We start from the raw sequence: 144,179 nt of genomic DNA on the forward strand, positions 1-144,179 counted from the left end.
ATTTCAATGTGACAAAATTGCTGCTGATAGGTGAAGATTCCTGGGAGAAGATACATGGTTTCCCTGTCATTATCATCTGGGTTCAGCCCCTTCCAGAGAAGTCAACAAGTGAACACAGGTAGGAAACCCTGAGCTTGCCACAAAGATTTGGGAGGGCAAATAAGTCATCCCCCGCCCCCCCCCCAAAAAATAACATAACAAGCATCTGTGTCTGTGTCTATGTGTATTTGTCAGTGGGTGGGTGTGATAATCATTAACGATGTTCTCCTACACTTCTGGCTCACCTGAAGTTAGGCGCAGCCATGGGACTACTTCTGGTCAGCAAAATGGGTGGATTTGAAACATCTACCAGCTAGTGCCTGCTCTACAGCCCTACATGCAGGTTGCCTTTGCGATCATGGAAGCAGGTGTCCAAACAGAGCTTCCGTCAACCCGGGGTCTCAAGTGACCTAGTGGACGAAGCCCTCCTATCACCTAGGTTTGAGTTTATAGCACAAATGAAAAAGAAACAATTTCATTAACAACTTAGATCTGGAAGTTGTGTGCTTAACCTCGCCAATTCTTACAGGCTCAGGGGATGAAGTTATCATTATTCTATTTTTAAAAGTGTACCATTAACTATCCATACCTAGAAGAGTGAACCTCTCCTCCCTCCTTGAGTCATCTTGCCTCTACCGTGGATGTGCAGAACAGCAGTGTGATAGAGTGGAAGGAAGACAAGGTTTGGAACTCTGAACAGTGGTTCACGTACGGTCAACTAGCTGGTAGCAAAGGTCGGACCTCTCACTAACTTGTATTACTTCAGGCAAGTCACTTAGGCAACTTTACAGTTAAGTTACCCGTTTGTAAAATGGGACAATAATAACTTACCTGTCTCTATAACAACAACCTGCCTCTATATCAAGTAAAATAATACACAAGTCATATGTGTCGCCCTTACTAAAGGACAGAAATTTATTCTGTTCTACTTTAAATCCCCAATCACTGAGTATAAAGTATCGTATGTCGCAATTGAGTACTAAACAAATGTTTAGTAGTTGGAGGCAATTTTTTTTTTCCAAAAATTATTTCAGGCTTTAATTCATGTCTAACTCTGGTTTGTAGCCTAAGCAGGAACAGGTCTTTCAGGAAATAGTTTGCTAGTCTTCAGTTATTTTCAATGGGTTAAACATCTCTTAATCAATAACCACGTGTCAGGTATTGTTCTAGGCACTAGAAGGGTGGATAATTGAGCAAATTAGATAAATTCTCTGCTGCGATGGAGAGAAACAGACAGTGACAAGCAAAGGCTCTGTGTGGGAGGAGAAGAAAGCAAAGGGGACTTTGGTAAATGGTTAGGAAAGGCCTCCTTGTAAAGGCTTCCTTGTTAAGACATTTAAGCAGAGGGGTGCCGGATGGTTCGGTTGATTAAGCCTCCAACTCTTTCTTGGTTTCAGGTTAGGTCACGATCTCAGAGTTGTGAGACTGAGCCCCATGCTCTGCTCCATGCTCAGCCAGGAGTCAGCTTGAGATTCTCTCCTTCTCATCCCTCCTCTGTTCCCCACCCCATGCCCCTTCCCCTTGCCATACGTGCATTTGCATGCTCACTTTCTCTCTTTCTCTCAAATAAAAAATTAAATACAAGCTTCAAAGAACAGAAGTTTTTAAAAAAAAGACATTTAAGCAGAGAATTCAGTGAAGGAATATAAACCACGTAGATATTTGAAGGACTAGCATCCCAGGCATTGAGCACAGCATGTGTAAGGGTCCTGAGGCAGGAGTGTTCTTAGTGTGTTTGAAGAATAATAGGAAGACTGTTTAGAAGCAACAGTAGACACTGGCAACTACTGAGTATTTTGCAAAATGACATGTCACAGTAATCCCATGATGTTTCTGTTTGTTTTCCACCTGTTTGTTACTAAGTCTTACAGAAGATTTGATTGATTTACAAAGCTCATCTTAGACATCTAGGCTGATGGCCCTGTTGTACTTCAAATACCTTCATTGCTCTTTCTGGCTGGAAGCATTAGAAGGTTTTGAGTGGAGGAGAAACATGATTTGACTTGCATTTCCAAAGGATTACTGAGGCTACTTTGTGAGAATGGATTGTAGGAGAGCCAACCATGGGTGCAGGGAGATAAATTGGAAGGTATTGAAATAGTCCAGGTCAGACGATCAGTTCCAAGTAGTCTGATATTTATATATATATATATATAAAATAATTTTTACATTTACATAGTTATATATTATACTCATTACATAAATATATCAGAGTTTCTTTCTGTATCCATTCTCAGAAATGTGATACCATGACAAGAGTCAAATTGGAGCACAGGGAATTTTTTTCTTAATTCCAGTATAGTTAACATACAACACATTATACTAGTTTCAGGTGTACAATATAGTGATTCAGCAATTTCATACAACACCCAGTGCTCATCACATCAAGTGAAGAGCCAGGGAATTTGTTGCATATGCAGGGATATATATATATATATATATATATATATATATATATATATATTCCAGGCCCAAAGCCTCTCAATATGAGGAAGGAAGAAAGGAAGAATTTAAGAGATGCACAAGAACATCTATAGAAAAAGAAGTTCAAAGAGGAGGAAAGATTTCACTTGCTAAAGGCTGATTATTTTCAAAAAGCTATCTTAGATAGGAAGTCTAGGAATCAAGACAATCTAGATAGAAAACAATGGGGAATATAAATAATAGTGAAAGGGAATAGAGGGGAAGGGAGAAGAAATGGGTAGGAAATATCAGAAAGGGAGACAGAACATGGAAGACTCCTAACTCTGGGAAACGAACTAGGGGTGGTGGAAGGGAAGGAGGGCGGGGGGTGGGGGTGACTGGGTGGCGGGCACTGAGGTGGGCACTTGATGGGATGAGCACTGGGTGTTATTCTGTATGTTGGCAAATTGAACACCAATAAAAATAAATTTATTATTTAAATAAATAAATAAATAAATAAATAAATAAATAACAATGGACTATGAAGGCAACATATATGACTAAAAACAAACAAATAAACAACAACAACAAAAAAAAAAACCCTGTAGACCTATTTCTGGAGAGATCAGAAGAGCTATTTGGAAAGAAGAGCCAGGAAGAGCAATGACAGTATTTGAAGTGCAACAGGAACATCAGCCTAGACGTCTAAGATGAGCTGGTAAATCAATCAAGTCCTCTGTAAGATTTAGTAACTAAGAGGTGGAAAACAACCTGAAACATCATGGGATTACTGTGACATGTCATTTTACAAAATACTCAATAGTCGCCAGTTTCTATTGTTGCAAGAAAATTTCCCTTTCTTGCACATGATCGGCAGGACTATTAACCAGGGCCTGGGTTTACAAATCTCAAACTTCCTACAGAAGGCATTTCCCTAAATTTCAATTAAATGTGAGCCACTCAAAAAGTGACTCCCTTAAATATAGCCTAATATTTAATGCCAGAGAACACGGACAAGGACTTGCCCTTCCAGGCAGTTCCAAAGGACAAACTGCAAAGTCAGCAGTTCAGGTTAGTTGGGGGACCATGCACCAGGTAAGCAGGAAGAGGGCAGACGGGCATAATTCTGGGCGGCCCATGCCAAAAAAGCCACAGGGCAATATCCGGGACTCAAAGAAGAGCTGTTAGTAGTGCGGTCAGTCTCCATCTCGAAGTCATGGCAACAAGAGGCAACAGTCGTTCTAATAGTTGCTGAGAAGTGAGATGGTTAACGTGTTGGCACTGCTCAGGCCTAGAAACCACGGCTCAATAAAAATCTCTGGAACGTTTCGAGATCTCTAACCTTTCTGATGGCCCCCACTGGCTGTCAGTGGTGTACACTGGGTGGTCAAGACCCCACAACAATGTGTGTCTAGAAATTGCCTAGTGTCCTCTGGGCTATGCTGGGTTCCTCTATGGGTTGGATGAGTAGGGCACAAGCAAAGCTTCCACGGCAGAGACCTCACATATGGTGGCTTCAGTGAGGGTGTTAATCTTGTGCTCCTAGAATCATGCAGAGAGCAGAGGTCTCTGAACTGGTGGGAGCCATCTGCCACTTTCAAAGGGGACTTCCAGTCCTGGACCGATGTGCCTGGACTTGTGCCAGTTCGGTCCCATTCTGGTGGCACACATCACTTTTTTCCCCCATCCTCGTGGTCAGAATCAAGACTGTGAGGGAAACTGGGAACCCTCATAATGGCTGGTCAGGCCACGATGTGCCCTGCTGAAACTCAGGAGTCCTTTTCATAACAAAGGAAAGAACTGATCTTGGTGACATCCAGGAGAGACTCTGCCACAGGGGAATTCACAAAGTATTACAAATGTGGAACCTGAGAAGAAGAGATTTATGCACACACACACACACACACACACACACCCATTTTATAGATGAAGAAACGAAAATAGAGCTTTATGACATCTTCTTATTCAGAAAAACCTAGAAAATCAACGAGTGACCTTCCTTGTTCTCATTCACTGTAATGATTCTATTTTCACACTCTTGTTTCCCTGAAGTATTTATACCCTTTGTATTTACACCAAATATTGCTGGAAATAGTTTTACTCTTCCACAAAGTACTTCAAAAATTACCAGTGGCCCAGGAGTTTGAAAACTAAGAATTTTAGAATATGCCATGTAAAATGTAGCTACAACTGAGCCTTTTCTTCTGATCCTTCAACACATTTTAATAAACAGCTGCAGACCATATCCTCAAAGGAAAACCCCTTTGACTGAGAAAGATTGAGAAAGATGTTATTTCACCCCAAATAATCACTTCCACTAACAAACAAATGCATACAATTCCCCAGCCAGAGGTTATTTTTTTAAGTCCTAATTTAAAAGTAAATATGCAAGAAAAGTTACACAAAATAATTATGAATTTCTATGCAAAACGTAATGTTTTAATACTGCACCATAATTGCCTGCAGTAGGAATAGGCATTTTACACACATTACCACTAATTCTTACAGCACTTTAAGGAGGATAATATGATCCCCATTTTAAATCTTAGAAAATAGAGGCTTAAAGAATTTAGTTATCTTACCCAAGATCACGCAGCCAATAAGTGATAGAGTCATCAAGCCAATCAAGCTCTTTCAGTATTCAAGATTTGCATAGGACATGTAAAAGAAGCATTTCATGTTGGTGCCGCTGTTGAATCCAAGATGAAGTTGTGCTCCATGGACTAGATTAGGTCAGGCAATGAATTTCTGGAAAGTTCCAGCCCTTCAAATAAACCTTACTTTCATTTTAAGTTCCCCTTCCCTGAGTTTCCTTTGGTTTTTATTCCATGGCTATTTCCTTTCATATTTGTTAAGGCATCTGGAGAAAAAGATCTAAGAAATGTTCTATACAAAATCAGAAATCTCTCTTTTTTAAGATATTAATATCAAGTGAAGATATTGGTTGATAGGTTATAAGAAACAGAACCCATACTGTGAGTTTAGAAATGACCCACACTTAACTTCTTTATCATTGTGACTTGCCCCTTGAATGGACTTAAACTGAGAAAGAACGTTAGCCAGAATGACCATCATTAGATTGTGCATGCTAACATCTTCCATCTATCAATATGATTAATTCTCTTACTTTTCCTGTTTTCAGTGCAACTCCCATTGGAAGGTTGGTACAATTCTGACAATTAGGGAGTTCATCTGACTTACAGAGATAAAACAAAGCAAGAAAATACCTTGAAAACAAAACTTTCTTCAGGAAGTGGATCTATTTTCATAGAGTATACTCTACAGTGGAGTTTACTCCTTTTTTTTTTTTTTCATTTTTTTTTAACTACCAAGACATGGGCAATTGGTATTCTTCACTTCTCTATTCTCATTAATGTAGTTCCTCTTTATTCTACTTGGGTAATAATACAACTAATAACAGTCTTAGTTCTTGTTAGAAAGTCCCTGGGTAGTGTTGGGGCAGATATTGGAATTGAACTGCTGACTTGCTGTCATATGACTACACTGTAAAGTCCTAGAACTGAGGGGGTCTAGAAGGAAAATTCTGTATCAAATTCACTGAATAGTCACAAGAAAAAAAGCAAATTTAGAATTGAATAGGCTGTGGCTAGGTGGGATTTCCATTGGCAACACAATAAGCTTGAACTTCGGATTATAAAGTCTTAGATTCAGTGGTACATTCTCTGGATTATTGAGTGAACAACTTATTACAGGTCATCTGAGGGGAAGACTGGAGAGAAAGGGGTCAGTAAAATCTACACTGCCTTTAAAGGCTAAAGAATGGAACTGAGCAGGAATGCACCAACCCAATCGCATATTTGCCTAAATGCAGCAAGAGGAATAAATGAGTGAAGTTCAAGCTCTGTGAAGGCATAGTAAAAATCAATTTCACAGAGCTCTTGACCCTCTCTCATGCTATCCTCCTGAACAAAATGATCAAATATTAGCTGATTAGGAATGGTTGAAGAAGACTGATATCAACCGGAAGCACAAGCACTGATGAAATGCCAGCAGATTCCAAACAAATCAAACTTTTAAACAAGCTGTTTGGAGGAACTCATAAGGCATGCTGTTGTGCTTCTTGCTCATTTGCCCCATCCCCACCCCAGATCATACTCTGCCCCGCTTTGCCCTGCTCTGTGTCCAGCAGCAGAGGCTGATTTACTTGGGAGCTAATGAAGTTTCAGCTTCAGGGACTATCAGCTGTCGCCCTGTCTGAGCCTTGTGCCAAAATCACTTTTGAATTATTTTTCTACAGATGACCTCCTAATCGTCTAGGCTTCATCCCCGCATAATCTGGATCCAACACTGCCCAGGAAGTTGAAGCCTACCGACTGTCAATGGATAGGATAGACAAAAGAATGGCCCCTCCCAATGATGTCTCCATCCTAACCCCTGGCTCCAGTGAATATGTCACCTTATGTAGCAAAAGAGGCCAAATTGATGCTATGTGAGTACTCAGTCTGCCATTGCAGGCTTTGAGGATGGAAGATGGGAGCTATGAACAAAGGAATGTAAGTGGCATCGAAAAGCTGAAAAAGGCCAGAAAGTGGATACTCTCTTAGAGCCTCCAGAAAGAAACAATCCCTGCTGTCACCTTGATTTTAATCCAATGAACCCTCCGTAGAACTTCTGACCTGTAGAACTAAGATAATAAATTGGAATTGTTTAAAGTCATCAAGCTTATGTCACTTTTATGGCAGTAATAGGAAACTAATACATATGGCTTCTGGTTGGATGTGGCTAATGGGAATCATCTGAAGGAGACTGGAGACTGAAAGAAGTAGCTGGAGGGTTTCCTTCCTGTTCTCTACATGTTCTGAGCCCAGAGTCCTAACAGAGCCTGCATCCCTCAAAAGCTAAATTCCCACAGTGGAAAAAAATTAAAAAATAAAAAATAAAAAAAAAATAAATTCCCACAGTGGTCTCCTCCCTTCACTGCTCCTGCTCACTGAGGTCCTGGGACACAATTTTTTCTTCTTGCCCTTCAAGCCTTGGCCTGGTAAGGACTTCTCATCTTCCTTCTTTCCTTATTCTACCCACAATTTTGTAAATAGTACTAATAATGGGTCAAATATTCATGTTCACCCAGACCTCAGAATATGACCTTATTTAGAAATAGGATCTTTACAGATATAATTAAAGATCTGAGGATAAAATCATCCAGGATTTAGGGTGAGGCTTGAGCCCACTGATGTCCTTATAAGAAGAGGAGAGGACACAGAAAGATACACAAAGATTATGTGAAGATGCCTTTATAAACCAGTGAATGCCAAGAATTACTGGCAAACACTAGAAGCTAGGGCAGAAGCATGGACAGTTTTTTCCTATTCCAGAGCCTCTAGAAGGAACCAACTCATGTTTTGGACTTCTGGCATCCTTAACTGTGAAAGAAAAAATTTCTTTTGTTTTAAGCCACTGAGTTTGTGGAATTTGCTATAGCAGCCCTGGAAATTCCTTTGTTAATGTCCCTTGAAACATCTGAGTTGGCTTCTGTTTTTTGCCAGGACCCTGGCTCATAGACACCTATGCTTTATACTGTTAAAAATGACAGGCAAATGGGACGGACAGTTAAACTGAATGACAGAGTCAAAATTAAAACTATCCTATATTCTAATCTAAAGGGCTACACCTGAAAATATGACATATAATAGCCTTGCACTTAGGTTCAAAAATCCAGTTGCCATTATTGCCCATGTGTCTTAGACAAATCACTTGGTATTCCTGACTCCAAGTTTCACCATGTATCAAATAGGATTATTAGACCTTGCTCTTCCCGCCTCACAGTATTCTAAGAGTAAGAGGAAATAATAAAATGGAAGGAAATGAGTATAGATTTAGGAACCATAAGATCTGATTCTAGACCTATCACCAAAAATCTATATAGTCTTTAAAAAAAATTGTCTTTAATTTGAGGAGGGTGGGGTGGGGAAAGAACACAGAGGGAGAGGAAGAAGCAGACTCCCTGCTAAGCACAGAGCCAATGTGGAACTCCATCCCAGAACCCTGGGATCATGACCTGAGCTGAAGGTAGACGTTTAACTGACTGAGCCACTCAGGTACCCCAAAGTTATGTAGTCTTATTTAAATAAATCGACCTCTGTGATCTCTAGTTCCCTCATCCCTAAAATGAGGAGCTTGGGCTAGATAATCTATAAGCTAAATTTCCATAGTTTGGTAGATTAGGACAGAGAAGACACGTAAAAACAGCCACCCTTATGAAAAAGACCAAGGGGATTTTTGACTGTCGATCACAAGCTCAAAAGTAAAACCAAATTATATCATGTGACTGCTAAAAACTAATTATTTAATTAATTAGAAAGAAAGAACACTACAGACATATTATATATTAGATATGTCTATTTAAAGAGAGAGAACAGTTCTGCTGAGCTGTGTTATGTAGTCAGTTATAAATATTAAATTCACAAAGGAACAGTAATAATGAGGAATAATGTCAAAGCAGGTTGTCAGGGTGGTTTGGCCTCTGGAAAATGTCATATATGTATTGACTTAGTGAGTAAAGAATACATATCCTGAAGAAGAAAAGATTTAAGATGATAGTAAACAAGGAGAACGAGGCCAGTGAGTTAAAGTGGACCAAAGGTAATTTTAGGAGATAGATCAGGAAAAGAATTACAATAATTAGAACTGATAAACAGTGGAATAGTAATGTTGGACACTAAAAATATTCTTAGCTAAGGCTAGGTAGCATTTTAGGATTGTGATCAACCTGCCAATGGTTTCTTAAACTGGTTTGTACCAGCTCACAAGACATAATTGCTAGCATCTCTTCCAAACTCCATGGTCGGTGAGATCATTTCAGTAGGTTTAAACTGGCCATCATGGCATATTTACACCACAAAAAACAAGGGCATTTTTTTTTTGTCCACTGAGAACTGATGGTTAAATATTTACTGGGTGTTATAGAATTCCAGCCCTGAATAGTTCTACCAATGACATTTTATTCCCGATTCTAAGATTCTATTTAACTTGTTCTAGTGGAGGAAAAAAAATCAAGAGAAATAACTCTAAGTGCAGTTATAATGCCTTCGAAGTAGAACTTCTGGACTCAGCCTCCCGGTTCTGCACACTCCTATTATTATTCTTCCTTTGATGAGGATTCTTTCCGCTGTATTGGATATCTCCTCCCTACAAGATTTCTTTACCTCCTTTCTTTCTGATCAAAACTAAGATAGATATGACAACCAGAGAAGATGAAAGCACATGATGAGAGCCTTCAAATAGGCAAAGGGTTGTCATGTAGAAAAGAGATAAAGGTATTATTATGATTATTAACTATATCACTTATTAGAACTATTATGGGATGATTTAACCAACACCAGCAACAACTGTATATGGATAAACACCATTCGTGCACTGACACTGATTAGTTACACATGTGAGAAAGGTACCTAATACCCGATTCTGTTTATCATCTGTGAAATAGGACTTTTAATTCTGAACTCAAAAGGTTTTGAAGCTTCTATACGACATAATGAAAAAAGCATTTTGTCAACTACTATACAAATAAAAATTATTATTGTTTTTATATTATCACTAAATTTTATTTACATTTTGACTCAAAGTTGTGCTTATTTTATGATTATAATAGAAGCTGTATATAAAATATATAGATATGATATAAACAGAATTAGCTATACATCTATACTCTTTTAACCCCCATCTATCTCTTCTATCTGAATGTGATTCAAAAGCAAAACAATGCAATCCAGCCCTTGCCATTCTCCATGTAACAGCAGTAGCAACCACTGCAAACATTCTTTTCTGTGATTTTGCCCATCTCTTCAGCATATTATTAGGGACCTATTATATCAAGGGTACCCCAAAGTTTTGGTAATGTGGACATTTCTTTCCTCAATATGGTTTCCTTTGTGCCCTAAGAAATATGTAAATAAAAGTTTTGAAAATGAAAGCATTTTGAAATACCTCACATCATCTTTTCCCCTTGTATTAATCTATTTTTCTTCTTTCTTTAATAAAGACCATTTTTTTCTACCACTAAGGCTAAGGCATAAGGTTCAATGACCTAAAAAAGAGAGAGTAGTAAGAGCCAAAAGGAAAGAGGTCATTATTTCTTTCTAAGCTCGAAGTTTAAATTTTTGAGTCCATAGCAAGGAAATACTCTTAAAAGTCAAGCTTTATTACAAGGGCAGGAATGCTCTAAGATCCAAAGTCTGCCTAGGCATATCAAGCTCAGAGGTCTGAATATAAAATTTTCCTATAAGATACAGGCAGATAAGATTTAGGTTATCACATGATTTAGGTTATCATATGAGCCTATTGGTTTTGAATAGATGATTGGGAAGGAAAGTGTTGGGGAGGTAGGTGGGGATGGGGAGGTGGTATGGGAGGTGGAGGGAAAAAGAAGAGAAATTTAGATAAGACAATTCCAAGATAAGAAAGCTGTAGGTACTTGAAAAGGCCTCAATCCAGCGATTGGCAAAAATTCTAAAACTCCAATTAAGTTGAGAACAACTAAGTTAGCATTCCACCTCACAATTTGGGGAACCGTAGAGCAGCAAAAGCAGGGAAAGGGGTCTAGATATGTGGGGTAGGATGTCCCCACATCTCCCTTTTGTTTCCTGATTAACATAGAAGCAATCCAGTACTTCCTATGTGTGGTAGAGAGTTAACAAGTCAGGAAATGACAGATGTTGGTGAGGAAGCAGAGAAAGGGGAACCCTCTTACACTGTTGGTGGGAACACAAGCTAATAGACTTGCTCTGGAAAACAGTATGAAGTTTCCTCAAAAACTTGCAAATAGAGCTACTCTACAACCTAACAATTGCACTACTAGGTATTTACCCCAAATATAGAAATGTAGTGATCTGAAGGGACACTTGCACCCCAATGTTTATAGCAGCAATGTCCACGATAGCCAAACCATGGAAAGAGCCCAGATGTCCATTGACAGATGAATGGATAAAGAAGACTTGGTATATATGTACAATGGACTACTACTCAATCATCAAAAACAATGAAATCCTGCCATTTTCAATGATGTGGATGGAACTAGAGGATATCATGCTAAGAGAAATAAGTCAGATAAAGAAAAATATCATATGATCTCACTCATGTGGAGTTTAAGAAACAAAACAGAGGATCCTAGAGGAAGAGAGGAAAAAATAAAACAAGATGAAATCAGAGAGGGAGACAAACCATAAGAGACTCTTAATCATAGGAAACAAACTGAGGGTAGGTGGGGGGGACAGTGTGGTAACTGGGTGATGGACATTGAGGACATGTGATGTAATGAGCATTGGGTGTGATAGAAGACTGATGAATCACTGACCTCTATCTCTGAAACCATTAATTCTATTATATGTTAATTGAATTTAAATAAAAAAATGTTTTAAGTACATGAAGTGAGCTTACCCAGGGTGAGGGGGGTTCAGATGAATAGGAAGTTAATTTATAGCACAGAGCTCTGAGGTCAATGTCCCATGTTAAGAGACTGAATTTGAGTCATGGCTGGATCTTAGGGAATACATACAGCCAGAAAGAGTAAAGACAGGAGCTGGGCCAGATGGAAGAGGTGACCAAGTTCATGAGGAGCAATCTCCATACCATGTCAATACCAAAAGAACAGAACACAAGTTATACCACCTGAGGGCACATTAGAAGTGGCAGCAGTAGACATGGAGTCCTCAAGGGAGGCCCTAGGGAGCTGCAAGTGTGTCATCAAAAGACTAATGTGGTTAAAGTTATGAAAGTGGGATTTGATGTTTAAAGAACCCAACCCAAGGTCCGTGGGAAGCACGGATAAAGGGAAAGTGCAAAGCTGATGTTCCTCTTTGACTCTGAGGTAAATCTTGTAACAGGAAGAAGAGAATATATGAAAGACTGAGATTAGTGTAAGAGATGCTCAACTTAACCCAGAGAGACCATTTTAAAACAGAAGAGTATGAGCTACTTAAAATTGATGTTTATGCCCATCCCCAAATATCCCAGTAGCAAAAATAGCAGGCATGCAGCAACATATCAAAATAAGGAAAATTGTCTTCCATAGCTGAATGCTAAAGCCTATATTTTAACCTCCCATAACCACTCCTAGCCATTTGCCTTAGCAAAAGATATTTTGGATAATAAGCCCACTGATAAAGAGACCAGCAGACCCACAGTTCTTGCTACGAAAGGATTAAAAAGGACTTATATTCACTGTCTCTTATGGGACTGAGCATTAATGAATGTCAACGTCCATTAGACTGAGGCCCAGGATATCAGACTCCGGTGGATCCAGGCACTGATAACCCTTTCCTGTAGGAAGTGGCACAGTTTTCTCAAGAGAATATAGTAGTTTTGACTGGAAAGTGTTGAAAAAGGGAGTGCAGAGCAGGAGAGGAGACATGCCTGGCCAGACATCTTTAGAAAGTGGAATGGAGAGCATTCATAAAGGCCCATCCCAGGGAAGCCCTAAGTATTTAGATGCCTTAACATGTGGGATTCAAGAGAAACGTCAAGTTAACTAGAACTGAACTTTGACCCTTTGACCTTGTAAATATTTTGTAATTGCCTTCAATCTAAAGGAAGAAGTCCTATACCTGAAACTGATACAATGCTATATGTCAATTACATCTCAATAAAAAAAGGTCTTACTTGTTATATGGAAATCAGACTTTTCAAAATAGGTAATGATCATATGTATTTAGGATGTTCTTAGCTTTTCACCAATGTCTAAAACTAATGTATTTTTGACACAAAAATCTAACTCCTGAGACATACACTATACTTCTGTCATTTCCGTTTAATTAGAAACAAATAAAGGAAAGAATGCATTTTTTTTAAAGGTGTGAAGGATTTCCAGGGATGGTGGTAGACTGAAAAACTAAAAACCAGGGTAACCTTCCTAATCAATGTCTTTCATGAATCATACAAACTCGGCATCTGTCTCTTCAAAATGAGAAGGAAAGATATTTTTTCAAAGTCACATATTCTTAGAAAATTGGGTATGATGGTTTTGTGGAAGAAAAAGGAATAGTGGGGCCAGGAGGTTCTATGGGTCCATTGGGAAAAGGGTGTTAATATACCAGGGCAACCATTCCTCATATTCCCAGAGAGTGGATATAGAAATACTAGAGCCCAAAGGAAAAGTGCGATTGGGAGAAGATCCTTAGGGTTTTAGGAATATTCCAGAATGATAATGTAGACGAGATATTTTGCGACCAAACCTTTGCAATCCTCATAGGTTAGGGTTGTGGTAAATTTTTTTCTTTTCTCTATTTTTTAGAATTTATGTAATCACATAAATACTATTCATCCAATAAACATTAATACTTAGAATGCACCAGGCAGGCATTGGTCAGTGAGCAAAAGAGACAAAAATAATAATAATAGGGAATTCCTGAGGAGCTCAGTGGTTTAGCGCTTGCCTTTGGCCCAGGGCATGATCCTAGAGTCCCAGGATCGAGTCCCACATCAGGCTCCCTGCATGGAGCCTGCTTCTCCCTCTGCCTGTGTCTCTGCCTCTCTCTCTCCTCTGTGTCTTTCATGAATAAATGAAATCTTAAAAAAAAAGAATATTTAAAAAAATAATAATAATAATTCCTATGTGTATGTTAAATAAGGACATTATAAAAGTAGATTATAAGAAGAAAAAGGCAACTTGGAATATTTTTAGCTTACTAGGTAAATATGTCTATCTATCTATCCGTATATATGTTTTACTGTTTCTTTCCCTACCATCCTTTCATATTATGGATAATTCTTCTTTTCACTAATAGGATTATCCAAATTGCCTAAAGTTCATTGAGCAGAGAAGTTCAATATTCATAACCCACCTATAATATCCTTAAGTTTTTAGCAAATTTCACTTGAAGAAAATCATAGAAAATGAATCATGATCCTTAGATTAAAACCTAATCAAACTAATTTTTCATTCCGTCATACCCCCTGCATTACCACCACAACACACATACACAGCACGTGCACCCCAAAAACATTAGAGTTAATAGAAATGAAGGAACTCATTCCCAACTGAAGTATATTTGATAAAATAATGAATGTGGTTTTGACATGAATATTCAATGAGGTAAAAAGAAAGTTGTCTATTGCAGAATAATGAAAAATATGATACTTTTCCATTAGGTGGCAGCAAAACTCTTTCATACTGTTCAAATTACAGTCTTCAGTTGCCTCACACCAGGTTCGACAGGTTACACTACACACACAGAGAAATAAAACTGTTCAATTGTCATTTCTCCGAGGAAAGGGCTCCATAAACATCAAGATATATGGTGTATTGAAATTAAAGGCTAGAGTAAATTGAATTTGAATTTGAAAAAAAGGCAAATTTTATACTTCAATCCAAAGAATCAGTGTCAAAAATCTATATGCCAATAATACCCTAGGAGGGTTTTTTTTTCCCCCTTATTTCTGTGAAGTTGGCTCCAATGAATAGAGCTCAACATGAAATCAGTAAACATTGGCAACATGGAAAACATAAGGTTGTAACCTTTACCTCCTCCCTCACTGATCCGCCACTCGGGTAAAAGCTCCCCCTTTCCATAAAGTTACTTCTCAGGGTCCCTGGGTTGCTCGGTAGCTTCAGCAGCAGGCTCTTGATTTCTGCAGGCATCATGATCTCAGGGTGGTGAGACTGAGCCCCACCTCCAGCTCCACGCTGTGTGTGTGGCAGGGAGGCATGGAGCCTGCTTAAGGTTCTCTCGCTCTCCCTCTCCTTCTGCCCCTCCTCCCCTAATCTGGCTTCCATGCACTTGCAATCTCTTAAAAAAATAAATAAGTTACTTCTAGAAATTCACACATCATCAAAATTATCCTACTCGTCTAAAACTTCCTAAATAAAAAAATAAAATAATAAAATAAAATTTCCAAAATAAAATAAATATTAAAAAAATTAAAAAATAATAAAATTTCCTAAGTAAAGCAAAAATATTGACTTCCTTAATCCCCAGATTCAGCTATTCTAGAGGTCCCACGCCCATCCCCAAATTGGGCTTGCTCCCACCTTCATCAATATCCTGCAGTATAGCAGCTAAAGGTCCAAATGGGAGCAGAACTACACCAAGTGCAAGGATTCAAAGTACCTATAGAGTGATTGTTGTCTGTGTTGTGGGAGAAATCCTCAAACACAGGTGGTGTGATGGTCTCCAACCCACAGTGGCTGGACTCGATGTACAAAGCAGATAAAGATTGTTGACCAGAGGGGCAGGCTGCCCCGTTCCGCACTGGTGGAGGTGGGTCATGGGCCATGCGGTCCTAGCCTCCTGAATGGTGTCCTTCCCAAATGTTCGGTTCAACATCAAGAGCCACGGTTGATGCTCCAGCATCAAAATTCTGTATCCAAGCTCCTCCTCTTCAGGACCACACTCCGACCCTGAGTCCCTCTCTTGGCTTCACGATACCAAAACAAACAAAACCCAACCCTGATATCTGCACACAGTAAATAGAGTAACTTGTATATACAGTGAAACTCAATTGTCCCCCCAACACTGCTTCCCAAGTCCCACTCACCAGAGGTAGCACGTTTTAGTGTCTCTGAGTTTTATTTTTCCTAAGCGTCACCATAATAATGCATTGCATGCTTATTTTATTTCCTTTTGATTTTTCATTTTATCAGTTATTGAAATATAATTTTCATCTAATAAAATACGCTGATTTTAAATGGACAGCTTGATGAATTTTTGACAAATATGTACATCCCTCCATCACACTCTCTTATTCAAGATATAGGACATTCCATCTCCTGAAAACTTTTCTCATCCAATCAGACCTTTCCCTCCCAGCCAATCGCTGGTATGATTTCTATCACCACAGAGACCACATTTAGTGCAAAGTGATTAGAACAGGTAATGCGTCTGTCCTCGGAGAAAGAAGTTTTGTTATCATGAAACATCAGGCAAAAATGGATCAAACGTTCCCATCTGATGAAATATAGCTTCCTCGGGTTGGAGAAAATTTGCTGAAAGCCTACCTCAAGTGTTTCTTCAATGTGATTGTTTTCTTAGTAATTTATTGAAGTGAAATTCATGTAACGTAAAGTTCACTGTCTGAAGCGACAACTTGGTGATGTTTAGTACCTTCACGGTGTTGTGCAACCACCACTTCATCTAGTTCCAAACATTTCTATCCCTTCAAAGTAAAACCCCAAACCCATTATGCAATTTCTCCCTGTTACCCCCCCTTACCACCCTCCCAGAAATCCACATTCTGTCTCAATAGATTTATCCATTCTGGATATTTCATATACGTAGAATCATACACTATATGACCTTTGGAATCTAGCTTCTTTCACTGAGCATGACATTCTCAAGTTTCATCCACTCCATAGCATGCAACAGTATTTCTTCCTTTTTTATGGCTGAATAATATTTCAGCGTTTCCACCTTTTGCCCATTTACAAATAACAGTGCTGTGAACATGTATGTGCAAAGTACTTATTTGAGTACCTGTTTTCTGTTTTGAGGGCTTCTCCTCGGGCTCTTAATTAACTGGTTCATTTTGCAGGACAGTGCAGAAAGACCCGCTGCTATTCTAAGAGAGAAATACTAGTCAAAAGGGCTTATTTGGATTTTTTCAGTAAAGTCCCACTTATTTTCTACTTTGATGATGAGGATCTTTTTGTTTCAATTATGAAAAATAAAAAGCACCCAACCTCCCTTACCACTGGCCTTAGGAGAGGCAGACAAAGAGACAGAGGTTCATCCACTATATCCTATCAGAGAAGCAAGCACGATTCATTTCTACCACATAGAGCATGATTCAAAGATCGGATAAAATCTCCCTTAATTTTGTTTCCATCTATTATTGGAGCTTAGATAAATTTTTTTTTTTGGTGACTCAGGTTGCCCAGGTTTTGCAGGTCTATATTTTAGGGAAACTACTGATATTGGAATTTTTTTTTCTTTCTGGGAGTAATTGAACCCTCTGGAATGTGTGCAGGTATGGGTCATTTTTTTTCTTACATCCTCTTTCGAAATCTATGTATTCTTTTCAGCTTAATTCTTGTGTCTCTTCTCTAATTTGAGATGTTTTCTTCTGTTAAGTCTGATAATATTCTTCCTGACATATCTTTTTGTGTCTTTTAGAACTCCTATCCTATACCAGGTCTGCTGGATTTACCCTTTCTGTCTCGGTTTTTTTTCTCTGATTTTTTATCTAAATATCTATCTAAAGAGTTCACCCCCCGTCTCTTCAATACTTGGTGGCCCTGTTTCTCCTGTACATTTCCCTAAAGCCCTGGGCAGTTTCACTACCAGCTGTCCCATGGATACTCTCTGGCACTGCCTTGTGTCGGCTGGGACCCTGGAGTCATGGTCCCAGGAGGCACTCTTTCCACATTGGATCCTAAGAGAGCCTTCCCTTCATCTTCCATAAGAATTCATACCACTCCAGCCAAACATCAATGTCTTTCTTCACTGATAGAGCAGAGCAGACTCACAAATTAGGTTTAAATTATAGCAGCTTCTCTTGAATGCCATGAAGGAAGGAATTCAAAGACATAGGCCTTCATAAGAAAGGAGTTCCTGTGGATACAACTCCAACCCCAAACAAGGTTACCTGCTCTCATGTTGGTATCTGTTTTCTGAAGCATCAGAAAACATGCTTCAAAAAAACAAACAGTTCTGTGTTATGATGATAGGAAAATGGGAGATTTTATTTACTTTTTCCTATTTTCCAGTATTAATTTAAAATACATAAAAAATTCAAAGTAAATTTTAAAAAATAATTTTAAAGAATATTAATGTTCATGGCTTGACAGCCAAATAGTCAAGACTTTTGATGTCCTCCTTGTTTTTTAATGGATCAACTTCTCTGTCCTTCTGTGTCATATTCCCTATTTTAAAGGGGGGGTCATCATTGCAAAACACCCCCAAACATATAGGATATTGGTGTTTTATGGCATTGCTCAGCTCCCGTGGCTTTCTTGCTCTTGGTCCAGGATCCTTTTGAGGCCCAACAGCACCTTTTTTACCTTGGGCCCCATGATATGCCCTGTAATTTCTATCATTTTCTCATGTTCAGAGAAAACTAGCTTAAGTGGTTTCATTTGTTTGGAATAAAAAAAAGTTCTCTGAGAAAGGTATAGAAAAAAAAGTCTCTAGTGGCTACAAATCATCAAATTGCTAATATGAAGGCTTTAAAAGACATAGCAGAGACTTGCCATATCCTAAAGAGGCAGTAAAGGAGCGGTTTGCCATTGCCAAAAGCCATTGCAACTGCCCTTGATTTGAGTTATAGGAAGAGAAATCAACGTGCAGCAATTTCAGTCATCAAGACTGCTAACTCTGGAAGTCTGTTACCAAGAACTTCACACCTCTTTTCCCCATAAACGGCACTTTCCTTTAAAGGAAAATACATGCCATCAAGGTCAGAGTGGTAAGTGGTACTCTTCAAGTACGACAGTTAGTCAAAACAGTTCAGGCTTCAAATGCCTGATTTTTTCAAATAGACATGATTACTCTTACTTTACAGGTGAGGAAACTAAAGCTCAGAGAGTTGTTTTGCTTGAGATCCCAAACCTAATAATTGGGCAATAAGTTATCAATAAAACCCTAATAAGGAAGCAATAAAACCTTGGGCATTTGATTCTAAGTCCTGTGGTTTTCCCATCCTTCCAGAACCACCATTTTAAGATAAGAGGACACAGCATTGATCTCAGTGAAGACCAGCCTAATGAGCACAAACAGCAACAGAATGTCTTAAAAAGCTCTAGGCAAAATCGCCTTTTCCAAAACATTTCTCCCACTACGTAACATATTTCCTCATCCTTGTACTCAGGTCAGAAGAAACAAGGAGATGAAAGGAACAACAACTTCTGCCCTCATCAGTTAGCAGTGGATATTAAAACGACACTAGAAGTTTTTTTTCAGAATCCAGATTTGCTGTTGGGAGGAACTAGCACATGTACATGTTAGAAAAGTTCCCCCAGGGGATTCTGTGGTACTGCTCTCACTCAAGAACTGCCTCATAAGGGTTTGTTGATAGAGAACTAAGAGCAAATTGCAATGTTCCCTCAAAATACATTTATTTTCAATTATGTATCAGGCCCTTGTAACATACTGATGAAAAAGTGTATCATGGCCCTGCTTTCATGGAGCTTACCCCTTATTTTACTAGAGCATGACAATTCTGTTCTATCCACGGGAGAAGAAAGAATTACAAGGTAATAGGGAGACTACAGATAGAACGACAAAAATAAACTGCCGCCCATGCCTTATACATCAGAAAAATTAATCTTAAAAGAAGCCAAATAAATACTAAGACTTGAGAAATAAAGATACTAACTTTAAAAAGTAATAATGTCCCAGCTAAATCCAATTAATATAAGCACCAACACAACAGATGTGCTATAACAAGTTCCAGATAATCTTTAAAAGATTTATTTCTTTATTGGGGGGGGGTAGGGAGAAAGAGAGAGTAAGAGAGAGAGAACCTCAAGTGGACTCTGCACTGAGCATAGAGCCTGATACAGGGCCCCATCTCATGACCTAAGACCAACACCTGAACCAAAACCAGTGGATGCTTAACCAACTGAGCTGCTCAGGTGCCCCCAAATTCCAGATATTGTTAAAACATAAGCCCTGGAGAGAATAAATCATTGAACCTTGGAATAAAGGAGTGGAGGAAAGAACACTGTCATAAAATTCGGTAAAGAAATAGATTGCTCTGGGGGGATACACATATTGTGACAGAGAAGGATTAATGTAACTCTTAAAAATATTTCTCAAAAAAACTACTTCTCTATCTAGCAGACAATTGGTAATTGTCATCATGAAATAATAGGTATTTGAATGGAAAACTGATTAGACGACTAACCAGTACAACTAAGAGTTGTACACCATGATTAACTTTGATTTGAGGGAGCTAACTCCAATGTGAGATCTCTTTTAATGTGACTTCCCTTAGTTCCATGTCTTCACCCCAACTTCCACTATTTAATTTGGCACACAAGCTCTTCTCATGAGCTGGCCTCTTCCGTCTCTCTCTAGCGTCATTCCTCAAAATTCCCCACGTCTCTTCCCCCACCCACTCCCCCAGCATGCCCAGTAATCTGGTCCCACGGAATTACTTACAGTTTCCCAAGTAAGCTATGATCTTACCCTGTTGGTGGTTTTGCGTATTTTCTTCCCTCTAACTTAGAAAGGTCTTAGCTTTATCCTGAAAAAGAAAACAGAATTTATGTTTGCTGGGCTGCCATAACAAAGTACTAGAGACGGGGTAGACACCACCAATTTATGGCCTCACAGTTCTTCTGCAGGCTGGAAATCCAAGATCAAGGTACTGACAGGTGGATGGCCTACGGAGGGCTGTCTTCTCCCTGTGTTTTCACATCATCTTCCCTCTATATCCAGCTGTGTCCAAATTTCCTTTTACAAGGATACCAGTCATATTGGATGAGGCCAATATCCACATCTTAATCCGAATGACCACATCTTAATTAGGTTTTTAAAGACCATCTCCAAATACAGCCACATTCTGAAGTACCGATCGGACTTCAACTAAACAAGTGTTGGTGGAGACACAATTCAGCTCATAATGCAAATTATTAGTGTTTATAATACACAGCTTGATAGGAAGTTCTTCTATATGTCCTTCATCATGAATCATTCCCACTCAGACTGGGTTAAATCTCCTCCCTCAAAACTCCCAAAGCAGAATATATATTCCTCTTGTCACATTAAAGCGCTTGTTTTGGGGGCACGTGGGTGATTCAGAGTCTGCCTTGGGTTCAGGTAATGATCTCAGGGCCCTGGGATTGAGCCCAGGTGGAGTCCTCGGGCTCCCTGCTCAGGGAGGAGGCATCTATTTCTCCTTCTCCTTCTGCTCCGCCCCCAACTCGTTCTCTCTCAAATAAAATCCTTTTTTTTTTTTTATTTAAATAAAAGGTCTGTTTTCCACACTCCAAGATGTGTCTTTATTTCCTTTAAGCCGGCCTCTATCCCTGTTCCTGGTACATGCTGAATGTGCAAGACTCTTCGTATCTCTCTGCTTTATCGAAGTGTAAGCCCTTTGGCCTGGCTGCATCATGACACCACTTCCTAAGAGGTGTAGGACTAACAGATTTTGGCAATAATTTTTTTCACGTGTTGAGATTAAGAGCAATCCATGTAGAAATATCTAGCAGGGAGTTAGAAGTGTGAGCGTGGGCTCAATAGAGAAAACTGTGATAAAAGCATGATTGGGTGAACGGATGTGGTCATTTAGGGAGAACCTATAAATAAAAAAGGTAGCATGGAAAAACCTCTAAGGAATGACAATATTTTTAAAGACAAGGAAAAAGAAAAATAAAGTGGAAAGGTCAGCAAAATACAGGGAACTCAGAGAAGACGGCTTTGGTTTCTTTTTTGGTTGTTGCTAGGTTCTTATTCAAGTCAGTTAACGTCAGTGCTTATATTGGTTTCAAATGTACAATATCATGATTCCACACATCTCTCCGACACCTGGTGTCCATCACGAGTGCTCACCTAATCCCCATCACCTGTTTAACCCGTTACCCCCACCCACCTCCCTTCTGGTAACCAGCAGTTTGTTCTCTACAATTGACTCTGCTGCTTGATTTTTCACTCTCTTATTTTTTCCCTTTGCTTATTTGTTTTGTTTCTTAAATTCCACATAGGAATGAAACCGTATGGTATTTGTCTTTCTCTGACTTACCTAGTTTAGCAGTATACTCTCTTGCCCCATCCATGTGGCTGCAAATGGCAAGATTTCATTCTTTTTTTATGGCTGTTTCCATTGACTCTGATTTACGTACCATACTAGAGTTCTGGGGATGAGCTGTTTTTCCTTTACTTTGCCACCAGGGGTCTCCAATAACTGCTGCACCGGGTCGGGCAGGGCCCTCAACAGGTGTCCTCTAGCTGCCATTACAGGAGTTTGTCCAGCAGTGACATCCATCGTGCAAGAAGACCAGGTGCTTCATGACAGTAGTGGTTTCTTGGATGCCTGTCACCCTGGACTGAGCTGAAGGTCAGACTGGTCTTCCAAATATCTTCTCACAATCTGTGCTTTACTGACCTCCATGTACTCGTGGCAACAGCTTCACGTGCCATGTGACTGCCCTGTATTCCCCATTTCAAGAATTGGGACTGGGTATCAGCCTAGGACACACTAGAGCCCAAAATATAGATTATATAAGGTTCACTAAGCCCCTCAGGCAGACTAGAAAGAACTGAATATTCTTAAAAAAAAAAAAAACCATCATGAAAAAAAAATCCATCATGTTATTCTGACTCTACAAACTATCTTTCTTCTAAAAATAAAAAGATGAGACAGGCTCCCTGTGAGGAGTCTGCTTCTCCCTCTGCCTGTGTCTCTGCCTCTCTCTCTCTCTCTCTCTCTCTTTCTTTCTGTGTGTCTCTCAGGAATAAATAAATAAAATCTTTAAAAAAGATAAAAATTTTAAAAGATGAGAGAAAAAAATAAGTCTATCCCCTAGAACGAGAAAAGATGAAACTAGATAAAGCTGAAAAAATGTTTATTTCTTAAACTTTTGCCTTTTTTAAAATTATTTCCACAGATATTCTTTCTGTAATGACAACTCGATCATCTCCAACAAGTTATGTTGCAATCAAGTTATGTGTTTGTATGACTTTACATTGGATTTTAAAATTTTTACTAACATGAAAATGCTCATAATACAGAAAAGTAGAGATAGCACAGTATCACCCTTAGACCCCCTACATAATTAACATTTTGCCATATTTATTTCCTCAATATGTTTTTCCTGGGCTATTATAAAATGAATAATAAACGTCATTTGCTTCAACCCAGCTACTTTAGCTTGCATTTCCAGAAAATAAGAGCATCTCCCACCTGTTGACAGTACTGTCAACACATCCAACAAAGACATTAGAAAATGTCTTAATATCCTCTATTTCCCCGTCTATATTTAAATATTGTTACTTGTCTCCAAAACGTATTTTATAGCCATTTTTATATGTTCAAAACAAGAAAATTTTGGTTGTTATGTCTCCCTTAATCTGTTATGTTAATCTGTTATGTCTCCCTTAATCCCACCCCCTCTTCCTTTTTCCTCTACGATATAGACATTGTCAAAGAGATAACTCCAACGGAATTAAATTAGAAAATAACAAAAACAGAAGGAAATGTGGGGAATTCCTAAATATATAGAAATTAAACAATACTCTGCTAAGTAATCAAGAATATACCTGGCTGGGCAGCTGGAACGGGCCATGTGAATCCTGTAGATGACCGTTACTGATGAGTCCTCAAGGCTAGCGCTGGTGTTTGGCAGGGCCTAAAACAGTGCGAGGGTGTTCAACCGTCAAATATGTCTTAGATCTGTCTTTGTAAACAAACAAACACACATTGGATGGCATCTCAGATAAACCCCAACCCCATTATGATCAAACTTTATAAATCCATTGCTCTATTACTCATTAAGTTCCAATCCAACTGCCAAGCCAGGTTGACCCCTCAAGGTCTTGTAACACAAAATGTGCCCTCTTGCTCTCGGTGCCTTGGCTGTGTTATTTTCCTCATTTTGAACGCCTGCTCTCATCTCTCTCTGCCTATCCAGATTTCACATGACATCAGGTATATGCAACGTTCTGTAAGCTATAAAACAATATGTCACTGTGAACTACATTAACTGGAATTCACACCGTCAAGAATCAGTTTAAGTCCCCCTCCTTCCAGGAAGGCTTAACTGCATTCCTGTAGCCTTCACTTATTTCTTTTTTCTTTTTCTTTTCTGTATTTCTGCCTGCTTGCCTCCCTTCCTTCCCTCTAAAGGTGCGTCTACTGTGCTCTATACCTTCATTCCTCCACTCCCAATACCTGGTAATCACAATTCTGAATTTTGTATTAATCATTTCCTGGTTTGTTTCACAGTATTTGTCATCCACGTATGTAACCTAAAATAATAAACTGTTATATTTTGTCTTTTTCTAGACTTCACATAAAGCAATCACACTGTATTTATTTTGTACTTTGTTCCTTCGTATTTTCATGAGTCTGTTAGTTAATTTGAGTAGACATTATGTACATGGTTCCAAAATCAAAGCAATACAATATAATAAAATGTCCCGAAAAGTTTTACTTCTTCCCTTGTTGTAACCACCCTGTGTCCTCTCTACCTTCTTCCCATGGGCAATCACTCATTAGTCTTTTGGATCTTCCCAATATTAACACACACAACTGTATTAGGTATTTTTATTCCGTTTTCCCCGTTTCATTCAAAGAATACCTAATACCACATACAGATCTTTCCACATCTGTACACGGAGCACTTTCTCATTATTTTTGGAAACTGCATAACATTCCATGCATTCCAGAACTTTCCATCTACCAAAGTTTCTATAATCAGTCCTCCATTAACAGATAATTCGATATTCTCTAATCTTTCACAAATACAGTGTTGCAGCAGATAATAACATATGTCATTTTTCTGTGTGCATGTATTCCTGCAGGATAAATTCCTGTGAGTGGGATTTCTGGGTCAAAGGGGAAATATGATTGTAACTTTGATGGGCACTACCAAATGGCCCTTTAGAAAAGGTGCACTTTTTATATTCATACCAATTATATAGAAGTTCCTGTTTCCCAGTCTCATTAAACTTAGATTTTTCCTAATCAAATTGGTGAAAAATGTATATCATTGTAGTTTCATCTGCAACTGTCTTATTATGAGTGAAGTTGGGTGTATTTTTCTTGTTTAAGGTAATTTGCCTTGTCTGTGAGCTAGTTTTTCATGTCCTTTGCACCTTTTTTCTCTTAGATTATTGACATTTACAAAATCAATTTCTAGCATATTAATTCTTATAACTACATGAGTAACATTTTTTCTCTTTTTTGTCACTTGTCTTTTTGACTTTGAGTATGGTAGTTGGGCCATGAAGTGTTTTGTGGTTTTTCTTTTAAATATAATTAGTTTTGTCTGTTTTAAAATAGCTCCAGATTTTTAATCAAAGTTACAAAAGTACTTTCCTTTTTTTTAAAGTACTTTCCTAATCTAATTTAATAAAAAAAAATTTGTCTACATTTTCTTCCAAAACTCAAATGATTACATTTAAATCGTTGAGCTTTATCAGTGTATAGTATGACCGGACCAAACTGTATCTTTTTTTTATTTTTATTTTTTATTTTTTTGTATCTTTTTTTAAATGCAGCTACCTAATTATTTCAACTCAACATTATATATAAGATCTATCAGTGCTGATGCACCTAGCTCTCGTCCATTCCTCTTAAATGTCGCATTCCATTGTATGAATATAAACAACTTCTTTATCTTCTTCAATGTAAATGAGCATTTTGGTTATTTCCAGTGTTTTGCACTTATGAAGAGAGCTATTCTAAACATGTTTATTCACGTCTTATTTTTAAAGTCTAGCACTTACTATTGGCTACAACTCGTATTAATTCAATAAATAAATAGTCACTTAGCTATTTCCTACTGCTTACTCTTTTCACAGTAGGACCTGAGAGAAAAAAAATCATTTTACATCTTTGGGCTATCTACAATATTGACTAAGAGAGAAATGAGCTCTCGGTATGAGATAAATTAAATTGAGTTGAATTAAATTGGAGTTAGTAGTCTGCCGTGGGCAGTGAAATGTAACATGAAATACACAGTTTATTTCCTATTCATTCACCAAACCCGGGAAGGACAGGGTAAAATTAACTGTATATATATTTTGAATATGTATAGGTCTTTATTTTTTAAGGCTACAAAGGAATTAAATCTTAAGAAGTGTACAAGTCACTCCATTTGCCTTAGATACTCTTGGAATCTCTCATATGCATATGAAGGCTGATGCAACTTCTGTGACTATCAAAAACAGATAAAATATGATGGAAATTTTCTTGCACAATTTACTTTTCACATATCCAAAAAGAACATGTTGGCCTTTTTTGGAGTATCTCTCACATCATTATTTTGACTAATCCATTTGTTTAAATGATAGGTGCCTAGAGTTACTACATCCTCTTATGGTAGAAGCAAATGCCTTTCAGACGAATTCCAGGCTAGGTTTTTATCCAGGGATTAAAAGCCTGAGTTTTAAGTGAACAAAATCTACATCTCTTTCAGAACTATAATTGATTTTCCTTTTCACCCAGCTATTATAGTAAGCACTACACTAAAATAGTCACTAAAAGGCTGGTGCCATCCCTTTTTAGGACTGATTCAACTTATGAAAAATAAATTAGTAGCTTTTGTCTACACTGAGACTTACCAGAGACTCATATTTATATTACGGTTAAGAGGCAATCTTAAAAGTACAACATTTCCATTAGGAGTAACATATTGAGCTCTCAGGAAATGGTATACCCAAGAAAAAGCAGTTTAAAAAATGAGATCTTGTTTAAATTGTTAAAGTCAGAAAATGTATTAAATGACAATATAATGGATAGGAGGCTGTTTTACTAGAAAGTAAAATTACAGTTTCACTATTAAGTAGTAATTAAAGCAAGGTGCTCTAATTAACGGGGCACTAAAATGTCTATGAGCTTTGAGCTTGTAGGAACTGTACATAGCACTCCATCTCACATACAAATCAACTTCTCTTTTTCTGCACAATCACATTGTACTAACTACTTGCTGGAAAACCCTAATTACATTGTTTAGAAAACAAATTGCTACAGTCGCTAAAAGAATGCAAGATGGTGATATTTGCTTAAACTTTGCACGGTGCTTATATTAGCCCTTTCCAGCTGCTATAACAAAAATACCATAGACTTGGTAGCTTAAATAATTTATTTCTCGTAGTTCTGGATACTCGTGAGGGTCTGGCTTCTGATTCATAGTTGACAGTTTTTACCTGTGTCCTCACGAGGTGTAAGGACACTAATCCCAAGCATGAGGGCTCTGTCCTCAGGATCTAATCACTTCCCAAAGGTTCCACCCTCTAATACAATCACATGGAGGGGTTAGGTTTCAACATACGAATTTTGGGGGGCCCACAAACATCCGGTCGATGGCAGTGCTCCTGGTTCTTCATTCACACAATGTTTCCACAGCTGTTTCGGTTACTGAGCAAAACCAAAAAAGCCCTAATTGCTTATTCTTCAAAGGTATCGTTCTACGCAAGGAGCCTGCTGCATAGACAACGATTCCACAAATACCTCTCAGCACTCCCTGCATTTGCCCACAAGGAAATATTTGTTTTAGAAATGATGTTAAATTCTCCATTCCAAAGCACACAGGGATTCCTAGCCAATTACCTCAATAAACTGCAATGCTATAATGTCTCATTCTTTTATTTTACAATCGTATCTTTTACATCACATTTTCCTTGTTTGCCTAGGAAAGTAGTGAGCATATACTTAGCATTATTGTTAACATTTCACAGTGACTTGTGGGAGAAACAGACGATATCTTTTCTTCCTGCGGTTTACGTCATTTCTAAATTCACCCAGCAATTCAAAAGGGATCATTCGGTGCTCTAAGTTTAGGTTAAAAATAAATCTTACTATATTTTGGTGCAGTATCATGGAGTTTTCTCAACCAAAATAAGAAGACGACAAAAGTTTTGTTCCTAAAGTATAAAGATGAGTATTTTCTGCCAATATTTGTCTTAAGAGTATAAGGAACAGGGATCCCTGGGTGGCGCAGCGGTTTGGCGTCTGCCTTTGGCCCAGGGCACGATTCTGGAGACCCGGGATCGAATCCCACGTCGGGCTCCCGGTGCATGGAGCCTGCTTCTCCCTCTGCCTCTCTCTCTCTCTTTCTCTCTCTCTCTGTGTGACTATCATAAAAAAAATAAAAATTAAAAAAAAAGAGTATAAGGAACAGAAATAATGATACTTAATGACTCCTCATTTAACCAAAAGAGAAAACTTGATTGATCACAGATCACTCCCAGGAGTTTTCAAACTTGAATTTATAAAGAAGAATCTTCTTTTATTTGCTTATGAAAGATGTGACCTGGAACTGTCTATAGCCACGTCCTCCATGACATGGAGCAACTTGTGTGACAGAATGAATCTGAAGTGCTGACAAAAAGGGGGGGGGGGGAGAGGGAAAGAGAGAGAAGGAAGAGAAAGGAAAGAAGAGGAGAGAGAGAAGAGAGAATTCTGACTGAGTCAATAAACCCAATAGGTTCGAACTAATGACAAGACATTGAGAAGTTATTTCTAAAATTCTTGTATTGCAAAGGAAAGACCTTAAAATGTGATTCTGTTGGACCAGGGAGGCTATGATGAGATAGAAATCCTTTGAAATGATATTAAGAGACTTGGTTAGATTTCCTTCCAGTTTTCTGTTAGGACACAGGCCATGTACAACAAAGCTGTTACTTAGGAAGATGTCATAGCAAATGTCAGGGTGTTAGGGTGTTGGTGACTTCTTACAGCCTCCTCTAAGCTACAAGACAGAAACAAGCTAGGACCCAAGCTGGCTCATCTGAGAGAAAAAGGATCCATTGGGATCGATCAACAGTTTTGTTAGGAGAAGCCCTTTCTACCAGTAGCCAGAAACACAAGGAAGTGGAAAGTCTGCAGATTATGAAGACTGAACATTTTGTCTTTTAGTAGATGTTGTGTGTTGGCTTGGAATGGAGCTTTCAGAGGGAGTCAGAGAAATGGGAAGGTATAATCTCTCAAGATTTGTGCTGTGTACTCCCTACCTGACTGCTTCTCCAAACCCCTCATTTCAAAATACAATAGCCTGGGATCGGCCCAGTGGCAGGGTGAAGGTTTCAATATCTCTGGCTGTTCTAAGACAGTGGCCCAGAGCAGGCAATTAAATTGAGGATAGAGGAGGTAAAAACCCTAACTGGTTGCTAGAGGTGTATTTTACTTGACAAAATGGCAGATTGTATTTCCCAAAGATGATGAAAAATATCTTCCATACCACATTCTTACTCTGAGATTTTGATATTCTTCCTATTGCAAAGTGAGGTCTATGTCCCCTTGACCCTGAGTGGACCTCTGTGGCTACCTTAACCAACAGAATTAGCGATCCTTATGCCATGAGACTTAGGAGGCTTGTTCTGGAAAATGTATTCACTTCCACCTTGCTCGCTTGGGATAGTTATTCCTGAAACCCAGCTACCGTATCTGAAGCAGTTCAAACTAACCCATGACAAGAAAATAGATGGAGAAGCCATGTGTAGACGTTCTAGTTGGCAGGCCTAGTCAATGGCCATCACCAACCAGACACACGAAGATAACTTCAGATGATTTTAGCTCCCAACCACTGAGCCATCCCTAGGTTTCAGGTCTTTGAGCAAAGGCTCCAGACATAATAGAGCGGAAGATTTATGAAGCATAATCTTAAGATCCTTAGGGGCCTCCTGTGGGTAAATGGTTATATATGAGTCACTCCTCTAGAGCTTTCTGAAGTCTTAACAAAGGCTCCTACACACCACTCTAGATTTGATCTTTTTCTAGAAGTCTTCTCTTAATTTTTAATTTAAAAGTCATTTGCCTTATGGAATTGCTGGGTGTAAGAAACAGTTTTACTTTTCAGCCGAGGAAGTACCACTCCTTTTTCATGTAGCAATGCCGGAATTCTTTAGTTCATCCCTCCTCACATTTTATCATAGGCAGTAGAAAGAAGCCAGGTGGTATTTTTGATATTTTGCAGTCCTCAAGTTCTAGGTATTTTCTATTTTCTGCCTCGCTTCAAACAATAGTCTTGGCAAACTATCTACTACTGCTTAGCAATTGCTTGCTCTTCTCCAGCTTCTAGTAACATTTGCATGCTTTTCTTGAAACCCTTGCTGATGGCCTCCTCAAAGTCCTTTAATTTCAGCTGTCTCCTAAAAGCCCTTTAGATTCTCAAAATGTATCCTCAAGTCCCTTTGAGTTTCTCCTCACTTCTACCCCAAATCAATGCCACATGTTTCAGGTTGTTGTTGTTGTTGTTGTTGTCGTTGTTTTGGAAGCACCCTACTCAAAAGCTATTGTAGTATTTATTGTTTTATAACAAACTACCTGAAGCTTGTTGCATAAAATAGTCATCTTCCTGGGCTTAGAAATTGTGTGGACCAGGAATTTGAACAGATCAGAGTGGGCGAGTCTTGTTCCATGATACCTGGGGCTTTAGCTGGAAGCCTTGAAGATTGGGGATTACAAACTGGCTTGGGATCAAAATCCTCTGGAAGTGTCTTCACTGTGTCTGGTTAATGATAGCTGTTGACCAGGACTCTCAGCAAGAACAACTACATATGTTCTCACCATGTGTTTTTTTTTTTTTTTTTTTTTTCTGCATGGGCCAGTCTTAACTTCCTCACAGCATGGTAGCTGAATTCCAAGATTGCAGACAGCAAGGTGGAAATGCATGACACCTTTCTGAACTAGCGTGTTCCGTAGAGGGTTGTTCAAGACCTGCACGTTCTAAGTGTAAGACTGGTTCTAACCGGATGCTAGGAGAAACTCTCTAAATCCTTGGTTTATAAGTAATTACAAAAGCTTGGACTGAAAGGGACAGAGTTAGTACAAGATACAAAGAGGGGTTTGGACCTCCAGCTTTTGCATGTAGGAGGCAGGTTGAGAAAATGACTCAGATGCAAACATGAAGTGGTTTTGATGGAAAAGGAAGAATGATTTAGAGAGCAGGACCAAGATCCCAGAGGGTGGAGCCAAGATCTGTGCACTAGGAGTAGAAATGAGTCCTAAATCAAAAGAGTAGGAACATGTGGCTAGTGGAATTTCAGAATCGCTATGGAACAGTGGTTGTTTATGTGGTTCCCGTTTTATTCTCTTTTGAAAGGGACCCTCTATAGCAGATACTCTAGGACTGCCCACTATATGTTGTGAGAAATAGATAATTTATTTCTGTAGTCCAGAGTCTTTCTGACCAAGAAGAATAGTATTCAAAGAGCTGCAGTCATTTAACCACACCTGAGGAGCACCACCTACACTGGGACTTGATTTAGGTGACAGATACTAGGCTTTGAACTAGGAGACTTGAAGATCTTAGAGGGTGAAATAAATCATTGTATTTGGCATGTGGAAGGGGTGTGAATTTTTGTAACAATAGGGCAGGGGGTAGAAGATTATATTTTTCAAAGATTGCAAGATCCCACATACTTTTCTTAAATTGCGATTTTGATACTCCTCTCATTAGAGTGGGGTCTATGTCTCCTGCATTTAAACTAAAGCAGGTCTTTCAGACTATCTCAAACCATGGACCATGATAGAAATGACACTATATGACTTTATAAGCCAGATCCTTAAAATGCTATAAATTCCATCTCACTCTCTTGGAACACTTGTTTTTGTTGTTGTCATCGTCTATTTGTTTTTAATTTTTAATTTTGAGTAGAGTTGACATCCAACGTTACATTAGTTTCAGATGTACAACAAAGTGACTCGACTTTTTTAGATGTTATGCTGGGCTCACCACAAGTGTAGTTACCATGTGTCACCCTACAACACTAATGCAGTATCACTGACTTTATTCCCAATGCTGTACCTTTTATCTCCAGGACTTATTCACTCCATAATTGGAAGTGTGTATCTCCCGCTCCCTTCACCCATTTTGCCCACCCTTCAACCCCTCAGTCCCTTCCTCCTGGCAACCATCAGCTTGTTCTCTGTACTTATAGGTCTGATTCTCCTTTTTGTTTGTTTATTCATTTTTCTAGATTCCACACATGCATTTTTGAAACCCAGCCAACATATCGTAAAGAAGTCCAAGTAGCTAAGAGAGGCCTAGCTAGAAAGGAACTGGTACTTCCACCCACAAATGTTTTGAGGTCCCAGCTGGCAGCCAGCACCAACATGCCAGTCATGAAGCCATCTTACCGGACCGTAGTCCAGCCATCTCAGCTGAGGTTATATGCAGCAGAAACAAAGGATCCTTGCCTTTGCTGTTCAAGCTGTAGATTTGTAAGCAAAATAATTCTTTGTTGTTGTTGTTTGAAGCTACGAAGGTTTGGGATGACTTGTGATACAACAGTGGATAATATATTTCTGGAATCATCAAAAGAAGTGGTTCTCAACTGAGAATGATTTAGCCTCACAGAAGACATTTGGCAATGTCTGGAGACATTTTTGGTTGTCACAACCAGGGCAAAGTGGTACTGGCATCTAGGAGGTCAGGGCCAGGAATACTGCTAAACATTCTGCAATACATAAGACAGCCCCCTACAACAAAAAATTATCTGGCCCAAAATGTCATTGGTATCATGACTGAGAAATATCGATTTAATGTTCCCCTGAAATAAGCCTGGAAAAGTACCCTATCACTCCTTCCCTTACGTTATCCCAAATATCCCAATCCTCCAAAAAGGTGCTCTTAAGGTGAAACAGCTCTCCAGAAAGAATATCTCAAACAATGCCTTTCAAGAACTTCACCTTAGGGGATAATGAATAAGGTAAAGCCCCCCCAAAAAAGTAACAATCCAGTATATCTACAATGAAAGCAAAGTTAGTGAAAGTTACTAACAGTAAAGTTAGTTTTTATATTCCCAGTTCTGTAGGAGTAGTGTTTGCTGTGAAACAGCCACAGATAGCTTCTGTTTGTTTTCCAAGTAGGGGTTTTATTGTGGCCATGTTGCTTTTGTTCCCCCACTTTACTAGGTCAAATAGTGTCCCTCCAAGATCCATATCCCCCTGAAACCTCAGAATGTGACCTTATTTGGAAATAGGATTTTTGCAGCTGTGATTAGGTAATATGAAGTCATACTAGGTTAGGGTGGGCCCTAACTCCAGTGACTGGTCTCTTCATAAGTGAAAGAAGAGAGAGATTCAGACACACACACACACACACACACACACACACACACACACACACACGAGAAAACAGCCATGTGAACATTCCTCAGGAAGGGCTCATGAACACTGTATTTCCTGAGTTCTATGTTCATAAAAAGTCTGTGCCCTTTAAACCTAAAAGTCACCTCATATAAAATCCTTGGCTTACACTCTCTCTCTCGAATATCTTTAATATGTTACTCTTTCTTCTGATCTAGATTTCTGTAGAAGAATTCGGATGATAAGATAATTTTCTTCTCATTATAAGTCATGTGCTTTTTAAATCTAGATATCCCGGGATCCCTGGGTGGCGCAGCGGTTTGGCGCCTGCCTTTGGCCCAGGGCGCGATCCTGGAGACCCGGGATCGAATCCCACGTCGGGCTCCCGGTGCATGGAGCCTGCTTCTCCCTCTGCCTGTGTCTCTGCCTCTCTCTCTCTCTCTCTCTGTGACTATCATAAATAAATAAATAAATAAATAAATAAATAAATAAATAAATAAATAAATAAATAATAAAAAAAATAAATCTAGATATCCGAAGGACTTTTGCCCCCTATTCTTCAAAGTCCGGTAATTTTACAAAAATAAGTTCTGGTGTTGGTTATTTTGAGTTAATTTAGGGACGCAGTACGATCTTTCAGTATCTAGTTCTAAATATATATTTTTTTAATTCAGCAAAGGTTTTCTTGAATCATGGTTTTTAGTATTCATTCCTCTGACTTGATTTTCTTCTTCGGGGACTCCTCCTATTCATATGTTCCATTGTTTTATCCTATTCTCAATGTTTGTTATTGTCTCTGGAATATTTTCTCTTTTTTCCTTAATTTTCTTTTGGTTTTTCAGGAAAAAAAATTCTCTTTTTTCCCTATTTTTCTCAGGCATCATCAGTTTTGCCCTTGTATTCTTTTTTCATTTAGTTTTCACTTATGTAATATTATTTTTTCATTTCTAATTCCTTCCTGAGTTCCATCATTTCTCTTCTGAGTTTTTCTAATTCTGCTTTGTGTAGTTCTTTCCTGGAATGTGCTAACTTTTTAATGTCTTTCAGCTTGTTTTAAAATAATAGCTTATAGTTTTGTTCTGTTTTGTGGACTCATCTTTCTGATATTCTTTCGTTATCTGTAGGGAAAGTATTCAGGTCCATTTTCTCTTCTTATGATAACTTTGTATTTGATTTGACCTCAATAATTTACTGTTGCTCATTTTTATGTGACAATAACTTTCCTAAACTTTTACAAACAGGTGGTTTTCAGAAAATTGTGCCCCAATTCAGATAGCTCCACCTTCCCTTGTTTTTATGAAGTGTTAAAAAATACAGCAGTGCTGTTGGGATTTCCTGACTCTGTTTCCCTCTCAAGTTGTTGAGCACTTAAAAAATGGCTGGTGTGACTGAGGAACTGAATTTTAAATTTAAATTTATGTCAATTAATTTAATGTAATTAATTAACATTTAAATAACTACAGGTGGTTACTGGCTACCACAGTAGAGAGTGCTTCTCTAGCCTTCCACTTTCCAACATCTGTTCGGCTTCCTCTGTTCTGTTTGATTTTCCTCAGTGTGCTTCTTATTGTGGGTCCTTCTGCAAGAGAGTCATGAAGGGTCAGTTTTGAAATATTATGACGGTGAGACTGCTTCAGCCTCTTTAATCATTCTTAACTGTGTCACCTGCTGTTATAAAAAGCCACGTTTTTAAAGAATAACCGGGAAAAAATAAAATGAATAAAAGACACGTTTTAAAAGAATAACTGGGAAAAGGTAAAATAAGTAAGTGGGAAACATCTCCAGTTCTTCTGTCCATCAGACACCACCCTATTGCTTCCTTCCTCTTTTCACAAAATTGTGTGTACACACAATTGTCTTGTGGCTCTTGGTGGTTTGTCCCTCACTGCATCTATTTTGGGGTTTGTGTAGATACCTCATCACCCAGTTTTACTGCAAAGGTTGCCCATGGGCTTTTGATTTTGCTACCCAGTTTTTTATTTCGTTTTTCAATGTGGGTTTTCAGAGAGATCAAAAATTACGCTGTCACTGTCCCATCTTCCTAAAATGCTCTGAATAACATTTTTAAATAAGGTTTTTCCATTAAGAAATATGTCATGGTCATCATGGAATATTTTTTTTAAGGAAAGAAGGAATCCCCACGGACTCACCAATCAAAGACAAACCACCACTGACATTTTAGTGTATTTTCCTCATGTTCCTTTTCTGTGCAAAGTATTTTTGCATAGTTGTGAGCATAATATATATGTGTGTGTGTGTGTGTGTGTGTATACATATATATAAAAATCTGTTGTATTTTTGTTCCCATAACATAATTGTTCATTGTTACAAAAATTCTTAAGTATTATCATTTAGACACTATGATTAATCTATCATATGGATAATTCATTACTAAGTTAGCCAATGCCCAATGTTTGGTTAATTCACAAAATTTTACAGGTAATAGTTTGCTCTGAGATATGTTGGTAATCCCTACAGAACCATGCGTAATCCTATACAAGCTGCTAATGAACAATAATAGCTATAGCAGTGGCATAGGAGGAGTTCCTCTAACGTGTTAATAAGTGATTACCATTTCTAAAGAGGACTTCTGGGACAACATTAATAATTGAGGAGAGAGGTGTAATCATCTCTGTCTTGAAATTTTACCTGACTTTGTAGAAAACTTTCCTTTCCCTAGTGTTTATGTTTACTGTTTGTGCCTCTCTCTATACATATATGTATATGTGCATATGTATGCACGTATGCCTGTGTATTTATAATCAGCCATCTGAATCTCTAGCCCACATCTTTCTTTGGACCCCCATACTCAATCCAACTGCCCTCAAAGAATCCCCAATGAAATACCCATTATCTTCCTCAATCGTCCTTTTTTTTTCTTACCTTATTGAGTGAGTTAGATCTACCAAAGTGTTCACCCAAAATAGATTCCTAAGAGTCATTCTAGACTCCTTATCTTCCCTCCTTTCAAATCAATCAATTCTAATAATTTCCATGTCCTTAGTATCATTGATTACCCCTTCTAACTCTCCATACCCTTTTTTACTCTTACTTTGGCCCTCATCCTATTTCAGGTGGGATACAGCTAGCATTTCCCAAATTTGCCAATGATTTCCTTTTTGTTAAATCCAATGGGGATTCAATCCTTCTCTACAATTTGACGTTGTCAACTAATTTCTTCTTTAATTTCCTCTTGGTTGCTGGAACTCTATTTGAAATTCTTTTCCTTATGCTCTAACTGGCTCTCGTCCCCTTTCTGGGCTTCCCTCGCTCAGCTTTGCTCAATTGTAGTCATTTTGATACTCTCCCTTATTTTTTAGTGTTCCATGCTGATCTTAGTCTATCCATGGCTTTCGATTATTTAAATATGTAGGCTGCTGAATCCTAAGTTACCATTTTAGTCCAGCTCTCATCTCTGACTTCTATTTGGATACTTTGCTTCATATCCCAACCTCAAACCCATTATACTAAACACTGAGCCCTTTATCCCCACCATCCCCCAAAGAAGGCACAACTAAACAAGACTCTGTCCTTCATCATATATTTGAGCTTTTCCTGAACTATCGATGAGTGATCAAACCAGAAACATGTGTGCTGTCTTCTATTCGTTTCTCTGTCATCAGTTACATCTAGTCAACAGTGCCAGTTCTAACTCCTTAATATCTCTCTAGTTAACACTTGAATTGCTAACTGAAGACTCACAATCTAATCCTCCTAACTCAACGCTTCCCCGTCTCGATTGGATCTTCTATAATATTGGCACAGTAGATTCCTGATAGAAATCAGCTTCCATCCTTGCTAATGATACAAACACAAAGTGTTGCGGGGAGGGCTGAGAAGAAAGGGAGAAGGTGGAATTTGATGGCTACTTAAAAAAAAAAAAAAGTAGCCAGATCTTTTTCTTAGTGTCATCCCTGAAATCTCACCGAATAAGCCCCAAATTTAGGTCATGACATTTGTTTGATGCCTTATTTAAGCTATTTTATTGGACATTTTCCATCTCTTAAGCTCCCTGAAAGAGGCCAAATTGCCTTGTCACAGCTAAGCCTCCTATACAGGGAGCTTAATACCCAGTAAACTTTGGAGGGGCCCAAATATTTTAGGATGGTTTGGGAAAATGGAATGGGAAAGTTTTCTTCAACTGAGTTAGAATGAAGAATTCACGATCCATCTTGGTCATTCCATTTTTAGTTTATTAATAGAATGAGGAAAACATGCACATTATAAATCAATGCTCTGCTGAACAGTGTTAACAAACAGCCAAGTGAGCAAAGGGTTGAAAGTGTTGACTAAACATGAGTTTGGGGTGTTTTCCGTTACCAAATTTTCAGAGGTAAAGGAAGAGACATCTGTACCCTGATATCTACTTTGGGGGGGGGTGGATCTTTTCCTTTTTAAAAATAGATGCCAGATGAAGTCACCTCTTGTCTGTGCAGTACAGTTTTTTGCCACCACCACAAACTGAAAAAGAAACGGACTCTTCTGTCTTTTCTCTTTTCCTTAGTCTCGACACACGGCGTCTAGGTCCCCAAAGATGCTGGGGGCACTGCTTAGTCTCATGAGCGCTCGCTCTGTCTGCCCCCAGGAAATCGGGCAGATGCCGACACTTCTGGGGTCCTCAGTTCCCAGGAAAACGAGGAAGCTGGACTCCGTAACCGGGGGATCCCTTCCAGACCCACTCCCGTGATGTTCACGCGGTCCCCGTGGAGCCAAGCCCTGAGCCCTCGCGCTGCCGCCTGGGCCCACGAATCTCCTCCAGCAGAGCCCAGATCCGGAGCCTCCGAGCCCGCTCACTGCGGGGACAAGGCCGGGCCTCCCCTGCTGGGGGGGGGGGGTCACACCCTCGCTGGCGCCACTCACCCCATCCCTGTTTCTGAACCACTGGGTGCTCAGGGAACACGTGGGGGGGTGGGGCGAGGGGCTGGGCCAGGCCCGGGACGGGGGGGGGGGGCAGTGGCCTCGGGGCGCAGGCCCGGCCCCGAGTCCCCAGCAGTCCCCACCGTCGCGTGTGTCCCCACCTGCACCGCCGGCCGCGCGGGCCTGGACTTCATCCCGAGCCCCAGCAGGGGCCCCGGGCTGGGCGGGCCTCGACTCCCCCCCCCCCCCCCAGCCCCGGCAGGTGCCCCCGGCCGCGCGGGCCTGGCCTCCCCTCCCCTCCCCGGGCGCGGCCCCGCCCTCACCTCGCTCGCGGCCCCGCGGAGGCCGGCGGCGCCCGGTGATTGGCCGCCGCCCGCGCCGCCCCGCTGCCATTGGCTGCCCGCGCCTCTTTGTTCCCGGGCCGCGCGGCGGAAGTTGGACGGCGGGGGCGGGCGGCGCGGGCGGCGGCGTGGAGTCCTCGCGGGTCCTCCCGGCTGCTGCGGGTCCCCGCGGTCCTCCCCGCGGTCCTCCCCGCGGTCCTCCCCGCTGCTCCTCCCCGCTCCTCGGGCCTCCCGGGCCTCCCCGCTGCTCCCCGGTCCCCCCCTCCCCCGGTCCCCGCGGCGCAGCGGACGGCGGGCGAGCCCGGGCGCGAGGTCCCGGCCCCGCGGACATGGAGCTGGAGGCCAAAGTGAAGAAGGTAGGCGGGGGCGGGGGCACCTGGCGGGGGCACCTGGCGGGGGCGGGGGCACCTGGCGGGCGGGGCGGGGCGCGAGGCGGCGGGTCTCGGGCCGCGGCCCCGACGGTTGGGTGCGGGGCCCGCGAGCGGCGGGGAGGGCGGGTCGGGCACCGGGCGCGCCTCGCAGCCTCGGGAGCCTCCCCCCCCCCCACGCCCCGAGGTCGGGCCCTCTCGCTGCGCTTCCCCCGCACCCGCCGCCCGACCGCCTGACGAGTGACTGTGCGCTCCCTTTTCTTTCCCTTTTCTCCCTTGGTCCCCCGTGCACCGCCCCCCTCGTCGTGCGTCCTGCTCCTGGAGTTGGGCGGCCGGGCCCGCAGGCGACTGTCACCGTGACCCCGGTCACCCCCTCTCCCATCCCGTCCCCGGCCTTCGGGACCCGCAGCCCTCCCTGAGCCCCCGCAGCCCTCCCTGGGCTCCCATAGTCCTACCTGAGCCCCGCAGCCCTCCCTGAGCCCCCGCAGCCCTCCCTGGGCTCCCATAGTCCTACCTGAGCTCCCGCAGCCCTCCCTGAGCCCCCGCAGCCCTCCCTGAGCCCCCGCAGCCCTCCCTGGGCTCCCATAGTCCTACCTGAGCTCCCGCAGCCCTCCCTGAGCCCCCGCAGCCCTCCCTGGGCTCCCATAGTCCTACCTGAGCTCCCGCAGCCCTCCCTGAGCCCCCGCAGCCCTCCCTGGGCTCCCATAGTCCTACCTGAGCCCCCGCAGCCCTCCCTGGGCTCCCATAGTCCTACCTGAGCTCCCGCAGCCCTCCCTGAGCCCCCGCAGCCCTCCCTGGGCTCCCATAGTCCTACCTGAGCCCCCGCAGCCCTCCCTGGGCTCCCATAGTCCTACCTGAGCTCCCGCAGCCCTCCCTGAGCCCCCGCAGCCCTCCCTGGGCTCCCATAGTCCTACCTGAGCTCCCGCAGCCCTCCCTGAGCCCCCGCAGCCCTCCCTGGGCTCCCATAGTCCTACCTGAGCCCCCGCAGCCCTCCCTGGGCTCCCATAGTCCTACCTGAGCCCCCGCAGCCCTCCCTGAGCCCCCGCAGCCCTCCCTGAGCCCCCGCAGCCCTCCCTGGGCTCCCATAGTCCTACCTGAGCTCCCATAGGCCTACCTGAGCCCCCGCAGCCCTCCCTGAGCCCCCGCAGCCCTCCCTGAGCTGCTCCTACCTGAGCTGCTCCCTGCCTCGGGGCAGCCGCACGTGGGCGCCCGACTGTGACCCCGCAGGAACGCTGATGTCACATTCCAGCGTGACCTTCCCTGGGAAAGGTCTCATTCCAGGGAATCGTGCCTGCGTACCTTGCGGTGACTTTAAGCTCGCTGTCCCTTATCAAATAGGGAGAGGGAGTTTTGCAGAGAGAAAGGAGGGGGAAAAAAATCGAACCTTAGTTTTCTCCCCTGGCCCACGAGGGTTGCCAAAATTGCCATTATTTCATCTTCTAGAGACGAAGTTCTCGACTTAAGCATTAATTCTGTTTCATGCCCCAGAACTGCACTTTTGAAAATGTCGGCAAATGCAAAGCTCTTAGGTTGGGAAGCCGTTGAAACATAAAAACTTGGCAGTAGAAAAACCGTTTATCACGTAAGGCCGCACCTGCCACTTACAGGGAATCTAAGAAGAGGAAAACATAATGTAAGAGTAGTGTGATTGCATTCTCCTCTCTTCCCTTTTGGTTTCCTGTCCTCTTAAATGACACAGTACTTTTTGTTGACCTTGCCTGGCACTAGGACAGCTTTTTGTTTGCTGCTTAGCTAGCCTTCCATTCATGAACACTGCTCCTTTTCTCAAGTGGGTAAGAGCTACCTAATACCTAAAATTTGAGGAGTCTTCCCTGTGCCTATACATATTGACGCAAACACTACTTTTTAAGAGTCAGCTTCCTTTTGGAGAGGAAGGGATGGATAGGTGAAGCACAGAGGATGTTTTTTTTTAGGGCAGTGAAACTATTCTGTATGCCGACTACCATGGTACGTACCTGCCGGTACAGAACGGTAAAAATGCGTAGAATGAACGACACCAAGAATGAGCCCGAAAGTAAACTCTGGACTTTGGGGGAATAAGGATGTGTCTGTGTAGGTTCATCAGTTGTAACAAAGGTACCACTTTGGTGTGGGATATTGATACTGTGAGGAGTTATGTGGGGGCTCCATGCGAGGTGGGGGGGGCAGGAACTTATATGGGAATTCCATACCTTGTGCTCCAATGTTCCTATGAACAGAAAACCACTCTGGAAAAGGAAATGTACTTACAAGGGGGAAAAAATCAGCATTTAAAAGTGATTTTGAAATTATTGGAGATAAAGAAGGAGTAATTCTGAGGGAGAAAGTCCAAAGTTAGGAATGAATGCCCTTACAAGGGAAAAATTCAGACATTATTCATAAACAATTTCCTTAGCTTTAAAATGTGGATTATGATTTTTAAAGTTGCCCTTAATGTATGGTATAATTCTTTCATCTCCCCTTTAGTGTAAAAGGCTGTCTTTTCCATCCAAGAATCTTATCCTTTTCTCTGATTCTCCTCCTCTCCTTCCTCTACTGCAGAGAAAAAAAGGATTCTGTACATTTAAAGATCTTACAATCCCATGAGAGTAACAAATTCTTGTTTCACTACCTTGTCATTCATCACTGCTGATTCTCAGGGCAGAGTCCTCAACCAGAAAACTGGAAACTACTAAAAAGACCCTCAGAATGTCCAATTTGACTGCCAGCCATAACCCTCTCTGTGCTTTTGTTAGGACCCTTGACAGACTTGAGGTTCTGTGGGTTTGACAAAAAAATCTCCCAGTACAAAAAGTTTGGAGATTCCAGGAATACATTTTATAGTTTCGCCATAATCACAAAAAGAAACTTCATTCCTTTTGGAAATTGTTTTCTAACACACTGGAAGAAGGAAGCATCACAAGGTGTTATCTCTGGTCTACTAGCAGAGGCTTCTCACCTTATTTTGGAAGCTAGTTTTCAAGTCTTCCTTTTTTCTGGTGTGGGTATACAATTAAAGTAATACCTTTCAAAAAGCCAGGTTGGAAGTTGGAACAAAGACACAACCATTTAAATAAAACTGTTTTGATGTCTGTTTTAAGTTACGTGGCAATTTTTTCTAAAGCCCTTAGACTCTTGATTTCATGAGGAGTTTTCCCCAGACAGATGAAAAATGTAATCTTTTTCCCCATTAACATTCGGTGTAAAAAGAATTAAAGAGGACTGTTTTTATTCCACAGCAACTTAGGCAGATGATACTGTTATAGGATTCTTGGTTTACAAAAGGAGAACTTGGTGTCCACATCATTTGCACAGATTTGGAGTAATTACCAATTAAAACCCACCATCACAAAGACAAGGAATTTTTATAGTTAGATTTTGCTAGATTTTGTTTTGTTTGAAGCAAGCGAGCTGTTGCTAGGATGTGAAGCTAGTTTGGTTATACAGAGTTTTTGTTTTAATAATATTTTAGAGTGGAATTTGACTTTTATGTCTGTGCCCTGTCTTCTGAGTTATTTGTCTAGATCTCTTCCTTATATTTTACGTCTCTTCATTATAATTGACTTTGTGTAATAGAGCCTATGTCTGCTTGGAAAAAAACAATGGCCTTTGAGAAGCAGAAACAGAGTCTCGTTTTGTGGTGAATGGTAAATCATGGCCCACAGCCAGCTGTTTTCCTCTTTTCCTTTCTATGTTACTCTCCCATGAGAATCACTTTTTTCCCTTTAAAAACATACCAGAGAGAAAGAGAAGTCCAATAATTTCCCATATGCTGCCTGGAATTGCTGCAGGGCATTTAATTTTACACCTTATTCATTTTTCGTCTCCTTTCTAACCTTTGTCTTTTGATCCTTCCTACTAAGGCCTTACGTATTTTTCCTGGGACTCTCTTCTTTGTTTCTTTAATTTTATTTTAAAAAGGTGAGATGCACTTGAACAACTACAGGTCACTAAAAATCCTCTTTCTCAGCATCCAAACTTGTTTTAAAAGCTTCTGTCATTAGCCAGAGAAACAGTGAAACCACGTGATTGCAGTTGGCAAGAGTGCTGAACCACAAAGATTATTTCCATTAGGAATCAGAATGAGACTTTTCTCTTAGGTGGCCCTTGATTGAAGCAGAAAAGGCAAGTAAGTGGTGACCTGGATGTTCAAATCTACAGCTGGATTCTCGGCGTGAAGCCATTCTTGCAGCGAGAACCATTGGCAAGGCTGGGGGTAATGGGAGGGCAAAGTACTGCCAGGGCTCTGCCTTAGAAGCACTTGCTCTTTCTCTCAGAACAAGTACAGAAGAAAGTGGAGTGGTCCTCAGCTGGGCTTTTATCTCTTCTAACCCATGGGGTGATTCATTACATTAATTGGATATGAAAAGTCACTTTCTCTACTTGCCCTGAAAATTGGTTTGAATAGAACTGTAGTAGGTTTTCAATTGATTTTGTTCCTTTATGCTCTCCCATGAAGGAGAGTTGGGGATTTATATCTCTGCTGGCTGTTACCGTGTACCATCACCTCACCCCTGGACTTTGGGTTCTCATCTACAGTACTAGATATTACTCACCCTTCAAGACACTCCCCTCCTCCCCACCATGCACTGTCCTCCAGGAAATCCTTCTTCTTGTTCCTGGCTAGATCCAAAACCTCTGTCTTCTGAATTCTTAAAGTGTGTGTTACCTGTGACTCTTAGGGACATTCATTCCTTTCTCCCTCTAGAGTATGATTTTCTTCTTTCCTAGATTGTAAGCTTCTTGAGCAGTGATTTCCTATCATTATTATACTTGATTTACCATTCACCACCATATTATACTTGTATCATATTTATACTTGTATAGTTTTGTTTGCTGTTCAAAGTTTTGTTTGCTGTTCAAAGCAATCTTATGAAGTAGGCCTTAGCCTCATTTTAAAGACAAGGAAGCAGGCTTAGATGGGTTCTGGCAGTTTCAGATTAACCTATGATCTTGAACCATAGTCTTCCTCTTATACCCTTATATTATACCTTATACCTCTTATACCCTATATTGCTAAATATACGTTGAATGAATTACCCTAATATAAAGAAAGAAACAACCTAAAGTGCATTTCAACATTTTTGTTTTAAGGAATTATTTGGAGGAAGTGGTTTCTATTCCAATACAATTACCACCCTATTGGTTTTCTGTGTTTTATTTATACTTTATCCATGTTGTCTATTTGTCCTTCAATGTAAGTTGCCATAGACCTTCTTTGGATAGAGACAAAGTCTAAATGTATTGTGAAAAGGCACTTCTCAGAGACTTTTATAGACTTTCTTTTATAAAGAAATTTTATAAGCTCCAGTAATATTCTGGGACATGTCTTCTAGGATTCCAACAACTTTCCAACTTTTGTTGGGAGCAGTGGTAATGCTGCCTCCTAGCTACTTAATATAGTCCTTGAACAACAGGGGCCCTGCATTTAGTTCTTGGCTTTGGGATATCAGTGACATCCGGAACTGTATAGAGACACTCATAGGTTGGGCTGTAGAAGAGTCCGTCTACCTGCTGAATCCCAGAGTTGATTGAAAGCCTTACACATAGCATGATAGGCTAACCCTTCCCTTCCCCCAGTAAGCAAAGTGCTCAGAGTTCCACTAGAACAGCAGACCACATAGATGAGAATAGAGGTTCAGAAAGGAAATTAATCAGTGCTGGGAGGAGAACTGTTTTGTTGTTGTTGTTGTTGTTGTCGTCGTCATTATTGTTTTAAATTTCCCATTCTTGATACAAGAAGATCTATTAAGAAGCAGTGGGAATCACCAAAATGATCATCTATTTCACAAGGCTCTCCCCACGCTCCAGGATTAATTAGATCAGCGTTGGGAGCATGAAATTGCCTTGGTGGAGCGTCAGAGAGCAACAAGACTTCCTCTGAGAGCCCTACTTAGAAAGAGAACGATGAATTGGCAAAAGAGGACGACTTCCTATATTCTTTGTTCTGGGAGCTATAAGTAGGAACACAGTTTGGCCCCATTCTAATTTGAATATAAAGTTTTGATAGAACATATTACCACAGTGTGTTCAGAAAATAGAAAAGGTCAGTAAGCACCTAGAATATGTAAAGACCTGTAGTATATGGAAAGTTCTGTAGTCTATCAGCTTTCTCACTTCTGTTTATCCGTATGAAGATGAAAACGTCACTCTGAGCTGAGTTAGTAGATCTTGGTCCACTCTAGCTTTTGTGATGTTGGCCACTTTGGTTCTCAGTTTCCATATCTATACAAATCAATAGGGGAACCAACTGATTTCTGAGATTTTTTTCAAACCCTGTGGTTCCTTTTGACTTTGATAAATATTATTAGTAGTCTGTCAAGCATAATAATGTTCCACAGTGCTTCAAAATCACACAGGCCACAAATATGTAATTATGTATGATTTTAACAAAATAGTATAGTGTATAATGTTATGCAGTTCTGTGAATTCCATGAGGAAACCTATAAATTAAACAAGTTTTAAATAAATCTTAGCTATTTTCAAGTTGCTTTTGCTTAATTTACCTTTATAAGATTTGTAAAGTATTTGAAGACATTAAATTATTTAAATGTGTAGTATGAAGTTTCAAATGCATAATAAACTGCTCCATTAGCATAGGTCAAATAATCCTAAGTGTGATATATCACTTTCCTTGGTATTTAACTACAGGAAAATGAAAAAAATAATGGAGTTTTTATTGTCTTTAAAACTTTTCTCTCCCAAAATAAGATGATTTATTTAAAAATTATGAGTGCTTCATGTGCCTAACGCTGGTCTAGACTCCCTGCGTATAGTATGACCAGAAAAGATAAGGTACCTTGTGTCATAGAATTAACACTCTTAAAAGGAGTGATAGAGCAGAAAAGAAAATGTCAAAATAAGTTACCAAAAGCACAAGTGGGATTATACCCATTAATATAATATATAATATAATTTAACATAGAACGGCTTTCAGGTCAGAAATACACTAGATTTCTAATAGAGAAGGGGCAATTTTAGCATAATTCATGGTGTTGGTTCCTGGTTTTGCAAACTCTGTAATTAGGAATTCTTAATTATCACCAAATGGAAAAGGCATGAGAAAGCAGCTTTTTTGTATTAGAATGTGAAAAAGCTCATACATGGATAAGGTTGTAATTAGTTACCATTTTAAGCCTGTAAAGTTACACAAACTTCAGTCTTCCTCCTGGTTACAAATGCCCTACAAGGGTCATTACTGGGTTGTGTTTTCCATTTGCAAGCATTACTAGTCTTTGTTTGGTAACTACTGCCGTGAAACTATGATTTTTTTTAAATCTCTTTAGATCATTAATATACACTACCTACAGAAAATTATTTTGCTCTTTACAAGGTGGTGAGATTCAGGGAACATTCATAAATTATGAATTATGAAATCAGCTTTTTCAAGGAGAGGAAAACAGACTAACCAAATTGAAAACAGGTTTCAAACCTCTTGGATTTTTAAGATTTTATGGAAAAATAATTTGATAACTGATGAGTTCACCCCTGCTCTTTGAGTAAATGTCCATGTGTGAAAATTTGCCTTAAGCATTGTTATTAGAGGATTAAATGTAGAGGTTATGCTTTTCAGCTATCCAGCTCCAGTCTTTCAATTTCCTATAAAAGAGGTCCAGTCATATTTGGAATTGTTTCACCTGTTTTTTTTTTTTTTTTTTCCTAAGTATCCAATCTACTCAACTCCCTACTTAAGTAATAGGAAATTAGGGAGATAAGAGTTTGTATGACTATAGTTTTCTAATGCAAGTTCATGCTGGGCCCCTAAAATGACTTCTTAGTTGCTTTTCTCTTCCTTCCTTCTCAGTCAACCACTATAGTTACTACTCATTGCCTCTGACAAAAATATTAGGAAAGAACAGAAGGTGATAGAATAAAGAATCACAAGAAACTCATGAGTTATATTTTGAGAACATGCTATGGAAGTACTTCATTTCTGTCACACTGAGTTCAAAGATCCCAGGACCCTGGGATCATGGCATGAGCCGAAGGCAGACACTTAAGCCACTGAGCCACCCAGGGTATTGCTGCTTTTATTTTGGTCAGATTCTAAAAAGGAGAAGAAGAGCATAGTTTAAGATTATCAGTTTGTCTAGTCCTTAGGTATTCTGCTAAGGATGCAGGGCTTACTGGGTTTGAGCAAAGCTTGAAGGGGAAGCCCTATGTGAAGGCGGGCATTGAAGACTGCTGCGACCTCATCTCATCTTATCTCATCTCATGAGACATGACAGCGAGTCTCTTGCTAACAAATATATTTAATCTCTGCAATGCTGGATCATCCTCAAGGCAGAAATGATTCAGCCTGTGTTTATTATTGTGACATTCTGACCACTATGCAAAACTATAAAAGAGGCCGAAAGCCCAACACAAATGCCTTGGTGCTGAGTCCATTAAGTCTGTAGCCACAGGGAACTTGCCCTTGCTTTGTTTGAAGATTAAGTGATGTCATGTTTCATCGCAAAATGATCATGAATAAGTCAGGTGAAATTTTTTGCTCCTTGAGTAGAACATCTGAAAGTCTTGATAGAGTGAGTCACAAAGTAAAAGTAAAGAATATGTATTCCTTTATGAGGAACTAACCTACGATAAAAATATTGGGGATTAAACAAAACAAAGTTACCCTCTGTTTTGCACAGAGAATATTAAGAGGGCAATTTATTTATTTTAAAGATTTTATTTATTCGTGAGAGACACAGAGAGGGGGCAGAGACGCAGGCAGAGGGAGAAGCAGGCTCCCTGTGGGGAGCCCGATGTGGGACTCGATCTCCGGACCCAGGGTCACAACCTGAGCCAAAGGCAGACTCTCAACTGCTGAGCCACCTAGATGTCCCTAAAAGGGCAGTTTAAATGTAAGATCACAAAAACTCCATTTCCATCAATATCACCTGTTGAGCTTGTAGCCCCCAAACACTGTGACGTCAGCTTTGGTCAATAAAAGAAGGGCAGCCCGGGTAGCTCAGCAGTTTAGCGGCACCTTCAGCCCAGGGCCTGATCCTGGAGACGCGGGATCGAGTCCCACCCACATCAGGCTCCCTGCATGGAGCCTGCTTCTCCGTCTGCCTGCATCTCTGCCTCTCTCTCAATCTCTCTCATGAATAAATAAAAAATAAAATCAATCAATAAATAAAAAGCAGGCAGGCAAACTGAACAGATATGTATGTTAACTGCATACTGGATAGAAGTAAGTGCTGTGACACAGGGTTGCTCAACACACCTGTGGGAAGGAACCACTTTTTTTTTTTTAAACTCTGAATCTGTCATGGGCCAATATTAAAAAATAAATAAATAAAAATGAATTACTGAAAGAAGACAAATACAAGGCCAATTAAAAAAGCTATTAACTGCATCGACCATAAAATTACCATCAAATCGCTAATATTTCCTCCTAGCTTACTCTCATTTTCTTTACATGTCTCATGAGAGACTGATAACCAGTGTGCAGATTGCCACAGTTTTGAGTAGCGCTGCAAGCATGGGATACAGAAAGCTATTATGAAGCAAAAGTAATGCAGTTGGGTGGATTTGGGAGTATTTTATGGCGGAAACAACATTTAAACCAACTCCTATAGGATAAATAGGGTTTCATTAGGCAAAGAAGGCACTGCAGGAAGAATAAGTTGCATGAACCAAAGAAAAGTCTATGAATAAGGAAAAGTCAATGAAACCTTTGGTATTCACACCATTAACATTTTCAGTTTGACTCTTCTAAAATGAAGCCAGGATATGTGAGCTGCAGTGATTTCTAATTTTCCTTGGTTACAGGTTGGAAGTGAGGAAGTGTGTCATTGAGCTGGTTCAGGAGCCTGCTGCTAAGGATCTATTTCTATACCCTAACCCTGATTCCATTTCCCCCCCCTCCCCAGTTTATCATCTCTTGAAGTAGAGGAAGGAATTTCACACTGGGGTCTAGTTTGTGTAGGCTGGGTTTGGCTCCATTGTGTGGGTTGGGACCACTTTGACTGCATACAGCTTCCATCCTCCTTACATCATTGTCTACCTTGCCCACCTGTAGGAACACATTTTAATCCTCTGCTGCTGCCACAGCAGTCACGTGTCCCAACTCAAAGTCAAAGAGAGGAGAAGTCCAGTCTAGTGCCTGGGAGGCTATGGTGAGGGTGTGAATGGCTAATACTGCTCCCAACAACGAAGGCGTGGGGTCATGACTTCAATCTAGAGCACTTGCCAAAGTAGGACTGTCGGATTTTGTGGGCTGACGTTCACTTTCCTGAAGATCTCTCATGTATCAGAGTCTATTCTGAGAAGATACTCTATACAGAATCACAGACTGCTCATATTTCAAAGGCTCTTTTGAGAAATTATAAAGGAAAATTAGCCTTGCAGCATCCCTTACTTGATTTTTAGAGGATCCTCTTCTCATTCTAGTCATTCTTCTGTTAGCTTTTAAACTCAGATCTCTCCAAATTCACTCCACCTAAGTCATGTCACCTCCATGTGAAGACAGACACATAGAACTCCTTTTCTTCTGGCAAATGGCAGTTGCCAAAGTTTTCTAAGAGGCATTCCAAACTCTGACCTTTGACTATTGTGGCAAATTGAAAATAGGTTTCACAAATATTCAAAAGTGTGTTAGACTGTGCCAGTGGTAGCAGAACAGAAAATCAACCCAAGAGAAATTGACAGAAAATTAAAGAAAGGTAAAAAGAGGCAAGACAGATTTTGATGACTTAATATCCATATTGCTTTTTTTTTTTTTTTTAAGATTTTTATTCATGACAGATAAACAGAGAGAGGCAGAGACACAAGCAGAGGGAGAAGCAGGGTCCATGCAGGAAGCCTGATGTGGGACTCGATCCCGGGACTCCAGGATCACGTCCTGGGCCGAAGGCAGGTGCTAAACCACTGGGCCACCGAGGGATCCCTCCATATTGCTTTTAAGGTGTCACGGGTAAAAACAATAGAGTTGTCATTTGTTGGCACTTTCTCGTGGCCCAGATGAGGTCAAGGCAGAGAACAGGATCTTCCTGTGTCCCACTGATGCCCACTCTGCTGGAGCACAGTTAGGGACTTCAAAACAGAACAGACTTTGATGGCTCCAGACATAGGTCTGAATCCTAGTTTGGTATTCCCCTGGAAGTTTGGACAAGTTTCTTAGCTTCAGGGAACTTATCTATAAAACATAGATAATACTTCCTTATTGGGTTACCATGTAATTAAATAAAGCAATGCATGCAAACACTTAGAGCAGAGTTAGCAAGTGCTGCATCCGTGTTGATTATTAATGCTGTTAATGTTCCCTGATCAGTTTTGTGTGGCTAACCAGACTTTGGCATCAATAAGTAAATGTTTGGAGAAACTGAATTATAGCAGTTCTCAGCTCTAGAATCCTGGATTCAGTTCTTCACCCCGACACTTATAAGCTGTGTGAATTTGGCCAAGTAACTTACCACTGTAAACTTGAGATCTTGATGAGAAAATGGGTTACAACTCTCTATCTCACGGGGTGTTAAGGATGGTTGAGGTGAACATTTTAAAGCACAAAGTATGGTACCTGTCCGTAGACGATAAAGAGATGTATTGGGATCGTTATCAAGAAATCCAGCCTAGAAAGAAGAAAATTCTGCATAGATCTTCAAACCCTTTAACATGCACCCAAATATATCATCAAGAATTTTATGGCAGCATGCTTTCAGGATATTATTCAGACTTGATACTTTGTTGGACACAAATACATAAAGTTCAGTAACTAGGATGTATTAAATTATTGTATTTAATGTTTTCTTTTATGATATTCAGATTTTTTTATTTTAATTTTTTATGATAAAAGTAAAAATTTTTAAGTAATCATTTCTAGTACTTGTTTAAGTAGGTACCTAATGTGCCAGTCACTCTGGAAAGGATTCAAAGCTATATTAATGCAGTTTTCTAGAGCGGGCACTTGATCTAACATTACTGGGTATTCTGGTCCAGTAAAAAAATGGGTATGTTTTCCTAAACAGAATCCTCCTCAGAGATTTTGTGGTACATTGCAAAAATGGCCACAATTCTTTGCAACACCTCCCATTAAGAAATGGAATCTTCTTCTTACCCTTTGACTCTGGGCTGCCAGTAGACTGTGGTAGAAGTGATGCTGTGTGTGTGCCAGGCTTGGACCTCAAGAGGCCTTGTTTGCGTCTAACTACTTTCTTGGAACCTTGCTGCTTCCATGGAACTAGCCTAGCCTGGCCTGCTGGGGGATGAGAGACCACCTGGAAGAGCCGAAATGCCTCAGCTGAGGCTCCCCTAGACCAGGTGGTCCCCAGATGACCTGAAAAGTGACTGCAGATGTAGTGAACCCAGTTCAGACTAGGAAAACCATCCAGCTGAACCCAGGCCAAGGTGCCAAACTGAAAAGCCATGAGCAGAGTATCATGATCATAAACTACAGAATAAATGGTTATTATAAGCCAGTACATTTTAGGGTAGTTTGTTAGACAATCGTAATTTTCACCCCCTCTATTGCTAGAATGTGAGTCGTCTCGGTCTCCCACCCTGAGAGCTGAGGGAAGGGTCTTAGAGAAGGCTTTTCTCACTCTGAATTACCTTCGTAGCCCTCTGTTCATGTGAGAAAAATAACGAATCAGGACACTGTAGCTTCCCTGACGTCGCTGGTCACTTGAGACTGGGCCATTTCTAATGTAGTCAAATCTAAATTTTGATTTCTTATTCTATCAGGATAAAAGAAACTTAAATGTATCCACACCTGACATTTGATCCTAGTTGTAAAAAGGTACTATATGCATGTTTTGAAAGTTGTCTTTTCCCCCTAAACCCTAGACAACTGTAAAATGATGTCTGTGTACTCTTTGTAGTGCAGAAATCTTCTGTTCTTTCTATAGAACAGAAAGCATGCGAATCCAAACCCCTTCTCTAATAGACCAAACATCAAAAAAATAGGTCAAAAATTAGTTAAGGCACTTACGTTTACACAGCACACCGTGTAAACACAATTCATTTTCTAGTTTAAAGGCTGGTGTGAAAAGACTCAACGGTAAGTAAAGGAGCATGAAGCGTCTGGAAATAGGGTTTCCTGCATCTCTCCCTGCCTTGCCCAGTTTCCAAGACCCCTGTCTGTGCTGTTTGACTTTTTGTTCTAAATGCCCCTGAACGTCAATCCTGGGCAAAAGGAGAAAGGGAGAAGAGTCTTTTCATACTTTTTTTATCCTCCCCACCCCTTCCTTGCCTGCGCCCTCTCTCCACTGGGCCCTCGGATCCTGGTGCTCCCCTGGGCAGCCTCTTCCAACAGCTCTCTCTCAGCCGGTGCCACAGGCCTCTCCCTTCATTCTCTGCTCTGTGAAAACACACCTGCACTGCTCTCTTCCTGCAGTGTGCTCGGATTAGATAAGCAGTTGACGGCAATAAATAACACAAGTGTATAGTCACCCTCCCCACGCCCTCCTTCGTCTGTTCCAGCCGGTTACTCCTAAAGAAACAACACGATAGCCCTCAGGCCTGGCAAAAACGATGGCAACGTTCTCGTTCTGGGACGTGCAGAATCTTAATAAAGGCTTCTCAAGATACAGCCACGTGTGGGATACACTCTTCAGAGTCCGCTGTTGAGATAGTGACACAAGACCATATTAGGATTGTTTGTTATGATCTAAATTATTTTAAGGGACTACTACAGATGCCTTTTGGAATCAGGTTTTAAAAATCCCTTTTATAGCTGATAATTGGGAGGTTTGGGGGATCGTGTATAAAAGTACCTGCCACTGCAGAGGCGGACCTCAGCCAAGCCTAATTAAGAAATCATTTCAGCAGCAATCATACCTGTTAATTGTGATATTTTTATAGCCTGGATTGTCTTTCGTGAAGTAATGGATTGAGGATAACGCCTTTTTTTGAGTAGAGTCTGCAGAGGAGGTATCTGTTGGGTGAACATTTCAAGCAACTTGCCTTAAGCGATAGTATAAAAATAATTTGATAGCAGTCAGTTTGAAAAATGTTTATAAGGAATGAGCATAAGTTGAACACAGAATACATTTTTTTAATCATTTGCTTACCTAAAAAAAAAGGTGTAGATTTTTTAAAAACCTAGGTTATTTTTTCCCTAATAATACTATGAGGATACATTAGGCTTTGAGCATGTAAGCAGTACCAGAAAAGTAGTTAGGAATTGTGGACTATAAATACTGCCTAATTGGAATCAAGTAATTTGCATTCTGACATCACAGAGAAGTGCTATAAAATTTTTCTTTTACTTAATTCCATTCACCAGATAGATTTATGTAATAGAATAAACTTTATATAAATCTTTTTTTCCATTTTAAACTGTTCATTAAGGAGGACTATGGCATATTATAAAAATAGTGAAAGTCTTCTCCTAAATAGAATTTCTTGCTAATGAAACCTGACATTTTGTATTGTAATTTATGACTGTGTTCTATATGTGTTGCCAAGCGAGCACATTATGATTGTATTCTAAAACAAAAGTAGTGTGTATGTGTATATATGTATTACAAAAGTGTGTGTATATGCTGAGATCAATGGAAAATAAGACTTAGAGACTAAAAATCATGCTCTGCCTTCTGGAAGACTGTTCCCTGGACTTGACTGAGTGAACAGCTAACAAATTGAGAGGAATATTTATAATAGTTCTGTTCACTATTCCCATTTGGGTGAAGAGACATTTAATATTTGAAATGGAAAAAAATAAAGGCAAGTGGTAGATAAGCACACCCTATATCCCCTTCCCTTTATAACATGTCTGTTTTATCACAAATCACTTTGTCTTTGGATTTAAAATCAAAACAGAAAAAATAAAATCAAAACAGAAAAGAGGTTGTGGAAAGCAGCTTCTTCATCGTCATCTTTTTATTTATTTTTATTTTTTTAGGTTTATTTAGAGAAAGAGAGAGCATGCCGGGGGAGGGGCAGAGGGAGAGAGAGAGAACCTCAAGCAAACTCCACATTGAGCACAGAGGCAGGTGTGGGGGCTTGATCTCATGACCCCTGAGATCATGACTTAAGCCAAAACCAAGAGTTGGATACTTAACTGACTCAACTGACCCACCCAGGTGCCCCATGTCAGCTTCTAAGATGGCCCCCATTGATTCTCAGCTCCTAGAATTCATACCCTTGTGTATTCCCCTCTCCTTCAGTGTGAGTTGGACCTGGTCAGTTGCTGCAAGAGTAAAACATGGCAGAAGTGATGGGATGTCCCTTCCAAGATGAAAGGCTGCAGCTCTGTCTTGGGTGCTCTCACTCTCTCTGGGATCACCAGCTGCCATGTCACGCGGTACCCTATGAGAGAGCCTGAAAGTGCGTCTTGGCCCCAGTCGAGCCTTGTGATGTGACTGCAGCCCTAGTGGATAGTGGACCCCTGACTGCAATCTGGCAAGATGCCCTGAGCCGTTCCGCCTGGTTAAGCCATTCCCAGGTGGCCTGACCCACAGAAACTATGAGATCATGAATGTTTGTTTCAGCCTCTAAGTTTTAGAGGGTAATTTGAACCAATACAGACATTTTCCATTAAAAATCTAGAAATTTAGTGATTTGAAAAAAATGAAAAGTATTATTTTGATTTTTGCCTCATTATATTACCACTTGTTGCTATATGGAATCTTCTGTATAATGTATAGATATATAACATAGCAAATGATTTTCAGTACTAATGTTAAGTCTGCCCTTCCTTCCTTCCTTCCTTCCTTCCTTCCTTCCTTCCTTCGAGAGAGAGAGAGAGAGAGAGAGAGAGTATGCAGTATGCACACACAAGGAGAGAGAGTGGCAGGCAGAAGGAGAGGGAGAAGCAGGCTCCCCACTGAGCACAGAGGTCCACACAAGGCTCAATCCCAGGACCCTGGGATCATGACCTGAGCCAAAGGCAGATGCTTAACTGACTGAGCCACCCAGGTTCTCTATATATTTTGAATAAATGAGATAGTTGTAGGTATTGGCGCCTGGCAGTGGTAACATCTTAACAAATGGTGGTTGAGGTGCTTTTTTACCTCCACCTCCACTGTCACAGCCACCCATGCTCATTAAGAAAAAGTATAATTGGAAATGTTTCAAGGTACCCTACCAGAACCAAAATTCATTCTTGTTTCCTAGAAGAAAGCAGCAGGATCTACTTCTGATCTTCTTTTTTTTTTTTTTTTTTATTCATGAGAGATAGAGAGAGAGAGAGAAAGAGAGAGAGAGATACAGGCAGAGGGAGAAGCAGGATCCATGCAGGGAGCCTGACGTGGGACTGGATCCCGGGACTCCAGGATCACTCCCTGGGCCGAAGGCAGGTGCTAAACCCCTGAGTCACCCAGGGATCCCCCTACCTCTGATCTTCATCAAAAATTTACCATATTTATTGAAGTTGTGTGGATGTCTTAGGTAATCTGCTCCACCATTACATCTCAGACTGAATGAAGCAGACAGATTGCCTTGGTGACAGTCTCTGTGTTGCTTACCTGATACCAGTACTGCCTTACGAAATGCAGGGACAGATAGAGTAGGAGTTATCTGTTTAAGTTCCAGGAAGATTGACAAAGTACCTCCAGAACAGAATTTATTATAGACTATTTAGGTTGAAAGATCACTTGTTTCCTTTTCTTTCCTAACACAATAATCTGTGCGATGGTTTACTACTGTGCGTGAACAAAAAGAATGTCCGTCTGTTTGCTCACAGTGAATTTTATGATACAGATTCACGTAGAGCTCTGGCTTTATACTTACAGCCCTGAAAAGCTGAAGGAATGTGGAAATGAGTCCTAGAATCTACAGTGAAGATTTTATTCCCATTTGCTTTTGTGTAAGTGGTATCGACAACTAACGACCCTTAATTGGTTATTATATTCTTGAGCTATAATCATTGTTCTCGAGTTAAAAATTCTATTTCTTTCTATTTTTAAAAAACTAATTTACTAAATGTTTATCGCACCCATGGTCTTTCTAAGTTCATGACCTACGTTTAGGCACTGATGGTTAAGAATGGGCATTCTGCAATGCAGCTGACCTGGGGCAAGTTAAAAATTCTCCGCTCAAGTTTCTTCATCTAGATGAAAATGTAGATGATAACTAATAGTACCTCAGAGACTTTCATAGGATTGTTGTGAGGATAAAATAAGATGATCCATGTAGAAATCTTAGAACCGTGCCTGGCAATAACCACCCCTCTCTTCTCTTTTCTCTTCTCTTCTCTTCTCTTCTCTTCTCTTCTCTTCTCTTCTCTTCTCTTCTCTTCTCTTCTCTTTTGAAAATCAGTTGGGGTTCCTGGGATAAAAGTACTATGTCAAAGGCCATTAGATTATTAAGATGAATATTAAATAAATAAAACTCTAGAATTTCTGTCAAGCTCAGGCTCTGCGGCAAGCTAGGATTCAAATATGAACAAGAAACCTGTAGTCTAATGGGATAAACTGATGTGTATCAGCACATAGTAAAAGAGGACTGAAAGCTGATGTGAATTTAGCACTTTTCTGAGAATAGTTCAAGAAGGAAATCACATAGTCACTGGTGTTTGAACTGGGTCTATAGAAAGTAGAATTTTGCCACATGGAGGAGAAGGGGAATGAAATCCAACAAAGGGGAAAAAAATATATTCCCGGGAAGCAGAGGTTTGTGAGGAAGGGAGTGGAAGGAGCAAGAGAGAGATGGATTGGAAAGGTCCTTCTCAGCCATGCTAAGACACGTGGAATTCATTAAACTCAATAAAAGCATCTAACAAGGGGACTGTTGTGATTGGCTTTAGGTTTTATTAAAATAAGTTTGAGAGTGGCGATAGAATGCCATCAAAGGGAGCGATCACCTAGGAGAGTGTGGTCCAAGGTCAACGTGATAGAAGTGGAGTGGAGGTGAGGGGATAAACCACATAGCTTTTAGAGGAGAGACCAGCAAGCCTTGGAGCATCGTAAGCATGTCTGGGCAGGGACACGGGGGACTCTGGGACCCAGTTTGTGTGACCAGGGCGGTGGTGACAACTTTTTCTTCATTCTTCATCTTATGTATCTTGAACTTAAGTGACAGATGGAAAGTTTTTGTTCTTATAAGCAAAGAAAAAGATATAGCAGTTTTATTAGAGATGATTCATAGTAGCTCTTAATCATAATAAATTATTTCTTTGTATTCACATCTCAGAAATTTGCCAAACTCTATGAAAGTTGAAGGAAGCCTCTGTTTTTATATTTAAGTCTGGTTTTCTGTGTAACCTAACCTTTATCTGGGAGGTGGGGGCGGATACTGCAAATCTCAGTAGAGATTGGGAAGCAGCCAATGAACAAGAACTCTTAAAACAATTTAAACTTTTGTGTCACAGATGGATCAAATATATTGATTCAGGTTGGGGGGGGGGCTTTCCAGATCACATCAGATCCCTAAAAGAGCCATGTGTTGAGAGGAATTATTTTTTTGGAAATGTCATTCCTTTGTTCAGAATATTCATTTGGATGAATGAGATCTAAAATGCTTCTTGAAGGGTGTAATGTGAATAGGGGTATGTACACATATGTGGTAAGTAGGTAAATAACATGCCCGTGTACGGAGAGGGAACGTATGTACATTTCACATAACCCACCTTGGTCTGCTTCATTCCAAAATGATTAAAGAAGTCTTAGTAACCCTTGCTTGTTTAGTGACCGCATAGGATTCTTTGCTCCAGAGGGAAATTTAGTTATGAAAACAGTATGAATCAGATGATCTCACCCTGAATGCTGCATAATATCTTCCAGACTCAAATTATCTCCAAATCAACTCAGACCATGTTTGAAATACCAGATGTTCCCTACCCTTCTTTTCTTTTTCTTTAAAGTATCTGACAAGCAATACTCTTTCCTGGGTCAGAAGGGTCACTTGAAATGCTGCCAGCCTATCTGGTTACCTGAAATTATGAATACGGAGAAATTGATTCCATTCCCATTTCTTATCCTAGAATAAGCAGGGGACAAGGGGTGTTTTGAGGCACAGATCATGGTAATGTAAGTTCAGTATCTGGAGCCTGTCATGTTATGGATAGTTTTAAAATCTTATTTGTCTAGGACTAGTATTTCAGGATAAATACTATAGTCTTCCCCCCCCCCCCAAAGGACTTTGATAGGTATTCCTAAAGCTGGACTGTAGTTTTTCCAAATATAGTCAATCCAAAGGATCTGGTTTTTTGGAGACTGAAGAAGAAAAATTAATCTGTCGTATCCTTGTATTGATGCTGGCCAGAATGTGTTACTAAAATTATATGAAGTAGAGAGTTTGGGGACCTGTGTGCTTATGAAAAACATGTGTTTTTAGGCACCAAGTGTTGACTCTGAAGGGAATACCATATCACATTTGCTGCTAAAATAATTACATGCAACAGAAACTGTGTCTTCCCCCTCCGAACTTACATTTTTTATTTCCTTCGTAAACTCCTCTTCTAAACTGAATTCCAAATGAGTCTGACCTAGAAGAGCCAATAGTCTATTATCTTCCTCAAATGACTGTTGTCTAGTTAGTGCTTAAATGTTGCGCAGAAGATGTGCCGAATAACCAGGTCAGATGAAGTTCATCTAAAACCTGATTTGCAGTCATAATTTTAGAATTAAAAGGCCTGCTGGAGTTGATCTAACTCAGTTCCTTCATTATCCACACGAAGAAGCCCAGAGAAGAAAAGTGACTTCTGAGATCACTGGACCTGGCAAGTGACACCCTGGGACCAGGCCACCGTGTTCCTCACTCCCTTCAGTGCTCTTTCTACATTCTCGGTTCTCTGGTCACCCACGTAGGTCTTGATCATTTCCTTCCCAGCCGGTATCGCCCCTTCTCCCAGCATATTCCATATGAGCACCCTCATCTTGGTGTTCACATTCGTCTGGGGAGCTGGACTTCACCCTCTACACAGCCTGATTGCCTTAGCTGGGGACCCCGTGCTTTCTGGGCTCCCCTTCCCCTCCACCGCTCCCCGGCACGTTCCCCTGCACACACCGTGGGGATCATTACATACCTCCCTCCCTGTTCTGACCCCTCCCCAAGAATTCTTAAGCCCAGACACCTGGGCACCCTCTAACCTATAAGATCGGGGTGTCTGAGAGTACCGGCCAGGGCTCGTGCAGGAACGAGGATGCTACCTGGAAGGTGCAGCCTATGCCGAGGAGAAAGGGGAGGGGAGACACCTGGGAGGCTCTGGGTCCTGCTCCTCAGAGAATCCAGTACGTGGCAGGGAAGGAAGGGGAGAAGTTGGCTGGGCCCCTCAGGCAGATGGAGCTCCAGAGCCTTGGATCCCAGCTCCTGGGATCGCTGCCCAAGGGGCCAAGGCCGAGGCCCCGGAGGCTGCGCGGGGGCAGCCCTGCCTCTGCGACTCCTTTGATGATTGAGTAGAAGGCCCTCCTCCGGGGTTCGCGTGGGACTCCTGAAGGCAAGGACCGCAGGTGGAGGGGGCAGCAGAAGCCAGAGGGGAGAGGGGTGGTGCAGGGTCTTCACGCAGGTCGGATTTAAGGGGAGCAGAGAGCACAGGGTACTCTGGGGGGCCGCGCCACGCTGGGGCCCCACCAGGGTGTGACCCACGATTCTTCGCTGTCGGTGGCCTGGTGCCTTTTATCCTAGCAGAGGTTGACAAAGAGGGTAAAGGATAGGGCAGAAGAGCTCGCCGGCCAGTGGCATAGGTTGGAGGTTGTCACTGCTGGGTGGCAGGGGTTCAGCTGGATGGCTGTGCCCCCAGCGCTGCCACGGCCTCTCGTGAACCCCTCCCGGGCCGCAGGTTCGCACCCAGCCCAGCTCTCTGACCGCCTGTGCCACGGGGCCTGGAAGACTCCGTGGCCCTTCGTTGCTCTGTTGATCTTTAACCAGAAGCGCAGGGGAGCACGCCCTCTCTCTACCGGGTCCCCCTCTGTGATACTGTCGGTCCCTTCGTCCCTGTCCCTGCGTCTGAGCATTTGGGGAAAATGAAAGTGCGTGTTGGAAAGGCGGGAGGGCCGCTGGCCTCGGTGTCGTGCCCCGGAGCCCAAGGGAGGCCGGACGGAAGCCCTGGAGATGTCTGCAGAGCCCTATTCTCCAGGGTTGGGCTCCTTGTCGCCCTGAGACCCCCACCCCGGGGGACTAGCAGGCTTCAGGGGTGCTCCCCCTTCCCCACCCGGTCCCTCCACTGCCTGCCTGGCTTTTTCCCAGGTGCTTCTTCCTTACGGGTCTCGTCCTCAGAAGATGATTCCTTCTTTGGGAAAAGGAAGAGAAAGGAGTCCAAGAACAAAAAACCAAACCCCGCTCAGCCTGTTGCGAGTCAGATCCTGTCCCCTTCGAGTGCTCTTGGGTGTCCCCGCTCTCAGCATGCCTGCTTCTGAGCCCCGGCCTCGGGGTGCCCCCTGCCCTCCTGCTGAGTCAGGTGCTGCTCATCCTTGCAGCTCAGTTCGAGCACCATCTGTTCCAAAGAGCCTTCCGGGCCCCCCTGACGGCTTCACAGCCTCGTCCTGCGCTCTCAGTCACCTCCACCTGAGGCTCGCAGTCCTTTCCCTCGAAGCGGAAAGGGGCCTGGAAACCTTTGGGAGCCGGAGGGCCTGCTCCAGGTGCTCCAGGTGCTGCAGGTGCTGCAGTGTGCTCCGCGGAGGCCTGCGCGGGGACCCCAGGGCGGCGTGCTGTGCACTAGCTGTGGGACCAGGAGCTTGGTTTTAGGTTCCTTTTACACCAGCAGTAAGAATACATGGGCCACTTTAAAAGACACGTTCGTGAAACATCTCCAGTTTTCATCGTCCTAGTAGATGAGCCATCTCTCTCTTGAGAAGAGAAAAAGCCGGTCGGAAAGACACAGTTTGCCCCTTTCCAGCTCTAACGTCAGTATCGGACGGTGAACTCACTGCACTGGGCCTTAGTGTAAAGCCTCTGCCGACGAACTGGGGTTCTAGTTAAATTAGCGAAGCTTCCAAGTTCCATTCAGAATTAGAGGATGAGGGGATATTTTTCCAATATGCTTGCAGTGTTTTATTAAGGCCGGTGTTGCTCCATCTAGGGGATTCAGACTTGAAGGCAGGTAAGAACTTGTGGCCATTTGACTTAATGTGTGTGTGCATATCTCTGTCATGAGATAAAGTGTTTTCCTTACTGTGAATTCTCTATAAGAGTTTAGAAGCAGCTGATTTAAGCTAAGCTGATATGATTAAGCCTTAATAATGTCTAATTTTCATTTGGGATCAGAGTTTGTTAGGAATGCATGGAACGCCTTATGAAGGAAATCCATATACCAGGTGAATTCAGGATTGTTAACTCTCCTGCAATGGAAAGCTAGAAAGAACTTAGAATAAACTTTTTCGGATTTTCCATTCATGTTAGTCTGGATATCATAATGGAGAAAATTCTTTAATTACATTCCTTACAAAGATCACAAAACTCCGGGGCGCCTGGGTGGCTCAGATCATGATCTGGGGTCCTGGGATCCAGCCCGTGGGCTCCCTGCTCAGTGGGGAGTCTGCTTCTCCCTCTTCCTCTGCTCTTTTTTTTTTTTTAAGATCTTATTTATTTATTTATTTATTTATTTATTTATTTTTATTTATTTTTTTTTTTTTAATATTTATGATAGTCACAGAGAGAGAGAGAGAGAGGCAGAGACACAGGCAGAGGGAGAAGCAGGCTCCATGCACCGGCAGCCCGATGTGGGAATCGATCCCGGGTCTCCAGGATCACGCCCTGGGCCAAAGGCAGGCGCCAAACCGCTGCACCACCCAGGGATTCCCTTATTTATTTATTTATTTATTTATTTATTTATTTATTTATTCATTCATTCATTCATTCATTCATTCATTCATGAGAGACACAGAGAGAAAGAGAGACAGAGACACAGGCAGAGGGAGAAGCAGGCTCCATGCAGGGAGCCTGACATGGGACCCGATCCAGGACTCCAGGATCATGCCCCGGGCCGAAGGCAGGCGCTAAACCTACTGAGCTACTCAGGGATCCCTTCCTCTGCTCTTCCCTCCTGCTTGTACTCCCTTTCTCTCAAAGAAAGTCTTAAAAAAAAAAAAAAAAAAAAAAAAAACAGAAAACTCAAATAACCAGTTTCTCTTCTGCTTACTCCACTTTATTTCTGTACTGTGAGCTGTGATCATCAGTCACAAGGGAACAATTTGATTCCTTGGAAAAAAAAAAAAAAAGAAAAAGTGTCACCTAGTATTGAAGTCATACAATTTCAAAATGTTTTTAAAATTGGCAGTGGAGACACGGCAAGAGTGCTGAAGTTTAGTTGATACTGGGCAGATTTTATCACCTTCAGAGACTATACTTGAGATGGTCTATTAAAAATAATGTGGGCTCTCCTGAGCAGCTGGGTAGACCTTAGTCGTGGTAAGAGGATGTGGTCATTTTCTTCAGAAAAAAAGGAAGAGCTTTATCTAAACTTCCGGGCACAGACTGATCTTTCAAAGAACAAGTAACAGTGTGGTTTAGGCTGCATGGCAAAAACACAGCTCGGTAAAGCTACAGAAGGGAGGAGCGATTGTTTGGCCAGCTTGAACTCTCACTCCGACACTACTAGGTGGTGACGATTTGTCAGCAGTCACCGATGTGATAATTAAAATAGAGTAGCCGCGTCGCTGGTGATTTGCCCACGTGCTGATACCGAGGGGGCTGACCTGCTTTACTCTCTTATCAGTAGTTGGGAAACAAGAGCTGACGTTGCCTTCTTGTGCCTTCCCTCATCTGCAGCCCCTCCTTTATTGTTTATTAAGTCATGTCTCAGCAAGCTCCCAAGGATTACTGTTTAATATGGGTTAAAAAATAGTTTGCTACACTAAGGGCAATAGTGCATCCCCTCTATTCCCACCGCGGGCATAAAAGCACAGGCTTTAGGGTCAGAAAGACCAGGACCCTGATCACTTCTCTACCGTTTATTTATACTTTAAGCTCCAGCAAGTTCTGTAACCTCTCTGAGTTTCAGTTGTCATCTCTAAAACAGAGAAGGATATTGCCTACTTTATAAGCATTTTATGAGATTTTATAAGATTTCAATGAAGTGCTTACTTCTTTTATTTTTATTTTTATTTATTTATTCATGAGAGACAGAGAGAGAGAGGGAGAGAGAGAGAGAGAGAGAGAGAGACAGGCAGAAGGAGAAGCAGGCTCCATGCAGGGAGCTCAATGTGGGACTCGATCCCCGGTCTCTAGGATCAGGCCCTGGGTCAAAGGCGGCACTAAACCACTGAGCCACCCGGGCTGCCCCAAAGTGCTTACTTCTGCTCCTGGCATTCAATATATATTCGTTGTTGCTCTTATTATACTTACAGTAAATAATATTTTGAATATGATAAATATGGTATTATAAATAATAAAATGGATTATAAGTTAATAAAATAAATGAACAATACATAATAAAATGCCATAATATTATTTTTATCATAAGTCCTAAAATCTTTTCCGTATTCCTTGTTTGCTGTAAAATATGTCATTTGGGGGCAGACTTGCTTTCCAAGCTCTGGCTCTCTGACTGCTCCCTGTTCCTCTCGTATACACAGTGTATAGTTGCCAAAAAGATACAGTCATGACTTTTTGCAACTTTTACAGCATTTGTAGTCTTCTACACAGTTGTATTCTGGTGCTTTTCATGAAAAAAGAATTAAAGGTATGTTGTGTAGGTACTTCCAGTCCTCCTATCCATAGCTGAGTGTCATCATTAACCAAACATTGTGAGACTCATAAAAGAGTTGTTTGAAAGTTATATCAACAGGAGCGGTAAGTGGAATTAGAAGGGGAACTTATCGGATTTTTAAGATCTCTTATAACTGTTATAACACACATTGTTTTCTCCTTAACAGATGGGCTTAGGTCATGAGCAAGGATTTGGAGCCCCCTGTTTAAAATGCAAAGAAAAATGTGAAGGATTCGAACTACACTTTTGGAGGTAATGTTTTAAAAACTACAACCACGACACTGCCTTCTCAGACAGTGGGGGTCTCCTGCAGATTCTCTAGCTTGGTGGCTAAGTTGTACACCTGTCATACTCTTTTCTAAGAAATGAATGAAAAATAAATCTATTCTGTTCCCCATCATTAAGTTGTGACTGAGCTAATTGGACCATAGTAGCTATATTTTGAATGGTTCATTCAAGGCCCCTCAGATTTCCTACAAGTCTAGAATACTGAATATGTCTCTTTTCTGAGTGGCAAATAAGTTTAGGGTGATCTTCTATGACTCCTGATTATAGTTATTATTATTTTCTTAGAAATTGGTAACTTTGTACATTTTATCTGTGTATTTGCGATAAGCAATAAATATGGTTAATTAAGCATTCATTTACCAGTTGTCAGGATGTAGACTTGAATCTAAGGGCTCTTCGAAATTTTCAGCTCTAAATTTACTACCGAAAAACTTTGAAACACTTAAATTTAAAAAATAATAATTGATTGCCATTGTCTTGGCCTGAATCAAGTGCATGTATATGGCAGACAAATGTTAGTGGATCAAAAATGTGAGTTTGGAAAATAAACAAAAGTGTGAATTTTGTATAGATCTTATTTACATATTTCATTTTTTATTTTTATTTTTTACAATTTACATATTTTATTTATTTTTTTAATTTTTTTAAAGATCTTATTTATTTATTCATAAGAGATACAGAGAGAGAGAAGCAGAGACATAGGTAGAGGGAGAAGCAGGCTCCTCGAGGGAAGCCTGATGTAGGACTCAATCCTGGGACTACAAGACCATGCCCAAGACCAAGCCCAAGGCAGATACTTAATCACTGAACCACCCAGGAGTCCCTACAATTTACATATTTTAAAGTGATAGTATGTCACATAAACCTAAAAATCGGTATTTTAAACTTGTTCTTATGAAGAATACAAATGTTGTTCATTAGTGGCTGTCAAGGACTATAATGATAGTTTATAAGTCTGTTCAAAGTAAGAATCAGCACATTACTGTTGGAAGGAAAAAAAGTTATCAACTGTAGATCATTAGGATGGCACTTGCCATTTTAGAATAAATCTCACTTGAGAACCACTTCCGTACTGCATATTTCCATAGAAAACTCTCTAGAATAAAAAAATGTCATCAGCTCTTGGGACTGTGTACAATGTAAGTTAAAGGAGAATATAAACAAATACAATTTGAGATATTAGGCTCTTTTGAAAGTGGTTTGATTTAGCAAGTTTTAGGAAACACAGTTATTTTAAATAGTGAAGGCAACAGAAACCTCAGCTCAAACCTCACTGAGAAATGATGGTACATAGGGTTCTTTATTTGTAGGGAGCTAAAGTGGTCCAGGGAGTTTTTGGATTACAGGACTTCCATGGCTCTTCCCTCTGCCACTTTTCCAAGGGACAGGGCACTTAGGCAGCATGTCTGTCGTGTTTTTCAAAGGTAAAGTCAAGTCACTAGGCGCAAAAGAGATTTCTGGATTAGAGTATTTCAGCCCTAATCAGCACACCCCTGAGCCGCCCTCTCCGTGGGCTGTGTGGAGAGTTGGGCTGCCCTCTGCTGGGCATGGCTCGTATTGTACAATCAAAGTAATCCCTTTAGGTTGACTACAGTTGCCAGAAGCTGCTAATGAGTTTTTTAAAAGCTCATTCTTAAGCAATAGCATCTTCCCTCCAAAGCAGAAGTTAGTTTACAGTGATTCTTGTTTCTGACATGTTATTTTTCTATTGCGGATCACTATAATCTAGGACTTTCAGATAAAAATGTCAGAGAAGAGTGGATTTCTGTGGCATGAAAATCATTTCTTTATTTTATTTTTTCCATTTGCTTATCTTGATATGCTCTGAGAATCTGTAAAGAGCCATAAAAGACTAGGGTTTTGCCACAGCCTCCAGCCTAGCTTGGGTTTATGCAGTTCGTCCAGATGGTGTTGCTTAGTAATTCTGTCTTCTTCCTGGCATGAATCCGGACACATTTCTCTCTCAGAATTCTTGATAATTCCCTGACTTTTCACCACAGATGGAAGGCTGGAGGGAAGGTGCCTTTGACCTCCAGATGAGCCACTTTCAATGCTAGGCTGGTTGTCCTGAACATAATGAAGATTCCAGGTCGGGTCTAGGGCATAGAACTGCTGTGATTGCAGGGGGCATAGAGTCCCAGGATCCTGTCCACTTAGCTTGCTCTTCCATCTTCACGGTAACCCTTGATTTCTAGGACTCTTAGGGCTTCATTGGGTACATGGTGAAAATCAGAGCTAACTTATTCTCTGCTCTTTTGCAGTCTGACTTCCAGGCAGCTATAGGATGGTCTTGAAAATGGATGCTATCGTGTACTTCCCAGTAGCTTAAGAACTTTCGTTGCTTTCCCACTGGGCTGGATCCTTTGGGCAAAGTCTTTGGCTTAAAACCTCAACATCTATTCCTGCTTGCTTGTCTAGTCTCCTCTCCTACTTCCCTTCTAAGCACGCTGTGCTTCAACTGCTGAGGTACGTGCTGGTCCCTGAAATGCCTGTGGTTTTTTGGTATGTTTCCTTTAGCTGGAAAGACCCTCCATCTTACTATCATGAAACAAAAAGTCCTTCGTATTTTTCAGATCTTGAGTTCAACCATCACTCCCTGAGAACTCTTCTTCCTTGCGCCCTCTATTAGCTCAGGCTTCCATAGCAAAATACCATAGATGGTGGCTGAGACAATAGAAATGTATTGCCTTCTAGTTCTGGAGGCTAGACGCCCAAGAAGTTCAGTATCAGAGCATGGTTGGGTTCTGGTGAGAAACCGCTTCCTGGTTTGCAGACAGCCACCTTCTCTCGGTGTCCTCACACATCCTTTTCTCTGTGCATGCATATGGAGAGAGAGAGAGAGAGAAAGATCTCTCTTCCTCTTCTTAGAAGGCCACCAATCCTATAAGATCAGGTCCCTACTTTTATGACCTCATTTAACTTTACCTCCTAAAAACTCTATCTACAAATATAGTCACGCCAGGGGTTAGGACTTCAACATGCAGATTTGAGGGGGAGAGACACAATTCAGTCCTTGGCACCTTCTTCCCTGCTTCCCCAAGTAAAGGAAGGGGTCATTTTTGGCCTTAGCACCTTGTACACTTGTAGGAAACCAGGAAATAAATCCTCAGACCTCGCTGTTGTTCATCACTGAGATTTCCTGCTGGCATCTTCCATTGCTAGGGGCAAGGTAGCCCACTGCTGCAGTCCCTTGGGGTCAGCCTCCTAGACCATGGTCCAAGGTACCGTGCAGATGGGTACAGAATAGATCTGAGAGTGAATGGAAGAGATCCAGCAGGCATGACTGCCTGTTCAAGGTGTGTCACAACAGTTATCAGAAACTGAAAATGAATTCTTAGGCTCATGGAAGTTTAGAGTGGAACTTGGAACTTAGCTAGTCAGACCTCATTTTATAGATCAAAGACCTAAAACTCAAGGAAGTTAAAATAGCTTGTTTGAGCTTTTGAGATATCAATAAGAAATATAACTTATGAAATTTCCTATGTGTTGCACACTAATAAGCACTTGTAATGATTTTCTATCGCTAAATAATGAAGTTACTATAAATTTGGGAGATTAAAACTACACTTATTAATTGATTCCATTTACGCTTTAAGCCAGAACTCAAGGCCGGCTCAGCTGGATTCTCTGCTTAAGATTTCAAAAGGCTGAACTCTGGTTTTGGCCAGGTTGGGCTCTAATCTGGAAAACGGGGTTAAAATTTGCTTCTCGACTCATTTGTGATGTTAGTAGAATTCATTTCCTTCATTTCCTTGTGGTTGTAGGTTGTCTCTGTTTCTTTGCTGGCTGTCAGTCAGGGGCTGTTCTGGCTTCTAGAAGCCACTCACATTCCTCGGCACATGGCCACCTCTGTCTTCAAAGTCAACAACAGTGCTTAGAATCCCTTCTATGCCTTAAATCTCTCCAACTTCCCCTTCTCCCAGCCAGAAAAAATTTATGTTTTTCAAGGGCTCACGTGATTAGATTTGACACACCTGGATAATCTTTTCTCACAGACAGTAAGAAAATCATGGGGGTAACACTGGAGGGACCAGGTTAGAGGGGCCATCTTAGAATTCTGCTTACCACAGCTCCTTCTGTACCTGATTGTAACTAATCTTCATAATACTCTTTTGAGGTAAGGAATAGTATTCCCGTTTTATAGATGAGAAGTCAAAGATTTAGGGAGGTTAAATGACTTACCAAGGGCATGGCTTATAGCTGGCAGAGCTGGAACTTGGACCCAAAGCTTGCCAAAACCTTCCTCATCACCCACCTTCTACAAGGCAAGACAGAAACGAGGGCCCATGTTCGCACGGTCATGATCAGTGAGCTTTGGACTGCACCAAGTTGTCTTCTCCACAGGGCGGTGCTTTTTGTGACATCTACGTCTTTGTGGACAATGATGATTTAAATGTGAGCACACTCTCTCTTCACTGCATCAATAATTACAAGACTAGAGAAAAATAAAAGGTTTGGAGATGCCTGATACTTAATAAATAAGAGGTCCTATCTGGACGCACTTCCAAGTAATATATAGAGCTCACAAATATTTATGGGATGTTAAGACAACAAACCCAAGATTTGGAGTTTATAGTCAATCATTTCATATTGAAGTATGGTAATATCACTGGAATCATAGATTATTAATCATATAAGTAATAGAATTAGTCTTTTATCTTCGATAAATCCTTCTCCTAAAACAGAAGCCTTTGTAAGAAAAGCGTTACTTGAATATAGCCTACATCGGTTCAGAGAATTTCTGATTGGTTTAGGGCTGGCGAAAACTAAAAATTTCCCACCATAAATGGATTAATCCTTGTGTGGAATCCTGTAACAGAGGCCCATGCTTAAGTCCATATAAGTATATCCCTGTTATAAAAGGGCAGCTTCCAGCCCTTTTAAAATATGGTTTGTAGCAATGCCATGACCATACCTTTAAATCACTGTGAATGCTGGCAGCATGTCAGAGCACTCTAGTTGCTACTACTTGCCTTGTAAAAATAACATTTTTCGCAAATAGTGATACAAAAATAATTTCTCTTTGGGGGGGGGATGAAAGTTTCTTGACTGCTTTCAGCTTGAAACTGCAATCTGTGTATTTTTCTGAAGCAATGCTTTTGATAAATTTTGCCACACTCTCTCCTGGTTTTAACTCAAGAAATCCAAAGTTGAGGGACGCCTGGGTGGCTCAGCAGTTGAGTGTCTGCCTTTGGCCCAGGGCGTGACCCGGGATCTGGGATCGAGTCCCACATCAGGCTGCCTACATGGAGCCTGCTTCTCCCTCTGCCTGTGTCTCTGCCTCTCTCTCTCTCTCTATGTGTCTCTCATGAATAAATAAATAAAATCTTTAAAAAAAAAAAAAAGAAATCCAAAGTTGTAATGTAAAAATGTGAGTATACAGTTCAGATTTGTCATACACATTAACCTTTATGTGTGTATGTGTTAACACCCTAAACTTTTTTGTACAAAGAACTTTTTAGTACAATAACCCTACTCCCCCCACCCCCGACACACACTTTAGAGCTTCCCAATCTATCAGATGACATTTGCATATTTTTTAAAAAGTGATTTAAAAAAGACCCTTTTAAATAAATTTAATTCTGAATTTACTTTTCTTTCTTTCCCAATGTTACTTTTTTTTTTTTTTTTTAAGATTTTCTTTATTTACTTGACAGAGCAAGAGAGCACAGCAGGGGGAGTTAGCAGAGGGAGAGGGAGAAGGAGAAGCAGGCTTCCCACTGAGCAGGGAGCCCGATGCAGGGTTAGATCCCAGGACCAGATCCCAGGACGTTGGGAATCATGACCTGAGGTGAAGGCAGACGTTCAACTTACCAAGCCAGCCAGGTGCCCCCCAGCACGTAAATTTTATTAACACCCTATGGAGAATTTGAGAAGTGCTCGATAGGAAGAACAGGTTTGAAGATTTAGAGTTATGGCAACTGACTTATAACTCCCTCATAAACTGCTATCAAATTGGTATAGCTCATATGAACGTAGTAAACAAGCAATTTGCATATGTCATCAATAGTATAGCCCCAGCAGGTGGGTACTGTGCTCACCTGTGCCATTATTTTTGTTTTGTTTTAGGTTGGCATAAAAATCAATTTTAAAGTTCTTGATTTTCTTAAAAAGGATGGAATCTGAGTTATTTTAGGCTGAAATGAGCTATATGATAAATGTCCTACTCCTTCTCATGCCTTTTCTTGGATACCAGGATAACAATACCCTTTTCTCTCCCAACTCCTCAACAAAATTTTCCTTTTGATAAACTTATTGAATATTTTCCTAATGACTTTAAAAGTTCTTTTAAAAGGGTGCCTGGGTGGCCTAGTCAGGTAAGTGTCAGACTCTGATTTCTTGGGGTTGTGAGCTCGAGCCCCACACTGCGCTCAGTGCTCAGTGCATTCTGCTGGAGATTCTCTCTCCCTCTGTCCCCCTCCCTGCTTGTGTGCTCTCTCTTTCAAAGAAATAAATATTTAAAAAAATAAAAGTTCTTAAAAGATATTTCTAAAGATAAAATTTTCCAATTTAGGGATCCCTGGGTGGCGCAGCGGTTTAGCGCCTGCCTTTGGCCCAGGGCGCGATCCTGGAGACCCGGGATCGAATCCCACGTCGGGCTCCCAGTGCATGGAGCCTGCTTCTCCCTCTGCCTGTGTCTCTGCCCCTCTCTCTCTCTCTCTCTGTGACTATCATAAATAAATAAAAAAAAAATTTAAAAAATAAAATTTCCAATTTAAATATGGGTGATTGAAATGTAAAACACTGTAGCCTAACCCTCCTCCAAATTATTTAAAACAATTTTTTGAACTAGTAAATAGCATAGGTTTAAGTAGTAAATAGCATAGATTTCTATAATGGGTAGCTCTTGGCACCTGGCCCAGATTTTATAGGTTTCTTTCAGAAATTGTGGTTTGTAGCTATCCCTTTTTATTTTAGAAATGGAGCTCTGGGGTAATGGGTCTGGAAGGGATGTGGTCACTCCAGCTGCTTCGTGATGACAACTCAAACTGAAAGAACCATCCCACCCCTAGAGTCACATTCCTGCCAAGTGTTCTTCCCGCGTGCCCCCACGTTGCGGCGAGGATGCAGATGATACATATTTAATGTAGTTATGGTTTTCAAAGCTATCATGAATCGGTCATAGGTTTTCCCACTTAGAAAACTGAAAACTTCTTTTTCCCTCATCATCACTGCTATTGTTATATTGCTTTAGCCTAATTTTGCTTTCTTAAAAAGGGTATGTTGGGTGGGTGAAGGGGTGGGTGGGGAGAATGGATATTCTCAGAATGTAAATCTTCCAAGAATAGCCAAGACAAATAATAAGAAAGAAAAAATATAGAGATGGCTCTTCTACCATTGGTTAGTAGACCTTATTTTTTTTAACTTTTTTTTTAAGATTTTATTTATTTATTCATGAGAGACACAGAGAGAGAGAGATGCAGAGACACAGGCAGAGGGAGAAGCAGGCTCCATGTAGGGAGCTCACTGTGGGACTCGATCCCCGGTCTCTAGGATCAGGCCCTGGGCTGAAGGCGGCGCTAAACCGCTGAGCCACCCGGGCTGCCCAGTAGACCTTCTTATATATAATACTTCCGTAGTAAATGTGTAACTATTCTACATATATAGAATATAAGGCATATTTTAAAGGGTCATATTTTAATCTATAACTACAGCTCATCATAGTTCATGCTTTAAAAATGAGCAGACTTTATTTCATATACTTTTTGGTCTTTCAGATTCTAAAATCTGACTCCCCTTATTTTATGGTGTACATGTTGTTCTGGTGTAGAACTGGATAAGAAACATTTCCAAAGGAAGTCCATATCCTTCATCACAGATCCCTGTAACATTATTACTTCTGTCTTTATAGTCAGTCACTTCACTAATTATTAGGATCAATGCCATAGGTCACAGCCATCTAAGGCTCTGTTTATCTATATTAAGAACTAAATTCCCATCCCTAAGGAACCAGATTCCCCTCAGAACGGTATGATTTTCACTTAACCCAAAAGCTTTGTGATTGTTTTATGAATAATTATATTGTTTTTGTTAACTGAAGAACAAGAATGAAGGACGTAATGTGGTAGATTAATGTGCTCCTTTCCACTGGGTGGGAGTATGAGATAACCAGATGTAAGAGTCTTTTATAGCTGAACTAGAATATGCAAACGCTTCAGCAAATTCTTACCAAATAAAGATTTGTGAGCAGTGTGTGCACAAGGAAATTAGTTTGCCTCCCCACCCTGCTTATCTCTGACTCTATCTCTCTCTCTGGGACTGCACGAGTTGAATCTAATATTTTTAGTTTGCATACCTCACCTAAGAAAACAAGACATAAAAATCTATATTTAATAATTTGTTATCTGGTGAAGAGATTCACTTAAGAATTTTTGGTTGTTTTTTCCCTAATTTAGTGATGCAGAGAAATCTAATTTTATTAATTTTAAATCCAGAAAACTTCGTAAACTCCTACTGATGTTAATACATTTTTATATGATCCATAGCATCTGTGACTAACAACGGTTTCATTTCTTCCTTTCTGATGAATCCTTAAAATTTCAATCTCTTTGATTTTTCTTACAGCTCTGATTAGTACCCACAAGACTGTATGAGTGAAGTGATGGCAAGGTTGCTCTCTTGCTTCAGATCCTAAAGCGAATGCACTAAGTATGATGTATGTTGAGTATGAGCTTTTTTCCCAGAAACCCTTCTTAAAATTCTGTCTAGTTTCCTTCTGGAGCTAAAACTACTATGCAAAATGTAGTCACTAGAGATGTTAAAATGTATTGAATGCTTTTTCCCCCTGCATCTTATGAGAAGCAGACAGTTGTTTTATTAGTTTCTGCTGTTATCTTCATCTTCCTTCTATGTTCTTTAGGCTTATTCTGCATGTTTCCTAACTTTCTGAGTTGACCTTCTTAGTTTTATTCTCTCATCTTTCTAACTTGAGCACGTTAGCTCTACCTTCTCTCCTTTAGTTGTGTTCTGCATTTCAAGAAGTGATAGCTTTCCTTTCCTTTTTCCTTAAAATATCATTTGTTTTTAATTTCTATTGTGATTGTTTTAATACTGAATTTCTTAGGAGTCTTTCAAAAGTACTTTCTAGTTACTTTTTTGCTGTTGATTTCTAACATTATATTCAGGTTAATGTGGTTGATGGTGATTCCTTGGGCATTTCTTGAGAGCTGGTCTATCGGTATATGTTCGTTTTTCTGAAGTGTTTCAAATGTTCACAAAAAGAAGTGTTCTCCGGTCACTGGATAGGATACTTTTTTATGTGTCTGCTTGATCAGGATTATTATTGTGTTATCCAAATCTTTATTTCTAATTTCTTAGTGTTACCATAATGAGTTTGTCTATTTCTTAAATTTCTGTTATTTTTGCTTTTAGATTTTAAGGTTAGGTTATTAGGCAATATTAGGTATGTTCTTTTTTTTTTTTTCTTTATTTATGATAGTCACACACACAGAGAGAGAGAGAGGCAGAGACACAGGCAGAGGGAGAAGCAGGCTCCATGCACCGGGAGCCCGATGTGGGATTCGCTCCCGGGTCTCCAGGATCGCGCCCTGGGCCAAAGGCAGGCGCCAAACCGCTGCGCCACCCAGGGATTCCCCCTATTAGGCAATATTAATTTTATATTTGTTACATCATAGAGATGATTTTAAACTTCTGTCGCTGTGTAGTGATTCTCTTTAATACTCATTAAAGGAAAAATCATTAAAGTCCAAAGTGTATGACATTAATATAGGTATCAAGGTTGGAATACCTGAAATATCTTTTTTGCATCCTTACACTTTCATCCTTTCTGTGTCCTTAAATTTCAAGTGTCTCTTCCAAGTAGCATATGGTTTGATTTTGTTGTTATTAAGCCTGAAATCCTTTGTCTTTTAACTGGAGCATTGAGTCCATTTGTTGTGACTATTGGTATATTTGGATTATATTAACCATCTTAATTTGTGCTTTCTACATGTCTCAATCTTCTTTCTTTTTTCTCCTCTCTTATTGCCTTCTGTTTATTTGCATTTTATATAGTCATTCCATTTTCTCTCTACAAGTTTAGAAATTATATGCAATATTTCCTTCTTTAGTTGTCTAGCTAGTTTAACATGCATGGTTCAAAACTATAATGTTAATCTATATCTTCAGTATCTTCCTGAACAATGTTAGGATGTTAGAGTGTGTTTGTAAACTCTCAGACTCCTCCCTCTGATTTACATACTATCGTTGCCCTTTATTTACTTCCAGTTTCTGTTTTGAGCACCACAGAGTCTCTCTACTTGTCTGTTTTCCTCTGTCCCTTTTCCAGCTTCTGCTTCTCTGCCAGACCCCTTCCCTGAGTCCTCACCTTTTCTCTGTATTCTCACCCAGGATGTGAAAGTGATCTGTTCAATTTTATGCAAATGTGTCATTTCCCAACTCCCAGATTTGTATTTCCTACCAGACTACAGTTTTTAACATGAGGTCTACATATTCTACAATCTACTTGATATATGTATCCTGTTTTATGGGCATTTCAAACTTTTCAGTAGTTGAATTTTGGAGAACTTTCATCAACATCCCCCCCCGCCCCCCGTTACCTCAGATCTGTCATTCTTTTACAATTACTCTCAATAAGTCACACTCCTTCTACCAGCTTACGCATCCTGGAAACCTAGGTATATTTTTTTGACAGATTTGCCCTTCCCTTTACCATCACTACATCCAAATTAACCACAAAGTTTAGTCAGTTTTACTTTGAAGGAGATCTTAAATCTGTTCTTTTCTTTTCATCTGTTAAATACCCTAGTCCAAGCTATAACACTTGTTACCTAGACCACAACAATAACTAGATAAGATTTAAATTCCACTTGTGAAATAATAGCAGGATTTCAGTTACTTTGCAAACTGGATACACTATTGACATGTTAATTGGTCCCTCCTTCCACTTATGTCTACCCCTGATCCAGCCTCACATTATAGAATACAGTTTTTGAGAACGATAGATCTAAGTGTGTTATTCCATTACCCAAAGGCCTTCGGTGCCTCTGGCTTATTCTTCTAGTGAAAGCGCAATCCTTTAATAATGTGTCCAAGTCCCTGCATAATCTCATGCCTGCCTACCTCTCCAACCTTGTCATTCCCTATTTATGTACCTCACTGCAGTCCTACCAGCCTTCTCTGATCATGGGATACAAGCTCTTTCCTAATTCAAGACCACCACAAATACTCTTTCTGCCTAATGTTTGGAGGCTTTTCTCTTCTCTATTTCTTTACGCCATCTCAAATACACAACACACACACACAGAGACATCTCATACTTGTTTCATCATCCTTCACGTCTCAACCTAAATGTTAACTTTCTTATGGAGTGATATTTTTATGGAGTCCTTTCCTCACCATTTCCAAGTCAAAATTACTCTCTCAAAGTATCCTGTACCTTTCTTTCCTATCACAAATGCAATTATAGGCTGTAGCAATCTGAGTACATTGCTGTAAGGCTAAGTACTATAACTATAAGCTAAGTACATTGCTTAGCACATGGACACTCCTATATGTTGCATGAAGGAATGATTACCTGCTAGACCAGATTGGGGGAAGGGGGCAGTGTCTTTCATTTAGTGGTATCTTTCATTTCATTTCTCTGAAAGCCCAGAGACTTTCATCTATCTGATTTTTACACATATGAAAGCACATAGTAGGTGGTCACTAAGTGTTTGAAGAAATAAAAGGAAGAGGGAAAAAAGGAAACAGGAAATGGAAAGGAAAGGAAAGGAAAGGAAAGGAGAAGGAAAGGAAGGAAATTAGCAAGGGTACCGAAAGGAAAATGAGGAACGCTAAAGCTACGTCTAGGATTATAGTCCTTTATCAGAAAAGTCATATCAACTTCCCTCTCACTTAAAAAAAACAAAAACCAAAAAACGGGGATTGGCTATAAAATGTCACCAAGCAATAAAATACGAAACCTCTTGCTGTGATAGTGTTTTGGTGATTTTATTTACTTCTCAATTTAAGAAAATGAGGAACACCAGATGAGGTTTTGCTCAGATATGGCTCCTTGAGCACATACTTTTTAACCAAGACGTAACGTTCTAAAGTCTTCTAACATGAAGGTACATTTTTATGTTTCTTTGCTTAAATTTATGGATAGCTACTTGGTATCCCCGTGACCAATAGCTTGCCTTTCCATACCATTATATGGAATGTGTGTAAAAGTATTTTATAAACTATAAATCTATGAGTATACTTACTTATTAAGTATAATTAATTATTGCCTACTTATTTCCAAAATTATAGAAAAATATGTCGTAACTGCAAGTGTGGCCAAGAAGAGCATGATGTCCTCTTGAGCAATGAAGAGGATCGAAAAGTGGGAAAACTTTTTGAAGACACCAAATATACCACCCTGATTGCAAAGCTAAAATCAGATGGAATCCCCATGTATAAACGCAATGTCATGATACTGACCAATCCAGTTGCTGCCAAGAAGAATGTCTCCATCAATACTGTTACCTATGAATGGGCTCCGCCTGTCCAGAATCAGGCATTGGTAAATAATAAGGGGGAAGGGCAATCTCTTTGTTAAAGTTTGGGGCCTACTTACTTAGTGCAATCCCTTAGTGACCTAGTCAATGTCAGTCAAGTCTATTATTTTTGTGGAGTTGCCATTACTTTGACTTCCAACTCCTATTGGTTTTTGAAAGTAAAATTAGATACCTCATATAATTTTCCTGACTACTTAGATATAGTAGTAAATTAGATATAATTTCCTATATATAATTGTATAATCCCCTAGATGTAGTAGGGAATTTTTGAGGGAATAGTCTGACATTCTTAATTAGATGAAAAACATGTTTTAACCTAACAGTTACTAGGTACATACAAATTTTTTAGGTTTCTATCTTACTCTTGAGAAGATTTCTCTGAAGATAGCAGAGAATATCTGAAAAAGTAGAATTTCTGTCACTTTTTTTTAGAAGTAAAAAAATATTCAGTGCATTTTACTATGTAAGGCAAAAAAATAAACAATTTTGTGTCAAACTCCTTTTACTTTTACTCCTTTTACTAACTAAATAGGGCATTTGGAAGTCTTTTAAGATTAGTTAAATCATTCAAGTGAATCTTACAATATCTTTTTTATATAATGATAAAAATGCTGCTGATCCATAGGCAATTCTAAACATTTAAACGTGCCTTCTAAAAATTTGTGTTCTCTTGCAATTATACATTCGTATATTTAGCACAAGTATACATTAGTAACCAAAATCTTTTTATAAACTTTTTATAAACTTGTTAAAATTTCATGGAGAAAAATGTATCTTTCCTATATCTTTTTTGATTGTGTTAACATCTCAAGATGTATATTTTATAAAGACTTACAAATGGATAAGACCCACTTCTTTCTTAAGTAATTTGCTTCTGATGAGTGTTATAAAATACTGCTTGTCTGATGGCCAAGGCATCTCCTGGTTAACAGTGGTCTCCTTGTGGTTCAGGCCAGGCAGTACATGCAGATGCTGCCCAAGGAGAAGCAGCCAGTGGCAGGCTCAGAGGGGGCCCAGTACCGAAAGAAACAGCTGGCAAAGCAGCTCCCCGCACATGACCAGGACCCTTCAAAGTGCCATGAGTTGTCTCCCAAAGAGGTGAAAGAGATGGAACAGTTTGTGAAGAAATATAAGAGCGAAGCTCTGGGAGTAGGTGATGTCAAACTTCCCCGTGAGATGGATGCTCAAAGCACCAACCGAATGTACATCCCTGGTGGGGACAGAAGCACCGCAGCAGCCGTGGGGGCCATGGAGGACAAGTCGGCTGAACACAAAAGAACTCAGTATGTAAGTGCAGAGGTCATGGTGTTGGTACAATTGGTGTATTTTACAGGTTCTCTCCCTTTCTTTGAACATTTTTGAGGAGGGCCATTCCTCCGTTTCCAAAAGGAGTGGGTGAAGGAAATAAGTTAAAATTCAGTTTAGGTTTCTTTCGGTGAGTCATCATGTTTGAAACCTCTGTCTAAAGCCAAATTTTCTGACTATCTGTTGCCAAGGACAATTGTCAGTTTTATGTATGCATGATAGTCAGCATTGGTAACTAATCTAGAAAACAATATAACTAATCTAGAATCTGTTTCTAAACATAATTTTGGTGTTAAATGCTTATCTCTTCCCATAAACAATAATAATACATGCTTAGGTTAGTTCAGTTTTGCTTGTGAGAACATGCCTAAAATTCATAATTTAAATTTATGTGGATATACAGTTGATCCTGAAAAACATCGGTTTGAACTGTGCAGATCTACTTATGCAGATTTTTTTATTAATAGTCTAGTGCTATAAATGTATTTTCCCTTCCATATGATTCTCTTAATAAATTTTTCTCTAGCTTGCTTTATTGTAAGAATTCAGTGTATAAAAGAAATAACATACAAAATATGTGTTAATTGACAATTCAGGTCAATAGTAGACTATTAGTAGTTAAGTTTTGAGAAAGTCAGAAATTAAATGTAGATTTTTGATTGCTTGTGAGGTTTGCACCCCTAACCCCTGTGTTGTTCAAGGGTCAGCTATATAGTCGATCTTATTTTTTTAAAAAATCTGTCTTAGGAAATTAAAGTCTTTTTTTCTTATTTGAAAGTAAAAGAGAATTATGATACAGATGAAACTTAGTGTCTCATGATTAACACATTTACCAATAAGGCTTGGTCCTATTAGAAAAAGAGAAAAGGTACAAATAAGCTCTAATATAATCATTTTGAAAGAACCACTTAAAAATTGTGAGGAAAATTAGTGTTGCCCTTTTTCCATAGGTAACTTTAAAGTTTTTTTTTTTTTTTTTTAACTTTTATTTATTTATGATAGTCACACAGGGAGAGAGAGAGAGGCAGAGACACAGGCAGAGGGAGAAGCAGGCTCCATGCACCGGGAGCCCAATGTGGGATTCGATCCCGGGTCTTCAGGATCGCGCCCTGGGCCAAAGGCAGGCGCTAAACCGCTGCGCCACCCAGGGATCCCCCCATAGGTAACTTTAATTCAGGAAATAGTGCTCAGTGTTACCACCAGGGCACAAGAATTAGGTTTGAAAAGCCTGGGGAAAGCTAAGAAATTCCACTTCCCAGAAATACTGGCACCTTATTGTCTCTGTGGACAAATTACTAATTTTAGTGGGAGTTCTTTCTCTTGGACATTGTTTCTCTGAATTCCAACTACACTGATGATGAGAAATGCCAGTCTTACGATGACATATTGTTTTGGATGGCTTCCCTTTCAGTCTTGCTACTGCTGCAAACAGAGTATGAAGGAGGGTGACCCAGCCATCTACGCTGAAAGGGCCGGCTATGATAAGCTGTGGCACCCAGCTTGTTTCGTCTGCAGCACCTGCCACGAACTCCTGGTCGACATGATTTATTTCTGGAAGAATGGAAAGCTATACTGTGGCAGACATTACTGTGACAGTGAGAAACCACGATGTGCCGGCTGCGATGAGGTATGTCCTCTGCGGCCACCGCAGGCAGGCTCCTTGTGCTCCTATAGAGTCAGTCCCCTTACCATCCTCGCCAGGCCATGCTTAGTGCAAAAGCAACATGAATTAATCAAGCATCAGTCTCTTTATTTACACACAGAGGAGTTGAGTGGAAAAAAACTTGACTTTAGTCATTCGGAATGTCTACATTAGTTATATTGACTAATGAAAGACTGTCCAGAAACATAAAAGATTGATTTGGTAAACTAAATATAACCTGAGTTTAAGCACTAGGTTATTTTCAGACTTTGAGCCCAGAAAAGTAGGTTGTAGTACTTGTGGATCTAAATCCCCATTTGGCCTAAAGAACCTAGCTTTGTCATTTGTAGCAAAAAAAAAAAAAGGAAGATACGTGATTCATCTTATTTTTGCCCTCTTCCCAGTTAATATTCAGCAATGAGTACACCCAGGCAGAAAACCAAAATTGGCATTTGAAACACTTCTGCTGCTTTGACTGCGACAACATCCTAGCTGGGGAAATATACGTGATGGTCAATGACAAGCCGGTGTGCAAGCCCTGCTACGTGAAGAATCATGCTGTGGTAAGAAGCACTCTAGGGTTATGGTCACCTCGACCTACTTTAGGACTTGATTTTAATGTCTTCATGTAAGCCAGTGAGAAACAGAAAGTACGACGCTTAAGTAGGAAGCATGACTCCTACCATAGGGTATTAAAATCCAGGTAATTCAAAAATAATACACGCATTGACTATGAGCCACCTCAAGATTTCTGTCTGTACAGTTTACACTACAGATTGTAAGTGCTACTTAGTAATCACATCCCCACTGAAAAAAGTTCTTTAATGGGAATGAGATTGATTGGTTCTCATCATACAGATCAGAGTCCATTTACATTAATATTTTTAGGAGCTGTTTGTATTCTTTAGCTCCTTTTGAGTGTTTATGGTTTCTGTTCATGTTCCTAGAGTCCCCCACTGTGGCTTCTTCTTTTTTTTAACCTGGAGATTGTACAATGGCTATTTCTTTAAACCCTCGTTGAGTTGGTGGAGTATAACAAAATTTGACCCGTGTATTTAGATTTCTTTGCATCAGCCAAACATTGAAATCTTTAATGTGAGAGTATATATTTTTTCTTGGCTCTCCCCTGCTTACACAGAGCTGCTATTGTGTGATGGCCAACAGATAAGTAATTGAGATAAAGGTAGATAAAGTTGACCATATATAGTAAAACTCTTAATCCAGGGGACGTTAAAATGATAGACATTTACTTCTTTATAAGGAAGATACGTACTAAAGTTCCCATGAGCTATCAAGTAAAGCAGACTCCTGGCTAAGAAATAAAATGACGTATCCTTCTAGGAGTGGGATACTACAGAAATAAGGTAAGTAGTTTTGATGCCAGTGCCAGCTTTCAACCTTTATCCTTTCCCTGAGTACCTGAGTACAATATGTCATTTTCTGTCAGTTGTACCTCATCAGTAAATCTCGGGTCCTCACAGTTACGACTACTTCAGACCTTTATTTCTTTGTCATTTGGATTATTGTAGTGACCTCGAATTAGGTGTCCCCATTTCCATTGTCCGTCTTGTCCGAAGCCACCTTCCGTGATGATGGAAGATCATCTTTCTGAAATGCAAACCTAGTCAGTAAGCCTTTGCTTCACAGATCCAGCCCCTTCTTGCCCGTTTCAGCCCCTTCTACTACTTACCAACCTAAGTCATGTTCAACAACTTATTCTCATTTTCTCGCTTATGCACCATTCTCAGTCTCCTACTCGTACTAACTCCTTTGTCTGAGGCATCCTCCCATTCCATCTCACCTGACTCTGCCTCTACCTGTCCCCAGACTCAGTGCAGGCTTCTTTTAGAACCCCTGTCTTGATTTTTTTTTTTGTCCCAAACTCCACTCCTTTTCCTCTGGTGAGGGTGCCCCTCTGTGTTCCCAGGGGGCACACCTGTGCCTAATTAATACGACCCCTCGGTCTCCTCCCTTAGACTATAAACAGCTGGTGGGTAGGGCTTGCCTTTTTATTTCCATGCCCTCAACATCTGCCTTTAGGAAACGTTCAAGTGACTTATTCGTGTTCTAATATTTCTCATTTGCTTTGGGGTCAACGTGGACCTTCCTTATACCTGGGAAAAGGATAATGAGTCACCATGTGGCCTGGTACCTAATTTAGCTAAAAACTGCTTCTCTGCATGTTGTTGCTACAGTTTCCCTAAAGGAAGAGGGTTATCATAGTGTGTATTTTATTGCAGAGGTCTCAAGGAGTAGGTCTCAAGGACTTGGATGCAAATTCTGTAGAATCCTGTCTGCTTTATTTTCTAGTTACTAGAACTGCGCAGTAGATAATCAGCGTTTACCGGATAAAGCTTTAAAGAGATGAAGCTGCTTTATTTAACTGTTACAAGCTTCTCTTCATTACATTGTAACTAACCCATAAAGAGAAGTAACCAGAGAGATTATAAAAACAGAGTCCTTAAATTATTTAGCTTTATAAAGTGCCTGATTTCTTTTAGAAAGTTTACTTTCTCAGTAAGATGTACCATTGTCCTTTTTATAAAATTAAAATGAACAACTCTCTCCATTGCCTGAATAAGCCAGCTAATAACAAAAAGAGTTATCCGTGCCACATACTAAATGATGTCATGAATTTTGAAGATTGGTTAGTTAAGGGCATCGATCTGCTTAGAACTCTTAATCTTCAAACAGATTATTTGTAGACCTGAAGACAAGATGTCAACTCAAAACAGGGCATTTCTGTGGAAAAAGATTAACTTGGAAGAGGATGGTGGGAAAAACAATCAATTTGTCTCTACATGGTCTCTGGAATTCTGGACTCAAATAGCCACTCCCTGAATTCACGTCTCTAGGACTTCACAGGAAGCTCCCGCCAGAGAGCTCCCTACAGCATGTGTTGTTAGCCTCTTCACGTTGTGTAGACAAATAAACTAAAAGAAGTAGGGGACATTAAAGGAAATCAGAACTGAAATATTAGAAGTTTAAAAACCCAGAAAAATCAAATGTCAGGCAGAAGGTGGTAAAGCACATCCTGTCCCTGATGGATTCTATAATCCCCAGGCCCTCCATGAGGCCTAGGCAGCTTTCAGATTTATAAACAATTAGGGGCAATAGATTTTAGCTAGGACTATATGTCAGACTCTGTGATGAATGACACCTTATTAGCAAAACTAAATTATATGAAACCCCAAACCCTAAATTCCTATACCATTCGGTGCGTTCATTAGGTTGTTTTTTTTAACCTAAGCAATTTCCTTGATTTTACAGATGGTTGAATAGTAGTTATCGCTTTTTTTAAATCACAAATAAAAATGAGTTTCAAAAGACATAAAAGGATCCACAAGTCCTATTAGAGGGCTGAGATAAAGAAGGGAAGTCATAGTCTAAAAGCAAAGAATTTAAAATATTGAGAGTGCAATGCTTCTGTTTTACACAAACAGGTTTAAAATATTGAAAAATTATATAAGAAACAGAAAACTTCTAAGGACAACATTCTAAATATAAAGCTACAAAATATGAATATATGCAAAGCAATTGCTTGCGTGGTACAGCTACAAATGAAGAGCGCATTTATAATTAAAACATTCGTTTTTGTTGTATTCAGGAGTAGGGTATTGCTCATAGAGAGAGAGACTATCTCCGTTGCTTCTCAGGAAACACTAAGTTGACATAACATGGGAAGTAAGCAGCTATTATCTCTGCAATTAGAAATCACGTGGCTCTAAAAAGTATGGAAAGTCGCCCTGACTGCCAACTGCCCCGCTCTTGATTTCAGCTCAGGTCATTGATGTTAGGATCGTGAGCTCGAACCCTCGTGGGCTTAAGATTAAGATTCTTTCTCTGCCTTTCTCTCTCTCTTTCTAAAATAAATAAATAAAATCTTAAAAAATATATGGAAAGCCTGTTGCACGTTTGATGTGGGTATTTGTAAACAAGGCCTCACTTCACATCTCCCAGTGAATTGCAGCCACGTTTTAAGGTCTTTTCAAGTAAGGAGGCTCAGGCTGACTGACCTGCCTTCATCTCTCAGTGACCCCTGACAATCACATTAAAAGACCAAAGGTGCTGAAGCTTAGGCACTTCCATGTAGTGTAGGACAATCTTTCTTCACTTGTTATAAAATATTTAAAAACTTTAGGTAGTCACATTCATTCAGAACCTGCACAAACAAGAAGGCCTATGGAGTGTCTAGTGTTCTGGAAGTTTTGATAGGGAAGTTTTTTTTTTTTTTTTCTGCAAAATTATTGAGGGTTATATTCATTTATTTTCTTCATATATACGTCCAGCTAAAGAAGAAAAATAAATGTGTTTGTGGGTGTGGCCATATGTTTTTTTGTACATAATATACACTGAATGGCACAGAAAACATAGTATTCATGTTTTACAATATTAGATTATACATAGATTATGACTTAAAACAGAAGCTAGTTAGCTATAAGTTATATTTTTAGCACAAACTAATTATTCTCAAATACTGTCAGTATTTTTAATTGAGTCCTTAATTATCTTGAACATGATTTTCATTTCATACTGTGTAGAAATTAATGATATGTCAGAGGTAAGACTAGTAAAACTACTCCTGTAAGGCTTTAGTGAGGAAAAGTTTTTTTTTTTAAGACCATATTTTTAAGAGCAATTTTAGATTTATAACAAAACTGAGAGGAAGACACAGCAATTTCCCATATAACCCCTCCACTTACACATATATAACCTCACTCACTGTAACACCAGTCACCTGAATGCTACATTTTTTTTTTTTTTTTTTTTTTTTTTTTACCAAGGATGAATCAACATTCACGTATCATCACCCAAAGTCCATAGTTCACCTTAGTTTCATTCTTGGTGAATGTACCTTCATTTTGGTGTTGTATCTTCTGTGGATTTGGACAAATGTATAGAATGGGCAAATGACTGTACCCATCATTTTAATGTCATAGAGAATATTTCCACTGCCCTAAATGTCCTCTCCCACCTCCTTATCCCCACCCCTGGCAACCACTAATCTTCTTATTTTCTCCATAGTTTTGTCTTTGCCAGAATGTCATGGAGTTGGAATCATACAGTATGTTGCTTCTTTCGATTGGCTTCTTTCACTAGGCAACGTGCCTCTCAAGTTCCTCCATGTCTTTCCATGGTCTGGCAGCTCCTACCTTTTTAGCACCGGCTAATATTCCATCGTCTGTAGGCACCACAGTGTATTTATCCCTTTACCTACTGAAGGGCATCTTGGTCGCTTCCAAATTTTGGCAGTTATGAATAAAGATTCTTTAAATATCAATGTGCAAGTTTTTGTGGGGTGTGAGTTTTCACCTCCTTTAGGTCAATCCCAAGGAGCATGATTTTGGATTGTAAGATAACTGTATGTTTAGTTTTCTGGAAAAAAAAAAAAAACTGTCTCCCAAAGTGGCTACACATTTTGCATTCATTCCCACCAGGAATGAATGAGAGTTCGTGGTGTTCCACATCTTCAGCAGCATTTAGTATTATAGGAAAAATGTAGAACTTCTTATAATTGCTGAAGTGCAGTCTAATAGAAGACATTGGAATAAAACTGCTTTGAAACTCGCCATTAGGACCTTGCCTCAAACACCATGGGGATACCCTATAAGCACCAAATCACCTGTTTGGTTTTCACCTGTTATTTCTCAGAGTGCTCAGCATGAGGACCACCCCCACCCCCACACACACACCCCCCACCAGTCGCTGGCTAATGAGATTAGCTAGAGGGCCACTCTCAGTTACGTGTTTCTGAGGGGGTCATTCTCAGTTTAATTTACCATCTGAAAGAAATGTGTTTTTGTTCAGCCATGAAAATGTCACCATCACAGTTTGACCTCTCATCCTCTTATTTGTGAAATCGACTTAACAGGTATGCCAAGGATGCCACAATGCCATCGATCCTGAAGTGCAGCGGGTGACCTATAACAATTTCAGCTGGCATGCATCCACAGAGTGCTTTTTGTGTTCCTGCTGCAGCAAGTGTCTCATTGGGCAGAAGTTCATGCCAGTAGAAGGCATGGTTTTCTGTTCAGTGGAGTGTAAGAAGATGATGTCTTAAGAGGAAAGCACCAAGCAATATTGAGTCATAGCTATCCTAAGTGGTCTGCATTTCTACTGTAAAATGCAATTTGGAAAAATAAATGGAAAAAAAGAAACTGTAAAGGAAACCAGGAGATTGTGCTTAGTATCTTTCTTTGCTGTTTTTCCTCATCAATTATTTTTTTCATCTCAATTTTTAAAACCTGCTTTAAGCATTTGAATTTTAAAACAGTAAAGAATTTTATCTTTCCCAAGCTTTCCACATATAAAATCTTGGAGGTGGAAGCTTGGATTTAATTAATCTTCATATGCCTCTCCCCCTGTGCCAAACAAACGGTATATATATGAACACTTAAAATTAGTGTGCTGAACGGAAAGATGCGCACTGCTAGCTCTTTTTCCTCCCTTGTGTGAAATGAAAGGAAATTAAACTTGCCCTAATGCCAAGGCTCTACATTTATTGCCTTATCTTATTCACTGAACTTTGTAGTGATACTCAGTGAGTTCTTCTGACAGAGAAAAGAGAAAGCAGAGTACAGAGAGCTCTTATCATTCTGATGGCTTTGCATTTGCTCTTTTCTCATTTAGGCAGAGGTGGCTTTATCGCATCTCCCTATCTTTTTTTTTTTTAAACTTGCCCTACCTCTCAGCATTCTCTTTGTAAGCTGATGACCTCTCTCCGTGGCCTTAAATACTTTATTGTCACATGTGGCATCCACTTTTTTTTTCTTCTTTTTTTTTTACTTCTGTAGATGATTTCAGGCTTGGACGTAAAAGCCAAGCCATTCATTTATGTTTTCAATCCAAAGAATATGTATACTGTTTCTACCCAAGAAACTGTAACTTGTAATGATTGCACTTGTCTACCATGGTTTGGATGGACTTTTTTTTGCATGAATTTATTCTATTATAATGGATACTGTCATATGGTGCTTCTAAGCCTGTTCAAGGGGATGTATCGAATGTCTTCTTTGCCTGTATACTTCCATCCTTAGATATTTCCAATCTTTATTTTTCCCTATATACTTCAATACATAGCTATGCACTATAAAAATGAAACTGAATGAAGTAAATGAGTGAATGATATGTATATTCAAAATAAAGTCTCTTTCACTTAACAGTTGTGCCTTTTATATTCATATCCTTTCCCTTTGAGGAAAAAAAATCCTTCTGCAATTGAGCATTTGTTGCAGCAGGGGGCGATGTCTCCATGGGTAAAGCCTCAAACAAAAATAAAAGCTGTTTCTGACAAGACAGGAAATTAGGCTTTTCATTATGCTGAAGGGGGCTACATTTTATGAAACCTTTTTTTTTTTTTTTTTTTTTTGAGAGAGAGAGAGAGAGCGAGCACGAGTGGGGAGGGGCAGAGAGAGGAGAAAGAGAGAACCTAAAACAAGCTCCACACTCGCGCAGAGCCCCACGCGGGGCTCAATGTCAAGGCCCTGAGATCATGGCCTGCAAACAACAAATTTAAGTTCATGCAGTTTTGTCTTTCAGAAAAGATACGTGTCATTTTAACTGAAGTTTGGGTAAGCTATACCCTTTCGAGGTGAATCTAACAAATATTACTCGTACTTGAACTGTTTATTGTTTTTTTTTGTTTGTTTGTTTTGTTTTTTTTGCTTTTCTAACAATTTTTTTTCAGGATTACCTATTGTGAAAAAGAAAGCAAGTGTGGAATGATAGATTAACTCTTCCCAGTATGAACAGATCATGAGATGTCTTTCCTTTTCCTTTTCTTTTTTCCCAGCCTGAAGTATTTCTGTCATAGTGGGAGTAGTGGTTTTCTATGACACATACTCAGAATAATTTGCTTTGGATTTTTTTTTCCTCCCCAGCTCATGATTATTTGGCTGATCCTGCTTTTCCTAAATTCCATACCCCTTCCCACCCACCATTCACACACTATCACTAACATACATAGGCACATTCATTCCTTCTGCACTACGCCTTTGTCAGCCACGAAAAAGTGTCTTGAACACATGTCACCTTGTCTAAAGAAGTAATCTAATCTTGCATACAATTTTAAATGCTTATATCACAGATGTCCATCATTGTCTATAAATACCACTTCATGCTTGCTCTTTTTACTTTTATCTCAATGGCAACAAATATATTTTCGATAGCATTTTTTCCACAGAGTTGAACAAGTTAACTTTCCCAGGCATCCCTAGGTGGGAATAAATTGAAACAATTCCCCTGCATATTAACACGGCCACTCTTTGCATGGCTGCCTGCACAGCATTCCTGGGACTGAGGTAGAATCAGGATGTTTTGGGGATGCCAGAGGGCCCCCCCCCCAAAATTGACCAAATCCAACATTCACTATTCAAGGCACTGATTGCGTACATGTTAGAGATTTCCTAAAAGAAAAGTACTTTATCTGGGAAATACAGAGCTTCTGAGTTTAACTCTTTACCCTGACTTATTTTCAGTTTGGTCAAGAAAATGAACTGTAATGAAATGTATGTAATACAAGAGAATGAGCGCTATTTTTAATTGTTAATCAGGTTTTTTTTTTAAGTTCTTTGAATACTTTGCCCTATAACAAAAGAATAAAATGGTTACAGATTTTCTAAGATTTATTTTTCCTCCAGCATTTAGGATAGGCTCACCCTCTCACTCCCCACTGTGACTTTATGTTCTGATTTGTCCTCATTCTAACCAATGGTTTTCTTGGTACACAGACCAATGCTAAATCCTCTCCTTGCAATAAGAAAAAAGAAAGGGAAGAAATGACTGTTTTTATCTGGATCCATGCATTGCTTTCCTTCAAAAGTAGATAATGAAGAATAGGCTTTTGTTTGCTAATTTCTCAAGGGTCAATAAATGGAAATCTCTATCATCCAAATCCCATCTAAGTTCTAATTTCCAGAGATAAGAGTGTATCGTTTCCGTACTCAATATAGAAAGCATTAACAACCATGTCTACGCAGTTAGCAGTAGAGAGACATTCACTCTGGAAGGACTAGACTGGGAGGAAGAGAATATCAGAATATGAACCACTCGGAGAGTAAGAGAAGTCTTTTTCCCTCCTGCAGAAGCCACCATCTTGAACATTAAAAGGTAAAACGTTACCGGTGGTTCTCTTACTCCCTACTCTGCTGTGGGTACTGGAGAACAGGGGGTTTCTTTCCTGACTCAGGAAGTTCAAAAGATTTTGACACATCAGTTGTTGAAGAATAGTGAGGTGAGGTAATAATACATTTACCATCCTATTGGAAGAATAGGACATGTAAGAATGATTAATCATGAACTCATTCACAGAAACCGCACATATCCTGTTCATCTCCAAGCAGAAGAATTTTGCTTGTGACCCTTGGATACAGTAATAATTTTGAAAAATCGGTGGATTTCTGTTGTTTGATCCCGTTAAGAAATACGAGTTACTTAAGAGAAACTCTAGCCTTCTTACTTGTAGATTTTCATTTTTTTCTGAAATGAGGGCCTGTGAGGTTTCTTTCTTTGATCGACTCTAGCTAAAACTTCTGTGACTCTGAAATCTTCAAGCGTAGATTTCCAAATCTGACTTTGAAGTATTTCAGCCCGATTTTACCGGCAAGCGATTCATTATTGACTCATTCTTAAGGAATTTCCAACATGCAGTGTTTAAGCTCATCCAACTTCACCATGGTTACCAAAGAGACTCCATAACCCAAGATCAGTATTAAGGCTTTGTCTCAAGATGCCCTGGCATATCTGAACTTGTCTTCTGGGCATTCGCTTAATTCCTCAGAAAACTTATGACTCCGTCAACATCTCCATAAAACAGCATTTTACCACAGATTCTTCCTAGATATGCCCTGCCCTTCTTCCTAACTTCTGATTTAAATGCTCAGCGGCAACTTTGATGATTGCACTGAATACTCACAGATACAAAGAGGACCCACTGTGCTGGGGTGTACATAACCTGAAACACATACTTGCTTGATTAGTTGAGTCTTTTTTCATATGTTTATCAGGTATTAAAATAGCTTTAGCTAATTATTCTGTCTCTTCATGGGGAACAACCGTCACTGTAGCTTCTATTTAATTTGATGATGTATTTTGAAACACTCAAAACAAGATATCATTAACCTTTGATACTTGTTTTGAATGGCATTTTATGCTGACATTCATGAAGGCTACTATTGATTTTTTTTTCAATGACACTTCACCCCAGAATATCTTGACCTTCAGACAATGATAACAAAACAACTCTCACCCCGTTGTCTTTACTAGAGTCTGCCATTACTGAATGTGGAGACGTTAGAGTTGATGCCCCCATAAGTACTGACTGTGAAGGCATCATGGTATGGTTTAAAGGAGGACTGGGTTTAGGAGTCTAGACACCTTCTGATTGTCTAGACGCCTTCACCTACTGATTGTCCCTCTTCTCCTCACAGAGCTGAGTAGGATGGAGAACAAAATCACTGGATTTGAGGAGTCTAGGAAATAATAGGCCCAAGTGTAGGATAGACACCTAGAAATATGTTGAAGTCACCAAGCATAACAATGGGGAAAATGGTTGAGAGAAGAATCAGAACCCAAAAGTTACCAGAAAATGTGAAGGGGTATCCTAGAATTTGGCTGAAGATGACAACTAAGGGTAGAAATAGGTGGTAAAGTCTGGGGCTATCTACATAAATATTTCAGAGAGCTGTGATTCTGCTAGGGGGATTAAAAAAAAAAAAAGGAATTAGTGGAAATACCAACGGAGCATGAGGAAGACATTGACACCAGAGGCATGTTGGAATGCCTGTATGAGAGCAAAAAACAACTGGCTTCTACTGGAAAATACTCCAGAAGAAGCAGAGACCTTGACGGAAACCCGGCTATGAGTTGGAACAAGGAGATGAAGCAGTTGAGAGTACAGGGCGTTTGCACTTCACAGAAGCTGGAATTCAGAGGACACGGAGGTAAAGTTAGGGAGTGTGGGAAGGGATGGGGCCAGATTAAGGGATTTTCAAAGCAGAATGGATATCAGATTTCCAAATGAGGCCAAAAAATCTAGATGCCTGGAGTAAACAGAGTAGAGAGACATACCAAGGTTAGTTCCGGTAGTTTGCTGGAGAAGAATGAGTAATCAACTAGGAATGCTTTTGGCTGTAAGTAACTAAAAACACAGCTCAGGGTGGCTTAAAGGCAAGACACAGGCTAGTCCGAATTTGACTCAGAACAAGCTCTTTTAATTTCCCAGCTCTGCCGTTCTCAAGTTTGTCCTTTCATTCAAATGCCAGCCCCTCACATAACAGCACCCAAAGTGTAAAGCAGAGGTGGGGCAAAAGGGTATTTTACTCAATTAACAAGAAGAAACCTCTTTCCCAGGACCCCCCAGCCGACTTACCTACCCTTCCATTTCACTGGCTCTAGAACTAGGTCACCCACTCAGAGAAAAAGGGAAGCTCTAGGTTTGATTGACTTAGTCCAGCATAATGCACACCCTAAAGGCTGGGCGCACGATCCCCCAGAACAAAATTAACTTGCTGATATAGGAAGAGAGGTAATGGCTGTCGAGTTGGCAAACAACACTATGGTGAATAATTCTTTACAGTTCCGAATCTGTGGGCCGCTATGGTGGATAATTAGAGTTCAGATTCTTGAGCTGTAAGCTATAGGGTTGCTGGGCAGCTGTTTAGTTCTGAAGCTCGGGGTTTCTGTTGGCTTGTGACATGAGACAGGCATCATTTGGGGTATCTCTTAGGCAGGATGCCGGAGAACGGCCAGAGATGATGTGGAGTCCCAGAAAGAGATGCTACAAGGGTCCTGTGATGACTGGTTACTAGATTTTGCTTGACTTGCTCCCCCCCCCCACCATCATTCTATCTAACGATCCATTTCCAGTCACAGGTCGTTGTTACTTCCTCTGTCAAAGGCTCTCTCTCCTTATATCTTATTCCTTGGTTTCCCCACCAGGCTGACTTATCTAACCCGTCTATGCCTGCCTTTCCAATACTATACCCAACACTGTAGTTGATGACCTCACCGTTTCTCACCAGGGATATCGTAAGTTCCTATCAGGCCTTCCTGCCTATAAGTCTCACCCTCTCACCCTCATGCTCACTCAGTGGTTCTCAAACTTTAGTGTGCAGCAACCTCCCTGGAGGGCTTGTTCACTACAGATTCCTGGGCCCCACTCCCCAGAGTTTCTGATTGCGCTGGTCTTAGGTGGGGCCTAAGTATCTGCATCTAAAAAGTTCCCAGGTGATGCTGATGCTGAATATCTGGGTCCACACTCTGAGAAACACTGTGCTGATCCATTCCCTATTCTCCTCCCAGAGTGCAATACGAAGATGGAATTTCTATTCTCCTACTTAAAAATCTAATAGGGATCCAGCCTCTTTCTCGAACAGTCCGTACATACACATTGTCATCTAGCCATACCTAAATGCTTATAGTTTCTTGAAGTTGGCAACTTCCTTCATACATCCATGACTGCAAAGGTAGCGAGCTACCTGTGAGAAGCTGACCCGTGACACTCTCACACCCTACTAAGTTTGTGACCCACTCTCTGTGCTCCCACAAAGGTTGTTTCTTTTTTTTTTTTTTATCATTTTACTTTTATCATTACCCTAATTGAGTGCAGGAATATATTATTCATTATATTTTCCCTGGAACCCAGTAGAGCACTTAACACATGATATGCGTCTCTGAAATGGTGAATAACAAAATGAATTAGGTGACATGTGAATAAGCCATGGTAAGAGTTTTACTAGTTGATAGGTAATTCATTTGGTCAATTTTTTTAAAAAAAATGGATCAATAGAAGAAATATGGCTCAGTAAGTTAAAAAAAAATTTACTTGATTTTTTTTTAAATGATGATAAAGGATCATCATTTTAGAGTTGCCCTTAGCAATACTTACTAAAATTCCCTCTGCTCTCCTTCTGCTCTCCTTACACCTCCAGCTGCTCTCTCCACAAGGCTCCTAAGCCTCGATCTTACCGAATTTCTCTTCTCTTGCACTCCCCATATCCACTTCTCTCCATTGCTTCATTCATTCATTTATGCACTCACTGAGTATTTATTTATTGAATCAATCAATATTTATTGAACCGAACTTATCTCCAGTGAGGCTGTATTTCCCAGCATCCACTGCAGGAGCTCTCTAGGCTTGGCCCTTAAAACTCAAGATTCCCAAAGAGATGGTGAAGCCAAGAGATAAAGGAGGCAGTCTTCTCCATACTGCTGCACACTGGAACATGATGTAGGTAAGAAGTAAGCATTTATTGTTTTAAGTCACTGAGATTAGGTTAGGGTTGTTTTTCATGAGGTTAACCTTTCTTAACTAGTAGAGATAAATAAAGCAGATCATTTACTAATTCTACAAACATACCTTGACTAGGTCAAGTGTCATACTGAGATACTGGGAAACTGGAGGTGAATAAGATAAAACTTCCGCCCTCAATTCTTCATAGGATCATGGGGAAGACAAACAGGTAAACAGAAAATTAAACGAATAACAAACTGTTCCTGAAAGGAGATGATAGAAATGATCCTAAGGTCACTCAGATATTGAAATATCGTCTCTAATTAACAGGTTATTTTCATTGTCTTCCTAAAATAGTGGGTAGATAAATAGAAGCACTGCAAAACTCGAGTCCAAAATACCTGGTCACAGTGTGACTGAAGGACAGGAGGAGTCAAGGACAACCCCCAAACCACATTCCTGCCAATTGGAAGAATGGCAGTGACAGAAATGGAAACTTTTATGGAGGAGGTAGGTGGAGAGAAAAAAATGAATTTTTTTGTGATATGTTGTGTGAGGCAGGTGTAGGGTATAGTTTGGAACCTGAAAGCTGAATCTCAGGAAAAACTGGCCAGATATGTAGATAAAGACACCAATAAACACAAGTTATGTTGGCACCTCATATTAGCTGACAAAAAAGGGTCCTAATCTCCTTACAAAATGTGACTATATGCCAGTGATACTTTCGAAATTATTTTCATGTCACTTTCTATTTTTCCGGGGTAAAATTAAGACAAGTTTACTATACTTTCTCTTTACTGAAGAATTATAAATTATGCTAGTAGTTTTGGTACTTCTGTTTGGTACGATAGACATCGAAAGTTCTGAGCAACCACTTAACCTGTTTGTGTCTCAATTTCTCATCTATAAAATGGGAACATCAATCCCTATGTGGCAGACTGCATTTTCAAAAATAGCCCTAGTAATAATATTTGTGGTCTCACATGTTCTTCCAGGACCTTGCCACTCACCGTCTGGAATCTACCTTCCCTCCCCTTGCGCCTGAGGGGGACTTTGTGACTACTAGGATGAACAGAATGTGGCAAGCACGCCTTCCTAGACTGGGTCACAACAAGTGTGACCTCTCTAGCCTATATCAAGGGATGGGGCCCAGTCTTCATTCTTTGAGGAGGCCCCCAAGTAGCCCACTTGGAGATTCCACGTGGAGAGGTCCATATGGAGAGGAACTGAGTCTCCCTGCCCAATGCCACCATCAACTTCCAGACACGAGTGAATGAATCTCCAAATGATTCCATTCCCCAGTCTCGAGTCTTCCAGCTGAAGCCCCCAGTGTCAGCAGAGACAAGCTCAACCCACTGCATCCTGTCCATATTCCCAACCACAAATGCCATGAACATAATTAATGGGTGTTTTATGCCACAGAACTTGAGGGTAATTTGTCATGCAGCCCTGGTACCTGGAAGACCTGTTGCACAGAATTAGTTGATACGTAAAAGGAGAATTCCTGCAAAACACCTGAATTTACTCCCTATGCTACAAAATGTTATTTATACAAATATCCTACTTAAGATACTAACTCATCCTTTTAACTGCCTTTCCTCTTCCTTTGCTTAAAGATTTATACAAATGTGCAGTCTTAATAAACATAAGTCCATAAACTCCATCTGTGGAGTTTATAAACCTAAGGAACATTCATAATAATCCTGACTCGGAAAACCTGGTGTATACTGACTGTTTTTCAAGACAGTACATTCTGGAGGTTCGGATCACAGAGCGGGAGCAAAAGGAAGGCCTGGATTCCTACTGGGAGTCCGTAGTTCTTGAATTCCTATGCTAGACAAACGGAATCCTTAGCACTCCAGTTGCCAAGATGAGAAACACTTTAAGGCTGCTAAGGATTCAGTGGGAAAGAATTTAGAGCACCGGGCCTTGTTTATTCTCCAAGTTCTGTGAAATAAAAATCATTTATTTAAGGTAGATTGAGAGGGGACTGATTAACCACCCCCAAGTTCCCAAGTACTATGGATGTAAAACTATGTCCAATATAGGCTTTGCCCCTCCAGAAGTTCACAATCTTGTATCTTATAAAGGAAATAAGTGTTTAATCCACTGTGATCCATGGAATAGTAGAGATAAAATACGGAGATTAGCCTGAAGGTTTGTCAATACTCAGAATTTATCAGAGAACACTGGTATGTGATACTATTCATAATCAGTTATTTACCCAATTTCTTATAATCGTTTTTCTCACATTTAAAAATGAATTACTTCCTTTGAATTGCAATTTATACCATGTAAGGATCATACCTTCGATGAAATTAAGCATATATGAGTGAATTGTGGGGCGCCTGGGTGGCTCAGTCAGTTAAGCATCTACCTTCGGCTCAGGCCATGATCCTGGGGCCCTGAGATCGAGCCCTGCGTTGGGCTCCCTGCTCAGTCTGCTTCTTCCTACCGCTTTCCCCCTGTCCCTTCTCCTCACTTGTGATTTCTCTCTCTCTCTCTAATAAATAAATAAAATCTTAAAAAGAAAAAAAAGAGTGAATCGTAAGGGGTATATGAGGGTTTGGGCAGCCCTGCTTAACTAAGGCACATAGTACATTATTTTTTCCCCCCACACACACATCTTCTCTTTCTTTCCTTGTTCCAAACAACATTTTGCTAATGGACTTAAAATAGAGGCTGGGAAGAGAAGCTGGAGGACCATGTAGGACCACAGCAACTTAAAGTACTTTCATTCTGAACTGATTTTCCACCCCTCACCGTATCTAACCAAAAGCCACCATACCCCGTATTTTCCAATATCAGAAAATATCCTGTGCAGTTTTGCAAAATCTGTGAGGTAACCATAAGGCAGTGCTGCAAAATCGCCATCACCATTGACTATTTATTAAGGAATCCCCTCTGCCCTGTGGTGGCCTAAGAGCCAGCACATCCGCTAAGGCCCTGCTGTAAGGGGTTGCCTTCGAGAGGGGGGTGTCAGTGCCCTTCCTGAAGGCTGAGGAGAATTCTTGCTTCTTATAAAAGAAACATAGGAATTTCTTTACTTCTCTCTAGCCAAAAGGCCTTTGGAGGAGGAGGGTCCTAGAGCCTTTGTCAGGAGTACTTCATCTGCATTTTACCAAAGGAGGGGTTCCTAGCTGTCGAATAACCCTTCCTAGGTGTGTGTCTGTGTTGGGGCAAGCATTTTTTTTTCTTGGGAGGTTCTATTTATTTATTTATTTCAGAGAGAGAGAGAGCACGAGTGAGAGAACACGAGTCAGGTCAAGGGCCGAGAGAGAGGGAGAGGCCAGCAGCCCACCGAGCGGGGAGCCAGCGTGGGGCTCCATCCCAGGACCCCAGGATCGTGGCCCGTGCTCAAGGCAGCGTCTTAACCCACAGAGCCACCAGGCACTCAAGAAACTCCCTGAGCCACCCAGGCGCCCGTGGGGCAAGCATTGTATATAACGTGAGGGCAAATTTTGGCTGAAACACTGTTTTAAACCAAGTTCATTGTTAGTCTCTTTTTAAAACTGCCCTTACCATTCTTTTGAACAGCAGAGCTAGCCATCGTTCTAAATGCTCTATACAGATGCACTCACTCCCTTGGAGGTAGGTTTTATAGCATTTTACAGGTAAGGAAACTGAGGACAATGAGACTGTGCAATTTGACCAAGGCCACAAAACTAGGAAGCAGAAGAACTGGAATTTGAACTTTGTCAATCCAGCCTCAAAGTCTGAATTCTTACTCACTTCACCGTATTGCCATCCTGACCACATGTCTCTTCCCTTTCAAATAAACCATACCAGGCCATCAAAAAAAAAAAATTTTTTTTTTGCTTGTTGGCCCTTCCACAGGGATTTCTTCTGTGCCCATTTGCTTTAACTTAGCCCATCTTTTAGAGAAAGTTCTCTCCTTATAGAGTTGCTCCACGTTGCATTGATTCTGGGTCACGCAACCAGCAGCAGCCCCGTGTCAGCCTGTTAAAGACAAAACTCTTTCTGTTTCTGAACCAAATCCCTCATATTCTGAGCTGAAAACAAGGATTGCCCTACTGAGGTGCCAAGGGAAACATACTTACATTATGAAGTTTTCTAGCAAATGTTTTGGAGGTTTTAAAGGGGCAGCTTTCTAAATATCTGAGGCTTGTACAAACAACCCAGACACCCAGGCTAGCTGTGCAGCCCAGCCTTTGTTTCTGGGTTGTATGATCTTCCTGAAAACCAGCACAGCTGTCGCAAGGCCTGTTTATCTACCGTCCAACAGGACCGACGAATGTTTTCTAGGCCTGAAGTAATCAAAATTAGTACTCCGGGTCTTTGATTTTTGAAATGGGCATTGTGAATATGATTTTGGCATTCTCTAACAGATTTCAAAGTGGAATCAGAGGTTTATGTTTATAAAGTTTATAATCATTCTCCAAAGTTCAAGCCATTTGGCAGTGCTTGGGAAACTTAAAAAGAGCAATAAAAGGTTACCACGAGGAATCCAGAGCTGCCTTGTATGGTAATGCCGACTCAAACCGGCACATACTTCAGCATTACAAGTTTAAGGGGGGATCAGTATGTAGCTGCAGACCTAGCTGCGTGCAACCAACTCTGGTTGCACAATGAGTAAGGGACTTTGGAACATTTACAGTTAACGTCTCAGCTTTGAAAACATATTAGGGAAAGGAGAGAGAGAGAGAGAGAGAGAGAGAGAGAGAGAAGAAAGGCAGAGAGAAAAAGAGAGAGAAACTGTGCGCTTTTGGGGTCTCATTTACCAAGTATTTATTAGCCTCCTTGACTGTTTTTCAGCATCAGCAGCCCTGCCTTGCCTTGCAATCGTAAACTGTGCACTTGTGCCAACCCAGGAATGCACACTGTGTTCCTGCCCAGCCCGAGCTCCCACTGAATCCGTGCCCTCCCAAACTCTGCTAGCCCAAGCTCTTGATTTGCTGGCAGCCAGTAAAAGGGGTTTCCGCATGAATCATAGCGTGTGGGAGGCTGAGCGGTATACCCTACACTTGTGCCATAATCTGCATGGAATGTATTCGAAATAGAAGACAGAAATCTAGAGTTTAGTTCAACATCCTTCTTCAAGCTCATTCTCAAGAAATTTGGAGCGCAATATGGAAAAATCACGATGTCTCTTTTCTGCTATGGAAAAGTTCGCCTCCAAAAGGACAGGGCCCAAGTTGCACACGTTCAGGCTCTGAGGTCTCTGATTTAGGAAAGAATCTGGTTTTTGACCCTTTTGTGTGACTCAGTGTTCCTGTTCAGGTAATAAAAGTCGTCTGTCCTTTGGTGAACTCAAGTGGAAAGACGTGTGGTTGAGGTACACGGTTGCCATAGACAAAGACTTCCATCAGTTCTGTTGAACAAATTTAAAGTCTGATGGGTCACATCTTTCAAGGCAAGAAGGCTAAAGGATATTACAAGAGAGGTCTGTTTTTAAAAGTCAGGACAGACATGAGAACACTATTCCCCACCATATTTCTTCACTTGGTTATGCTAAGTTGAAGAGAATAGGTTTACGTATCAGCAAAATACACTTATCTGGCAAAATGAATTAAGACCAGCTATCAAATTCTAAGTTTCATTTCATTTCAAGGAAACTAGACATGCTAACCTAATCTTCTTTCTTCTTAATCTCATAAAATACCCAAACATCTTAGATGAAAAAAGAAAAGACTGGTGAAGGTGTTTTTGGATGAATGGAAAAACTGGAAAACTTATGGCTATAGCCATAAATTATAGCTTAGACTTTGCACTAAAAGCTAACTGTAATGCGATGAAATGCCGGGACACCTGCACCCCGATGTTTCTAGCAGCAATGTCCACAATAGCCAAACTGTGGAAGGAGCCTCGGTGTCCATCGAAAGATGATGGATAGAGAAGATGTGGTTTATGTATACAATGGAATATTCCTCAGCCATTAGAAACGACGAATACACACCATTTGCTTCAACGTGGATGGAACTGGAGGGTATTATGCTGAGTGAAGTAAGTCAATCGGAGAAGGACAAACATTGTATGGTCTCATTCGTTTGGGGAATATAAATAATAGTGAAAGGGAATAAAGGGGAAAGGAGGGAAAATGAGTGGGAAATATCAGTGAGGGAGACAGAACATGAGAGACTCCTAACTCTGGGAAACGAACTGGGGGTGGTGGAAGGGAAGGTGGGCGGGGGTGGGGGTGACTGGGTGACAGGCACTGAGGGGGGCACTTGATGGGATGAGCACTGGGTGTTATTCTATATGTTGGCAAATTGAACACCAATAAAAAATAAATTTACAAAATAAAATAAAATAAAAGCTAACTGTATCAAACTCACATAGTCTCCCAAACTATAGAGAATAAATCATGTTTCAGAAATGTAGAATGTACACATGCCCCAAAGTTTTCTCTGGTTACAAGGCAATGAAATGATTATACCTTTTTACTTCATAAATCTTACAAATGGTAGTAAGTCTGATACCTGGTGATTTGGGTTAATATTAAAAGAAACAACTCAGCTATTTTGCTCACATACCTTGTAATATATATCTCCAAATAAGGGTTAGTGATGCGAGAAAAGGAAAATTAATAGTAAGTAAACTATGTTAGAGACTTACAGTTGTGGCTTGATACAAGTCCTCTCACTATCAATAGTCCGATATGGTCACCCAAGTAGAGCTGATATCAGCAAATTCACCAGGTAATAGTCTCGTGAATATGCAGAAAACATCAAACTTGTGTTCATTCAGTTATTCGACAATCAATCACTCAGAGTTTACCAAAAGACTACGAGATGTGCAAGGTGTGCAAGGAGCCAGTGAGCTCAAGAAGCTCACCAGAGGGGGAGAGAGGCAAGTAATTGTCAGCAGAGGGGATGCGTGAAGGGAGTGGAGATGAGAGCGGAGCAGATTTCAGGGAGGAAGGCAACACTGGAAGGGGGTCATTAATAGGAGTGTAGGTGACCCAGGAGGAAAGGGGGTGCAAGGTGGTCATAGTGTGATTTACAAGAAGAAATGCATACTTGGTCTTCACCCCGTTCATGACACAGAGCTCCTGAAACCCTTTGGATTTCCCCCAGTGATGAGAGAGCTAAAGGTGTCTTCAGTTATTTGTTCATGAGACTCCTTTCAATCACACCTGAGTTTGCCAGAGGGACCAGCCATATGATTAGAAGGTGGGAACCCTCAGCCCCCTGGAAGGGGAGAGGGGCTAGAATTTGAGATCCTTCACGAATGGCCAATGATTTAGTCAATCACATCTAAGTTAGTGAGGCCTCCATAAAAATGCAAAATGACAGGGTTTGGAGAGTTTCCGGGTTGCTCAATATGGTTTTGTTTGTTTGGGGGTATGTTTCTTTAAAATGCTTGTATCATATGCAGGGAGATATGCCTGGTAAGGTGTGCCTGAAATTCTGAAAAGAGGGGACACTGGAATCTGAGATTTTGAAAACATCTTTACATAAGACTGCCTCCACCTGCTGGTATTTGTAATTCAATGGCAGCTCCTCTCTTCAAACAACTTTGGTTGACCCAGGGGAAACTCAATTTTAGCTTGGACTTAATCTTTAATCTGTAAATATAATAGATGGAGTTTTACCACCTTTTTTGATGAGCTAGACTCTACCCATAAATCACTTATAATTAAGTCTAGAAGAAAAAGTCAGGTATATTATATTAAATAACTGCTTCTCGGGGTGCCTGGGTGGCTCAGTACATTAGGGTATGACCCTTGGTTTCAGCTCAGGTCATGATCTCCGGCTCCTGGGATCAAGCCCTGCCTCTGGCTCGGAGCTCCTCGGGGAGGGAAGTCGGCCTGAGGACTCTCTCTCTCCCTCCCTCTCTCCCTCCCCCCACGCCACACACACTCCTCTCTGTGTCTCCCTCTGTCTCAAATGAATAAATTTTTCAATAATTGATTCTCAATTTTATGTTATGGATCAATAGCCACAACCTGGCTTCCTTAGACATTCATGGCAATGAAGAGCATTCAGTGTATACTCTCAAAATTGATTGAAAATTTAGGGCAGCCCCAGTGGCCCAGCAGTTTAGTGCTGCCTTCAGCCCAGGGTGTGACCCAGAGGTCCTGGGATCAAGTCCCGGTTTGGGCTCCCTGCATGGAGCCTTCTTCTCCCTCTGCCTACGTCTCTGCCTCTCTCTCTCTCTGTGTCTCTCATGAATAAATAAATAAAATCTTAAAAAAAAATTATAACACATTACCTGAGATTTAAGAGTCCTCAAGAATAGCCATCAGCCACGTGTCTTATCCTTCCTAAACCTCGCAATCTACAGAGCTCGTGTTCCAGAGGCAACTTGGATACCAGTCTGATTACACTAAACAACATCACAGTGAAAACAACGTTTGCTTTAATAAATACTTCTCTTTAACCTGAAACTCTAATTCTATTAGAAAATGGGGAACACTAATGCTAAAATACATTACGCTAGCTAGGCCTGAGGAAGTCAGGGTTTCCAGGCCTCAGGGTACAAAATTGAACCGCTCAAAATATTTTGCTGAAATAAATATTATCTCAATCTTGTGGACATAAGGCCGTTTCAACATTTCCAATACCGAAGGCAAGAAGTCTCGCATGACCTCGGCCTGGTGGAGAAGGCCAGACCCTCCCCGTCACGCCACCAACTCGGGCTAACGGGTAACTACCTTACGCACCACGTCTTAACATTTCTGGGAACAATTATTTGAATAACAGTAGAGGAACCCTTCCACTCTCCTTCCTGGACTGAAATGCTCATCACATCTTATCAGACTGTCTCAGGAAGCACTTATAATATTTTCTTTATAAATATTTTCTAAAATTTCATAAATTATGCTTTATTTCATTCATTGTATTGGATATCTATAAAACCCTTAATTCTGGAAACACACGTCCTTGAATTGTGACACATATTTGTAGTTTTTAAGGCAGACTGCCCGGCTTTGATTCTGACTGCCCCTTATTAACCGTGACCATGGAGAAGTTGTTAAATCCCTCCGTGCCTTGTTTTGCCATCTGTAAAATGGAACAGTGACAGTTCTTAGAGCTGTGGTCACTGTATGTGTCCTATCAAGGCAGCCCAGTGAATGGCACCAGCCAGAAAGAATAGAGGTTCCAGCTCCCTCCAGGGGCTCATCCTCGGTATATGGAGAAGCTACCGGAATGCTTGCTTACAGGCAAAGGGGCAGTCCTAGTGTTTCTCAACTACAATTCAGATAATATTCTGTGGGAGGAGAGGACTCACCAGCAATTTCATACGGTGGATATTTTATTATTTTATTTTATTTTATTTTTATTTTAAAGATTTTATTTAGCTATTCATGAGAGACACAGAGAGAAAGAGAGGCAGAGACACAGGCAGAGGGAGAAGCAGGCTCCACGCAGGGAGCCCGATGTGGGACTCGATCCTGAGACCCCAGGATCACGCCCTGGGCTGAAGGCAGATGCTCAACCGCTCAACCACTGAGCCACCCCCCATTCGATGGGTGTTTTAGAAATGAGTGTCTTCTGTGCTGCTGCTGTGACCGAGTCACTTATGTCACCCCAGGCAGCCACCCCGCATGCTCTGCTTGTGTTTCTTTTACATTCTCACATTCTGGCCTCGAAGAAGGGAGTCTGCTTTCCTCTTTTCCGCTCTGCCCCCATATCGGTGGCCTCTACAAGATACCACCACGCTGCAGGACCCCCAAAGCTAACCAATCGCAAATTTTAAATTATCAAGTGGTCTACTTTGGTGTTTTCTTTATAAAATGCTCCAATACATTGGAACAATAGGTCACCTTGGGAAAATGTCTTTATCCTAGTACCAAGTGCAGAAAAGTTGGCACAAAGGTAGTCAGGAGAGGAGGGAGGGGTAATACCTGAGAAGCATTTGCGTGGGGGGGGGGAGGCAGAGACCGAGGGTCAGTGCAGAGGAATTGCAAAGACCAAACTGTGATGTGAGTGGGCTAAAGAAAATTTCTCAAAGCTTCTGTTAACCTCCCAAAAAGTAATGTGTTAGAGAAGTAATAAAAAACGAAGTTCAAATAGATGAACACATGAATTTAGGATAATTCTAAACCCAAATACAAAAGGGTTTCCACCACCATCTACCACTTCTTCAGGGTCTCTTGGTATTATGCTCAAGGAATACTTTAATAAAAATAAAAATAAAAGTTGAGAATATCTTCTCATAGGTGATTTTCCTAGCACTGACCCACCATAAACCTACATTTTTTCCCTGCCGAAACTATGGATATTTTCTTTAGAAAATCATTTTTCTTTCCAACACAAATTGTCAGTGATCCTCGTGAGAAGAAACTGCATCACCAGTAGACGGCGAGGTGAATGCTAATAGCCCTACGTGGCCACCCCAAGGACAATGTGTCAAGAGGGCTCACTGGCCCTGTCACACTATCCTGTCTGTCTCAGCCCTCCGGCAGGTGGCAAGGCCAGAGGTAGCATTCTTTGACTTGTGGCCTTGTGGCTGCATCACTCCAATTTCTGGCTCTGTGGTCATATCACTTCCTCACCTTCTGTCTGTCAAATCTCTCGTGTGAGCTGCTTATAAAAGCATTTGTCATTGAATTTAGTGGATGTGACCATCCAAATAATCCAGGATGATGGTTTCATCTCAAGACCTTTAACCTCCAAATTACCTCTAGTTCAGCCCAGTGTAAAGAAATTGGGAATAACTGGAATATGCAATAAGCATGAAAAAAGTGTGTCTGTGTGTATGTTATATAAAAAATTAGACAGATAGATTATGTGTGTGTGTGTGGTGTGTGTGTGTGTGTGTGTGTGTGTGTGTGTGTATACAGTAGCAAAGGAATTCAGGGAAAAATGAGCAAGGAAAACAAGAAGGGAACTATGACTGGATTTGCCTCAGAGTCAGCAAAGCCCTCATGGAAATTTAATGACTGTAAGTCTCAAAAAGGGAGCAGTTAGAAGTGATCAGAAGATGTCACGACAGCGATCTAGAGAGGGACATTTGGGTGGCTCAGTGGTTGAGTGTCTGCCTTCGGCCCAGGGCATGATCCTGGGTCCAGGGATCGAGTCCCACATCTGGCTCCTGCAGGGAGCCTGCTTCTCCCTCTGCCTGTGTCTTTGCCTCTCTGTGTATGTGTCTCTCATGAATAAATACAAATTTAAATTAATTTAAATTTAAATTCTTTAAATTTAAATAAAATTTTAAAAAAATAAGAAAAAAGAAACTGACTGAGAGAAGCAGGACACTGATTACATCTAAAAATGCCATCTAACTCTCCAGCCAATAGGGAATGGCGGTCAAAAATAAACCCAAATCTAATCGTCCGGCTACACATTCGCACAGTAGCACACATTAGCAATAAGAGGAACACGCTAATAGTGTAACACAATAACATAAACTCAATGTAATTCTGAGTGAAAAAAGCACAACACAAAAGAGTACATATTGTATGATTCCATTTATGTGAGATACGCATTCACTTGCCCCGCTGGAAGGCAGGGTAGGGGTGACCCTTAGGAGGTTATAGACCAGAAGGGGGTTCTGAGTTGCTAGTAATGTTTTCTTTCTTGATCTGAGAGCTGGTCACCCAGGTATAGTCCGTTTGTGATAATTCACTGAACAGCACACTAATGATACGTACACTTCTCTATATGTGTATTTTCTTCGATCAAAATTAAGCCGGAGTACAATAAATCATAAAATAAATGCCTCTCTTTTTGTCTAATGCTTTCTTCTAGTTTGTTGGGAATGTTATTTATTGGATAGAACACCACTGCTCTCAACTACAATAAAAACAATAAACCAGGTCAGCTTCCACCATGGCGTACCGTGGCCAGGGCCAAAAAGTGCAGAAGGTGATGGTTCAGCCCATCAACCTCATTTCAGATACTTGCAAAATAGACCTCGGATTCAGGTGTGGCTTTATGAGCAAGTAAACATGCGGATAGAGGCTGTATCATTGGTTTTGATGAGTACATGAACCTTGTATTAGATGATGCCGAAGAGATTCATTCTAAAACAAAGTCAAGAAAACAACTGGGTCGGATCATGCTAAAAGGAGATAATATTACCCTGCTCCAAAGTGTTTCCAACTAGAATGATCAGTGAAGTGAGAAATTCTTGAGAAGGCCACGTAGTTTGTTTTTTTAGATGTCCTTTGTTGGGAATAGAGTTCTAAAACCCTTGTTTGTATTGTTTTGATTACCATTATGTTATTACCAGAAGACAATAAATGCTGTGGGATTGTTTTTATTTAAAAAAAAAATAAACCAAGGGCTTACATGTTCTTCAGCAAAAAACGTCCACTTAAAAGTTAGGTGTTGGGATACCTGGGTAGCTCAGGGGTTGAGCATCTGCCTTTGGCTCAGGGTGTGACCCTGGGGTCCTAGGATCGAGTCCCGCAGGGAGCCTTTCTCCTCCTGCCTGTGTCTCTGCCTCTCTCTCTCTGTGTGTCTCTCATGAATAAATAAATAAAATCTTTACAAAAATAAAAATAAAAGTTAAGTGTTGTAGCATAATTGGAAATGTGATTGGAAATACGGGGACGTATAGCATGCTTTTTGATGGAAAACAGAAAATGTTGTCTCCTCTACTGAGTATGAGATAGTTGGAACCCAGTGTTTCTGGACTCCAAGACCCATGAGTTCTCACCCACCCCAGGTGTGGCAGGGGCTGGTGACGCGCCCTCCACCTCCCAGCCTCCCTCAGAGATAGGCTGAGGCCACGTGACAGTGTAATTGATGGATCAGGACTGGGAAATGGCACACGTCACTGAGGCCAGCCTGACTCCTCCTCTACCTTTCTTCCTAAAACATGTCAGGAAACAGGATTTCACATAACAGATACTGAGAACAGGGTGGGAGTAAATTTAAGGAAATCATCAATTGTCATTCACATCAAAACACAACTATAAAGGTTGGTACAAACTAAAGAATCATTGTTATGTAATTATATGATTTTAAAAATTGCTTTCCTCTATCTTTTGCTACTTTCTTTGAACTCCACTTAAATATCCCACAGCTTTCATCTTGCTAATGTCCTTTGAGTTTTTTTTTTTTTTGTAATGTTGCCAAATAATATTCACCTGAAATCTGTGTCACTCTCACATGTACACACACACACACACACACACACACACCAACATACTCACTCCTTTCCATATTCATTGTTAATACTACAGAAAAATCTTTTTTTTTATTTTTTTATTTAATAAATTAATTTTTATTGGTGTTCAATTTACCAACATACAGAATAACACCCAGTGCTCATCCCGTCAAGTGTCTCCCTCAGTGCCCGTCACTCATTCACCCCCACCCCCAGCCCTCCTCCCCCTCCACCACCCCTAGTTCATTTCCCAGAGTTAGAAGTCTTTATGTTCTGTGTCCCTTTCTGATATCTCCCACACATTTCTTCTCCCTTCCCTTATATTCCCCTTCACTATTATTCATATTCCCCAAATGAGTGAGAACATACACTGTTTGTCCTTCTCCGATACTACAGAAAAATCTTACATGGCCACGAGGAAATTTGAGCAAAATGTCAACATTTACATCTACATATTATTTATGGGCTGTTAACTGACAGGAACCCCGCATCAGGATGATTCAATGATTACAATTGATCTTTTGTTTGAGCATTTAAAGAAGAAAGTGTGGCCATGAGGAGAGGAAAGAAGGGTAGAAAGTAGAAGAAGGAAAGGAAAGGAAGTTAAGGGAAGGCTACAGTGTTAGAAATGCAGAGTGGTTAGGAGAAAAAGGGTATTTTAGATGAAAATCATGTGACAGAAAGGAGTCTACTGTGGAGGCACTGGTTTCACAGTTATTGCTTGCTCCTCAGTATACGTTTTTGTTCATTTATTCAATTTATTTAGCTAGCTCACAAAATTGCACCACTCCCTTCAGGCTGGTGGATAAAGAACGGGCAGCAAGACAACTAGGAAACAGTCTGAGAGTTTATATTGCTGGTTACAGCAGTGCCCCTTGTAACAATTTTTTAAAGAAATAGAAATATGTAGGCCAGTGGTTTCTTCAGAAGAAAGCAGACTTCATATTCCAGAAACTCATGGGGAGGTCATTGAAAAGAACAAGGCGTGCACACAGAAACGTGCCTCAGAGAATCAGTCATTCCTTGAGACTCTATATTGCCTGGATTCTGGAAGATTAGATTTGCTTTGAGATAGCTGAGGTGACACGGGTCTCCCTGGTAAAGAGTGGGAGTAAAACCCAACAAGGTCATTCACCTTGGGAGCTGGGGTAAGAGTAGGGTTAGTCAATCAGTTCATGGCCATATTTTTATTTAAAGTAGTTGGCTACCCAGTGGGTGAGACTGGGGACTCCACAGCTAGAGAATCAGCAGATGAAGAAACCAATTTAAGAAGGAAAACAATAGCAACGACAACCTTGAATACCAGCGGCAAATATAAGATTTGGTTGTGTGCCAACAGGATGCCAACGGCTTGTGTGGCACATGGTGGCGAAGTTGACAGGACTTGGAAATCAGAGTCCTGGACTCCAGTTTGCACCCATTTTTTGTAAAGTCTGATCCTCACTTTTCTTATCTGTAAAATGAGCAGATTTTTATGAAATGAGCTACAGGATTTCCTCTCATCCAGTACTCTATTACAACACCCACGAAGCTGTGCTCCAGGGTGTGGCTTGTGGTGACAGCTGTGAAGTCAAGCAGAGGAGCGGAGTAAGCCTCATATCTCAATCTCTGTTGAGTTCTAGAAAGTCAAGAGTCTGCAGTAATGGAAGCACAAACTATGAGTTTTCTTTTTTTTATGAAAGAGTGATCTAGGCTGTGATCTTTGAGGGAAGTGAATAAAAAAGGAAAAGAAAAATGTAGGGAAAAGAGGAATGATAACCCAAATATAGTGCTTAAGAAAAGTTGCAGATAAAAATGCCTGAGAACTGTTGTTCCAAATGGCTTTATTGTGTTCTCCAGATTGTCGTTATTTTAGCTTGTTTTGTTTTTTTAGGTTCCTTAGAATCTGTGTATTTTAGAAATGTAGAAGGCAAGAGTCATCCAAATGAAAATCGAGATATAATACCTCCTGTCTGGTAGTGAATCTCTACCCCTTCCTTTAAATCTGGGTAGTTTCTTTTTCTTTTTTTTTTTAAAGTATTTTATTTATTTATTCATGAAAGACACAGAGAGAGAGGTAGAGACACAGGCAGAGGGAGAAGCAGGCTCCCTGTGGGGAGCCCAATGAAGGACTCGATCCCGGATCCCAGGATCAGGACCTGAGCTGAAGGGAGACGCTCAACCACTGAGCCATCCAGGTGTCCCAAATCTGGGCAGTTTTTCAAAACTTAGTTTCACAAATAATGTTGAAAACCACTCAAGGGGTGCCTGGGTGGCTCAGTTGGTTAAGTGTCTGACTCTTGCTTTTGGCTCAGATCATGATCTCAGGATCCTGAGATCCAGCTCCCATTGGGCTCTGCATGGAGCCTGCTTAAGGTTCTCTCCCTCTCCCTCTGCTCCTCCTCCCATCTCTGCTTGCATGTATGGCCTCTCTCTTTCAAGAAGAAGAAGAAGAAAGAAGAAGAAAGAAGAAGAAGAAAGAAGAAGAAGAAGAAGAAGAAGAAGAAGAAGAAGAAGAAGAAGAAAAGAAGAAGAAGAAGAAAGAAGAAGAAGAAGAAGAAGAAGAAGAAGAAGAAGAAGAAGAAGAAGAAAGAAGAAGAAGAAGAAAGAAGAAGAAGAAGAGAAGGAGGAGGGGGGGAGAAAGGGGGGAGAGGAAGGGGAGGGGGCAAGAGAGGAAAACCACTCAAAATCATTAGTACACCCTAGTTTTTAGTCTGCTACATTTGCAAATACATTACTACAAGACAAAACACCAAACTTTCTAGTGATTTTGTAGAAATTTAGACTTTAAAGACATCTGTAGAAATCAACAAACCCATACCCCCCTTGGGTTCTGTAAAAGCTGAATGCCCTTCCAAGGTAACGCAACTCATCCATACTCATGGTAGGAGCAGAAGCCAGCTATTCTAATTCCATTCATACCACAATTACAAATGCGTGCTGTCTGGCTTTGAAGCAGGCGGGCTTTCTTTTTGAGAAACGAATTATATAGCTTCAAAGAGATAACTGTCAACGTCATTAAAAGTTGCTAAGGGGTGTCTGGGTGGCTCAGTCAGGTGTCTGCCTTGGGCTCAGGGCATGATCCTAGTGTTTTGGAACCAAGCCCGGGCTTCCTGCCCGGTGGGGGGTCTGCTTCTCCCTCTCCCTCTGCTCCCCTCCTGCTCAGGCTCTCTCTTCCTCCTCTCTCTCAAACAAATAAATACAATCTTTAAAAAAAAACCCATTGCCATCAGTAAATTAGGTCTGATGATCTAATATGTAAATTAATTACTGTAGTCGATACCGTTTTATTGTATAATTGAGATTTGCTAGGACAGAACTTAAATGGTCTCCCCACTTAAAGAAATCGATATGTGATGGCTACACCAACTAACTGGACTGCAGGAATTCTTTCACAACGTCTACATATATCAAATCACCACAATGTACACTTTAAATATCATGTGATTTTATTTATCAGTTATGCCTCAGGAAAGCTGAAGAAAACGTTGAGATCAAATAGGTTTTTCCAGAAGAATTCAGGAAGTCTATATTTCCTGCAGTATGTGACTTTCATAAATGAATAATATTTTGGCAAAGTGTAATATTTCCGGTTAAAATCTCTCCCCTTGCAACTCTGCAGGCATTATTCCTGTTTCCTGGCATTGGATGCTACTATAGAAGACAAAAGCTATCTTATTCCCTGCTCTTGTCCATAACTCCCCTTGTTTTCTAGGTGTCCAAAGAATTATTTTCTTCTTTCTCAAAGTTTAATTATTTCAATAATGTATGTTTATATTGATATGTATTGATTATTTTTTTTTTTTTTAACAATCTGCACTCTTCTTCCTTCATTGCAGGGAAAATTTCCTCTACATTTTTGAAGAAAACTCTATTTCTTTTGTTGGCACTTCTACTTTAGGGACATCTAGAATCCTCATATTGAATTTTATTTGCTCATCCTATCATTATTTCTATAATTTGCTAAATCCCTGTAGGTTTTGAAGTTACCTAAGTTTTTCCTATGCACCAGAATTTATATTTCCAGCCATATCTATTTTGTATTTTGTTCTTTCCACTTTATTATACTGTTCTGCTTAACAATTTGCTTGCTTAGTAACTGCCCTCTTAATCTCATCCTATTGTTCTATTTCATACTTATTTCTGAATTCATAATTTTATACGTTTTTTAAATTCTTTTTTTAAAGTATATTTATTTATTTGAGAGAGAGAGAGCAAGGGGAGGAGCTGAGGGAGAGAGAGAGAGAATCCCAAGCAGACTCCCTGCTGAGTGCAGAGCCTGATGCAGGGCTTCATCTCACAACCCATGAGATCATGACCTGAGTCAAAATCATAAGTCAGGCATTTAACCAACTGAGCCACACCCAGGCACCCACCTCCCTTTTTTGTTTGTTTGTTTTTTAATAAACTCAAAGTACTCACATTAGGTTGTCCTCTATTCTTGGATATTTTCCTCCAGAGTCCATTATTTTGCCTTTTGTATGCCATGTTCCACATTTATATACAGCTCTATCTAGCTATTGACTGATGAATCACATTTCTACATCTGGTTCCTTCTTAACATGACAACAGATATTGCTTGATAAAATCTATTTGATAACCACCCTTCTCATTTCTTGGTATGACACTTTGAGTCTAATTTTGAGATCTGAAATTGTCTATTTTCTGTATACTGAGGCTATAGATGGGGGAGACGCAATGCTCCAACAGAGTCTTATATTTTATCCCCTTCTGAAACACTTTGAAAGAAACTGTAGCAAGGCTCACTGCATCCAGCCAAGGATGCATTGACTCTTGCAAACTTTTTCTCTATCCACCTTAGCACGAGTCCTTAGAAATGAGCAGGATCTTGGGGGTTTCTTGGCTTTACTGAGATCAAACAATGAAAGCCTATATACTCAGAAGTATTTCTTGTATTTTTCCCTTGGTCTTCCAAGGATGCCCAGTCAGACCATTTCTCTTCTTGTGGAATTTGTTGGTGAGAGTGTCGTTACATTGTGGATTCACACTATTAGCAGAGTATTGCTTCTGCAGAATGGAAGCAGGGCTAGAACTCTGTGCCACACCAGAATTCTCTCATCCAATACATTTTTTGTGTGTCAACTTTGTGCCAAGCCCATTTTTGGTTTACAGTAGTGGACAAAATAAACAAAATACCTGCCCCATGAAGATCACCTTCTAGGGGAAATGAAACAACAATGAATAAATAAAAAAACCATCAGGTGATATAAGTTTGATGAAGAAAAATGAAGTAAGGATAACAGAAAGTAACAGATTTTAGAATTTTGGATAGGGTGGTCTGAAAGGACCTCTGATAAGGTGACATATGAGCTACAGACCTGAAGAAAGTAGAGAAATGAGCTATGCTATCCAAGGGAAGAACTCTCCAGGCCAAGGAAATATAAATGCAAAGGTCCAACACTGGAAAAGTGATTGGCATCTTTGAAGCAGAATGAGGAGGCCAACAAGACTGGTAGACAATGAGGTCACAAAGGTAGTGGGAGCCAGGATCTAGAGAGGCCAGGAGACTTTGTAAGGATTTGGCCTTTTACACTGAGGAAGATGGAAACCCACTGATGGGTTTTGCATCGAGGAGTGACATGACATTTTGAAAAAAGCTTTCTGTCTCTATCTCCCTTTCAAGAAACTACTTTTCAAATTTATGGAGAGAGAGGGTATACAATTTTCTTGTTAAGCTGCTGCTGAATTTTAGCTTTTTTTGGGGGGGGGGGGTGGTTAGGTGTTGGGAGGAGAGGCTATGAACCCTCATGCAGCCGTCTCTGCAGTCCAGGGCAAGCAAGTTTGTTCCCACTGCGCTCTGGTGCCATGGAGGAAGGGTCTCACTCACCTGACACAACACCCAGGAAAGCTGTACCCTGAGGCAATCTGGGAATGGCCCAGTGGGCACATTTGCCTGCCCTAGCCTCAGATGAGCCTTCTGTGTGATTAGACAGCATATGCCTGTGTGGTAGTACTTCACAGTTCCTTTTTTATAAATATGTGACTCATAACAGTATTGTTCTTTGTTTAGCCTTCATCTTTCTCAGAGTTTGAAGTGTTTGTAAAAAAAAAATAGTTACAGGTTTATTTTTCAAGATTGCTACCTTAAATCAAGAATTTTTAAAAACATAATTATGGGTGTTCCTGCAGGCTCAGTTGGTGAAGCATCTGCCTTCAGCTCAGGTCATGATCTCAGGGTCCTGGGATGGAGCCCCGCATCGGGCTCCTCACTCAACGGAGAGTCTGCTTGTCCCTCTGCCCCTCCCCCTGCTTGTGCTCTCTCTATTTCAAGTAAATAAATAAAATCTTAAAAAAAAAACATAATTATGACCCCAAATTTCTTAAGAAAAAGGATGCTAACTTACAGAAGTAATGTTACATTTGCATGAGGGAAATGCTATTAACCCACTAAGATAATCAATAAATTATCTCTGATACCAAATGTATAACAAGATTTCATGAAAATCTGAAAGAGAGGGTTTCTGATAAAAATTCATCATATTTTGCCTTTTATTTTTAACTGGAGTATTTCAAATTTAGTTGCTGCATTAAAAGGAGCTCCAAATTCTCTTCATGTGAAAGTCTAGGTCTTGGGCCTGATGTTTACTGTCTTTGAGTAAATGGAAATAATTATTCGAGCACAATAGAAACAATAGCACGGGATTTATTAAACTCTGGTTCAAGATGTAAGTTTACATGCAATTTTATGGGTTATCTATATTGCAATGGGCAAAACCAGTTAAGTGTTAAAGGAGTAAGAAGTTAACTTTGAACTTACACATATTTTAAATAAAACTTTTGGCTATGGCAAAGACAACCTGAATTTTTAAAGGACAAACATTGAAAAAAACCCTAAACTATTAACGTTATATGTAAGATAATTGACCACCATGTCAATAAGCTTCTCAGGTCATATATGGTATACTGTGCTTGTGGGGTTTTTTGTCAGAGAATCTTAATCAGATGTGTTCTATGTTTTGGTGAAGAAATCCTAGCAACTACACAAAGGTTGTACCAATTTTCACTTCCACCAACTATCTATGAGAACTTTCCCAAATTCATAAATCACTATTCTCTGGATTGGCTGAAGTTAGAGAATTGTTAAATAATGTAATGTTCGCATAACACTTTTTCTGAACACAATTATTTCAGTATTTTAACACTGTGTTTAAATTCATTTTTTTTTAGACTTTAAAAAACTATTTATTTATTTATTTATTTATTTATTTATTTATTTATTTATTTATTTTAGAGAGGAAGGAAGAGGCAGTGGAGGAGGGAGACTCTTTAGGAGACTACTCACTGAGTGGGAAGCCCAACACAGGGCTCAATTCCATGACCCTGCGATCATGACCTGAACAGAAACAAAGAGTCAGACACTTAACCAACTGCATCACGCAGGCACCCCACACTGCATCTAAAATTAAAGGCAAATTTCTTTATTATTGAAAAAATTTTTGTGATGAGTAAAGGAAATCCCATCATTTAAAATGAATCATACTACGAAAGACATCTATTTGATCTACTTTCCTCTCTGAGCAAGCAAAACCCATCTAGGGCCTTTGTTTAAGATTATAAAACCATTTAAAAAAAAAAGTACTAAAAATACATGTAAAGCAAAAATAGAAAAACAAGACATAGTCAATATTTCTGTCTCTATCTTGTCTCTATCCATTTTTTAAAGATTTATTTATTTATTTGAGAGAGAAGGAGATTGTGTGCAAACATGCAGGAGTGGGGGGTGCAGGGGGCAAGAATTTCATGCAGATTCCCCGCTGAGCATGTGACCCCAAGTGGGGCTCAGTCTCACAACCCATGAGATCATGACCTGAGCCTAAATCGCCAGTAGTTCGTTTAAGCAACTGAGCCACCCAGGTGCCCCAATCCATTTTCAATAAAAGCCTAGAATAAAAGGTATGTTAACCATAGGGAATCAATCAATATTCTTATAACTTAATATTTCTTGAAGTTTGTACTGAGAAGTACTGAAAACATTCTATGAGAAACCTTATGTCAATGTCCAAGGGCCCACACATTTCTCTCTCCAACTGTAAACTCCTCAATTCTGTATACACCTAAGTAAAAAGTAAAGCAAACATAATGAAGTTAGGAATCTGTTGTACTAACTATAGATACACAATGTGCCAGGCTCACCAAGTCATGAGCAGGCAATGTCTAACAAAGTAAGTTCAAAGTACAAACATTTCCCCCTCAGCTTCTCCTAACTTTTTGTTCAGTCTTCTTGTGTGAACCAATATTACCATAAAAATAGGCTAATGCGTGCCTGATTATATCATTCCTTAACACGCCTAGGTATCAAAGCCTATACATGTGTAGAAAACAAAGCAAATCCTTGTAAGAGGTAGTCACTACTAATTAATTAATTAGTTAGTGGGCAATTTATTTGATTCTTCTTGTTTGATGATAAAAACATTTAATGATTTCAATTTGCCTTCTAACACCATCCCACAGATCTTTCATTAATTGATTTAATTAATACTATTTTCTGAGTAATTATAAATTTTTATTTTCTTCATGGCAGTTATTGAGAAAAATAACTTTAGATCTATGAGTGGTTGACATTTTTTTAACATTCGTGTGTAATGACTTTCTAGTTTTATTGCATTGTTGTCAGACATTATGACCCATACAATGTCTTATAACTTCCATGATTTGAAAGGTAGATATTTATTCTCTGTCTATGGGGTATAGTTTGATTTAGTCTTTTAAACTAACATAATCCTCCTATTCAGATCCTGTATATTATTACGTAGTACCACTTAAAGGCTGTTTCAATTGAGGTCCTAAAGGCTAAGAACAATAGATTAGGTGCTGAGAGTTCTAGCATTCCAAGTCAAGGGACTGGATGACCCCGATGATATATTCCTAGAGATTATAAAGCCAATTGTGCCAACATTAGCAGGTCACAGTGGATTACAGCAAAATAATGAAGATTAAACTTCAGAGCCCCCTCACTTGCACAGATGCCTCCTCAGACAATGAAAACTGTCCATTAAAAGGGTATTTTAATACTAATCATTGCATCAGAAAATTGGAAACACCTGAAATCTTACAGCTCATATATGAAAGAAACTTCATAGTGGTTTTCCCACTTTTTATGAGAATTCTAAAAATGTATAGGGCAGTTCCAATAAAGAGGTGTAAGTGTGGAAGGACTCTCTAAACTAATAATAAAAAAATTTAACCATGACAAAGCAAAACTGAAATGCCTTTGTAATATATCTATTGAAAATGGCTTTTCTAAATCACTGGCATATGAAGAAGAGATTGAAGAATATGCAGCCAAAACTCATAGGGAAAAAAGTATTTTTAGAGGTGTGTGAAGTAGCTAATAAAAATATTAATTTTTACCATTTTTACCCATTTTTTAAATTTTTTCACATTTTAATTTTGTGAAGTTTAGGGTGCTTTTAAGCTTTTCAAAATTGGTCATTAGTTCTGATTTCTTTTCACCGTTTTAGTAAATATTCACGTTCATTCCTAATTTCACATGTGTTCTTTTATATTCTTTCTTAACACCCCCAGAAAACTGAATCAGCTTCAGGCCCCGTGAAAGGTAGGTCACACACCTTCTGTGCTTATACACCCCCAGGGACTAATGAATGAAGTATTGCAGAGTTTAAAGAGAAAATTCATTTGTATCCCTCAGTTCAAGCCAAATAACCACAAAGGTAAGGATGCTTGACAAGAGCCAAGTAGTTCCCCGGAAAGGAGCATATTTGGGAAGTTTTAAAAGGGCCCCCACTCCGGACAACACCTTGAAGATTCGAAAGGACCTCAACATGAGAGGCTATGTGGGGAGGACTGCCCCCTGCTCCGCCCCACCTCTCAACACCCACCCTGTATCTGAGGAAAGGCAGAAAGCTTTACTTCAAATGAAATTTGGAGCTCTGATTATTGCATTCGACTAGGCATTTTCACTACTGACTTCACCACAATTGTCCTTGTGGCTGAGTGACCCACCTGAAAGATCATTCAACTGGGAGGAAGAACTTAATTGAGCTTAAGAGAGTATGGGAAAAGAATAAAGTTGCTTTATATTACACCCTAATAAGCCCAACTTATTCAAGAAATGTTACCTTTAACCTTCTTAATCTGCCAAGGATTTAGAAATATGCATAAAACCTGGCCTTGCTTTTTTTTAAGGGCTTCTTTTCTATTTTTAATACATTAAAAAAATGTATTTCAAGGCTATGTTACCTCATATATAAAGGTTTAACCTCAACAAGCATGTCAATATAAATAGCATCCATTACTTACTTCCCTTATTTTCTTTTTTTTCTTTCCTTTCTTTTTTTAAACCTATATCAACTAATTTAACTTTGAGAGAAGAGGATGTAGCCTGTATAATTTCTATTTTTTGGAATTTAAAAAATTTTCTTTGTTACTTTAAAAATGATCTCAGTTAAAAAAAAAAAAAAAAAGATCTCAGGCATTTCTCTAAATGTTCCATGATGTTGAAAGAGATCTACAGTCTCTAGTTTAAAAAGGCAAATTTTTCTACAAATCTAAATTTATATCTATAGCCAAATATAAGATAAAAGGATTTCCCCCCAAAATTATCCATCAGAAAAGAGAAAGTACCTATATAGTTGAGTCCCATAGCAAGTTCCAAAAGGAGTAGAAGAAATAGTGTGAAATTCCTTATACTTAACATTGGAAGCAGCACATTTGACTTTTTCCAGGTCTTACGAGCCCATCTATGTACACACAAAAATGGAGTTGGCAGGGTTGTTCAAAATTATGACCCTAGGTGGCCTCCCCAGATCTCTTGCAACATCTTAGAACTTTTCTAAGTCCAGATTATACTAGGGAATGTGGTCAGCAAGGCAGTCAAGGATTCTGGGAGGAGGTCAGACATTATTTCAGATATACTAGAAAACCCGATGTGGAAGTACAAAAAATAGTACTCCTAAGTTGGCAGGATTTATGCAAATTAAAAATGCTTATACCTTCTGGGCCGTAAGTTCCACTTAGAAATATTTATTCTCGAAAAATATTCGTACATGTGCAACAAAAAGTATGGCATTGTGCTCTTCCAATCTGTTAAGAGGGTAGATTTCATGCTAAGCGTTCTTACAGCAAAAACCCCAAAGGACACATGGGGACTCTGAGAGGTGCTTTATATGTCTATTAACTTGATTAATTATTTTTTTAAAAAAAGATTTGGGTCCATTTCTATTTTTTGAGATTTGTGGTACATAAAAGTTGAATAAATGTCAAAACAGTTTGCAAAAAAAAAGTATGAACAGGAACTTTTGGAAACATTATTTTAAGAGCAAAAAATAGGCGATTATCCAAATGCTAATCAATTGAGGATTAACTAAATAATGATACACTCGTACCATGAACTATTATTCAATAATTATAAGTAAAAGATATGTGCTTACATGTAAGATCCATAAGACACTGTAAGGTTTTTTTAGTGAACTTGCAAAAACAATATATAAAGTTTCATCCCATTTGTGAAAGTGTGTGTGACTTTGCCCAAATACCCAGGAAGGGCTTTGGAAGGATATGCAACAAACTATTAATAATGTACTTTGGGAAAGCAAGTAGGGCTGGGGCGGGGGTGCTGAAGAAATGCTGACGTTATACTTCTCAACTGATTAAACTTTACAATGAATTATGTAAAGTTGTATAAAAGACTTACGTATTAGTCGTATAAAAGACTATAATAAAAATATGGAAATCTTCCCTTCTACAACTATGGAAGTTTGGGTTTTTGTAACCTACAGAGCCAGAAAGTTCCATTGAATGCAGTATGGATTATGAAACTTTAAAATTTTGCATTTCCATTTAATTACATAATACTAAAAATATTATTCTCCTTCATTGCCACTAAAATTTTATTTTTTTTAAAGAGATCTCATAGATCACTTTAACATTAACAAAGGTACCAGATTATACATGTTATAGGCAAATGAAGAGATCATCAGATCAATATTTGTAAATCAGCAAGCATTTATTAAATATAAGCTATACTTCCCATATTTGGTGAGAAATATCACCAAGCGTCATGGAATATTAAATGTAGTGACATTCTATTCCTAGAAATTCCAAATAAATTAAACCACATAGCTTCTGGTAACCATATATATATATATATATACACACACATATATATATGTTTTATACATATATATGGTAACCATATTTTTATATGTGCATATATGCATATATAATTATATATATGCTTTTAATATTAATAATAATATTAATATTATGATAGTTGACTACTTGAATAATAGCAGTTAACTGCTCTGGTATTTTCCAGTGTTTAATAGTAAAATCAGAAAACGTTAATAAAAATACCATAATGAATAAATAATGCTGTCACTATTTAAACACGAGAAACTGACAGTAAACGACTTTAAGTGTCTTCATCATGGCACTTAGGTGGGCTTAATAAAGTAGGAGACAAGCTATGAGAAGCCAGAAGAACATGAAGCTATGGTTGGTTGGGAAGGTTTTGGAAGGGGACAGAAAACATCACAAGGTCATTTCACTGTGGAATAAAACTCAAAGAAGGACTACTTGGAGACAAAAGAGAATGATGCCTACTTATCTTATGCTGGGACTGGGGCAAGAATCCTAGGGAACGAAATGTATCATCACATGGACCAGGTAGGAAATCTCCACGAAGTGACAAAACTAGTCTCAGATTTTCGGTGGAACTGAGAATTCTACAGGTTCTTACAAACTATTGACGCAAATCTAACGTAAGCCAACATTTTGTCTTTTTAAAATCCAACTCAGAAACAACCATATGTGACTCGGAATGCCAACTCATCTTATTTATTATTTTTAGGATGCGTCTCCTGCTTTTTCTTTATTTCAGTTCCTTGCTAAAACTATCATTTTAAGCTTTCTAGGTATAAAGGACTTTGTCAAGAGAAAGGACTAGATTGCTGCGACCACACCACCAGGCTGTGGGTGACTCAAGAGGACAGACAATGTTATTTAACTCTGCATCCTTAGCAACCAGCTCAGAGTCTGGCTTCTTGCAGCTGCTCAATAAATATTTGCTGAATGATTCAGACGTGGAGCAGACCACCCCAGGGAAGCCAGGTGTCACGTTAACAGAAACAGACCAGATCAAGGGCAGAGGTGACTGGACAATCAGAGCAGGCGGAGAGAAAGAATTTCAGAGGTGTAAAACTCAACTGCAAACATGACTTTAGTCTTTCTAAACCCATAATAGCAGGGCCCTAACTGGGACTAGGTGGGCTGCTGTGTTTGAGTATATTCTTAAGTAACTAATAGAATAAAGTTGTTTACCTCAATACGACAGAACAGGTCAAAACTCAAAGGGCTTTATTGTGCTTGAAACCTTCCTAGAAAAGTCTGGAAGTAGGACTGAAGTGGCACAGTTCATTCTTTTCATTTAGACAACCGCCTCACACCTTCTCATCGGTTGTTCCCATTACTGAGCATCCGAGATGTGGGGGGGGGGTGCTTTTTTTGATGGGGAATATATTGAGACCGCCTGGGCCAACTAGAGAGAAGTGATGCATTTCACCAAGTTTGTTGAATCCAATAAAATATCCCAGCTTTTCCTCCAACCCATGACAACCATAGGCAAATATCACCCTTTGATCTGTAGAAGATTCAAAGTGAATGGGAGAGTTAGATTTTCTTTTCAAAATCTGTACTAGTTGACTAATCTCCTTTAAATGCATGAAAGGAAGTGGGTCAGAGAAACAAGGTAGGTCACTCAGCCTCAGTGCCCACATATTTTAGTTTAACTTAAATTTATGTAATGGTCTCCTTGACATTATTTCAAGACTCACCATTTCTCTCCATCTTTATGGGGACAAGAGAAAATTGTCCTTCACAAAGACATGGGAAATGAGTATACATTTTTTCTAAAGTCTGATGTTCACAAGTATTTAAGCATAAAATTCAATTGAAATTAAATAATAATAATAAAAAAAAAACCTCTGACTTTCTGAGTGTCCCCTTGGAGATTTTGATTAATGGCTTACTATGAAGGGCATAGGCTAGAAAAACCTGTTATCTTTCATTACATGGAATCAAGTGATATTTTAATTTATCAGAGTGCCAAATTTCATTCTGACAACCAATGTGACTTCTAAGGCACCTCACACTTTTCCTTTTAAAAGACTCTCCCTCTTCTAAATTACATATTTGGCTCCTATGTTACTCTTATCTCTTCTATCTCCGGGTTTGGCTCTAACACAACTATTGCAGCTGGACCATGGACTGCCCCTGCCTGGCAAGAACCTGTGGAATTTTGAATTCACGCTTTAGGAAAATTTCATTTTCTCCTCCTATTAATTGTGATGTCATATTCAAAATATTTCCCAGCTCCGGGGGTGGGGGGATGTTTTCTTTTTCCTTGTATTCCCCTTCCTTTTCCTACTATTACAGAATTAAAACTACAAACGCTGTGAAATCCCTCAGTATATGCTGGTTTAACATACATTAACATATATCCTGTCAAACTGACGTTGACATGGAGTATCTGCCAACGTACTTGAGTGATTTTTAAAATGATAATATAAACAATCGTCACCAGACCTCCATGATCTGTAAAGCAATAAGTATTACAGGGATACATATAAATACCTGAATTTGTGCCCCTATGAATTTTCTCATAATCTGGTCCAACTTCAGAAATGGATAAAGTCTAGCTTCCTTTCATACTTAGTTCATACCTAGGAACTTCATACCTAGTTTCATACTTACCTCTTGGTTTATGAAGATCCCACCTTGAGAACACACTCTCAAATTAGAACCAATCTATTTCATGAGACAATAAAAGACTTTTTTTTTTTTTGCCTCAAAGTGATGGTTTTAATTCACCTAACCACTTCTATGGATGCATCTGAGTGAATCACATGCCTCAGTCCTAGCTGCAGAAAAGAATGGAAAATACAGGGTATTCAAAAACATACAGGTCAGCCACTGATATGATGTGTCTCCATTAGCTATCCTTTGTTGCCCAATGTCAACACGTATACCCTTTTTCTTCATTTAAACTTCCAACGACACTATTTCCTCACCCAACATTCTGCCACTATTTGTCATATGAATACAACACTCCTCAGTCTATGAGATAACCCAAACCTCAATAGTTATTACATTTGATTTCAAGTCAGGGTCCTTCAGAAATATTCACTCTCCCTCTAGCTCCACCATGATCCTATCTTTTTTTAAAATATTTTATTTATTTATTCATGAGAGACACACACAGAGAGAGAGAGAGAGAGAGAGAGAGAGGCAGGGACACAGGCAGAGGGAGAAGCAGGCTCCATGCAGGGAGCCTGACATGGGACTCAATCCTGGGTCTCCAGGATCAGACCCTGGGCTGAAGGTGGCATTAAGCCACTGAGCCACCTGGGCTCCCCCACCATGATCCTATCTTGCTGTGTTGTCAACTCTGCACTAAATACCGAGGTCACCTACTACCAACTCTTCTCCTTATAAAAAAAAAAAAAAAAAAGGAAAATGGAAGTGATGGAAGAGGGAGATAGAGAGCAAATACTTAGAGGTCTGTATTGGAAAACTAACTATTTCAAGCAGGCTTAATTTTTTTTTTCCAGATTTCTATTTGTGCTTCTTTATTCCTATTTAGTTAAATTTGCCTTAAAAATATCTGCCTGTCTTCAGTTTTCTAAGTGCAAGCAACTGAAAGGGCTTCTGTGTGCTGGAACGAGAGTGGTAAAAAGTGGGAGTAAGAGCGGCAGCAACAATCAAGGTACTAGAACTTCCAAGAAGGTAAGACACCTAAGGAGAGAGTCAGAGGCTACTTGTACACCTAGAACTCTTTCCTGCTCACATCTTAGAAGGAACTCCTTTGTTTCAATTATGGGGGGGTCAGCACCTATAAAAGGAGATGAATTTCACTGATGTTTGTCAGAAGGAATTCAGATATGTATAAAAGGTGAATTCAGAAGTCACTGGGGAGCCATTTGCAGAAAGGAAAGCAAGACAAAGCTTTACCTGGATCATTTTCACGTTTCAGATTTGATTGAATGTGCCAATTTACCGAGATGAAAAACTTTGTTGAGATAAAATATGCATAAGGGAAAGGGCATATATAACAAATGAACAGCTCTATGAATTTTTGCAAAATGAACACACGTGAAACGAGCTCCCTCTTAGTCTAAGCCCTTCAAAATTCATTCCCTAGATTTTTGCCATCACAGATTAATAAGGTATTTCTAGTTACCTGGTATATAAACTTTCCCTTCCCTGTTTTATTGGAAAGTGGCCCCTTGAGACATGCTGATGTCTGACTCCAGCTATGTTGGCAGCAGTGAGAGGGGGTACAGGCACACATGAGGAAAAGTGGATTCCCTTAGTCAAGGTTGTTAGAAGACTCCAAGCAAGCCAGGGAAAGGCTCATGCCAGGGGAGAGGCCGATTATGCCTACAGAGGAGATTCTGTGGAACTTGGGGTTTTGTACTCTCATGGTCTGATTCCTCTCATTTAGTCTTATTTTAATTCATCGGCTTCCATCTTGCTTAAGAAAGGCCCTAACTTTTACATGAGAATAAGAGTATAAGTCAAACTAACTGTAATTTGGTGACCCTTGAGATAAAATTTAAATCTTATTTTCAACTACAACTGTTCCATTATTGACAAACGTAAAAGATAACTTCATATCATCAAGGAAATTATCTACTCTTGAGTGCATCGGGGCAAGAATTTTGGATATTGAACATATTGTTTAGTGTCTGTAAGTTCTCCGGTGCACTTAGAAACAACCTACCTATGCCACTATCCCTGTATTTCTCATACGTATCCTACTATCCCAGATCACTGAAGATTTATTTCCTAAAGCCTGTCATCGCAGGTAATCATAGATGAAGAATTAATTAATTCTTAGAATCCCATTATCTAGGGACATTTTTATTCCCAAAGCCTTCAGACATAAGTAAGTCATATAATCTCAGATTTCCATTTCCTTAAGGACTCTGGCTGCCTGTAACTTTTCCTGATACCATTTATTATTTTGGTCAAAGTGCTAAGTTGGGAATAGTAGAACCAACTTGGGCTACTTTCAACAATAAGGAAACATAAAATGATATTGGGTCCTGACAGGATCTGTGAGGGTCAAAGACCCAATGTGAAACGCCATCGAACCTGAAACAATATTTGATCATGACACTTGCCCTATCTTGACTGCAACACCGCAATCTTCACAAAAACTGCAACTTTTCATAACGATGTTTGGGACCAAAGAAGAGAACTTCACCCCTGCTCTATGTAAACTGTCAGATACCACCACTGCCACACTCAGCAAGAGAACACTGCCTTGAATGCCTAATGACTCATATTGCAAGTCAAACACTCAGGGACTTGAGTGGGTGGAAACCTTGTCATATGCACATGTCCCACCCACAAAGAAGGCTGGACAAAGGCTTCTGCCTTCGACACTTCGTATTTTGGTGTGCATTTCACCAAATATAAAAAAGGTGTTTAATTAATAATTGTTGGGTGGTATTTTGATCACCCACTATTCACCCTGCTGGTAAGGGAGGGATTTCTGCCCTATAGTTAGCTGTAGGGATGGCTCCACACTGCTACCCAACACGGGACCCAAGAGATTAGCAGCAGTTTACTAATCATACATACTCACAGCCTGTGAGAGGGGAACTCCACATCCCACACAAGTCTATCTAGGAGTTGTACTCAGGAACAGAGTGACCAAGGACACTGGAAGGCAGGCTTTGTAGGATCAAGAGGGACAGTGACTCCTAGTTCCCTCGGCAGAAGGATGTGTTGGTTTATTTGAATAATCCCTGAGTAGTGGGCTGGCAAAGAAGTGAAGCCCACTATTTAGGGATTCGCAGCAAGCGTGCCTAGTGATAAGGAGGATTGCTAATCCATGATAAGGTGGGTGAGGGGACCTTATCTATGAAAGCAGATTGGGGAGGGGAACTTGCAGTTAGGCCAGTCACTTAAGATCCTCCTCATTTTACCAGATGTCAAACTAGTACATAATGTTGACCCTTAACTTCAAGTCCCAAACCACAGATGGCCACATATATAATATACATCTACCACAACATATTTATTTTAAACACTGAAAAAATATTTTAAACAAAATTTTCATATTGAATATGCAATTTCATAAGCCATTTTTGCTTTCACATTATCATTACATTTTCTTTCTTTTTTTTAATCTATTTTTTTAGTAATTGCTGCATCCAACATGGCGCTCAAACTCATGACCCCGAGTTCAAGAGTCACATGCTCTTCTGACTGAGCCAGCCAGGGGTCCCAAACATTTTCAAATGTCAAAAATAACCCTTAAAATCTTATTATATTTTATGTATATATATGTATTATGTATACATATATGTGATTATATACATAATCATTTTAAGGCATTGTCTCTGTCATCCTGTAGGAAGGGCTGTGTCGCACAAGAATTTTTCTGAAACATGGGATGCCTGGGTGGCTCAGTCAACTAAGCAGCTGCCTTCGGCTTAGGTCATGATCCCAGATCCTGGCATCAAGCCCCACTTTGCATGGGGCTCCTTGCTCAGCAGGGAGTCTGCTTCTCCCTCTCCCCCCTCCGCCTGCTCATGCTTGTGCTCGCTCCTTTTCTCTCTGATATAAACAAATACAATCTTTTTTTAAAAAAAGAATTTTTCTGAAACAATGATGTTTTATCCTATGTGACCTTTTCCCTAGTGTTAGAATATAGCTTGTTTAGAACTTTTCACAGTTTTGAATCATGTTACAATGAACCTACTGATAATTCTTCTTGGGCCAGTTTTTATTATTAATTTTTTTTCTAGCTCTATCAAGATATAATTGACATATAACATTGTGGACATTTAAATTATACAACATATTGATATTCATACACTTACATATTGCAAAATGATTGCCACCATAGTGGTGGCTAACACCTCCATCTCATCACATCATTACCATTTCTTTCCTTCTTTCTTTCTTTTTTTTCTTTTTTTTTTGAGAAAGAGAGAGGGGGAAAGTGCCTATGAGCTCGGGGAGGGGCCTGGAGAGAGGGGGAGAGAGAATCCTAAGTGTGGAGCCTGACACAGGGCTCAATCTCATGACCCTGAGATCATGACCTGAGCCAAAATCAAGTGTCAGACACTTAACCAACTGAACCACCCAGGCGCCCATTACCATTCCATTTTGGTAATAAGAACATTTAAGAACTATTCTCTTAGAAACTTTCAAGTACAGATGATCTCCAACTTACAACAGTTCAACTTACAATTTTTCCACTTTACAATGGTGCAAAAGCAATATACATTTCATAAAAACTATACTCAGATTTTGAATTTAGATATTTTCTTGGGCTAGTGATGTGAAGTACAATACTTTCTGGTGATGCTGGGCAGTGGCAGTGAGCCACAGTTTCCAGTAAGCCACACATTAACAAATTAAACAACAGATAAACTTATGACCATCTGTATTCATGCAATAATTCTGGTTTTCACTTTCAGTGCTGTATTTAATAAATTATGTATGATATTCAACACTATTACAAAATAGGCTTTGTCTTAGCTAATTTTGCCAAATTATAGGTTAATGTAAGTAAGCTAGGCTAAGCTGTGATCTTTGGTAGGTTAGTTTCATTAAATGCATTTTTGACTTACATGATATTTTCAACTAATGATGAGTTTATTGGTTATTCTTACATAAACCCATTGTGAGTTGAGAAAGGTCTGCATATAATATAGTTTATTAACTATGACCACTGCATTGTCCATTATATCTCCGGAACTTGCTCATTTTGTAACTGGAAGTTTGTACCCTTTGACCAACATCTCTCCATCTCCCCGACTCCCCAGCCCAGGGTATCCACCATTCTATTCTCTATATGAGTTTAGCTTTGTTAAAGTCCACATATAAGTGATATTATGCAATATTTGTTGCTCTCTGACTTATTTCATTTAACATAATGCCCTCAAGTTTCATCAACGTTGTGGCAAACGGCAAGATTTATTTATTTTTCTCTTGGCTGAATAATATTCCATTGCATACATTTACCACATCTCCTTCATCCACTCTCCAATTACAGAGATTTAGGTTGTCTCCATATCTTGGCTATTGAGAATAATACTACAATGAACTTGAGAGCATAGATATCTCTTTGAGGGCCTGGTTTCGTTTCTTTTGGATACATACTCAGGAGGATGATTACCTGATAATCTGGGAGTTCTATTTTTAATTTTTTTGAGGACCTTTCCTTATTGTTTTCCATAGTGGATGTATCAATTTAAATTTTAGGCTAGATTTTTAGAAATAGAGTGAATGTGTCCAAGAATGGAATATTTTAAGTTTCTTAATATATTAAATTCATCAATATTTCAATCCTTTGGAAATATATTTTATAAAAATAAGAAGGGTTAATTAGTACAACTGGCTAAAACTACTAAGACTTCACCAGTATAAAAATGTTTTGCAGACCATTTATTTCAAATAAATGTGGCTTTTCTGCTTTTAAGTGGGTGTCCTTTCTTCAGGTGTTAGATGTATCACTTCTTGAAGCTTCATAAAATTTTTCAGTTTTTATGCTTTGTGACTCAGTTATTTTTCAGAACACAATTATTAAAGGACTTGAAGAGAAAAGACTATTTAAAAAGGTTAAAGAAATAGGTTTATTTTACTAAGAGGAGAAAGAGCCAATGTGAATGTTTACATTTAGGAGAGGTTATTTTATAGGGAATGAAGGCAGCTGTTTTCTTTTTCCACTGATGTAAAAAATTAAGTGATAGACTTTTATTTAGAAGTGTGTGTTTGACTTAGAGAAAATGCTGACCAGAGAATCTTAACAAAGGAGAATATGGAATCACTTTTTTAAAGGTATTTTGAAGGAATAGAAAATGATATAATTTGACTTGGACAGATTTTTGCCTAGCAGGCCCTTTCTGAAATATAACCACACACATCAGCATCATTTATGGCAGAGAATGGGATAAGCTTACTCTTTGAATTCATGCAATGAACTGTTATGGGGTCTCACATTGTACCAGGCACTGGGGATTCAGCTTCCAGTTCATAGTCTGCATGCAAACAGACATGCAGATAGACAAGCAGACAGAAAATCGGAACGCAACACGGTAAGTGCTATGCTGGAGAATGAGAAGGACTGTCAGTAATCACAACCACCTTTCACTGGGTTCCTTCAGTGTGCCAGGCTCTGTGTACATTATTTTGTTTAGTGCTCACAATTGTATGGACTGTGTACTATCATTTGCCAGATTATATGGATGAAGAAACTAGACTGAAGGGGTTAAATAACCAAAATCATGCATCCAAAATCATGCAGACAACAAACCACAGAGATTATTTTCCAATACAAGCTCTCTGGCCGTACAGCTCAAGTTCTTAACACTGGGCCGACCAGTCGGAATCTGAGAGGAGGCAGTCTAAAGCTTACAGGTAAGTGGGAATTGAAAGGGTTGAGGGAAGCCTCTGGAGGAGATGCCATTACACTGAAGGTTGAATGAGCAGGAGTTAGCTATCTCCAGAGGGGTCGTGGCCGTGAAGGGGCGGGAGGTAGAGGGGTGAGAAGGGGACGATGGAAGGTGGTAGAGTGGTGACAGGTGGAGAGTGGAAAGTGAAAGAAGGGGAGAAGGAGGAGAGGACATGCTTGTCAGACAAAGCAGCTACAGAAGGACTGGATCCTTACTTGTTATTTTAGTTAAAGACTCATTTTATAGTCCTCACCGAGTGCTTTTATAATGAAAGCAGGGCTTCTAAAGAGGAGTGCTCAATTTTTGATAAGAAAAGGTAAGGAGTTTCATTTTCTTTCTTAGTCCAAATAAAAACATCAGCAGAGATCTGCATTTCTGTTGCTCTGCTTGTCTTTGATCAAGCCATTTGTAGCTCCCATTATTTGTCCTTTCTTTCCCTCCAGCCTCTGGCTTTCTTTTAACTAAACTTTTGGTTCTTCCTCCTTTTCTCTGAAAGGAAGTTCTCTCTTTCCCACAGAACATTCCCCACTCCGTCCCACTGGGCAGCTTTTTACAGGCACCCCCATGGCATCTCCTATGCCCTACTCTGATTGATCCTTATTTAATTCCTGAAATCAGTTATTCTTGATCTGGAATCTGATTTTACTGCATGGTCTGACAGTGTCTACGGCCATGCTTCCCTCTCAAATATTTGTAGTTGCTCTCTGTTGGAAAGGAGAAGAGAAGTAGTGAAATTCATAATTCTTTTCTCTTTTCAGTCTTTTTTTTTTTATATATATATTCCACGTCTTTTCTGGATAATTAGTAATGAACCAAGTAGCGCCTATGCTCCCTCTATGCTGATTTTCTTTTACACATCTGTCTCTCTGGTGTCACACATCACTATAAGCAAATAAACGTGAGGGGATTTGGTTTGTACTATTTTTCTGGTTTTGCTTCTTCTCAGGAAGATAAATTCTATTTAATTTTTCTAATGGATACTTAGATACACACACTTATTATGTCTCACATAATTGTGTTTCATAATCAACTATTGGAGCTTTATCAACATCCAAAAATAACACTTCCCTTTCCTACCTAAATTCAGAACTAATTGAGAGAGAGAAGGAGAGTCAGACCAGAGGCCTCAAAGAAGGTGGATTTAAGAACTCGACTTTAGAGCTGTGGTCAAAAGTACCCTCCAGCATTTTAGACCCTGGGAACTGGACCCAGCGAGTCCAAGGCAGAGCTGGAGAACTGCAGGCCTTCCCCCAGGCCACTCCCACAGGGCCGAGTCTGCCCTGAATTGCTCATCCCCTTGGGAGAGGAATGAGTCAGGGTGGCCAGAACTGGGACTGACATGTTCAAGGAAGTTTCTCCATCTGGAAAACAGGAAGCCAAGAGCAAAGGAGATTCTTCTACAATGGGATACAGAAAGAAACCCGATTTACTTTTGTCTCCTGCAATAACATTAACTCTCACTCCCTTCATTTTGGCCTTATGTGTTTTATTTTATGTAGAGAATTGTCTTTTAATTAACAACTTAAGTAACACTCTTGAATATAATTATTTGAAACTTTTCCTGCCTCACATTTCTCAAATTGAGGTCCTTTCACTCTCCCCTTAGAGATCTATTGTTGTTCTATTGTAACTGCTACACAGGAAAATCAATTAGTATTTTTACAGCATGGCCTTTAATAATGTTTATATTTTAATATTACAAAGTGCATTTTCCTGAGTTGATTTTATCAGTGACTTTACTTCCAAAATAATTTCCTTTTAGGAAGATATCAGAACAGTACACGTAACTGTCCCCAAATCGTATCTGGAATAAAATCACTTGGGAACATGAGTCAGAAAAGGTGTGTAACCAGCATAGCTCTGGTACTGAAATGGATTTCCCAGGGGAGGCCAAAGAACATGGTAGATTATTTAAAGATTTCGAGACCTGGGACATAGATTTTAAGAATGTTAAACATAGGACAGGGAGGAGTCCACGGGGATGTTTTTCTGCATTGTGATTTGTACCACTATCTGGCTTTTAAATGACCTCCTGCATACTCCTACCAAGAGAAAGAAAGAAGAGAGAGAAAGAGAGACAAAGAAAGACAAGAAAGAAAGAAGAGAGAGAGAGACAAGTCTTATAACTGCTCTAATAGGCATCCTAAAAATTGGATACTTGGACTTCCTCCAACTTCTGTCTTTAAAATACCCATTGTTTAAGAGGCAAATAGGATGAGTTAATCCATTATGAGAAAGTGAATCCTTTGCTTCCGCCAGATTTAGCTTCACTGTCAGATCTGTCATTTTATTCAAAGTTCTTGGCCTTACTGGCTATCACCCCTCTCTCTCATCTTTGGAATGGCTTCAACATCCCCTCTGTGTGGTCCAATTGCCTCACCTAAATTTGCATTAGGCTGATTCATTCATTCCCCAGCAGGGTTATTTGATGTGCTTTTCTGCTAACGGCATCCATCGTGTAAAGCTGTCTGTAACCAGCTCTTATCACAGTAGGATTCAGAATGGTCCTTTTGGAAAGACTGCAGGTCTTAATAGAAGGTAGAGAATTCAATAAGATGCACACAGAGAGAGTTTAAGAATTGTTTTTATAAGACTTGAAGTCCATTTTGCTTATATTAAAATGGTTTTCTGCAGAGGGTGAAAAATCCTGCCGGCAATCAGAGGATTGTGTGACATTCAAGTCTGCCCAGAGTAAGTGGCCAAGCAGAGCAGTCTCTGGTCTACAGATTTGCATTGTTCTGCTAACTTTACTATGCCAAAAACACTCAGTTGCTCCCTTTCACCAGCCTTTAAGGTCACAAGACAGACAGTTCTTTCTTGATTACTCAAACAAATACACGTCTGATTCAGAGTGGGGAAAAGAGAGTTGCCAACAGTCCATGCTTAGGAAGGGCAAGGCTGCTTTCGCTTTTTAAGCCAACCCGATGAATCACTGCATCCATGACTAATTGTGGTGTTAAAATGTGTCCAGTAATATAGCCTGTTTTTTAGAAAGGAAAATATTAACAGAAACACAAATAAATAAGGAAGAAAACTATACCCTTTGAAATGAATATGTAAATGGCCCAATAATCACAAATGGCTTGATAATCATCTGTATACAGTCTTTCAATCAAGTCCTGCAAAATATGGAATTGGCATTGCTCAACCTGGCTTTCTTTACAGAAGTTAACTTCACAGGCTCAAAAAAAAATTTCCAAATATTTTCTAAACTTCATAAGGCTAAGCATGGGCAATGACTTCAATAAATTATTGTTTTTTTAAAGATTTTATTTATTTATTCCTGAGAGACACAGAAGGAAGGCAGAGACACAGGGAGGGAGAAGCAGGCTCCACGCAGGGAGCCTGAGGTGGGCCTGAGGTGGGACTCGATCCTGGGATTCCAGGATCAGGCTCTGGGCTGAAGGTGGCACTAAACCTCTGAGCCACCCGGGCTGCCCACTTCAACAAATTACGATGCTGAAGATTTCTGTTTTATGGAAATGATGAAAGCAGACTTTTACATATATGTATATACAAATACATGTAATATAAATATACATATATACATAATACAAATATACATACATATAAATATGTGTACACATATACATATATGAGTTATATATATCTAACATATATATATGTAAATCACATGTTTTCTTTGTATAGATGTCAACGATATGGTAAATCTTTAAAGACAGTTCTTGTCCTCGGTTGTTTAGTTTGTTGGGGAAGAAAATACATAAACAGAAAACTAATACAGTGGTAAAAGATCAACAATGGTTATGCACAGATTATTATGGAAATAAGGAAGGAAATAGTAAGAGAGGAGAGCATATTAGGGAAAGCTTTAGCAAAGTAAGTAATGAGCTGATCTTAAAGGACTTGTAGCAGTTATCTCACAAAAATAAAGGGAGGCAAGGAGCAATGGATAGATGACATTCCCGACAGAGGAGACAGCAAAAGTCAAAAAAGGCAACTAAGAAAGAAATAGCATGTAATGGATAGGGATCAAAAATGTTTTGACTCAAGTAGACCAAGGAGAAGTAAACTAAAGTCTGTGGCCAATTCTAGCTTGCCATCTGTTTTTATATGGCCCATGATCTAAGGGTGGTTGTTTTTCATTTTAAAATGTTTTTTTTAAACCTAAAGAAGAATATTATTTCATATATTTCACATTAAAATTATATGGAATTCAAATTTCAGTGTCCATAAATACAGCTTTGTTGAAACACAGACATATTCATTTAGGTATTGTCTATGGCTGTCTTCTTGCTACAATGCAGAGGTGAATAGCTGTGACAGAGACTGAATGTGGTACTCTTCTTGTTTTGAAGTGTTATCTGGTGTACTACAAATCACAGGGAAGCATTGTTTTGAGTGCCATGCATATGACCATATTGCAACATGTTATTTTATTATTATTACCAGTGCAGACCTATCATGTCAAAATAAAAATAGAAGAGTGGAGTGTGGATTTTTTTGTTATTGAGTTATATGGCAAAACATTGTGTTTATAATGCAGTGGCACTACAGCTATGCTAATAGAATATAATACATGTTGATGTTCCCAGATTAAGAACTTGTCACAATATTCCCAACTCATAGGAAAGTAACAGTCAGAAAAATTAGAAAATTTAAAATGGAGTATCTCATCATAGTTGAATTCCTACACAAAAATGTAAAAATCAAGACTGAAGCTGCAACCAAATTCAGCTTCTGAGCAGCTGATTGCAACAACTGAAGAAATATGTCCAGAGAAAATGAACTTTCTTAAAAATATTAATTAGCCTTTCCATGATAATGGTTGCTTGCAAAGTTGAGGGCATTGAAGCAGTATCAACAGTCAATTGGAAAAAAAAAAGGCAAATAATTTCAAAGGTTTCTTTGATTTTTGATGACTCAAGAGTTAATACTGAGTTTGAAGTAACTAAAGAATTAGCTTCTATGAACAGTTTGCTTTGGAACAGCTACAGATGAAAGTATTGTCAAAGAAGTTGGGAATACACCAATTCAATAAATCTGAAGTGGAATCTGCTAAGATGTGTTACAACTGATAGTAGTAAAAGTATATGTGAAGTAGAAAAGGCTAATTTGGATACATTTATAAATCTGGTGAAACTGTGAAGTGTTTACACATTGTGATATTCATCAGCAAGTGCTTTGCAGAAAATAGTTGAACCTACGTGTGTCATTGTTCAAGTAGAATCAACAGTGAGCTGCATTGACTTTACTGACCCTGATTCGCATGAATTTTTTCAGAAGTAGAAGCTGAATAACCTGACTTGTCCTACCATATGGAAGTTCAATGGCTTAACAGTGGTTAACATTTAATTGAAATATTTTGACCTCAGGGCCAAGACTGAAGTATTTCTTAGTAAAAAAAAAAAAAAAAAAAAAACAACAACAACAACAACAAAAAACCACCCTAAGCCTTATTACTGACCACTATATGGTTTTGAAAATAAGCTTTTGCTGCAGACTTGACTGTATTTCCTAATTAATTTAATATTAAAATATAAGGCAAATCAGCACTTATGTGCAAAACTGAATGACAACTATTGTTATTTGAATCACAAGAAATGTCAAGCTTTTTATGTACTTCTTTTTTTTGTCAAAAGTTAAAAGAAATGAGATATTCAGTCCAATACAGATTCATAATAGACACATGTTCTGACCTCAAACTGCATATAGTTCCAGATGTGTTTTTCAGACATAAATGCAAGTGAGAAGGAAACTTCCATATTTCAAAATCTATTTAACAGTGCAATTGAGGAGCTTCTACCTAACCTTCGGTTAGAAGTGATTAATATGCAAAATAATGGCACGGTAAAAAACAAATGTGAAGAAGAGTTTAGAGAAATTCCACAAATGCTTTCCAGAAAATAATGATGTTTAATTAAAATTATATGCTCATGGATAGATATCAGCATTTGGAGATACCTATCTGTGTAAAAAGACATTTTCAAAGGGAAACACAGGAAGTCTTATTACAGATCAACATTGACAGATAAACATACTTTTATGATAGATTTTGATGGCTCGAGAATACTAACTCTGAATCCTCATTAAACAAAATATTATTCATAGGAGAAAATGCCATTATTCTCATAAGTGGACTGATAGTTCAAAAAATACCTGCACTCAATTCTGATCATTGTCTTTTCAGTTTTGCCAATAAAATTTTGTGTTATTGTTTTCTCCCTGGTTACATACTCATCTTCACAATATCTTCAAATTTGCCTCTTGGCCCACAAAGACAAAAATATTTATTATCTTGCTTTTTAAAGAAAAATTTGGCTGATCCTTATATAGAGTACAAAACAATAATCAAGGCAAGGCAAAAATTTAGGTGGAGTGGCATATGAATAATAAATGCAAGATTCAAAAACTTATCTGCCTGAACTCAGGGCCCATGGCTTATGTAGTTAGGCTTCATTGTTTACAAAATAAAATACAGTTGATCATAACAAAAATAAAATCCATCTCATTCATACTCAATACCACTTAGTGGTATCAAAACTTTCAGCATATTATCTTACACCAGTCATAGCAACTAAAATTAAAAAAACAGGAAATAACCAGTGCTGTAGAGAAAAACAACCCTCCTGCACTATTGGTGGGAATGTAAATTAGAACAGCTACGAAGGGAGACAGTATGGAAGTTACTCAAAAAGTTAATTATAGAAATACAGTATGATACAATAACTTCAATCTTTTTCTTTTCTATGCATAGTCGCACACTAACCCACTCCAAAATTTTTACAAATTTTCATCTTTAATGTATACCATCTTTTTATATCATAGTTCGATATAATTGTTCACATACATGTTTAAATTTTTTCAGGACAAGTTTTCAAATTTCCTTTCTTTTTATTTATGTATTTTCGACCTTTAAATTTTGAAATTTCATATTGTTAAACTTCTTAGTTTTTTCCTTCATATATTTTCCTTTGCTTTGGTGGTATACAAACATTTCTTTCCCACAAGACAAGAATTTATTCCTAATTTTTGCTAGCTTTAATTTTTTAATTTTTAATTTATTGAAAGTTTATTTTGATGAAAACTATTAAATGTCTGTTATTATTTTTTTCCAAATAGTTAACCAAATATCCTATTACCATTTCTTAAATAATATCATCTTTATTTTATTATTTAAATTAGTAGCTTTGCTATATACTAAGGTCTATTATACTAAGTCTAATAAGACTTGTTTATGGATTATTGATTCTACACCTTTAATCTGCCCATTTCTGCATAAGTAACCCACTGAATAATTGGATTTTCGTATATGCAGCAATCCAGAAAAAGTCAAGAAACACAGAACCAGTGTACTTTGCCATAATAAAAGTAATTTAATACAGGAATCAGGGCTCGCACAAGAGTGGAAGGTGCTGGAGGAGGAAAGGTCTGGGGACTGCAAACAAAGGATCACAGAGTCGGCTACTAATGACTTCAGCCTAAGACCTGGAACACAGTGGAGAAGTTAGAGTTTAGAGAGAAGTCTGAAAAGCCACGTCTAGCTGTTCCAACTATGAAATGGTTCTTCATAGTGAATTCTATAAAGCTGTCATATCAGGTCACCATGACCTCAAATAGAAGCTCATGGGAAGATCTACATTTGGCCACCACACCTCCTTAGAATATGACCTGTTCATCCTGCCTTCCAAATCTTACATGAGTACCTCGCACGAGGTCAGCACTACACATAACACGATATCTTAATCACATTTCTATACACATTGGAAATGTGATTATTTAGAAATGGGAATAATGCAAAGTTGACATGACCCTCTAGCTGTGTGTGCATGATTGTTGATTAAGCTGCCATTTCATCTCTTTTCCCACGTTAACTTCTAAGAATAATAGCATCATGCTTTCGCCTTTCCAAAGATATTGCTACTCTCTCACTAAAAGTGAAGACAGAAAACCTTCAATTTGTCCATATCTGGGTGAGGCTTGTTCCTTTTTAGTTATATTCTTTCCTTGATAAATCTATAATGTAAATACCAAGATACAGAGTTTACTATTATTAACTCTTACATAGAAAAGAATATGAAAGAGGCAAAGAAAAAGAATATACAGAAAATAAGCATAATTGCTTTGGGTCTAAATTCTGCAATTGGTCATGTGATCCTAGGTGAACTTACAAGCTTCCTTCTTTGACTTCCCATTTCATTCTCACTGTGCCCTTAGGAAACACCCCTGCTGATTGTCTCTGCCTGATGGGTGATGCTTTACTTCTGAAGTGTCTACGCCATTAGCCTGCCTGTTTGGCTTCTGGAGTTTCCAATATTTTTTACCACAGGACAAGAGAATACAAAATATAAAGTAAGAACAATAAGACAAGTTTCAAATCCTGGTCACCAAGGTTGAAGAGCTGATCAGAAGAGAAACTCATCTATGATAAAGAGAATTTGAAAAAGAACACAGAAGAGTTATGAGCCCAGGATCGGGTATTTTTTTTAAAAAAAGGAAAATCTACCTACTGTCAGGTAAATTACCGATCCAAACCTAAAAAACTTCTAAGAACTATCTGCTATCGTTCTTGCATTAAATTTCATTGGTTTCTTTTGACTTCTTACATTCAGATAATATTAGCTTGTATTCAGTAAACATTTCGGGAGTAACAAGTTAAAACTGCACTCAAAGCATAACTATATTTTTGTTACCAAAACTTAGATAAATGTTCTATGAGTCCTATATGAGAACAAACATAGTCATATCTCTTTTTTTTTCATTTTAATAACCTGAACCTCAATCGCTCTAATCAGAAAGAAGTTCAGTGTTATACTTTTGAAAAACCACATCTTCTCTAGCTCCTACAGTTTGGCCTTCCACTTCCTCTTAACCACAAAATGTTTCCAAGAACCCTAGAAGATCATTTACTCCTAAAAGAACTTGCTTTCTAATGCCAGTATGACAGCTCACTAGAAAGCACAATGACTCCACTACTGCCTTGGACTTTTTTTTTTATGGTGTAAAATGTTGCTATTGAAGAATACTTCAGCAAAATTTTTGGCACTGTCTACTCTCTCATGGTGCCCGCTAAGGCCTGTGCATAGGCTATGAAAAGACCTGCAGGTGGACTTAAATGACACAAACACCTTAATTAAAAAGCAAAAATTGACAGATTGGATAAAAAACAGTACTCATCTATATACTGCCTATAAGAAACCCATTTTAACTGTAAAGACACAAAAAATGAAAAGTAAAAGGATGAAAAGATATATATGATCCAAACTATATGACATTGTGGAAAAGGCAAAACTATGGAGATGGTAAAAAGATCAGTGGCTGTCAGGGATTGGAGGGGGGAAGGATTAAATAGGTGAAACACAGAGGATTTGGGGGGCAGTGAAAATGCTTGATGTGATATCATAATGATGGGTATATGTCATTACATATTTGTACAAACCCATAGAATGTACAACACCAAGAGTGGACTTTAATGTAAACTATGGACATTGGGTATGATGATGTGTGTGTGTAGGTTCACTAATTGTAACAAATGCACCACTCTGGTGGGTGATGTTGATAATACAGTAAAGGTGTACATATGTGGGGGGCGGAAGGTATATGGATAATCTGTACTTTCTCCTTATTTTTCTATAAATCTAAAACTACTCTAAGAAACAAAGTCTTATCAAGAGGAAAAAAGATACGCCATTACTAACACTAATCAAAGGAAGACTGACGTGACAGCGCAAACAACATTCCAAATAAAGAATATTACCACAAATAAAGAGGGTCATCTTATAACTACAAAAAGGTGAATTCATACAAAAAAATCTTAAATGTTTATGCACCTAATAACAGAGCTTCAAAGCATATGAAGCAAAAACAGAACTGGAAGCAGTAATAAACACAATTACAGACAAAGATTTCAACAAGCTCTCACAACAATCAAAAGAATAAGTCATAAAATCAGTAAGGATAGAAAAAACATGAATAACATTATTAACCAACTTGGCTTAACTGACCAATGAAAAACAAACATTAGAAAGAAAATGATAAAGAATAGAAGAGAAATTGATAAAAATTGAAAGTAAAAAGAAATGGAGAAAATCACTAAAGCTAAATGCTAAATTTCTGAAAAGATGTATAAAGTTGATAAACCTTTAACTCGATTGATCAAGAAAAAAAGAGAGGGAGAAGACATGAATTACCAAGTTATTAATATCAGGAATATGTGAAAGAACATCATTACATTTCCTACACACATTAAAAAGATAAGAAAATATAATAAATAATTTCATGCCAATAGTTTCAAAAACTTACATGAAATAAATTCCTTAAAAGACATACTCAAATCTGACTCAAGAAAAAATATAACCAGGATAGCCTCACATCTATTAATTAAATTTATAGTTCAACAAAACTTCCCACAAAAAGAACTCCTGGCCCCAAGTCTTTACCATTAAATTGTATAAACATTTAAGAAAGAAATGATTCCAATTCTACACAAAGTCTCTCTCAAAAATTTAAGACATAGGAATATTCCGAACTCATCTGTGAGGCCTGGATCACCCTAAATCCAAAATCCAGACTGTATCAAGAAAAGATAGCTAAACACCATATCCCACATGAACATAGCTGCAAAATATTAAGAAAATCTTAGCAAATCAAATTTAATGCTATATAAAAAGGATAATACAGCATGAATATATTGGAGTTTATCAGGGACTGCAAGACAGGTTAAACATTTAAAAATCTAGAAGAAAGACAGTCTCTTCAATAAATGGTGCTGGGAAAATTGGACATCCACATGCAGAAGAATGAAACTGGACCACTCTCATGCACCATACACAAAGATAAACTCAAAATGGATGAAAGATCTAAATGTGAGACAAGATTCCATCAAAATCCTAGAGAAGAACTCAGGCAACACCCTTTTTGAACTTGGCCACAGTAACCGGAGAAGGACAAACAGTGTATGTTCTCATTCATTTGGGGAATATGAATAATAGCGAAAGGGAATATAAGGGAAGGGAGAAGAAATGTGTGAGAAATATCAGAAAGGGAGACAGAACATAAAGACTTCTAACTCTGGGAAATGAACTAGGGGTGGTGGAGGGGGAGGAGGGTGGGGGGTGGGGGTGAATGGGTGACGGGCACTGAGGGGTACACTTGACGGGATGAGCACTGGGTGTTATTCTGTATGTTGGTAAATTGAACACCAATAAAAATTAATTTATAAAAAAAATAAAAATAAATAAAAATCAGCCAATGTAATTCATCATATTAAAAAATCTTATGATCCTCTCAGTAGGTGCAAAAAAACCAACTGACAAAATAAAATTTAATATCCACTCATGATAGAAGAACATGTCTTGGCAATCTTGGAATAGAAGGGAACTTCCTTAACAAGCACATCTGTTTAAGAAAAAAAAAAAAAAGATAACGTCACACAATGGTAAAGGACCAGCTGTTTCCCCCTAATATCAAGAACAAAGCAAGGATATCTGCCCTCATGACCTCTATTCAACACCATACTGAAAGTTCTAGATTGGCTGCATAGAAAAATACCACGGAATCTACAAAAAAGCTACTAGAACTAATGAATAAGTTGAGCAAGTTGGCAGATATAAGGTCAATGTACAAATGTATCAATCATATTTTATACCTATTAGTGAAAAATTAGAAGTTGAAATTTTAGAACAGCACTATTTATACTTAAGACACTAAATAGCATGAATTCTTAGGCATAAAACTAAAAAAAATATGTTTAAGATAAAAACCAGGGCAGCCTGGGTGGCTGAGCGGTTTAGTGCCGCCTTCGGCCCAGGCTGTGATCCTGGAATGCCCGGATTGAGATCCTGCTTCTCCCTCTGCCTGTGTCTCTGCCTACGTCTCTGTCTCTCATGAATAAATACATAAAATCTTAAAAAAAAAAAGATAAAAACCAGAAAACACTGATGAAAAAAAAAGAAGAGCTAAATAACTGGAAGACACTGTTTTCATGGATTATATGACTTAATATTATTAAGGTGTCAATTCTCCCAGAATGACAAATTTAATGCAATTCCAATAAAAATCCCAGAAAGTTTTTTAGATTTTAAAATTATATGGAAAGGCAAAAGCACTAGAATAGGCAAACAGTTTTGAAAAAGAAATAAACGGGGCGCCTGGGTGGCTCAGTTGGTTAAGTGTCTGCTTTGGGCTCAGGTCATGATTCTGGGGTCCTGGCACCAGCCCCTGGTCAGTCTCCCAGCTCACTGGGGAGTTTACTTGTTCCTCTCTCTCTCTCTCTCTCTCTCTCTCTGTGTGTGTGTCCTTCCTCCCTCTCATGCGTTCTCCTTCTCTCTCTTTTCTCTCAAATAAATAAAATTTAGAAAAAAAGAAAATGAAAAAGAACAAAATTGGAGAACTTATATCACCTGATGGCAAGATCCATAAAACCAGACAATGGAAGCCCTACATTTATAGGGCAATGGAACAGAATCAGACTCCAGAAATAAACTTACATTTCTATGTATAGTTGATTTTCAAAAAAAAATGCAAGGGCAATTCAGTGCAGAAACAATTGGTGCTGAAACCATTTGATATCCACATGCAGAGAAGGAGGAAGAAAGAAAGGAAGAACAGAAGGAAGAAGAAACTGTACTTCACGTAACAAAAATGAAATCAAAACGAATCAATATCTAAATGTGAAATACAAAACTAAAAAACTAGAAATTAGCACAGGAGAAAATCTGTGTGACTTTGGATTAGGTAAATATTTTTTAGCTATGGTACCAAAGCCATAATTCATAAAAGAAAAATTGATAATTTGGACTTCAACAGAATTAAATTCTGCTTTTCAGAAAGGCAAGCCACAGAGTGGGAGAAAGTATTTGCAAATCACATATCCAATAAGGACTTACACCAAAGTTATATAAAGGACCCTCAAAATTCAGCAAGAAAATGAACCCAACACAAAATGGGAAAAATTTTGGAGTTGACACTTCACCAAAGAAGATATTTATGCAACAAATAATTACATGAAAAACTTAACATCATCATTTATGAGTGAAATACATATTAAAACCATAATGAAATACTATCACATGCCTATTACAGTAGCTGAAATCAAAGGCACTGACAAGAAATTTCTTCGGCATCGCCATAGCAACTTCTTTCTAAATACATCTCATAAGACAAGAGAAATGAAAGCAAAAATAAACTATTGGGACTACATCAAAATAAAAAGCTTCTGCACAGCAAAGGAAACAACCAACGAAACTAGAAGGCAATCTATGTAATGGAAGGAGATATTTGTAATCACATATCTGATAACGGGCTGGTATCCAAAACACATAAAGAACTTACAAAATCCAACAGCCAAAACTGAATATCCAATTAAAAAATGAGTAGAAGACACGAATACACATTTTTCCAAAGAAGACCTACAGATGGCCAACAGATACATGAAACGATGCTCAATGTCACTCATCATCAGGGAAATACAAATCAAAACGACAATGAGATATCACCTCACATCTATGAAATTTTAGAAGGGCTAAAATCACAACACAAGAAACAAGTATTGAGGATATGGAGAAAGGGGAACCTTCCTGCACTCTTGGTGGGAATGCAAACTGGCACTGAAAAACAGTATGGAAATTCCTCAAAAAGTTAAAAATAGAACTACTCCACAATCCAGCAATTGCACTACTAGGTATTTACCTAAAGACTACCAAAACACTAATTCAAAGGGATACATACACCCCTATATTTATACACAGCATTGTGTATAATAGCCAAATTACAGAAACAGCTCAAATGTCCATAGATTGGTGAATGGGTAAAGAAAAAGTCACACACACACACACACACACACACACACACACACTGGAATATTACTCAGAACTGAGTAAAAGCTGGGATTCAGACAAGAAAGTAGAGTTCTACAGCCCACTTTCATTGCTATGGCATTTGGCAATTAGGTTGCATTTGATCTAACCTGCTTTAGCCTCATGGGATGAAAGAAACAAAAAAACAAAAAACAAAACCCCAGAGCTGTTTATAAGAGATGCCTTTGAAACCTAAAGATTCAGACAATTTGGAAGTAAAATGATTTTTACAAAACGAAATATACACCAGTTAAAAATCTAAGCAAAAGGAAGGTAGTAAGCTACTAGTGTTACTCTAAGTAAATTTAATAGCAAAAGCATTAAGAAAGATTAAAATGGTCACTAGAAAAGGTTAATAGATTCAATAACTCAAAAAGTTACAATTTTTAATCTGTATGCACCTACTACCATTAAGGCCCCTAAATAGGACATTCAAAACTTGAGGAAAAAACAGGAAAAATGAAATCACAATAATAAGAGGCAAGTTTAATATATTGCTCTCACAGCTAAAGGAAGAGCTGATGAGATAAAATTAATGTGATATTGATGATTTGAAAAACAAAATTAATAAAAATCAATCAATAGACCTATGTAGAACACTATACCCACCAACTGTGAACCTAACAAGTTTTTGAAGTACCTAAAACATATTGTATAACTGACCATACTCTGGTTCAAAGGTAGTCTGAAGAAAGTTCAAAGAACTGAGGCATGTAGGTCAAGTTCTTTGCATATGATGAAATTTTGTTAAAAATCAAAACAAGGGATGCCTGGGTGGCTCAGTGGTTGAGCGCCTGGGCCTTTGGCTCAGGGCGTGATCCTGGATTCCTGGGTTCGAGTCCCACATTGGGCTCCTTGCATGGAGCCTGCTTCTCCCTCTGTCTGTGTCTCTGCCTCTCTCTCTCTGTGATTCTCATGAATAAATTAAAAAAAAAACTTTAAAAAAATAAAAAAGATAACTAGAAAAAAATGTTTTAAAAAATCACCTCTAAATAACCCATGAGTCAAAGATGAAATCATAACAAATATTGTATTTAGAAAGGAATGATAATGAAAGTGCTACACACCAAAACTTATTTGACAAGACTAAATTAGTACTTAAGTTTCAATTTCTATGATATTAGAAAAGAACAAAAGTTCAGAATGAGTGCTAAGCAACCAGATAAAAAGAGATAGACTAAAAGAAAATAAAGAGAGCAGCATAAATTATTTTTAAGAAAAAGAACAGAGAAAATATATTTAAGAGAGGATCAAAAGAGACAAATTATGGCTCTTTGTGAAGATTAATAAAATTGATAAATCTCTGATGAGACTGATAAAAGTAAGCAAAGGCAAATGTAGTCAATATTAGGAATAAAAGGGAGGCATAGCTGCATTGTTGCAAATACGAAGAAGTAAGATATTAAAAACAACTTTATTCCAATAAATTTGAAATTTATATTCCTAACACAACATATCTTAAAAGTAACCAAAAAAGAAATAGAAAACCCAGATTTCTCTAAAACAGTTAAAGAAATTACATCATTTTTTTTGCAAAACTCTTCCTAAAATGAAAACACAAGATAAAGGTGGCTTCAGCGCTGAATTCTAAACAAATATTGAGGGAACAAATATTTGCAATATTACATAGATTCTTCCAAAGAATATTAAAACAAGAAATACTCTCTAACTCATTTTATAATGCCAGTATAATGTTGATGTTAAAATCTGAGCATAAAATGGGAAAAACAATGATGGGTCAATTCACTCATGAACCTACATGCAAAAAATCCCAAACCAAATATTAGCCAAGTAAATCCTGAAATGTATTAAGAATATTACGTCATGACCGAGTTGGTTTATCCCAGACATGCAAAGTTGATTTACAATATAAAATTAGTTCAGTAAGTCACCCAAATACAAAACCATGGGCTTGTCTCAATAAATACAGGGAAATTATTTCATAAAATTCATCATGGGTTCATTATTAAGCAGAACAAAACAAAAACCTCCTAACAATTTGGGGATAAAAGAGAATGTCCTCATATGGATTAAAAGCTCAACAAGGCTTTCCCTTAGAGATCAAGAACAAATACTATTACTATTTTTATTTAACATTGTACTTAAGGTCCCAGCCAAACCAGTTAGGTAAGAGAAGAAATAAAAGATAATAAATTGTGGGATGAAGAAATGAAACTCTCAGCATATGCCGATAGTACGATTATGTTCATATAAAACCTGAGAGAACTTACGAATAAATCATCAGAGTTAATAAGAGCTTTAAATAAAGATCATTGGGTGCAAAATCAATATAAGACTTTAACTCCACTTTAAACAGCAACTAGTATTTTGAAATTAAACAATATCACAGAGAATATAAAAAAGTAAAGTCCCAAGAGATAAATACAACAAAAAATGTATATAAGACTTTTTTGATAGAAATTAAAGAAGATATAGACAATAAAAAGATGCCATATACACTATGCTAACAGATGGGAATACACATTCCCACAGAGCCCAGAGCAGTGCCTGTTCCTACTACGAGACTGGAAAAGTTCATCACTCACAGACCATTTGGTAGCGAGCTCAGGAAAATGTAGCCTCAATAGTGGGAAATAATTAGCTCTCACTGATCACTGGCATGTACCCACCTAACCAATCATCAAAGTAAGACCCCAAACCATCTTATGATCTCATCTTTTATCTATGCAGAAAATTCGTCTCCAGCTCCTTCATTATCCTTTTCCCAAGTACAATGATCTAGACTTCCTGTGATTCAGCTACTGATTACTTACATGTGTGGTCTTTCTCATTGTGATATAATGAATGTTAGGGACCCGTAACCAAGGTAATCAGGATGATGAGTATGTCTTTCAATCTTAGTAATTATTATATACTTAATTCAGTCGAAATCATTGAGTTACTGGTATACCTAATTCCTACAAGAATATAAACTTTTTGCAGTTTCTTCTCCCGTCTCTCATCTGTTGTTTCACAATGACTCAGGAACCTTATACCTGGATTAACACATTCTGTTTCTACTAACACAACTCGGAGAATCTGCTTTTCCTATCCTGCTTGTTGAAAGAGTTCCCTCCCTCCCTGTGGGGATGCTGGCAGACAAGATTAACAATATCATAAGAAATTTGGCTTTTCAAGGTGAGATGGGAAGCCTTTGAAAAAATTTAGCAGAGGGGGTCACAGAACCTGATTTCCATTTTATATAGTTCATTCTGGCAAGTGTCTAAACATAAAATGGAGAAGGGTTAAGGCCAACTCAGGCAGGACAAATGGGCGAGGTGAGAGACAAGGACTCAGGTGGTAGTGGTGGAGGTGGTAAGAAGTAGTTAATTTTGGATATATTTACAAGATAGAGACAAAGGAGTGACTCATGAATTAGATATGAAGCATGAGGGAAAAGTGAAATACAAGGATAACTCCAAAGTTGTTTTGCTAAAGTGATCAGCAGAATAGAGGCCATTTTCCTGAGATGGAGAAAACCGTAGGAGGAGCAAGTTTGAAGTAAACCAAGAGTCCTATGACGGACAAGGTAAGTTTGAGACTCCCATGCTTCACCTAAGTGGAGACATGTAGCAAGCAGGTGAATATACAAACTTGTAATTGATAGCACTGGAGATCTAAATTGGGGTCATCTGTATGCAGAGATTTTAAAAGCCAGGAGTTGGATGAAGATACCTAGGGTACAAGGATAGAGAGAGGAGAGTACTTAAAGCTGGAAGCCACTGCATTTTGGGGTTTAGAGATCAGAAAGGTGAGACAGAGTGGAAGCCAAGTAATAAGTGGAGTC

At 39.4% G+C, this 144,179-nt stretch overlaps 1 protein-coding gene and 1 pseudogene across 1 annotated transcript; both read left to right on the forward strand.

The window, feature by feature from the left end:
- The first annotated feature begins 38,390 nt into the window (after nucleotides 1-38,390).
- Nucleotides 38,391-86,047, forward strand: TES (testin LIM domain protein). Its single transcript, XM_055314855.1, has 7 exons — nucleotides 38,391-38,644; nucleotides 63,316-63,401; nucleotides 75,693-75,945; nucleotides 76,892-77,227; nucleotides 78,657-78,872; nucleotides 79,292-79,450; nucleotides 84,760-86,047. The coding sequence occupies exons 1-7, from the start codon at nucleotides 38,618-38,620 to the stop codon at nucleotides 84,946-84,948; spliced, it is 1,266 nt and encodes a 421-aa protein (XP_055170830.1). The 5' UTR covers nucleotides 38,391-38,617; the 3' UTR covers nucleotides 84,949-86,047.
- Nucleotides 86,048-103,856: 17,809 nt separating this feature from the next.
- Nucleotides 103,857-104,161, forward strand: LOC129502954 (small nuclear ribonucleoprotein E-like; annotated as a pseudogene).
- Nucleotides 104,162-144,179: the final 40,018 nt, after the last annotated feature.

The sequence above is a fragment of the Nyctereutes procyonoides genome, unplaced genomic scaffold (genome assembly GCF_905146905.1).
Source record: "Nyctereutes procyonoides isolate TBG_1078 unplaced genomic scaffold, NYPRO_anot_genome, whole genome shotgun sequence".
Lineage (NCBI taxonomy): Eukaryota > Metazoa > Chordata > Mammalia > Carnivora > Canidae > Nyctereutes > Nyctereutes procyonoides.

What these genes read in the sequence shown, in the direction of transcription:
- TES (XM_055314855.1), top strand. Translation starts at nt 38,618, where the DNA reads ATGGAGCTGGAGGCCAAAGTGAAGAAG. An exon ending in GATGTGCCGGCTGCGATGAG is followed by an intron (nt 78,873 to 79,291) that starts GTATGTCCTCTG and finishes CCCTCTTCCCAG; the next exon opens with TTAATATTCAGCAATGAGTA. An exon ending in ACGTGAAGAATCATGCTGTG is followed by an intron (nt 79,451 to 84,759) that starts GTAAGAAGCACT and finishes TCGACTTAACAG; the next exon opens with GTATGCCAAGGATGCCACAA.